At 39.1% G+C, this 123390-nt stretch overlaps 7 protein-coding genes across 15 annotated transcripts; 4 read left to right on the forward strand and 3 right to left on the reverse strand.

Annotated features, from left to right (window-relative positions):
- Positions 1 to 5335: 5335 nt before the first annotated feature.
- On the reverse strand, positions 5336 to 17560 carry traf2a (Tnf receptor-associated factor 2a). 2 transcript variants are annotated; one of them, XM_017452085.3, is made up of 11 exons: positions 17346 to 17560; positions 16758 to 16974; positions 16283 to 16361; positions 13815 to 13913; positions 12301 to 12462; positions 12109 to 12183; positions 11912 to 11986; positions 10251 to 10772; positions 9740 to 9917; positions 9472 to 9620; positions 5336 to 8806 (listed from the first exon to the last, which is right to left on the reverse strand). In XM_017452085.3, exons 2-11 carry the CDS (start codon positions 16943 to 16945, stop codon positions 8588 to 8590), a joined length of 1746 nt encoding a protein of 581 aa, XP_017307574.1. In that variant the 5' UTR covers positions 16946 to 16974; positions 17346 to 17560; the 3' UTR covers positions 5336 to 8587. The 2 variants fall into 2 exon arrangements, with proteins under 2 accessions (XP_017307574.1, XP_053530279.1); XM_053674304.1 differs by lacking the exon at positions 17346 to 17560 and adding an exon at positions 15247 to 15656 and having other exon boundaries at positions 16758 to 16818.
- A 701-nt stretch (positions 17561 to 18261) lies between these two features.
- On the forward strand, positions 18262 to 29482 carry trafd1 (TRAF-type zinc finger domain containing 1). 6 transcript variants are annotated; one of them, XM_017452090.3, is made up of 13 exons: positions 18262 to 18569; positions 19083 to 19124; positions 19300 to 19389; positions 19653 to 19698; positions 19807 to 19942; positions 21433 to 21486; positions 21622 to 22039; positions 24173 to 24507; positions 25415 to 25657; positions 25805 to 25940; positions 26443 to 26677; positions 28250 to 28310; positions 28663 to 29482. In XM_017452090.3, exons 4-13 carry the CDS (start codon positions 19664 to 19666, stop codon positions 28705 to 28707), a joined length of 1698 nt encoding a protein of 565 aa, XP_017307579.1. In that variant the 5' UTR covers positions 18262 to 18569; positions 19083 to 19124; positions 19300 to 19389; positions 19653 to 19663; the 3' UTR covers positions 28708 to 29482. The 6 variants fall into 6 exon arrangements, with proteins under 6 accessions (XP_017307579.1, XP_047005764.1, XP_017307575.1 ...); XM_047149808.2 differs by having other exon boundaries at positions 18263 to 18569; positions 19575 to 19698; positions 26440 to 26677; XM_017452086.3 differs by having other exon boundaries at positions 18263 to 18569; positions 26440 to 26677.
- Positions 29483 to 34668: 5186 nt separating this feature from the next.
- On the forward strand, positions 34669 to 37973 carry LOC108255771 (serine protease inhibitor 2.1). Its single transcript, XM_017451969.3, has 5 exons — positions 34669 to 34931; positions 35118 to 35743; positions 35840 to 36104; positions 36958 to 37102; positions 37352 to 37973. The coding sequence occupies exons 2-5, from the start codon at positions 35128 to 35130 to the stop codon at positions 37553 to 37555; spliced, it is 1230 nt and encodes a 409-aa protein (XP_017307458.1). The 5' UTR covers positions 34669 to 34931; positions 35118 to 35127; the 3' UTR covers positions 37556 to 37973.
- A 141-nt stretch (positions 37974 to 38114) lies between these two features.
- LOC108255400 (serine protease inhibitor 2.1) lies at positions 38115 to 40757 on the forward strand. The gene is made up of 5 exons (XM_017451340.3): positions 38115 to 38213; positions 39059 to 39266; positions 39349 to 39616; positions 40071 to 40215; positions 40474 to 40757. The coding sequence occupies exons 1-5, from the start codon at positions 38115 to 38117 to the stop codon at positions 40678 to 40680; spliced, it is 927 nt and encodes a 308-aa protein (XP_017306829.3). The 3' UTR covers positions 40681 to 40757.
- A 1212-nt stretch (positions 40758 to 41969) lies between these two features.
- LOC108255770 (serine protease inhibitor 2.1) lies at positions 41970 to 44969 on the forward strand. The gene is made up of 5 exons (XM_017451968.3): positions 41970 to 42083; positions 42740 to 43362; positions 43445 to 43712; positions 44178 to 44322; positions 44581 to 44969. Exons 1-5 carry the CDS (start codon positions 42076 to 42078, stop codon positions 44788 to 44790), a joined length of 1254 nt encoding a protein of 417 aa, XP_017307457.1. The 5' UTR covers positions 41970 to 42075; the 3' UTR covers positions 44791 to 44969.
- A 384-nt stretch (positions 44970 to 45353) lies between these two features.
- Positions 45354 to 75789, reverse strand: npdc1b (neural proliferation, differentiation and control, 1b). Of its 3 annotated transcripts, none has more exons than XM_017451971.3 (9): positions 75439 to 75789; positions 57790 to 57933; positions 52872 to 52964; positions 51274 to 51519; positions 50681 to 50747; positions 50452 to 50536; positions 50285 to 50361; positions 49204 to 49303; positions 45354 to 48889 (listed from the first exon to the last, which is right to left on the reverse strand). In XM_017451971.3, the coding sequence occupies exons 1-9, from the start codon at positions 75524 to 75526 to the stop codon at positions 48806 to 48808; spliced, it is 984 nt and encodes a 327-aa protein (XP_017307460.1). In that variant the 5' UTR covers positions 75527 to 75789; the 3' UTR covers positions 45354 to 48805. The 3 variants fall into 3 exon arrangements, with proteins under 3 accessions (XP_017307460.1, XP_017307461.1, XP_017307459.1); XM_017451972.3 differs by having other exon boundaries at positions 52872 to 52961; positions 57790 to 57936; positions 75439 to 75788; XM_017451970.3 differs by having other exon boundaries at positions 57790 to 57936; positions 75439 to 75785.
- Positions 75790 to 78452: 2663 nt separating this feature from the next.
- Positions 78453 to 121177, reverse strand: niban2b (niban apoptosis regulator 2b). The gene is made up of 14 exons (XM_017451967.3): positions 120826 to 121177; positions 110153 to 110283; positions 108372 to 108500; positions 106920 to 107025; positions 106343 to 106510; positions 94029 to 94144; positions 88057 to 88161; positions 87775 to 87937; positions 85873 to 86060; positions 85156 to 85311; positions 82712 to 82825; positions 81491 to 81598; positions 81300 to 81411; positions 78453 to 80406 (listed from the first exon to the last, which is right to left on the reverse strand). The coding sequence occupies exons 1-14, from the start codon at positions 120878 to 120880 to the stop codon at positions 79469 to 79471; spliced, it is 2589 nt and encodes an 862-aa protein (XP_017307456.1). The 5' UTR covers positions 120881 to 121177; the 3' UTR covers positions 78453 to 79468.
- Positions 121178 to 123390: the final 2213 nt, after the last annotated feature.

Here is a 123390-nt window from a genome sequence, read left to right on the forward strand (position 1 = left end):
TGATCAAAGGCATGGAAAAAGACAAGGGATAAAGAGTTTAGTCTCTCACAGCACGGCGCCTTTCGCTTTGAGTACCAGCTCTCAGCAGGTAGATCCATTTGGCCTAAAACCACCTTCCTCTAACACAGTGCTCAAACATCTCTCACCAGGAGCCATAAACTAAGCACACTTACCAGCAGGCTCCTGCCACAATGACGCAAGGGAGCGAAACATTTTTACATGCATCTCAACACGGAGCTAGATAAAAACAGACCATGCCACGACAGAAGGAGATTTTGGGCCACCCTTTGTGATGCAAGAGAGAGAAAGGTTTCACACATATAAACATACACACATTCAGACAAACACACACGATCTAATGCGGTGTTTAATGAAACATTATAGACAAAGAAGTCAGGGTAGCATTCAGATATGAGAACGAATCTTCACCTGTGGAAAGCACCATTATAAATCAACAGTGTTTTGTTACCAAGGGATCTCAAGCTGTTTACTTACAGAGAACCAGAGCTGAGGCTCAGCAGCCATCCTCAGGGCTGAGGGACTTATGGGAAATGGGAGCATGATGGGCGAATGAAAGCCTCCAGGAAACAGTTGGCCTAAAATGAGATCAGACTGCAGGAGAATGAGGATAGAAATGAGTTTTATGGCTGTTTCTCTTCAGGGAGTAGAGGTAGAGATGGGGAGAGGGTGTCTATTTGCAGTAGGAGATGTGTTGTGTTAGTATCATTTTTTATATTAAGTAAGTGGAGTATCACTATTACATAAGGCATAAACAAAAAAATGTAAATGCTTTTCGCATATATGTAGGGCTCGATTTGATGATGGGGGATTGATAAAAATGATCAATTCCATTCATGACACAAGTTGAAATGGATAAAGCAGGCAAGCACACTTTTCATAATGAAGCTGGTAACGCAGTGCTATCAGAAATGTATATGTGTATGTCTATGTGACAATAATTAGACTATTGTGTGCTTTGCTGGATGACTAGTTCATGTAGGTTTTGTTCACCAGAGCTAGATTTTGGCATCCCACAGGTATGACTAGAGGGTTCTGTGTTATTTAAAATGTCCCCCTTCAAAATGATTTACAATCGACCACTGACTGTAAGACCTGGATCACTGCAGAGATACTGGCTGCCCTGTCCATGCTTTCTTTCACACGCAACAAGGATCTGGCAGGGACAGTGGCACAGGCTTGCATCTGTCCCAGAAATGGAGCTCCACACCTCTTGCACTGTCTCACTTCATCTCCTCATATAAATTCCATTTTGTTACTGTTACGTCTCTCATTAATCTTCATATTATTGTTATCTATCGCCCACCTGGCTCACTAATCAACTTAATAGACGAGCAAGAAATCACTTCTGGCATTCACTCTCCTTTGAGACTTCTCTCTTCCTGACTCCTCCCACTCATGCAATCTTTTGACCTGATCTTCAACAACTGCCCTCCTATGACACATAATCGAGGAAACATTCTCGACCTGAACTTCTCTGCCTGGCTTTTCAATAACTCATACCCCTCTCCTAATTGCTGCAACCTCCACTCCATCTCTCCTTCCTCCTTAGCTTCAATTCTCCTAACTCTACTATACCTTGAACTCTAAGTACCCTGTACTTCTCATACAGTAGTTTATCTCCGATGGAATGGCTGCCATGACATCCTTCTATAAGGGAACACCGGAAAGATATGCATCTGATCTATGCAAACATCCTAATTGCTGATGGTTTTACCACCTTTTTAATAAGAAGATCTTTTCCTCCTTCCTGGATTCCTACACAGCAATATTCCACTTCCCTTTCCATTCTTCTCCTCAGCTTCCAAGATTCTTGTCCAGCAATCCTAACCCCCTCTCCAGGAACCTAACCAGTCTGACTTTAAAGCAGCACACTCCACAGAAACAGCCCTTGTTGCTGTTAGAGAGACGATTCATACTGCTATATCCGCCAATCTGTCATTGATTTTGATCCTTCTTGACCTTTCAGCAGCCTAAAACACAGTCAATCCCAAGACACTCCTGTCTATCCTCACAAATCCTGGAAGTAGGAACCCAGCAGTAGTTTGCCTTCTACTGGAGTGACATGGTGACCTGGAAGACATCCACATCTGCTCCATGCTGACTCTCTATGGGTGTCCCACAAGGCTCAGTGCTTGGTATTCTTCCATTTTCTATCTATACCCATTCTCTTCCTCCTTCAGTCATGCAGATTTTAGATTCTCAACATGTATCCCTGTTTCATGCTCTTGTGATCCCCCAAGATAATTCTTGGACCACACCATCTGAAAATGCATGCATCTTTGGTTGAGCTCTGGACAAGCCACTATTCTTCTCTCCTCATGTTGCTAACCTGACTCAATCATGTTGGTTTCTCCTTTAAAACATTAGGCAGACCTGGCCATTTCTCTCCCCATAGGCCACTCGCATGCTTGTTTAGTCCCTTATCATATCAACACTGGCCTACTGCAACTCTTTCCTGACAGGTCTTCCCCTGTGATCCATTACACCCACGAAACTGATAGAGAATGCAGCTGAATGACTTGTTTTCAATCTTCCCAAGTTCTCCCACTTCACCCATTGCTGTGATCTCTCCACTGGCTTCCTGGAACTACCCACATCAAATTTAAAACACTGATGCTAGTATACAAAGCTAAAAAAACAACAACAGACCAGCTACCTGAAGGCAATCATAAAACCATTCTCTGTACCATCTACAAGAAAGACAGACATCAAGACTCTTCTCTGTACTGGCACCCAGGTGGTGGAATGAACTTCCTCTGGCTGTCTTCAAAGACTAAAGACCCACCTCTTCACTTGATTTGCACGGTTTCCATTGCTGTACTCATTTCTTGTTGTACTAACAATTTGTAGCTTTAATGGTATTCTCAGACCCTGACCTATCTGTTCTAACATGGGGATGTATTTTTGTTGGAGCTAACAAAGCGCATCTGTAAGTTGCTCTGGATAACGGCGTCTGCTATTTGCCATTAAATGCATTTTTCAATGGAAATGAACATTTCCTCTAAGCCATGTAGTAATATTTTCTTCAGTATAAGAGGATAAACACTTCCCACCTATACTACCGATCTAAATAGCCAAACTCTAGTAATGGATATGAGTGCATTTCATCAAAAGGCCCCTCCTATCTACTGACACACTTTTTGGTACGCACAGAGAAACTCTGATAGAAGGATTGTCCTCGTGTTAATCCATAGATTAGACGCTGTCTGTGCACGCTGATACAGTGCTGCAGATTTACCCTGAAGAAAAAAAAGGCATGCACCATGCACCGGCATAATATGAATACTAAAGCCCTCCTGCTGTGCAGGTTATCTATATATGACTGAGTCTTGCAGCTAGTGTTTGAAGCCAAATTTGGGAATAAATGGCATCTTTCCAACAACACTTATTATACTGATGCCTGTGTTGAAATCTGATGGAATCTGATTTCTCACCAGAAACTGATTATATGCCTTCTTGTACATTCAAACCTATTCTAGTTCAATAACATGATGGATTACATTCAGCAGCTTACTAATTCAGTAAAGAGTGAAAAAAAAAATAAAACCCGGTGTGCTTTCCTAAAAGCATGAGGTAATATTTCACCTCTCACCTTTTAAAACTGCTACCGAAGCTTGTCAATCCTGGTCTGTTGCCACTTCCTGAAAACTTTCGACAGTATTCCCATGGGATAACTGTTCGCCTCTGAAGTGAGACAAAATACCTGCTTTATTTTAAACATGTGTTGTATCTGGTTTTCAATTAACTAGGCATAGTATAACTAATGAGTGCTCAAATGTTTCCAAGTGTACTTAGGGAAATGACATCATTGTTGCACTTTGGCTGACATTTTGTCTCAGTTTTCTCTTAGGTGATGTCAGACACACATGCTATTGTGTCTAACATAATTAAAGTAAGCGGTAACTGATGTGAAATTTAGTATTTAAAATCTGCTGTTTATCTTGCGCTCATAAAAGTAGGTCATTCGTCTACCTGGGGGGGGGTTATACTTAATTGGAGGTGGAAACTTTTAATAAAGAGAAGCAGTTGCAGCAGGATTTAGACATGGATTGACAGTAAGGGGAGCAAGAGCATGGTTAGTTATGTATAGGATAGCAAAATGTTGCATTTGGAGAACATCTGATTTGTTCCTTTGTACAAAATGAATCACATACTAGCTTTAATGTTTTGACTCCATAGTTAGCCTATAGCTTTTAATAATGAAGCGGTTTGGACAGGGGGCACAGTGGCTCAGTGGTTAGCACTTTTGCCTCGCACCTCCAGGGTTGGCGGTTCGAATCCCACCTCCACCCTGTGTGCGTGGAGTTTGCATGTTCTCCCGGTGCTTCGGGGGTTTCCTCCCCAATCCAAAGACACGCATTATACGCAGATTGGCATTTCCAAATTGTCTGTCTGATTGTGCTCTCTGATGGATTGGCACCCCATCCAGGGTGTCCCCCGCCTTGTGCCCGGAGTTCCCTGGGATAGGCTCCAGGCTCCTCTGCGACCGATAAGAGTTATGGAAAATGGATGGATGGAGGTTTGGCCAAAATACCTGCCACATTATATTGATGATCTAAGACAGGAGTATTTTTAATTTCACCATTAAAATTAAATTTAAATTAAAAATTTTATTAAATTGAAGCCATTAGTATTTTTCAGAGCGAATTTATTTACCGTTACACCTGCAGTGTGCAATTACAAAAAAAAAAAAAAACAATCGTTTCTACATTTCCCTGCACTGATAAAGGCAAAGCCTGTTTACATGAAACGGACTTATATTTGAAGTAGAAGGGCAGTTGGACTACTCAGCAACTGCCCCCTGTACTTTTCTCAGTACAGAGAATCATTCCGTCATTGACGCATAGGACTAGTAGCGCTCTTAAAGATGTGATTGGAGGTCAAGAGTTGAAGTTACAAGGACTGTCAGAAGACAATAAAGGCAAGAGCAAGCAGATTTCTTGAAATAATGTTTTGAATAAGCTTGAAAATGTCTCAGATGTTTTACTATGACGTGATCGTCTCTCTATTGCAGAGTTTTTGAAAAGAAATTGCCTTGAATTTTGCTTAAACTATGAAACGGTTTGAACGGAAGCAGAGAAGAAAAGTGCTGAGCCGGACAAAGTAAATTGAGCATGCTTCAGTGGACTCTGTGAAAGCCATCAGCCCAGTGTAGGCCATTTCACTGGATTTCCATTGCCTTTCCTTTAGAGCAGTGTGTGTGTGCATGCAGTATCAGCACTGGACTGGAGAATGTGTACCATGCAATCTCCTACGTCACACTAGTGCCATCATGTGGTGAGCGGAAAAATAAAGCAGCACACGTTCATCAAGCTGAGGTCAGAAAAGCATTTATTGAAGATGTTAAGAGGGTTAAACCATGATAAAGGGAGAAAAGAATCACGGTACCTTTACACATCACTGCTAGTCGCAGGTCTTCACAAGTTTTCCCAAAGTAAACTGCATTAGAAAGGTTATGGCACTGCAAGACACACGTCTTACAAGGATATAAACCAGCAACACAATTTATTAAAATGTACACAAATTACAAGTACAAGTTGTAGATCAGTAATCTAATAAACGCCTTTAGAGCTTTGATTCAAATGTAAAAACATAAGAAAATACCGTCACTTCAGTATAGCGTATGCTAAATAATTTACATTTAAACGGCTGCAGGCGAACTCCTGCAAAATGTAGTGTGCCTAGCGAAGCCTAGCCTTCGGACTGAAAAATCATCCAACCCGCCACCCGGATGAACACACTAGAATTTTCACTCAAACAATAGGAAGGTCACTTGTATAATTGCACAAGCTAAACTGTAATGTGTGCATTACGACAAATAATGCGATGTCAATTGAAAAGGCAAAGTGTTTATAGTGTAATATATGCTATTCGTGTAAGTAACTGAAAGCTTTAACGTTATAGATATGACTCACGATACAGCACATCTGCAGCATGCAGTGGTTGCTTAAGCTGGCATGTAGACAGAGAATGCATCATATGAGCTATACTACAGAGGCACGTCACCTATCTACAAAATAAAAAGTGCTGAAATGTCACTGGGGTGAAACGAGCAAGCTAGAGAAAACCTCGACTGCCAAATTAATACTGCAGTGGAGAGGAGAGAAGAAGAAAAAAAAACGGATCTTTTCAAAAAGACTTGTTTCCTCGTAGGATGACACAAAGTGGAGAACTTGCTAAAGCCCAAACGGAAAAAGAAAAAAAAAAAAAAATAGCGCCCGAACACATTTTTAAACCATCCCAACAGGAAATAGTACATATATTATTACTTAATAGAATCTATATTAGATATATAATTAATATTCGTCATATGCACAGCGTACAGTCAGACGACTGTGTGCACCGTATAATAGTATATCTATTTATACTTAAATAAGCAATATAACACATTCACATTTATAACCGTCATATACCGCATTTCAACAGATAATAAAGTAAAAGCAATACAAATAAAATGTTGGTCTACAAAGTAAACCAATACTTTACAATATGTGTGTTTGATTTTTTTTTCTTTTCTTTATTGAAACATCTCATGCACAGAGAGGTTTCAATGTCTGTCGGAACTGGTTTGAAAATAGGCTGGGTCTAGGTGCTTCGGTAGCATGAAGGCATCTTTTTTTCTTCTTTTTTTTTTTCCCCCCCAAAAAAAAATAATGTAAATAAAAAGCATCTCAGACTCCATCTAAGAAAAGGATCAGAGCGGAAACCTCATATGGAAGACGTACTGTATGCTGTAAGCCCTTAGGATGGAAGAGTCATGCACTGTATATACTGTAGGTGTAGCGATGCTCTCTGTGGTTCCTAAAATAAAGAAATAAATAAATAAACTTAAAAAAAAAAAAAAAAAAAAAAAAAAAAAAAAAAAAACCACTACCGCTTTTCTTGAGGTGATCGCGTGTAGAAAACGAGGTTGGGCTATCTTTTATGGAACCTATCTAATTTTAAGATGGCTTAAAGGTGCTACAGGTAGGATTAGCAGTTGTAATTACTAATTAATAATTAGTAGTCCTTCCAGAGTTAGCTTCCAGAGTTAGCTCCGGTCATCCGCAGTACAAACGTGCAAATGTTCGAGCCGACTTCTTGGTCCTGTTAGCGCGCCGTGGCGTTTAATGACAAACATCAATGTTGAGAGCATTTATTATTACTTTTTTTAAACAAATTTCACAAAGTCGCCTGGGACAACAGGAGCTATGGTAACGAATGTAAATTTGTGAGTTTTCTTTAATGCTTGCAATCTTTTGAAGCGATTTATGATTACCACTTACACAACACGTAGCTCCTTTAAACAACCACATGTTTCTAGTACGTTCACAAAGTGTAAAACCCCATAGAGAACCTTTTAGAGTATAGCGACAAAACAGGAGTGACTAAAGAATAGTCCCTTTTGGCTAATTCTAGTTAACAGAGTACGTTATAGTTGGAGGGCCATTAATCACTTTTGCCCAAAGCAGCACAACATCAAGAGAACACTCAGAACGAGAAAACACCAAAGTACGATTCAACACCAGCCCTTTCACGCCACAAGAAAGCACGAGTTTCTGTCCTAGTCTACGTCTCCACTCAGATTAGGCTAAAAAGCTGCCGGTTAGGGTGTTCGTGTAAATCCCAGATGACTTGCTGCCTTGCTCTCGGGATGATCCTATCTGCTCGTAGTGAAATGATGGGCTACACTGAAGCATGAGAGGCAAAAAATTCGAGCGTTTAACTAACATCGGTGTGGTGTTGTTTTTCCGCTGACAGGGAGTTACGATGAAACTGCCTTCGCTTCTCAGGTTTGTGGTGCAAACCTGCACTTTTGCTAACTTGAATGTATCTTCCACAGATCCAACATGCAAACTAATACAGCAAAGAACACCAAAAAAATGGTAAGGAAGGAAACAGAGACCTGCACAGAACACATACCTCAAACACAAGCCGGGTCGGGGGAAATAAAACCCAAATTCTCGGACTTCATGGAATTCGAGCGATGTTCACCACTACGTACATAGAGGAGATGCGAGAAGATGTATACACTCAGAGTGGTTAGATATTCGATTAAGCAAGATTAAGGAACTATATAGGGTATAGCAAAAGAATTCGTTAGCATCATTCGTTGTTATTGAAACTCCACGTCTGTCTATGCAAAAGAAACACGCAATTAGTTCAAACACGGAAACGTAAAAGCCAAGCCCCGAACACTGGCCACAGCACAAGCAAAGCTCCTGAAGGTGAAATGACTTCTATCCTGCGAGTAAAAGTCCTCTCTCAATCTCTAGAAAAGGCAGAAGTGCCACAACGGGCACCGATAGTTACGTTACAATCACTGCTGACAGCTATTCCCGCTGTGGGGAAGAAGGAGAGAACTTTCCGATTATATTACAGCAAAACTGCACACAACTCCAGGCACAATTTGGGTTGGCAACATTAATGTAGAGCGATGTAAAGTAGCATGGCCCTGGGAATGGGAGTCATTCAGGGGTGCTTAGGCCCCCCCCATCAGAGATCTGCTAGGAGGTCTCAGGCCTCAGAACAGCACTGAAAACCAAACGCAGCAGGCTGGAGGAGTGCAAAGAGCTGCCTTACAGCCTTAAAGGCCAGTGAGGTCAACGATGGCCTTGATGAAGATGGTGTCGTCACGGATGTACGAGTTCTTGGAGTCGAGCTTGGAGAGTGGGCAGAAGAGAGGGCAGCCGCTGGCGATGTTCATGTCGCTGACGGGTCTCTGGAAGGACGAGGACGAGATATCTGGCCTGAACGCGTCGATGATGTGCTCTCTGTTATTCTGGTCCAGCAGCATTAGTGTGACCTGCGAGCGTAGAATTGGACAAGTTTTGATGGTTACAGCTCTATTTTATGGACAATGCTTTAAAGCAAAAACCACTATGTGTTTCTTCAGATCTCTTTCGAAAGAAGTTCAATTCATCAACCAAGCTTAAATCAAGCAGGCTTACTCAACCAGGCTTTTTCAACCCGGCTTAAATCAACCAGGTTCACTCAACCCGGCTTAAATCAACCAGGTTCACTCAACCCGGCTTAAATCAACCAGGTTCACTCAACCCGGCTTAAATCAACCAGGTTCACTCAACCCGGCTTAAATCAACCAGGTTCACTCAACCCGGCTTAAATCAACCAGGTTCACTCAACCCGGCTTAAATCAACTATGTTTACTCAACCAGGCTTAAATCAACTCGGTGTCTATGGCCAGAATTAGGCCTACATGAATGTATAAATTGGCCACACACACAGCTGATAATTCTCTACATAGTCTACTGGACAAGAAAATGAGCACATAAACACCGAGCTGCAAGAATATTATAAGAGAAATAAACCACTATGTGAGTGCTGTTACAGGAAAATCTGACAAGTGGAGTGATGTGACCCAACATGAATCAGAGTTACATAATAAATACTGTTAACATCACTTTTGTATTTGAGCCATGTGTCAGATGAACATGTGACCATGAGAAATACCTTCTGGTTAAAAGGCCACTTGAGCAAGGCATCACTGTGTCCCCTCATCACCACGAAGAACAGAGACAAGTGAGTGCCGCGCCCTGTTCCGTCCCCATTCAGATAGATGCGCAAACACATCTTGTAGCCATACTTGCTTGTATAAAATGCTGCAAAACAGACAAATGTATTTCAGCAGCTATTCTGAGCAGTTTAGATTTACTTGCAGTTTAAAAAAAAAAAAAAAAAAAAAAAAAAAAAAACAACAATGGACTTCTTGTCTCTGTACCAGGTGAGAACATGGCTGGGGCCCGTCCTGCTACAGCGTCCTGCCTCTTCTTGGCGAAGTCTGAGATCTTCCACACAAACACGCCATCGTAGGTGGCAGCTGACATTTCTCTCATCTTGCTCTCCATCTCCACGATGGAGAGATCCCTCAGCCCCACCGTCCTCTCCAGCTGACGAACCTAAAGACGGATCACAGGGGCAGATGTAAATAGTGTACGGTCGAGTACTATAGAGAATCAAGCAAGACAGCGAACGTTTGATGCCTTTGAAAGTTATTGTAGCTTGAGTGGCAAGTCCAGGCTAAAATACATGTGGTCAGGTGGTTAATATCCACAACTTGTTTCAAAAGACGAGCACATGGCGTGCTCAGGAAGTAAGAGTGGAAAAATATAAGAATATTCATGCGTGCTAATAATCTTATATACCATAAACAGCCTTCGGACAAAAAGACATCACTCGTCTTTGACGGTCTTTCGTCAATTTTAAATTCTTTTTTCGAAGCCCTTCATCACCTTGTTGTTGAGGATCTCGATCTTGTCCTGGTCAAGTCGATGCTGGCGGTTGTAAGCCTCCATGGTGGTGGCCGAACGCTCCATCTCGCGATTCAGCACGCACACGATGTTCTCGAAGGTGCTGGCTTTCAGCTCGAGCTCCTGGCAGCGACGGCTCAGCTCAGCCACCTTGGTCTTCTCACTGTGCAGTTGCAGCTCGAGGGCGGCACCGACAGCGCTGGGCAGCGGGGTGAAAGATGTGGCCAGGGTGGGCGCGGGCGGTGCAGGAGGTGGAGGATTAGGCGCGGGCGCACACGGCACGCAGGGCCCCTGCACGGGAGCCCCAGCGCTCAGCTGGCCCAGCTTGACTTCCAGCTCACACAGAGACTGCTGCAGCTCCTCCAGCTTGTGGCTGGCCAGCTCCAGGCCCTGCGGCTGCAGGCTCTCCACGCTCACCTTGATGCCCATGATGAAGTGCAGCAGCAGATTCAGGTGCTCGTACGAGCACGCCCGCTCGTGCTCATGGATCTTCTCCTTCTCCACCTGGAAGTGAGAGAGCGTGACTCCAGTTAGGACATTCATATATAAAAAAAAATAAATAATGCACACTTACAACACAAGACTGGTTCCAGGGTTTCAAATATTCCAGGCTGTTAATTTGATTCCAAATGGAATCAAAATCGAAGTTTTGTGGCTTTTAATATGAATATGTTAGTCTTAAGGTTATCTATAAGTGAGTGGGTGTTCCAAACCAATGACAAAATTCGCATTTATAAGATATATGCGTTCAAAATTTTGTCTCTCTCTACCACCGATACGGATCGACAATTTTGATGACATCGTTCTGCACTTCAGCTTCTAATCAGATGTTCTGTCCAATCAAATGCTCTCTAGAATCTGACGCGTCCCGCCCCCAACGTCATAAATATCACCTTACTGAAGTTGCCGTTGTTGAGCGAGAGAAATATCAGGAAGTGTGGGTAATAAATGTGTCTTTGGCTGTTCGAATGCGAGCGTTTTATAACTGTAAGGTTACAAGAAGGAGGTATTTGTGCCAGCTTCCATCCATGGTACTGTCAAGTACGGCTTAGCCCCGGGCTGTGGGGTAAGCTAAACATTATTGGCTATCTAAAAGGGGGAGGAGCCACTCGATATGTCCCTCCCTGACTTCCCGTTTCAGTGGAAATTACATCAACTGCTATTTATTTTCTACAGCATGAAAAGAAGAAATATAATCTCTGCAATAACACACTGAATAAGTGTCTTGGGTCTTTATTTATTTGGAATATATTCATATTTTAATAACAGATGTTTTCAGAATGTTCAGATCTTGAAATTAGTGGCTTTTTAATTCCATAATGCCTGCTCTCCCTGATCATATGACAACTAACAGCCAAGCTGGGTGAAGGCTAACATGCTTCCTCCATGACACGTGAAGTCAGCTCATACTGCATCACAGCGTGTGTAACACACTTGGAGGAAAGCTCTATCTGCCCTCTTCCACATACATGAGCTCACAGATGGTCATGCGTCGCTAATGTCACAGTGTCTGACAGAGGGGAGAGAGAGTATGTCATCCATCCCTCCCACCCGGAAAGCACGGCCAATCTCGATTTAAACCATGCACGGCTGTACAACTGTCTGCATTTTAAGCTAGAAAAGCGATATACAGGGGTACTCACAGACATGTCGCAGCCGACAACGTGAAATCTGCATGGGGTCCGGAATTTGGTACACAGCTTGATGTGATCCACATACTTACATACACATAAAAGACAGAAACATCATGAACATCATATCAGTTCAGCAAGTAATGCTTATTAATAATAATAATAATAATAATAATAATAATAACAATAACAACAATAGATTCATTCACCTTCTCTCTGGGAATTTTCTTCTTCGCACAGCCTTCACAAATCATTGGGTATTTTGGACAAATCTCATCATGGGCCTAAAGATCAAGGCACAGAATTTTTTCTCCCCTCATCACATGTCAACCTTCTGGCATTGCTCCACCATCATGCTCACATTTAACACTTATCCCGTAAAAACAAATAAGACAGTTCACCTTAATATTTTTAAAATGAAAAGGTTCTTTGCAGTATTTGCAGTTGAGAGTCCTCTCGGGACATTCCCGTTCATTGTGACGTTCGAGTTCGTTGGCTCTCAAGAGCTCTTTGCAGGACGGACACGGGATGATCATAAAATCACACTGTCCCTCGTGGGTGGCCTGGGGAAAGGGTAGAGGGGTTAATACAGAAGAGTACAATAACATGTGAATGAGACATTCATCTGAACCTGTCACCCAAATGTTGTGCAAACGTTCAGCAAATTTCCAAACTGTCAATAGGATGGCATGTGAACTGTTGCATCATTGTGGAAATATTGTGACAGAACAACTTGACGATCAAATGAGCGAAGCAGAACAGTGTCTTGTTAAGGGATGATTATTCACCACCATAGTGCACAGTTCTGGAAAATGTTCTAGCTTAAATTGATAAAGTATACAGTAGATATGTGTCTGGGGGGAAAACCAATCACCGCGGCTGAATTCACTCAAAATCAAATTTTAAGAAAATCACATTTTAGCCTGCTTATAACAATGTTATGTTATAATAATAATAATAATAATAATAATAATAATGATAATAATAACCCTTAATACATACAGTTCACCAAAACAACAAGGGTATGTTTTTATTGACTTTTCAATCTTGCTTTGATTATCTGCCTCTCAAAAATGAACATGACTCGTGTAGACTCGGGTGAGTGAGACAAAGTATACGTGTGGGTCTCAGGGCTCAGTGCTCGCAGAGATGAGGTGTTCGTATGTGATGCCATGATGATCGCAAGTAACTTTGTGCGCATGCAATTCACTAGAGGTCGACCGATATTGGATTTTACCGATATCGATAATGTTGGGCGGCAACTCCTAATAACCGATTAATCAACCGATAGGCTTTAAAATTTGATACAGAATGAAAGCATAAGACTCAAAATAAAACACTGGTGAACCTTATTTCAAAAATAAACAGTACTGACTGTACCATGAAAATGTACTGTAATTTTTTAAATGTGTATATATTAACTATCGACAGATATTAAACAATAGTAAATAACATAGTAAATAAAAAGATATTCATCCAAAATGAATAAAAACCAAAAACATAACAGTGAGTTTTTATTTTAACCTCTAGAGGCCGCTCTTGTATTGTATACCAACGGTGGACCCTTCTCAGCCGCTCTGCAATGGACAAACTGGAAAAACGTTGTTTTTTTTTGTTTTTTTACTGTTAATCGGTCTTCGGTGCCGATTAAAATCAGCAAAACTGATCAATTGGTCGACCTCTACAATTCACGGCACCTCGTGCTTACCATACTCACCGATCCTGCTGTGTGCGCTCAGGTCAGCCATCCTCACTCTCTCTACGAAAGATACTGTTTAAATGACTAAAACTTTCCGACATCTATATTCCGCTTCTTCAAATATCAAACACCGTCGTCATTTTGGCTTGTTCAAATTTATATACACCAGATGGATGAAAATCTCACAAATACTCAGACTGGATGATTTCCACGCACCTCATATTCTTTGATGGTTCCTGTCCAGCTGCAACCTTCGTTAATACAAACAGCTTCGAGGGCTTCGACTTCTCGTTTAGCAGCATTGTCAGGAAAAGCCTGCAAGATATTACAGACATCATGCTATTACAAAGTCTCTTTAACTTCATACAGCCTTTCCACCTCGTTCATCCTGCTGCTCATCCTGTAGTTCTGTTTAGCTTCACTGTTAATACAGTATCTAATGAAGATGTCAATATTAAAGGAATACATCAGCATCCCCCATCCCCTCATCTAATTTTTATCCATCATTCAAATAACAGAAAACCTCATTCATCTGAAATCAAAAAGGTCTAAGGGGAGTGGTTGAAACATTTCAAATACAAGGATAGTTTTTACAACTATTGTATTACAACTACAGTATTAAGAATCGAGCGTGTGTAAACTTTTGAACGGGTTCATTGGTGTAAATTCAGTTATTATTGTGTCTTCTGGACTAGATGTAAACGTCCGATATGTCAAACAGCTTATTCAGGGCAGGACTCAATAAACAACAAAGTTACATTTTTGTGATCCCTCTTATTTATTTTTTCTTTAAATGATTAACATTTTGCAGATTCTGCAAGTCGTATGTAAACGCATGACCTTAACTGTATTTTGTATGAGTTCCAGAGGTTTGCTGTGCGTTCTGTGATGGTATCTTTAAACAGATATCTCTATTTAGGACAAAACCAGGATCTCCAATATTGACATTGTATTGAAATTGGAAAACAAAGGGTTGCTTTCCCTTTACTGGAAAACTTTTAGAAACTGCCTCAACAGCTGCTGTTAGACTTCCACAATATTGAGCTTTGAGTAAACAGGTTTTCTGTTCTTTCTTCAGTACAGAGTATCAAATTTCCTGTGTGTGGTAATCACACGTACACTACTAACAAGGCAGATAAGAGGAGAAAAAAACTAACGGAAGTAGCTGGAACATTCCTTTAAACAACAAAAAGAAACTAAAACTCTCATAGTTTAGATTCCTGAAGAACTCATGTTTCTACATTCTTGCGGGAGTGATGAGGGAGCTGCCTGCAAGGCTTTTTCATGAAGACCTTCCCACACATGCTGAGAACTCACTGGCTAATGTTCCTGAGTATAATAATAATAATAATAATAATAATAATCTCATAAGAAAAAATATTATTTAAATCATTACCTTATTTTATTGCATACATACCATGCCCTCCACTAATATTGGCACCCTTGGTGAGCAAAGAAGGCTGTGAAAAATTGTCTTTATTGTTTAACCTTTTGATCGTTTGTTTAAAAAAATTCACAAAAAATACTCTGCTCTCATGGATATCAAACAATTGCAAACAAAACAATGGTTTATTTAAAAATATATATATTTGTTAAATATAGATATGCAACAATTATTGGCACCATTTTAGTCTATACTTTGTGCTACCTCCTTTTGCCAAGATAACAGCTCCGAGTCTTCTCCTACTATGCCTGATGAGGTTGGAGAATACATGGCGAGGGATCTGAGACCGTTCCTCAATCCAGAATCTCTCCAGATCCTTCAAATTTCGAGGTCCACACTGGTGGACTCTCCTCTTCAGTTCACCCCACAGGTCTTCTATGGGTTTTAAGTCAGGTGACTGGGATGGCCATGGCGGGGCCTTGATTTTGTGGTCAGTAAACCATTTTTGTGTTGATTTTGACATGTTTTGGATCATTGTCCTGCTGGAAGATCCAACCACGGCCCACTTAAGCTTTCTGGCAGAAGCAGAGGCAGTCAGGTTTTCATTTAATATTTTGTTGATATTTGATAGAGTCCATGATTCCATGTATCCCCAACAAAATGTCCAGGTCCTCCTGCAGAAAAACAGCCCCAAAACATTAAAGATCCACCACCATATTTAACCGTGGGCATGAGGTACTTTTCCATATAACTACCCCTCTGTGTGTACTGAAACCACCTCTGGTGTTTATTACCAAAAAACTCTATTTTGTTTTCATCCTGCCATAAACCTGTATTGTGTTTGCAATCGTTTGATATCCATGACAGCAAAGTATTTTTGTGAAAATCTTTAAAACAAAAGATTAAACAATAAAGACAAATTTTCCCCAAGCCTTCCTTGCTCAAATTTACCAAGGGTGCCAATATTAACGGAGGGCAAATACCTAACCGTATGCATTTATGTTGACTTTAATAACCGCCATAGCCTGATAGTTTAGGAATTGTATTTATTTTTAAATAGTCTGTCGTTTTAAATAAATCTATGCACGCCCATCAACACTATTCTACTTGAAATAAACGTACTCGTATTACATTGAAAATGAATCGTTCAATTCAGAAAAATGCTGTTGACTATCAATGTGTACTATAATAATAATAATAATAATAATAATAATAATAACTATTGTAAATGTTAAAGTGAGTTAATGAAAGGAGAATGTTTTCTTCTCTGTAGTCTGAGGCTTGGTGTGGAATAACTCACACAGCCCTGTTTCAGAATCGACGTTGGCTCCTCAAAGATATCTTCTTTTATACAGGCACTGCATTTCTGGGGACCAGAACTGGAAGGAAAAAGATGAGGAAAATGTGTTACAGGAGACATAAAATGTTGTAAAATTTGATGTTATTTCACATTTCTGCAGGAATTTTTGACGCTCAGTCTGGGTATCAGTACAAATCTAATGTGCCTGGCAACAACAGCGCACAATGACTGGAACGAACAGGAACAGCAGCGGAGCTAACTCAGCTAACCCCAAGCCCTTTCTTTTGTTCGTCTTGCCTCAAAAACACGCGTTTTACTCACAGCTCGTTGAGGGAAAACGTCAGATAAACGACCCAGCAGTGTGTATGAAGGTTTTATGAGGTGTGTCAGGTGATAATATTGGAATATTAGCGGACTGTAGGTAGGTGTGAGAGTGTCACCGTTAGCATGTTGCTCCAGAGGACTGAGCGCTTACCTCACTGTTTTGTTAAAGCAGTATGAACAGAATCGGTGTCCGCACTGCGCCTGAAACGGCCTCCGCAGGATTTTCTGACAGATGTTACACAGATGCTTTTCTTCCAGCTTGTTGGCCAGGATTTTCCTCGGGAAGCCCGGCTTGTTGCCTTCCAGTGAAGACGGAGGGGACGGTTCCTGTGCAGCCATTATTATTCCCGAGCGAGCATGTGACCTGCCTAACGCCGAGCCGGGAAATGAAACCGAGCTCAGTGCATTGGGTTGAAAAAAAAAAATAAATAAAATAAAAAACACATTGGCTAGGCTATATCAAACATCCTGTTATTTACCAGACCCTAACGCTTAGTCATTATTATTATTATTACGAACCCATTTGCTCATGCGCGAGGCTTTTGTAACCAAGGTTACAAGAGAACATTCCCACATTAACAAATATGCTAAATAACTTCCGTTATCTTCACGAAAACACCAAAATATTACTTGCGCACATTTTCTAAGTAATGTTCTACATTCCTGACTAATTCCTTAAAGAATTTACATGTTTATTATATCTTTTTTTAATCAAGAACAACAACAACAAAAATCCTACCATCATACGTTCCAACAAATTATTGACGAAGCCTGAGCATCCCAAAACCACCATCGCTACATCACTTTTTCTCTAGTTCATTAAATACAGCTGTATATTTTTAAAAGTATATTTTAATTTTTTTGACGTCCAGCTTCGTAAATTAAAAAGTACGCGATGTGCTCTGTCTCTCACTCTCACTTCAGCTAGGAGTCAGTTCCGGAGGGAAAAAAAAAGAGTCGATTCACCTATTCCACGCACTGAGAATGGAGAGTCGAATGCAAAAGCTTTGGAAATCGTTGTTTTGAATGCAATGTGCATCTTTAGAGTCGATTCCACGCGGCTATTAGGGGATTGAATGGATATTTATTGATACCCAGAGATCAGTACTGTATTCTGAGATAGGACTAATATGGGGAAAAATTGACAAAATAGTGCACTACAGCATAAAAGAGGTTCTTTGCAGTTAATAAATGTGTTAAGGTTTCTTATCATTATTAACATGACAGTGTATTATGTATTTAATTACTATCATTGCTCTACGTTTTCTGTGCGTTTTGTTTTTTTTAATCGATATTTGAGAACATTGTGTCGAATATGGAGTCAGATTCCGAATCGATTTCTTTCAGTTGAACTCTCTCGGGTTGTGATAGGTTTTACTCGCTAGGGTGCGCTGCAAACACGGACGCGTTTGCTTTTTTTATATATATATATATACACACACATAGAAATATATATACCTAAATATATATATAATAAAAGCCTGTAATAAATAAACGTGTATTCTTAACACTGATTCTGAATGGTTTTTTTTTCTTTACTATAAATATTAATTACATTAAGAAATACCAATTTTACGTGTTTCATATATCATGTTCCTGAATCGTTTCATCCTCGCTGTATCTTCTTTAAAATTATTTTGAAATATGTTGTTCCACCTGAACGGAAGTCAGTCCTGTTATCAGGACTAAAATTCTTAATTCCGTCACCGAACCTGGAGACTTACTACTTTCGTTTAGTTGTTCAGCATAGCGATATCAACTAAAAGATAGTCCAGCTTTTAAAAATATTTTTACCGTTTTATTTATTTTTTGCACTGCCGCAAACAGATACGGATGATTAAACTAGCAAGATAATTAATGTCACTTAGCCAAGTTAGCCGTTTTGCTGTGTCCAGTCATGAATGGTTGCTGTTCGGGGAGGAAAAGAACTACAACTCCACATATTTAAAAAGTTCAATATTCTGTTAGTTGTTTATTATTATTATTGTTGTTGTTGTTGTTGTTGTTGTTGTTGTTGTTGTTACTACTACTTTAACTATTATTATTAATAATATTATTACGGTTTATTTTAACACGTATTTATTTTTCTTAATATTTATCTTGTATAATTATAAGAGTTACGTAAAAAAATTAAATTACATTTTATTTTTATTTTTTTAATAACATCAGAATCGGTATTTGTTTGCGTCTGTCTCTTAGCTAGTAACCTCAGGCTGTGTTCTATATAGCGTCCAACTCACTGTAACAGTGCTCTTCATAGGGTATAAAATAGTTGTTATGTTTTGGTTTGTACAGCCTATCTAGTGCACTTCGTTCCTTAGGGGAAGTCATTTGGGACGCCGCCGATGTCAGCCGAGTTATAAAGCCTGGTTAGCGAGCTAACTGCTACTTCTCCACAGGAAACGAAAGAAAGGGATCGTCTGAAAACAACGTTAATTAATCGACACTCGTGTTTCTGTTTCGTTTCTTTCGAAAGGTTAAGGAAAACGTTTCTCCACTAAGCTTCAATAAAAGCAAGGTGAGTCGATAAGAGTTTATTATGGGTGGAAACAGGCTAAAAGCGACAGGAGAGCGGGTACAGCTAGTTCCTGCCTTCAGTTACACACTGTGTAGGATATTATCAGCATAGTGTTTGTATTTCTCTTGTTTTTACTGTATGAGTTTTGTAGTAATTGTTCTTTTTTTGCTCTCAGGCTCTTAGGATCCAAAATTATTGGCACCCCTTCAAGAGAAAGTGCGACAGGCATTAAATCTACATACAACAATTCAACATTTCCACTCAGGTGGACAAACTACTTTCTTTTCCTCTGTAAAAAAAATAAATAAATAATTATGGGAGTGCCATTACTTTTGAAACCAGCGTTTTGCAGGAAAAGTGTGCGCTGTATAGAAAAGTAAACGTGCACATAGGTTTAATCTCAACACTGAGTATGTGTTCATGTTGCGTATTTATTTTCATAATTTTAAGGTGGACCACACGTCGAAAAAGTCTGTGGCATCATGGTTCGACTGTGATTTATTAACAGCTTGTCTCTTTTATCGAAAGGGCGGTTGGTTATGGCTGACGAAAACACTCAGCTTTGCTCTAACTGGTAAAGCTTTTCCTCACCACTGTTCCTCCTATACAGTCTTGTGTAGCTACTCTACAGTCCACCCTAACTGCTTTCATGACCGCTTTCATCCTCTGTGTGCCTCTGCAGCAAACATGACATTCCCGAAGCCAACTTCACCACGCACGAGATCCACTGTCGACGCAATATTGCCCTGTGTGATGTGTGCCAGGAACCTGTTCCCCGAGCTGAGCTGCTGCATCATAAAGAGCAGGAGCATTTACAGGTAACATTAATACACCGCTCTGACTACCAAACCAGGAGATTTAAAATCGCATAATATCGGATTAATCATAATTGAGCAGATGTGTTGTAGGCATTAAAGAAACGGGATTTTAATGTTTAACCTTTTAAGCAATTCGCAGCATGTATTGAAGCTTGCTTTGGGTAAGGGAACCTGTACCAGATGTTTTCTGATTACAGTCAAATGATTAATGTACAGTAGCATGGCTTCATGTGTTGTCATATGTTTTTTCTCACATAGATTATTATTTTATTTATTTTTTTAAATGAACAGACTATCCTTGCATCTCAATTTTCATACTTTTATACTATATACTAAAAGTATAGTGTGTGTTTGTTTGTTTTTTTTTGTGAAGGAAAAAAAGAGTGTGCAAGTACTTGGGACAATCTAACACATCATTTAACGGAAGAGAACCATCTTTGGGATGAGACGTTAAACCGAGGTCCCGAGTCTCTGTGGTCATTAAAAATCCCGGGAAATTTCTCGTAAAGAGTAGGGGTATAACCTTGGTGTCCTGACAAAATTCCCCCATTGGCCCTCCTCTATCACGGCCCCGTAATAATCCCTATCTCTGAATTGGGTACATCAGTCTCTCCTCTCCGCTAATAGCTGGTGTGTGGTGGGTGTTCTGGCACACTATTGCTGCCATCGCATCATCCAGGTGGATGCTACACACTAGTGGTGGTTGAGGAGATCCCACCCACCCCCCCCATTATGTATACAGCTTTGAGTGTTAAAGTGCTATATAAATCTAAGGTGGTATTATTATTATTATTATTATTATTATTATTATTAACGTTGATGCCTGGAAGAGAAGACCGACGCCGTCAATGTAAACAAATTCTTCGGTGCATTTCGGCTTTTCTCCATTCATTACTCCTGATTATATTATTGAATTTTCCATTCCCTTGATGTATTTTTCCACATTTCATTTACACCTCTCTAAAACGGGTTCTTGAGTACGTCGAAGCAAACCGTCACGGCAAACTCCTCCTCCGTCACGCAAGGAATTGTGGGCAATGTTGGCTGAAAGAGTGTCCACGGAGCCACACTTTGAAAATCTAGTGGAAGTAGTAACCATCCGGGTACATCTGGGAAACCTGTTGCAGCGTACGACGATTTGGGACGCATTAACTTTAATCTCGGATACTATTTAGGGCGGATAATAGGTGACGTCTAGGGACGCAGAGATGAAACCTTATTCCAATTTTTCTACTCCTTTCTGACCAGAATAATGCTCCAAAAGAAATATATTACAGCACTCCACAATATTTTGCACATCTGCACAAATCCGGCAGCAGACGGTGATTTAAAAGTGCAGTTAGTCATGTTTAAAAGATTATCTAGACCTACAATAATCGTGTGCTTTAATTATATCATTCTGAAGTAACTTCATTTTGAAGTTATATTATACTGAATTTAAAGAATGTAGTAATTAGTTTACACCTTGTTTTTGTTTGTTTATTCCCCAGGAACAATGCAAATGTGGACTGAAGATTGAAAAGAGGCTCATGGAGAGCCATCAGGTATGACAGAGTTGACTTATCTGTGCATACTAGTCATTTTTGAATCTCTAGTGGTAGTAATCTTGAAAATCAATGATGTCTATGTAGACGTGTTTCTTCTTTACTGCACTTATTCGCACTGAGTTGTGTTCACAGAGTTCTGACTGCAGCCAGCGTCTGGTCCCATGTCAGTACTGCGAGCTGGAGCTGGTCTTCAGCCAAGCCATACAGCATGAGGAGTACTGTGGGACACGTACCGAACCCTGCCCCGTGTGCAAGTTAAACATCATGCTGAGGGAGAAAGCCATCCATCCGGCCCTGTGCGGGAGCCTCACACCTCCCCAGGAGAGGAGGATGGCGTCCCAGGATCCTGGAGCGTGGTTTGAGACGCAGTCCATCCACAACCTGTTGAGGGGGCAAGAAAGGAGCAATAATAATAACAGTAGTGGTGGGTTAACAGAGCGCAGAGGCCCACCACGGCCATTAGAGAGCAGACTGCACAACAGCACCCGAGGAGCAGTGGGAACCGGGCCCAGGAGAAACGCAGCGCAGAGAAACAATGAATTTGCTCGCTGTAAGTACAAGAATGTTTAGATGGTGTTCATTTACTACACCAAATCTGCCGTAGTGTTTTTCATACCGTAGCCATCATAAAATTGCCAACGCAACCATGACTATCATCTGGGTGGTTGACAACATAGGCAAAAATTTATATTATGATATTTTCTGTAACAGCATTTCTGATGATACTTCCACGTGCAAGGCAAATCTCACGTTTATATAATAGGATACTTGAGACTCCTTCCATAAATGTTAAGTAAATGCATTGCTTACAGAAAGCTTCACCATATCAGCAGTTATGTTTTTATTTGTTAAATAGCGACAATAAAACAACAAAAAAAATTGGTTTATTATAAGCCTTAGAATATGTGGCGCATGCGTTGTTCAAACCCCTCTGTATGAGCCGTTACTAGAAATGGTAATCTACTGGAACAGCGTTCATTTTAACTGACAGTGCTGTGAAAAAGTATTTTTCTTTTACCCGTTTTCTTTTTTTTTGTGTACATCTTGTACTCAATTGTTTCTGAAATTAAAACAAAATCTAAAATAAAACAAAGGCAACCTGAGTAAACGCAAAATACAGTTTTTAATTGATGTTATTTGTTGAAGCAAAAACGTTATCCAATACCAATTGGGTCAGTCTGAAAATGTTTTTGCCCCATAATTACTAATTCCCCAAATCTATGAAACTGCATTCATAATGGGCTTCAGATGGACTAGATGCAACCAGGCCTGATTACTGCAAACCCTGTTCAATCAAATCAACACTTAAATAGAACTTTCAACAGCAGGAAATTGGTTAAAAGGTCTTACTCAGTAACACACTATGCCAAAATTGAAAGAAATTCCAGAAATTATGACGAAGAAGGTGATTGAAATACATCAGTCTGGGAAGGGTTACAAAGCTACATCAAAGGCTCTGAGATGGCAAAGAACCACAGCGAGAGCCATTATCTCCAAATGGAAAACCTCGGTACAGTAGTGAACCTTCCCAGAAATGGCCGATCTTCCAAAATTCATCTTAAGAGCACAGCAACTACTCATCCAGGAAGTCACAAAAGAGCCAAGGACAACATCAAATGACCTACAGGCCTCTCTTGCATCAATAAAGGTTACTGTTCATGACTCCACTATCAGAAAGACACTGGGCAAAAATGACATCCATGGAAGAGTGGTGAGGTGAAAACCACTGCTAACCCAGAAGAACATTAAGACTCGTCTGAATTTTGCCAAAACACACCTTGATGATCCTCAAACCTTTTGGGAGAATGTTCTGTGGCTTGAGGAGTCGAAAGTGGAACTGTTTGGAAGACCGGCGTTCCGTTACATTTGGCATTAACCAAACGCAGAACTCCACAAATAGAACATCATACCTACGGTCAAGCATGGTGGTGGTAGTGTGATGGTGTGGGGATACTCTGCTGCTTCAGGAACTGGGCAAATTGCAATAATTGAGGGAAACATGAATTCTGCTCTCTACCAGAAAATCCTAAAGGAGAATGTCCGGTCTTCAGTCTGTAAGTTAAACAATGATCCAAAGCATAGGAGTAAGTCCTAGTCCTAGAAGTAAGTGAAAGACTGATCTCCAGTTATCAGAAAGGTTTGGTTGCCGTTATTGCTGTTAAAGGAGGCAATTAGTTTTTCACATTGGTGAAAGGTGTTGGATAACTTTTATTGCTTCAATAAATTAAGTAATAACTGTTTTGTATCTTTACTCAGGTTGCCTTTGTTTTATGTTGCATATTGTTTGAGGATCTAAAACTGTTTAGTATGAGAGATACAAAAACAAAAGAAATACTTTTTCACAGCACTTTATGATTTTATGTTGCAGCTGGAAATACTGTCTCCTGTTATTTAAAAAATAAATAAATAAATCAGATTATAGAGTTGGAGGAGCGCTGTGGTAAAATTTACAATAGAATTTTCTGAGATGTTGCCGGAATTGTAAATGTTTTTTTTTTATAACAACTAGAATTTTATGGGGGGAATTGTAGACATGAAAAACATATACATATACATAAGTATATGTAAACTACTTTTTCTAACAAACCCATGGATTGTTTAGTGTAGAAATGTCCTTATGTGTCATGATCTCATATTTTTGCTCACCATTTGCACAGTTATTTGAATGCGATTGTTTCCTCAGTGCTTGACCAGGAAGCCGAGCTGGAGAACAACAACAACAGCCTGCTCTGGCCTCTGAGCCAGCTGCCAGGTTCCGACTCCTCCGGCCTGGACTACCTGCTGGCCCTGAGTCTGCAGAGTGATGGAGATACAGAGGAGCCAGGCGTTCAGCAGGGTTTGTGGACCGACGTCTGGGATCGACGTTTAGGCAGAGCACCTGCCCCGAGCACCTTCAGCTCCCAGATCTCTTCTGGCAATAATAACACTCCAGCTAGCACTAACACATCCTCCGAGATCATGCTCCCCTGTGAGTTCTGCGAAGAGCTCTTTCCTGAAGAGGACCTAATTTTACACCAGGTCAGAGTTGAACATTTAGCAATAGACTGTAGCTTCAGGATTTAATTACCAGTTAAATTAGTATTTAAAAAAAAAAAAAAAAAAAAAAAAACATATGGTATCTGTGTCCATCATAGTAAAAGACAGACCCTTTCTTTTCTTTTTTTCTTTTTTTTTTTTTTCTTTCTTTTTTTTTTTAGGGAAAATAAATCTATCATAAATCCTTGTAAATGATGAACAGTAGTTTCAGAGATGAGTTTGCAATTTCATTAAGATTAGAAAGTCAGAGGAAGATAAATAGAAAAGATGGTGATTAACATAACAAACAATGACATTTCCATCTGTAAATTACACAGCAATGGTCTAAAATATTAGATACAACAAAAGATGTACAAAAAGTTCTATAATGGTTAGAAATCGACAAGTTCATTTTATTGATTCATGTTAATGACTCATGCTGTAGGACATTGGAATTCAAACTCTTGGGTGCATGGAAAATGCGAAATAGTTTAATATTTTTATTTGAATCTGTTTGATAACTAAAACCTGTTTTATAGAATTTTTTTTTAATTATTATTATTACTAATACACTGCCCACCGGAGTTATTGGTACTTTTTTTTTTTTGTTTGTTTTTTAAAAGAAAATACATTTCAATAATTATTACACACAACTCATATTTTGCACTCAAGCAATAGTAGAAACCATCTTCAGTCTAATAAACAAAATCGTTCTCATTAGAGCTACGTTTTCAATAATAGTTCTTTCCCTTTCCCAAAAAATATATGTGCCAAAATGATGCACATCTTAGGATAAACTATATCTATTAAACAGTAATTGCCAGTCTGACAATACTGAAGCATTTTGAGTTGAAGCATTTTGTATAATGCATTTAGTGACTTCAGTTGCTTGTTTGTTATTGTTCCCCAGACGGGTTGCAGCCCTGCAACTGCTTTCGCCTCATTCAGCAAGCAGCCTCCATCTGTGCACCATGAAGAGCCTTTCACCTACGATGACATCATCACTCCCCGCACCCCGAGTCCTCCCAACCTCCCGCACTCGGTCTCCCCTCTTTCCTATAGCCCTCCATCAAGCCCACTAGGGGGTGATATTCTCATTCCCTGTGAGTTCTGTGGAGTTACCCTGGAGGAAAATGTTGTATTTCACCATCAGGTAGTCACACCACGTGCACTTGGCATAATCTATGTATAAATTAAACTATATGATGTTTGTGTTTTGGAATATAGAGTGTGTGTATGGATAACTCTGTGGCTTTTCAGTTTCGTTCTGCGTTCCTGATATCTGTACGTTGACATTTAGGATAAGTGTGACCTCCGTCCTGCCACGGCTTATCAAACAGATGGAGCGTTGCCATCGCCTTGGAAACCCATCCTCTCAGCCAATGAGAGTTGTGGGAGGAGTTCACCGGAAAGACAAAGGAGAGTAAGACACCAGGGTGAGGCACTGCTCATGCTTTCTCATCCAAAACATTGGTGGCATGACACTTGCACATGCTTTTATTTTTGGGACCTGAGGCCATTTGCCCAGAGTGTTTAGCATGTTTAGTCAAGCCTAATAGCTGTTTACAGACTAGTTATGATTCAAGTACTTCAAGTATACAGTATGTATGATCCAAGCTTAACACTCGTGTTTGTTTGAAAGTTACTGTCACATTACAAGCTCTAAATATTCTTTTGTGTATATAAGTGAGCAGCTTCATCTGAAAAGCTTCACTCAACTGTTGACCTGGATCTAGACAAAACCACTCATGAATCAAATAATTCATTAATTAATCTTTACAAGGAGCTATATATAATGGGATCTTGCAAGAATTGCATACATAAGAGAAGTTATGTAGAGAATTACATAAGTAATTAATTCATGGTCTGTGTGCAAAAATCTACCTCTGATTCAAACTGATTAGTTTGCACTTATTTTATTTTTGTTTCATGCAGCAGATCCTGCTGAGGGGTTCCTCGTGCCAACTCCTCTTCATGGCTGGCCAAGTCACATGTCTCCTATAGACCTGAGGAAGCCGTCTGCCTTCAGAAGTATTTCCATCGCCGGGAAGAACACCAATGCAGAGCTGCAAGGACAGACCAGGAGTCTGTGGGGAAAAGGCACGGAGACCCACTCGTCTCACTTCGATCCTCTCAGCGGAGGCTACAGTTCCAGCACTGCAGGGTCTTCTGGGTAAGTACACAGCTGGGGTTGGGCTTAGTTACTGTCAAGTTGGTTGATCATTGAGAACGAGGACAAATGTAGGGCCTTCAAGTCAGCCTCCGATTTATAAAGTTTCAGGTTTTGTGATTTAAATCCTTTCAGGAGAATTTATTTGCGTGGGGAAAATTGTCACAGCAGCAGTGTTACTGCATTTTGTTTGAGTCAGTGTTATTGCAACTTTAAAATATGAGAGTGGATACTTTATGCAAATGAAGAGTCAGTACGTTTACACGGAGAACAATAATCCAATATTAACCTGATTAAGACAATACTCTGCTTAAGAAACTAGCATGTAAACAGCAATTTTTTTATTACTTTAATCCAATTAAAGTCATACTCAAAGTAAACACAAATTGAATTAAGACGTGGAGTATTCCTGTTTTAGTCGCATTATAGACATGTAAACACCTTAATCACATTAACATTGTGTGGGAGTTTTCACGGCATTTTGCGACAGGACAAGATGACACACGGCAGTGCTCAAGCGTTTTATCGCAAACAAGAGAGCACGGCTGTGTCCCAAACCGTATACTTGTCTTTCTCCTACTATATAGTAGGCCTGTGTCTCAGCTACTATATAGTTCTTATAGTTAAGTACGCGGTTTCGGACACAGCCCATGGCTTCAAGCAGTCATCTATTTGCACGTATATCACGACAAATAATTAACTGCACTTGAAGCGTTCATAAAATTAAAAATAAAAACACCCCAAACTGTATACAGTAGTGGTTTTCAAAGTGGGGGCCGCAACAATTTGGTGTGAAAAATGAATAAATACATGATTTTTTATATATAAAAAATATATGCATTACTATAACATGTTATAAGGGGGATATATTCAGAAGTCTGTATTTTTAATGTGTTTTAAAGACCTCTTGCAAAAGGGGGGGCCTCGGATAAATGTTAATGCAATTTGGAGGGCCTTGCCCTGGAAAAGTTTGGGAACCCCTGGTATACGGTACCATAATGAAGACCAACTGTATGTCGATATGTAAAATTCTGGAGGGACGTCGGACGGCGTGGCGCGGTGACATGACGTGTGCTGTTAATTGATCTATATTGTATAACATGTAAAACAGGAACATGAAAGGAGTATTCTAAAAGCCACTCACGTGAACACCTTAATCACAGTATTGTCTTATTCAGAGTAAGGTCAATAATTAGATTACAGCTGTCCATGTAAACGTAGTCAGTGTTACACCTGGGGGAGAGAAGAAGGAGCAGGTAGTGTTGATATTTATATATTTTTTTTTGTATTGATTTATTTTGCATATTCATAGAAAGGTGAAGGTATAAATGTGCAAAGAACCCAACAAGCTATCTGTTCCATCTAAAGATGTATGGTCTTCAAAAGAGATTGTCTGGTTTAATGGAACATCCGTTGCTGAATAGTCCGATAAAGGGATACTGTAACCCAAATCCAGTTCGCTGTGCTGTACCTTCTATACTCCAACTTTTCACATTTTTGCAATGTTTGCATCTACTGAAATATTTTCCCCTCACCATAAACATCATCATAGACCTCTAGTATTCCCCATGACAGGCCTCAATCTTCAGACAGAGCAGAGGGTCGACGCTGCCAAAAGAACACCGCCGTGTCAAAGGTACTGTTTTAAACCATGCCAGAATAAATGAAATTGTTTTTTAATAGAAAGCGAAATCTTTTCAGTGTTCTTAAACGACTCTCACTCACCATTTTGTTAGATTTAAACAACAAAAATCAAACTAGGAAATTCCATATATATATATATATATATATATATATATATATATATATATATATATATATATATATATATATATATATATATTTGTACACAGTCGTGCATTAATTACAAGTGCCGATTTTACCTTGATGTTAATTCAAGGTGAAGTTTTCATTGAAAAATTTACCATATTTGTTCCTTTATGTATCTGTACGTTGTTGATGCACTATAATGAATAAAATGTCTCCAGGTGCCCAAGAAGCAGAACACTGAAAAAGAAAAGGAGGAAGAGTAGGAAGTGTGTCGGCTTCTCTAATCATTGTGGAAGAGAGATGGCTCAGATTAATTAATGTTGAAATGCTGTGTGTGTGTGTGTGTGTGTGTGTGTGTGTGTGTGTGTTGTGGAGAGAGGGTGTGTATACTTTTGTCTTTGTGTCTATGTCCAAAAATTATTCATAGCTTCTTCTAAATTACTTTTGTTGCACTATGTTTAAAATTTGTTTGTGGTTTTTGTTCCTGTATATATGTTCTTTAAGAATTAAAAAAAAATAAATACTTTTAGCTCCTTTTAATATTTTCAGTTTATCAGAACTGGAAGGACACTATAGCTTTTTCTATTTTCTTACAGTATCTCACAAAAGTGAGTACACTTTCACTGTAGGGGTGTACAATGTGAGGATATTTTCACTTAGGGGTGTACTCACTTTTGTTGCCAGCAGTTTAGACGTTAATGGCTGTGTGAGTTATTTTGAGGGGACGGCAAATTTACAGTGTTATACAAGCTGTACACTCACTACTTTTACATTGTAGCAAAGTGTCATTTCTTCAGTGTTGTCACATGAAAAGATATAATCAAATATTTACAAAAATGTGAGGGGTGTACTCACTTTTGTGAGATACTGTAAGTGTGACAATACATTCGTACGCATTAAGCTAAATTCTATCCTTTTTTTTTCATACTGTGTATTACGTTATGGTTTGAGGATCAATCCAAGCTGAGGCAATCAACTTGTGTAAACTTTTCGTATTTTGAAAAATGCTTTATAGATATAATAAAATCTTCCATCCTAGTTTGTCATGTTCTTCTGTATGAGTAGGGATGACCCGAGCCCACTTTTCTATTTTTGGTATGATATCTAAGTATTCACTGACACCAGTAGGGAGTAGATACTAGCATGTTCTTAGTAACAAAACTGCCTTTCTGGAGTTTTTGTTGCCAAGTGATGCAGAATGTCACATGTGCGATGGTCTGCTTTAAGACAAGCTGTGTCCTATATTATATGCATGAGCTGTCATGTCAGTCAACACTATATGTTCATGGCTTAAATAAGGTGCAGAAGTGAATCAGGAAATTCCCTCTAGTCAGTACTAATAATACTCAGTACCAGATTGTTGTATTGTTACTTGAGACAGTGTGTGTGTGTGTGTGTGTGTGTGTGTGTGTGTGTGTGTGTGTGTGTGTGTGTGTGTGTGTGTGTGTGTGTGTGTGTGTGTGTGTGTGTGTGTGTGTGTGTGTGTGTGTGTGTGTGTGTCTGTCAAGTACAAGACCTGTGCACACCCAAGCAAACATAGTTTCCTTCTTATCAGATAGTGTAAGAACTGTACAACCCCTGGCAAAAATTATTGAATCACCAGGATGGTCACCCGGCTTTTTTACTTCGTAGCAAATAAACAATTCACAGATATTTTAGTTTAATTACTGAACTGATTCTGGCTTCATGAAACATACATCAAACAAATTAAATGAAATTATTTTAATTAATGGCATATTTTCTTTTCCAGAACAAGGTGGGGGGGGATTATGGACTCAATGTTGAGGAAACAATTATGGAATCGCCTTGTAATTTGCATTTCTAAAACAAACACCAGCTCAAGTCTAAAAATGCAAGTTAGTCTGCAGTTAAAAGAGAGTGCTTACAGACTTTAACCCTGGACTTTTTGAAAGGAAAGATGGCCTCAACAAGAGAGTTGTTAGTTGAAACAATGGAAAGGATTATAAAACTCCTTCAAGAAGGAAATCCAGCACGGAGTGTGGCAAAAAGCTGTCAGTTGTTCCCTGTCAGCTGTGTCTAAAATTTGCAGTTTGGTGCAAGTATAAACAAAATGGGAAGGTTATAAAAGGAAAACATACAGCTGCAGCTCAGTTTACTGCTCAGTATGTCTCAAAATTGGCACCACTGGTGCGGTCTGTTATCAAGATAAAAAACTAGGAATATATCATTTTTGCAACACTGGTGTGATATAATTGACCTTATTACAAAATCCTTCAATATGCTAACAAACCTAGCAAATTCAGTTTGTTAATCTCAGTACAAGTGTAGGCGTTTTGATATATGTTGCAGTATTTGCTTGATTGATGGTAAAACTGGAAATGATTTTGGTCCAGATCATTTGGGGCTGATCAGTGCATGGTATCGCACAGTCACGACATGCAGCTATAAAACAAAGAAAAGAAAAAGAAAAAAAAATGGCACGGCATACGTTTTGACCAATGAAGACGTCAAAGTGTCAGGATAGAAACCTCAAAGGTATATGCCTTGAAAATAGGAAATCCACAATGAAACCAATGGTAAAACCAATGGGCGGAAACAGGAGTCCATGTATGTGACAGAACTGTAAAAGGTCAGGTGAATGAAATGGGATTTACGTATAGAAAAGCCAAACAAAAAGAACTCTAGCACCTAAACAAACAAAAGCAAGGTTACAATGGGCGTCATGAGAAGAAATCATGGAGTGTGAATGATTGGATAAAAGTGATATTCAGTGATGAATCACGAATCTGCATTGGCCAAGGAGTTAATGCTGGAACTTTTGTCTGGTGCTGTTCTAATAAAACATATAAAGTTGACTGCCTGAAGAAAACAATCACATTTCCCCACTCATTTATGATATGGGTTTACGTGTTGGGTAAAGGACCAGAGCAGACCTCAACAGTCAATGCACAGGTGTACAATGAAATTTTGAACACTCCATCAACAGAAAATAGCTTTGGTGGTGATGAAGTGTTAAAGCTTTGCTTGAGGAAAGGCAGATCAACTCAATGGCCTGGCCAGCAAACAGTCTGGATTAAACATTTATGGTGGAAATTTAAAAAATTGCTCCATGACCAGGCTCCATCTTGCAAAGCTGATCTGTCAACCACTATTTGAGAAAGTTGGAACCAGCTTGATGGAGAATATTGTTTTTTTATTAGTGAAGTCCCTGCCTCAAAGAATTCAGGCCGTCATAAAACACCAGAGGAAGAGCAACACAATACTAATTGTGAATTTTTTGTTGTTGGTGTTGGTGATTCCATAATTTTCTCCTTAACATTGAGTGATTTAAAAAAAAAAAAGGCCATTAATTTAAACAATTTAATTTGTTTGAGGTATTTTTTTATTAAGCCAGAATGTTCAGCTATTAAACAAAAATTATTTTGTGTTATATCTGTGCTTTGTTTATTTGCCACAAATATATATATATATATATATATATATATATATATATATATATATATATATATATATATATATATATATATATAAAAGCCAGGTGAACATCCTCTAAGTGTGGTGATTCCATAATTTTTGCCAGGGGTTGTATGTTCTTTCTTATCGCACAGTGTAAGAAGAAGAAGTGTATGTTCTTTCTTATCGCACAGTGTAAAAAGTGTATGTTCCTTCTTATCACATGGCGTAAGAATATCTGCCTGATAGTTTCAGCCGGATTCATTAACCAAAAATACACACGCACGTTCCTTTGTTAAATCCTGTAACAATCATTCACAGTCCTGTCAAATTAATGTGATCAGATTTGCCTGGAAATTTGTCTGCATACTCCAGCTCGGGTGACTCCAACGGCATCACGTTCCAGCTGAAACAAGTTCGGCTATACGGCAAGAGTGAAAGAGTCCAAGAGTACCAAGTATTCAGGCCTGTTTTGGTTGAACGGGTAAGGCAGTTTATTCTGTGTTTTGGTGGGAATCAAGTGAATGATCAGGCAAGTTGTTCTGACTAGCGGAATTTGTATTCTTAGCCAGTTGTAAAGCTGTTTTAGCTAGTGGCTGTGTATGTACAGGGTGTGTTTGATGAGTTATGTGTATTTTTATATTTCAAACACTGACTATGTTTACAAGCACATCAAATTCTGATTAAGGTCTATGTTCGGGTTGCAGCCATATTCCGAATACAATGTTTATATGCTTGCAGGCATCGGAATATTCCTGTATACATGGTTGCTGTAAGTACTGTATGCCTGAGTTGCCGTTCCTAAATACTTAGCCTACAGCTAAGCATCTGTTAGCACCCACAATTCCTTTCGGTGGAGTTTATTACGAGGTGTTTACCTGCAACAAATTTCCAATTAAAACGGGCATATTCCAGGGGTGGGAATCAAAATTTATGGAATCGGAAACTGACCCAATCTGAATCGGGCGATCGGATTGCGGCGCTTTCGTGAATCAATAGTAATTCCAATATTGCCAATTTCTGAATACTGTGGTGTTTGTAAATATGTTAAATTTGATATGGAAGGTGGTTTCCTCCACATGTGAGAGAAATAATGAGCAGATTTTCTGTATTTTTCAGTTGAAAAGAATATTTCAGGTAGGTTATATTCTTTGTTTAGACACCGCTGCATATGCTTGTATTGTTACACATCTTAAAAGTATCGCGTATAACAATTAACGAGTAATTGTGTGATAAAACATTGTAGTTGTGAAATATTAATTTGCAGTTGTGAGTCATAAAGTCCCAATTGTGTGATATTGACTGAGTTGGGGTTTTTTTTATCGCAGTTGAATCTACACAATACTTTCAAATACATGGTGGAAACGAGCTTCTACAAATCATGCAAGAGTAAATTCATTAGTACTTCTGTTCGCTCCTGGTGTGTGTAATTTTGATAGCGGTGTACATATGTATCAGCTGGCTGACAACTGTTTCTTCAGGCAGTTACAACTCAAATTCAATCTGGAGAAAGCGAGTCATTCGTGGGTTATAATGATACTTTATTGGTCACATATAAGGTAGAGCACAGTGAAATTGTTTTCTTCGCATACCCCAGCATGTCAGGAAGCTGGGGTTCAGCAATGATACAGCACCCCTGGAGCAGACAGGATTAAGGGCCTTGCTCAAGGGCCCAACAGTGGTAGCTTGAACCCCCGACCTTCCAATCAGTAACCCAGAGCCTTAACCACTGCCACTTATGTTTGCTTTAATGTATTCTATCTGCAGATTCATTTGTTTATATATTTACATATTATGTCTTAAAGTAAACCTAAAATCTAGTGTGTTAAATCTTGTGTTTTGGTGTGTTTGCAGTGGATGCATTTAACTCTATAGTATACAGTAATAGGCAAGAAATTATTTGTAATAGCACTATCCAGCATCACCCAGAAGACGTTCCCTTTTGAGCCTCGTTCCTCTCAGGGTTTCTTCCTTCTGTCGTCTCGGGGAGTTTTTCCTTGCCATTGTTGCCTCTGGCTTGCTCATTAGGGATCAATATAAAGTGTCTATTCGGATTTCTGTAAAGGCATGTTGTGACCGTATCCGTTGTGAAAAGCGCTATATAAATAAAATAACACTGAATCGAATTGCATTTGAAGCACTGTTATATTAAGGAGGCAATTGAGGGATTTGATGGACTTTAAGCGTGAAACACTTTGCTTGGGGTGCATCCCAAGCCACATTCTACCCAACTCAACTAAAAAAGTATGCTAGTGCACCTATAGTGTCATTGCTATTTATCCACATGGTGGAGAGGGATGCTGCATATTGTCCTCCACGTGTAGCTCACAATAACATCGCACTACCAAAATCTTGAATCCTATTGTTTTAAGTGATGCTATTCATTCGAATTACAGTTGCAATCAAAATGATTCAACCCCCATTGCAAATTGGGTTTATTGTCAAAATGTACAGACTTTCAGATGTTTGCAATGAACGAATCAAACAAAAGCAATTGGAATAGTTAAACACAACGAATGCTTCAAGTGGTTTCCCCAAATCCAACTGAAAATGCAACTTATAATGACAAATTATTCAACCCTTTGAATAGAATCCCTCACAACAGCACAAATGTGCAAAACAGGTGTTGTCTCAAGCACACCTGATTCAACTAATCAAATTGGTTTGATTTGTTCATTCTAAACAGGTGAAAGTTTGTACATTTTGACAATAAACCTGATTTTCAATGGGGGTTGAATCATTTTGAATGCAACTGTGTGCACTGGGCTTAAATACAGTATAATGTTCGGCTGTAGAGTTGAACACCTCATTCAGCTTGTTTATGCATCAAGTATGTGGAAGTCATGAAAGTAAACTGAGTGGTGTTCGAGGTTCAGAGCTGCTAAACACTGTTCGCTATTAACATTCAGATAATCAATATACAGTATTTACTCTCATGTCATCAGCTTGCACTGGTGAGGGTCTGTTAATGATTAGAATTTATTCGGACTGTGGATGAAAAATAAATAGGGTAGAGGCTTTTGGCTATACAAGCAAGCCGCTAGACGAGTTTGGGGAAGATCGCTATATTTGGGTGAGTTTGTTGTGTATGAATTTTTTGCAAATTCTTAGCTCTAACTGTTCAGACAGTTGAACAGATCTAGGGAACTGAGAACATGAGTAAATGAGTACATGAGTTTATATGTCCTCATTATGAAAAGATTTGTCATGAAACTTGTTACGAGAAAGAATTTGTAAGACCTGTTCTTTATATCCACAGAACAAGTGCCATGGCTCGAAGTGTCCTGTGTTTGTGGTGTTGTTTTTCCTTGGTGTTCATGTACACCAGTGTACACGGAAGTCCAGAACAACATTCCGACTCTGATGACCATGAAAACCGCGTGAAAGCACTGAGCGACGTGAACAACGATTTTGCTTTCCGCCTGTACAAAAGCATTGTGTCTGGTGCTCAGTCCCAGAACGTGTTCTTCTCTCCACTGAGTGTGTCCACGGCACTGGCTGCACTGTCTTTAGGAGCAGGTGGAGAGACTCATGAACAGCTTCTCAGTGGCCTCGGATTCAACAATTCTATCTTCACCAACGAGGAGATTCACCAAGCCTTCCTCGATCTCCTCGAAAACCTCGATCACAGGACAGAGGTAGATCTGAATGTGGGCACTGCTGTCTACGTCAACGACACCTTTAAACCTCATCCGGAATTTCTAGAGAACGTGAGGCGTTTCTATCTTTCCGATGGCTTCTCTGTCGATTTCACCAAGAGCAAAGAGACCTCTAATCAGATGAACAAATATGTCAGTGAAAAGACGCACGGCAAAATTACAAAGTTTATCAAAGATCTGGATTCACGTACCCTCATGTATCTGCTCAGCTTTATATATTTTAAGGGTAAGCTTATTTAATATGGTTGATTTGATTTGTGTCATGGTCTCTCCATGGGCATGCTTTTGTGTTCTATAACAGCACTTTGAATTTTTCCTCAAGGGAAATGGTCCATCCCGTTTGACCCGAAAGATACTGTAGAGATGAAATTCTATGTGGATTCAGAAACGACTGTTCCAGTTCAAATGATGCAAAAGACGAATTATTTCTACACGTACTTTGATCCAGAACTCTCTACCACTGTCCTTCGTCTGGATTACAATGACTCGTTCTCCATGATCGTGGCTCTATCTGATGATCTCTCTGTTCTGCAAGAGGCTTTGCGTCCACACCACATAGCTGCCTGGAACAGACTACTGCGTAAAAGGTTATTTGGATTTGAAATGTCAACAAAGTTCAGAATGGATTCTTTAAATGTCTTTGTTTAATGTACTTTCAGCCCATTTAGAAAATATTAATTTAAACATAGATAATATTAATTTTCTTGAATTGACCAAATGTAAATTATTTCCTCTTAGCATTTTGACAAATGCTATCACATTTACACAGACCCATGACGCAAACATCTTGAAGCAGCTTGGCAGAAGTAATTGCCATAAGGTTTTTCGTATATGATGCCTTATTTGGGCATCGTCTCCTGTTCTACTCTGCAGAACGTCTCAGGTTGGATGGGAAATCCCACTGTACCATAAATCCGAGGTCCTGAGTATTCTTGAGCAATTTTTCCTGCCAAGCCTCCCAGTCCTTGCTTCTGAAAAAAAAAAAAAAAAAAAAACATCCCCACAGCATGATGCTACCTCCACCATGCTTCACTTTAGGAATAGAATTGTTCGGGTAACTGGTCATGTCTGGCTTCCTCCAGATGCATTCAGGCCAAAATGTTAAATATTGGCTTCTCATGGCCTGAGAGTCTTTTAGATGTCTTGTTTGAGCAGTTCTATACATATATTAAGTCCCTCCCCCGACCCCCAGCATCTATTTGTACCTCAGTGCATCTGGCTCCTTCAGCTTTATGTTTTTTATGTTTTGTGTAATTTGTCTGATCTTGTCCCAAGTAATTAAGCTCAAGAAATCAGAAATGTTCTTTCTTACAGTCTTTAAGATTAGGGAGTCTTTCATTTAAGATGAGCAACATTTTGTTGCATTTGCTTTATGACCTGCTGTACTCTAATGCTATATGCAAGTATAATTTAAATACCGTGATTTGTGATTTTCTTCAGGAAATACATTATCCGCCTCCCTAAACTGTCCCTAGAAACGTCATATTCCCTGATCAACATTCTGACTGGAATTGGAATGAAGGACATGTTTACAGATAAAGCTAACTTCATTGGGATTACTGACGAAGAAATATCCGTTTCTGAGGTAAGAAAGCTAATTGCCAACTGCAGATGACACATAACGGACAGATCTTTGTCATACTGCCGGTAGTTAAACATGATGTAGGTACTTTTGGAGCTATATCATCTAAAGCCATTACATGAATGCAGCTGTGACTTAGTTTTCGTGAAAAAAAGAAAGAAAATTCCAGGTGGAGATTTTAAAGTTTGCTTCACTGTATGAAAAACATGACTCATGCACTCAATTACATGGAAATTTTACTTTTGTCCCCAGGTTGTACATAAAGCCACATTAGATGTGGACGAAGTCGGCACCACTGCAACAGCTTTGACTATAATACGCTTTACAGCACGTACTGGACCCAGAATTCTGAACTTTAATAAGCCATTTATGATCTTTATCATTGACCAGAAAACAAAGAACATCCTGTTTATGGGGAAAATTGTCAATCCAAAAAAATCTGAGATAACTGAATAATAATCCAAATGGTTTTCAAACTATAAAATGAGACATGGAAGCATTTTTCTTTCTGTAGCTTTTGTAGATTTTTACAGTGCTTGTTATTCCACATATGTCTTCATGCTTGTTCTCCAAACACTTTTTGAGCATTGATTTAGCCTGAGTTCAGTTCAAACTGCCTTTAGGAGAGCTTTCAGCAAGAGTGAAGCCATCTATTTTTGTTCTTGATAAAAGATATAATATTTCACATGTATTTTAGTTTCAATTTTGAGCATTTCCCATTGAAATGTCAGCTAGAAATCCACCTGCCACTGGTGATGTCACTGTGCACTTCACAGCCATCCATGTTGTGTGTGGTGATAAAGTAGAAGTATACATGGATCAAAAGCAGGACATGCTATTCTTTAATAAATAAAAATCGTTCATCGCTGCCTCAGCTTGCACATTTCTCCCGTCAATCAATGCAATGGTCGAACGTGATCTTCAGGGTATTGTCGAGTGATGCTTCAGAAGGAAAATCCACAAGAGGAAAGGATGCAGGATCTCATCTGTTGCGAGGTCTGATCATTATCATGCGATGTACTGTACCTTGAAGAGCGTCGGCAGGAAAGGCAGTGCAAACCCCACGCTGCATGCTTTAACTGCCGAGAACCACTTCCACATCCCAATTCCACACGTATGCCCATGGAACAACTAGTTAGCTCTCAAGATTCTTTATCTTCATTACCAATGCTTGCTGAGTGAAAACATGCCTAGGGTGCAGGGAGCCATTGGCAGCAGTGGCATCTTCCACCCTGAGGACAGTACAGTACAGGCAGTGTTTTGGTGATGGAGAGGATGGTGGCTCCATGCATTGCAAAAAGAAATATCTATCTTAGCAAGTCAAATAATCTCAAAACTTTCTAATATTCCCGAATAAAAGATAATACTAAATTAAATATATAATTTTTAGTCAGGTTCGAATCCGCCACCATTTGTGTGTGAGTTTTCATGTTCTCCCCGTGCTTTAAGGGTTTCTTCTGAGTACTACGATTTCCTCCACCAGTCCAAAGACATGCGCTGTAGGCTGATTGACATTTCCAAATTGCCCGTGGTATGTGAATGTGTGTGCGATTGTACAATGTGATGGGTTGGCACCCCTTTATTTATTAAATGACAGAGTGTAATATTTTTGTCTCATTTGTTTAACTGGGTTCTCTTTGTTGACTTTTAGGACTTGTGTGAAAATCTGATGATGTTTTAGGTCATATTTATGCAGCTATATAGAAAATTCTAAAGGGTTCACAAACTTTCAAGCACCACTGTAAACACTATGTTAAGTCATTATTCACAAGTCTATGCCTTTTTATAAATTCATAACTATTCATGCACCCTATTAAATTGTCATGAAAGTATTATTTGTATCCCAGAACCACTGTAATACATGTAAAAATTATTATTATTATTTTTTAAACTGTCAGATTTAAAACTGGTCAGATTAACACGATCAGGAATGTGGCTCAGAGATATGTGAACTTTTAGACCTTTAAACCTCATCCGGAATTTCTGGAGAAACTTAAGCGTTTCTATCTTTCCGATGGCTTCTCTGTCGATTTTACGAAGACCACAGAGACCTCTAATCAAATCAACAAATATGTCAGTGAAAAGACACACGGCAAAATCAGCAAGTTTATTGAAAAACTGGATCCAAGCACCATCATGTATCTGCTCAGCTATATATATTTTAAGGGTAAGCTCATTTCATTATGTCGTGGTCTCTCCATGGACGTTGCTTTTGTTTTCAGTACCATAGAGCATTTTTTCCCCTCAAGGTAAATGGTCCGTCCCATTTAAACCCAAACATACTAGAGAAGCTCAATTCCATGTGGATGAAGAAACAACCGTTCCAGTTCAGATGATGTTTGTGAAGGATGATTTTTACAGCTATTATGATCATCAACTGTCTGTCAGCGTCCTTCGTTTGGATTACAACGATTCATTCTCCATGATTCTGGCTCTGCCTGATAAAAATATTACACTTTTGGAAGAGGCTTTGTGTCCACACCACATAACCAAGTGGCAAAAATGGATGTCAGAACGGTAATTCTGAATTTGTGGCATTTCTCCATGTATATTACTGGTTCAATAAAACATCTTTATTTATCTTATGATCTATGAAATGTCAGGAATGAGAATTAATATTCTTTGAGGTTCTGTAGTTGTTTATTGAAGACAAACATCATCACCTTACATTTTGCTATATGACCTGTTTATGTAATATCTGCACGAGGTGCTTTAATTACTCAATTATAAAAAATAAAAATAAAAGTACTTGAAAAGCATTCAGTTTTAGTTATTATGCTACTTCTATACTGGCTTGATTTTTATTTTTGTTTTAAATAATATAGAGAAGCGAATTAATGAACGATTTAGAAATGCACACGCAAAACACAAAATGCATCCAAAGGATCATTAGCTAACTCCTAAACTAATTTAATTGTATGTTACCTTGAAAACTAGTTTATTAACTACACCTGCATTTCTCTTTCTCCAGTGAGTATTTCATCAGCCTCCCTAAACTGTCCCTAAAAACATCATATTCCCTGAACAGCATTCTGTCTGAAATGGGATTTAAGGATATGTTTACAGCTAAAGCTAACTTTTCTGGGATTTCTGACCAGAACTTGTTAGTTTCTGAGGTAAGAAAACTACTTGTACAAAATGGTGACAGATGTGCTTGTTCTCGATGTTCACGTTGCATTAATTCTAGTTTTGTACAGCACTGATGTTTTTATTTAATCTAAGGCCATGGCACGGATGTAATTAATCACCGTCAGTTTTAGCTAGATACGGACAAACAGCTAAGAAATTTGAAGATTAGCCTGACTACTGCATATGGAGAGATTATTTCATTATATATGTGATTAATTGGAGATTTGTCCTTCTTTCATCCTCAGGCTGCACATAAAGCCACTCTAGATGTGGATGAAGCCGGAGCTGAAGCAACAGCAGTGACTGGAATAGGCATCACGCTCTTTTCTGCAAGACTAGTATTGCTGACATTTGATCGGCCATTTATGATCTTTATCGTTGACCAAAAAGCAAACAATGTCCTATTTATGGGGAAAATTGTCAATCCAGCAAATTCTGAGGTCCGTCAGTAATAAACAAAAACGTATCTCTGCATTTAGCTTTCTTATATAGCATACAGGGTTGTAGTGATCGAAGAGGGGGTAGGGATGGGATGAGATTGGATGGGTTGAGATTTGATGGGATGAGATTGGATGGGATGAGATTGGATGGGATGGGATTGGATGGGATGGGATTGGATGGGATGGGATAGGATTTGATAGGATGAGATTGGATGGGATGGGATTGGATGGGGTAGTGTGCATTGCAATGAGGGCCTGACTGTAAAAATATGAAAAACCACGTACATCAAGTGAAGCCTTCTCAGTGGTTTAATAAAATCTACGTATACAGGTTTCATGTATTGCCGCCTGCAATAATGCTGTAGGCTATGTGATATCCATGTATTTACATAATCAGTTATTTCATGTTGTGTTTTGACAAATTGGAAAGATTTTTTTTAAAGAAAGAAGAAAAAAGAAATTAAATAAAATATTTTGAATGTCAGGTAAGTGTGTACAGTATACCTGGGTGACCAATCCATTGGTTATTTTGATATTTCAATACTTGACTACATTCAGAGGTGGGTAGTAATATTTACTTCATTACATTTACTTGAGTAACTTTTTTGGGAAAAAAAGTACTTTTAAGAGTAGGTTTAACTGGCCACACATATACTCTTACTCAAGTTCATTTTTAACCACAGAAATGTACTCTTCACTACGTTCAGTGGAGTTCTTCCGTTACTGTTAGATGTTAATGAATAAATGTAGTTTTAATAATTAGTTTATGTCATGTATAATGAGATCATGAGTCTCATGATACACTGCAGTGGTCTGAATTGTGGACACAGCACTCACTTATTTATCAGCTCAGTCCTGGAAGTTAATGGGCAAAGATGGGGAAGAAGCGACCGAGGCAGGACACACACACTGTCTCACTCTCTCTCTACACACTTTCTCTTCTCTTCTGCGCCCTAGTCTATTCTTTTGTTCTCTGTCGTCTTGTTTAAATGCAGATAGTGACAAGTAAAATGACCATCATCTTCTTAAAACATTCAAGTTGTTTTGCTAAGTAATCCTTAAAACCTGGTAGATTTCTAGAAGTGCATGCCTTACTGTACTCTGTGTGTTCAAATAAAAACTGTATTTTAGAGTTTGCTAATATAACAGGTTTGTTTGAACAAGGAAAGTAAACTGAGTGGTGCAATGATGCCCCAGGTTCAGAACTGGAAAATGCTGATGTGAGCTCAACATTCAAGTAATCAATATGTGCTAATGTCCACTGCTGAGTCTCTGTTTGAAAGCAGTTAATAATTAGGAAGGCTTTAGCATAAAATAAATCAATAAAAATGGGCAAAGTTTGGTGTCTATGCACGTATAAGAACAGTGCTTGCACATGTTCGACAGAGCGCCAAGACTGTGCAGAAGATGGTTGGGTGAGCTTTTTTTTAAAAAAAAACTGTACTCAATGTTTTTGCAATATGAAAATGTGAGCATGAGACGTTATTGAAATGCAATAGTGTTATTTTATTTTCAATGTCTAAACTGATCTGATTCTGCCATATTAAAAAAGTCATAGAAATTGTCTCATTACCTCAACAACTGGGCCAAAAATAAACACCTTTACTGTCTTATTTGATTTAGCATTTTCTCTGTCAATGAGATGCATCTGTCAATCAAAAAAACGATGGTAGGGACTTTTTGGTGTTTTGGATGAAATTATGAAATAAGGTGTGGAAAATGTAGAGATAATAGCAACAATCATTTGGGAAATTCTAATGCTTGCTAACCAGGTTGAGCACATCACTCAAAACTAACATTCTGAAGACGTTCTGCCATCCTAGACCAGTTGAGAGACTTTGTAGCTGTCTTGAACATCAGTGTCAGTGCGAACTTGTAGTGTGAAGTGTCCTGCCATAGAAACTTCCCCAAATCCCGAAAGAGTGATAGTTTAAAGTTAATGCAAAAGATTATGAAGCTCAATTACTTTGTAAAGCTTGCTGATCATTCTTTAATCACTCACTCATTGTCCATAAGATTTCTTATGCCATAAGACTTGTGTTTTTTTAAAAAAAAATTTTTATCCTTTTAGAAGTGCCATGGCTCGAAGTGTCCTGTGTTTGTGGTGTTGCTTTTCCTTGGTGTTCATGTACACCAGTGTACACGGAAGTCCAGAACAACATTCCGACTCTGATGACCATGAAAACAAAATACAAGCACTGAACAAGCTGAACAGTGATTTTGCTTTCCGCCTGTACAAAAGCATTGTGTCTGGTGCTCAGTCCCAGAACGTGTTCTTCTCTCCACTGAGTGTGTCCACGGCACTGGCTGCACTGTCTTTAGGAGCAGGTGGAGAGACTCATGAACAGCTTTTCAGTGGCCTCGGATTCAACAATTCTATCTTCACCAACGAGGAGATTCACCAAGCCTTCCTCGATCTCCTCGAAAACCTCAATCACAGGACAGAGGTAGATCTGAATGTGGGCACTGCTGTCTACGTCCACGACACCTTTAAACCTCATCCGGAATTTCTGGAGAAACTTAAGCGTTTCTATCTTTCCGATGGCTTCTCTGTCGATTTTACGAAGACCACAGAGACCTCTAATCAAATCAACAAATATGTCAGTGAAAAGACACACGGCAAAATCAGCAAGTTTATTGAAAAACTGGATCCAAGCACCGTCATGTATCTGCTCAGCTATATATATTTTAAGGGTAAGCTCATTTCATTATGTCGTGGTCTCTCCATGGATGTTGCTTTTGTTTTCAGTACCATAGAGCATTTTTTCCCCTCAAGGTAAATGGTCCGTCCCATTTAAACCCAAACATACTAGAGAAGCTCAATTCCATGTGGATGAAGAAACAACCGTTCCAGTTCAGATGATGTTTGTGAAGGATGATTTTTACAGCTATTATGATCATCAACTGTCTGTCAGAGTCCTTCGTTTGAATTACAATGATTCATTCTCCATGATTCTGGCTCTGCCTGATAAAAATATTACACTTTTGGAAGAGGCTGTGTGTCCACACCATATAACCAAGTGGCAAAAATGGATGTCAGAACGGTAATTCTGAATTTGTGGCATTTCGCCATGTATATTACTGGTTCAATAAAACATCTTTATTTATCTTATGATCTATGAAATGTCAGGAATGAGAATTAATATTCTTTGAGGTTCTGTAGTTGTTTATTGAAGACAAACATCATCACCTTACATTTTGCTATATGACCTGTTTATGTAATATCTGCACGAGGTGCTTTAATTACTCAATTATATTAAAAAAAATTTTTTTTTAAAGTACTTGAAAAGCATTCAGTGGTAGTTATTATGCTACTTGTATTCTGGCTTTATTTTTATTTTGATTTGATTTTAAATAATGTAGAGAAGCGAATTAATGAACAATTTAGAAATGCACACGCAAAACATAAAATGGTTCCAAAGGATCATTATCTAACTCCTAAACTAATTTAATTGTATGTTACCTTGAAAACTAGTTTATTAACTATACCTGCATTTCTCTTTCTCCAGTAATTATGGCATCTACCTCCCTAAACTGTCCCTAAAAACATCATATTCCCTGAACAGCATTCTGTCTGAAATGGGATTTAAGGATATGTTTACAGCTAAAGCTAACTTCTCTGGGATTTCTGACCAGAACTTGTTAGTTTCTGAGGTAAGAAAACTACTTGTACAAAATGGTGACAGATGTGCTTGTTCTCGATGTTCACGTTGCATTAATTCTAGTTTTGTACAGCACTGATGTTTTTATTTAATCTAAAGCCATGGCACGGATGTAATTAATCACCGTCAGTTTTAGCTAGATACGGACAAACAGCTAAGAAATTTGAAGATTAGCCTGACTACTGCATATGGAGAGATTATTTCATTATATATGTGATTAATTGGACATTTGTCCTTCTTTCATCCTCAGGCTGCACATAAAGCCACTCTAGATGTGGATGAAGCCGGAGCTGAAGCAACAGCAGTGACTGGAATAGGCATCACGCTCTTTTCTGCAAGAATAAGTGAAACGCTTGAATTTAATCGGCCATTTCTGATCTTTATCATTGACCAAAAAACAAACAATGTACTATTTATAGGGAAAATTGTCAATCCAGCGAATTCTGAGGTCCGTCAGTAATAAACAAAAATGTGTCTCTGCAGTTAGGTTTCTTATATAGCATACAGGGTTGTAGTGATCGAAGAGGGGGTAGGGATGGGATGAGATTGGATGAGATGGTGTGTGTTGGGGGACCTGACTGCAAAAATATGAACAACCAGCATTTTTAATTGGTTTAATAAAAATCTATATTGCAAGCACATTTAGTCATATTGTGTGCTGAATGTCACCTACTCAATATAAATTTCTTTTTCATAGAACTGTTGTATAAAAGCAATATCGCACTCGCAGTCATGTGGTTCTACTGAATATCGGCACGGCTATGATTAGCTATGACCTTGTGTCTGTGGCGAATCACAGCCGTACCGATATTCGGTACATCATGCAATATTGCTTACATAACACCACATCATGAAGTGTTTTATTCTTCACAGAACGCATACTAATCCGATCATGCCAATCCTGATCAAATTCAGGGCCTTTGTAGCTAGTGAGTGTTCGTGAACAGGAGGAGAAAAGTGTGCCGAATAGAGAGTGTCTGTACAACAAACATCCTGTGTACAGGGGATTCAAGTTATTCTAGAAAAAAACAAAAAAAAAACCAAAAAAAAAAACCAATCTAAAAATCTCAAATATAATCTACAACATGTCCTGTACATTTAAAAACAACATTATAACACGTTCATTTAGTAGATCAGACCAGGATCTGGTTCCTTTTGGTCAGCAGATGGCAGTAGTGAGTTTACATTTAAAAATAAATAAATAAAAATGATTACATCAGCTGTTTATCATACTTTATAATCCGTAAAGCTGCAGTAGTCCACCTTGCGCTTTATTAAGTTTCAGTAGTGAATTAGTCAGTAGTCTTTCTATACATCTCATAAATGCATGTCAATTTACTCTTGGCAAAAGAGGCTGCGTATTTTAACGCTAAAAATGCATTTCTTGCTGTCAGGTTAGTAAAAGTAGGCCGTTGTTATTTTAGCCACGTCACAAATCTCATCGTTAATACACACACACTCCTATGTGAATGATCCAGGCACCAAGATTTAGTTTAAAAAAATACACAATGTCACAAGGGTTTGATATAATATAAATATTTATTTCCCTTCTTTATATAATATCCTATCTTTACATGCATGATAAACAATTTCATTAGGTGAAAAAGAGTTATTCAAGACCAACATACACAGCGAGATGTGTACGGGAAGGAATTTATGTTATGCAGCTTTCCGTAATGTCTATCAGCCTACTGATTAGATGACACAGGGAAGGCTGGAGTTGTTGGGAAGTGTTTTATTGTTTTTATATTTAGAGCTAGTCTGTTTCATTTACTAAAGTGGAAAAATCACTGAGAACACTGAGAACAGCTTCTACCGAGACTTCCAGGTGACATGTTTAAAAAGGCTTCTTTAAAAGAAGGGCGGATCACTTATCCTTTCTTTATCCACAAGATTAAAAACGACAGTCGACATACTGAAGCACGTAGATGCGCTGAGAGAAATCTGCTCCAAAGACCGTCATGGGGTTTATTTACGAATAGGACAGGATACAGATTAATGAAGGTCTTGCTACTGTTGGCAGTTTTCCTGAGAACCAGCAGCAAAGAGCGAATACTTCAACCGAGCAACACCGTCAAATCGCCAGGCGCAACGCGAGATCTACTGCAGCGATGACAGGGGTTTGTACAAATACAGCAAACTGAGCAGGCAGGCCTCAAGTCTTCTCTATACACAGCTGCAGTTACAGTATATACAACAGGGCACATCACAGATCGTAAGGACGAGCAGCGGTCAGCTCACATTCACCGCACGATTGCCAATTTTCACAGTTTGCTGTGTCAGTTTTCTCAGATTTGTTTGGACCACAACTCAAAGGGTACATTTCAGCAGGGCGTAAGTACGCGTAGGGTCATGAAGCAATGCTGAAAACGCATACGGACTCCCTTGATCATTCCATAGCTTCGGCTCATGCATAGTAAGACCAATACAGACTATACAAAGGCTACATTATATCATTTAGGCTTATTCATATGTGCACAATTATGAAAATATTAAAACCACGACTAGAGTTTTAGAAAATACCATCACTGACTCTACTTTGGTAGAAAGGAACATCATGACGTCTAGAAATCATATAGTGTGGCTTTTCGGTACATACAGTAAATCACGTGTCGTGTGAGTGGACAGCCGGTTGTATTTTACAATCTAGCTCTTGAAATCCAACGTGGTGTTTTTGATATGTTTAAGTTCAGTTTCCGTTGCACAGTATTCACAATATCGTAGAAATAAAAAGGCAGATCCAATGGCTGAGCCTGATGTTGGACCTGAGCTCTGGGATCATATGCGTAAAGAATCTCCAGTGGTGATCGGGGAACGTTCACTTCTTTTCCAAGACTGTAAATGCTGCGTCACACGGCAGTGTCAGTCATTTGGAGGAAAGCTCATGCGCTCACAGATACCCATGATTGGTTAGCGTTGCTGTGATTGACAGGGGAGAGAAAGCGCATATGCCATTCGACCTAGAGATCATGGCCGATTTTGCTCTCTGGATAGTTGTGGTATCCTTGGGATTCGAACCTGCATTTCAAACTCCTGTTCTGGATTTGAATCTCATGATCTCTTGACACTTTTCTGTTGCCCCACCACTCAGGAACCCATCATTTGCTCAAAACATTTCCATTTATACACTTATAGGTGCTTTTTGTCCCAAGCAACTCAAGTCCCAACAGTGATTCAAGCTCACAACCTTCTGATCAGTAATCCAGAGCCCTGATGACTGTACCACCAGTGATTAATTTAACCAAGTAAACGGAATCGTGTGGATTTTTCATTCATTCATTCATCTTCAGAGCATGCTTTATTCTGATTAGGGTAGTAGTGGATCCAGACCCTATCCCCAGAACACCGGGTGCAAGGTGGGAATACACCCCGGATGGGACGTCAGTACATCGCAACACACCTTCACACCTAAGGGTAATTTATTGTAGGCAATCCATGCCAATAAAGCCATGTTTTTGGGAGGTGGGCGTTAACTGGAGGAAACTCACAGAGAGAACATTTGAAACTCCACACAGTAACCCAAGCTCAGGATCAAACCAGGGACCATGAAGCGGCAACGCTACACGCTCCGCCACCGTGCTGCCCATATGCTTTTTTGCGTAACTGAATATAAGAAACTTCAATATGAACCCAGAGCTGGTTCCAATAAACCCCTCCTAGCGCTGGGAGGGCACAGATAAATCATGAACGTGCAAAGTATAAAGCCTTTCTGCTAAAGGAAGGCTTCCAGTTAAGAATCCTGGGTGAAATCGGACACTAGAACCTCAGTTTTAGCATGTAAGAGAGAGAGATAGAGAGTGGTGTGGAAAACAGGAGCTGACATGCACCCCAAGTTTTATACTGATGCGTGCATATACTGTAAAGGCCATGGTACGCTGGTAACTTCTGGAAGTGGACAATTTCAGCAAGGCTAGGGATAACAGGAACGGGTGTGCAAAAGATTTAAATATGAGATGAATCATTACCACTGGGAAAAATAAATAATTATATAAATAAATAAATAAATAAATACAACCAAGATGAACTGCTTCAAATTGTTGCCAGCATATCGTATCATTCCTCCAAAGGTATGTTTGAGTATTAGAGGAAATGCTCAATCCATGCAGGAGAGTGTACACGTGTGTATAGGACCATAGATGTTTCTGTATGCTTAAAGGCAAATCACTTGTTTAGGCAGATATGTTAGCTTGCTTCCAGTTTCTACACACACAATGTCAAGAAAAGTCAAGAAATGAACTACGGATGGAGAGGAAGGTTGAAAAAACGGAAAGCGACTAGGAACACCCGGAGCTGCCCTTGTTGACTAGGTGAAGTCGAATCCGCGCAGTCCGAATTCTCTTCTTCTCTTTCCTCCTTGAATTTCCCACGTCTTCCTCTCCTTCATGGCGTCTTCGTGATGGATCGCAGATGGGATTTGACCTCGGTGTAAGATTGTGGATGGGTTTTCGATGTGATCGTGCATTGACAGTCCAGGTTCAGTTGTAGCTTTTTTGCAGGTCAAGATGAAGATGAAGGGTGGAGTCATCAAACAGAGGGTTCTTCACCTCCATCTCGCCAGTCTAAAAAGAGAGAGAGAGAGAGAGAGAGAGAGAGAGCGAGAGAGAGAGAGCGAGAGAGAGAGATTCAAACACCAGATACCACAAAAACAACACTGATACACATTAGATATAACACTGTAGGTGGCAAATAATACCCTTGATTCTGACCTGCAGGGAAGTGCCCTATGTTAGACCACCCTGAGAGATATCTACACACACACACACACACACACACACACACACACACACACACACACACACACACACACACACACACACACACACACACACACACACACACACACACACACACCACACAGGGAACTGCTGCTTACCGGGGCGAGTCCAGGGCATTCATACACAGTGAAGTCTCCGTCCTCATTCTCCTCATCCGAGGTAGCTGCTGATTCAGGGATCTTGGGTTCATCTCTTTGTCTGAATACAAAGAACATCAGTTATTATTATTATTATTATTATTATTATTATTATTATTATTTGTATTAAGACAATAGAAGCGCTTTCATGCAAAATGATAAAGTACATATATATGTTATAATTACATACAATATATACTTTATAATTTATAAAGTGCATCGAACATGAGTACAGCTAAAAGGTCTCATTTACCAACAAACATCACTATCACTGTGAGACCGTGCAAAACAATTTCGTGCGACTGCAATTTCGACAATTCTAGTGCTTTTTTTTTTTTTTGCAGAAAAGTGGTTCCTAGTAAAAGTAGTAATAGTTTCTGCAAAAAAAAGCAAATATATATATATAAAAAAAAAAAAAAAGCTGCAGCAACATCAAGCATTTTTGGCTGCAACAATCAGAAAAAAATCCTGTACGGACTGAAATTTACTGCATTATTATTTCTATAGTATCTGCTCATACACAGGGAATTGAAACACTAACAATAAACGATTAAAAAAAAAAAAACGTGGTGTTGTTTAATAAAGACAAACGTATAATCGCCGATGTGGAGTGTTATGTCAGGAGACATGTATTTAACATTTCTTGGAAGGAGGTCTCGTATAACAGACAGTTTCCCAGCATAGAAAGTCTTCAGGACAGACAGACGAGTTTATGATGTCCGGTTTCCAGGTAAAATGATAAGCTGTGTTCCTCCCCCTCCTGGTATACGTGGAATAACACACTTTTGACCTTGCTTTTATAAAAAAATAAAATAATAATACACGCTGTGGTGGTAACTGTGGTTTGCATCACACCACCTCTGCGTGTATTATTTCCATATGACAGCATATTTATCCATACATGGGGAAGGAGGAGGATTTATTTTAAGCACAGAATAGAACAGAAGCAGCCAAAATACCATTAAGGATATTATTAGATAAATATGAATTAGAAATGAAATATGAGGTAGTGCAGCTGGTCTGATGATGTAGATCTACTCACTTAAGTGACAACATCTGCTGTTTCTGGTGCTGATAATGGAACATCTGAGCGCTCTGGGCCAGATTTTTATCTCCAGACTAAAACACAAATAACAGTATGAAAAGAACGAATATGTTCAAATTTTCCACATTTGTATGTGAATGTGTGTGTGCGCGTCTTTCACTCACAGCTGCACTGTCGTAAACATGGGGGCTCATCACCCCGAAGGCTGGGTAGTCCACTTTCTGTGCCAGACGAGTTCCTCTCTGCATTCTGTCACAGGAAACACAACGTGAGCAGCTCATTCAGTCTGATTTGTTCAATTACAGTTCCAACAGATCTAATCAGTCACGCTTGGCTCGGAAAACAAACGATGCTGTGTGTGATGTTTGTGAACACTGCACATGAGAGTCTTACCTCACCCAGCACACTCCAACCAAAACCAAAGCCACTGAAGCCACCATAACACACACTCCTGCTGTAACTGAGAGAGAGAAACAGCACAAGAGAGGAAGAGAAAGAGAGAGGAGACAGAAATAGCCCACTAGTTAATTGTAAGAAAACATCCTTATAATATAAACCTTAATGGATGATTAGTGATACTTATTCATCAAAGGTGCATAGGAACAAGCTTAGATTTGAGCGCACAGAATGGCGTATGAACAAATCTGCGTCTGATTCATGGCACTATCCTGCAACATCAAAACGAGTGGTGATAGGCGTATCCCGCCCACTAGATCCCACCCACTAATTTACATAACAACATATTGACATCATCTATCTATAGACATATATATATGAATATAAAATATATATATATATATATATATATATATATATATATATATATATATATATATATATATATATATAAATGTATGTATGGATGGATGCTAGCTGTGATGATGTCACATGATTTGTCTTGGCCCAAATCTGTGGAAATTGTGGAGTTCCTGCGATCGGCAAATCCTGGAGGGACTGACAATACAGAGTACACAAATAAGTCATACCGATATAAGAGTGGTCCTCAGACGGGTAGGGCACAATGAGCGGGGCACTCTGCATGGCTGATAGCAGAGGACTGACAGTGTTGGGACCGGAGCTGGTGGCACTGGAGCTGGTGGTAGTGGACAATGTGGTCAGAGTGTGTGTTACTGGCTGTCCCACTGCATCGTAGCTGGGAGAGGATTCCTCTCTGTGGTGACTCCTTGGCCGTGCCGAGTCGTCTTTGATATGAGGGGCAGCCTGAGAGGGTGCTAAAAAGCAGTGCAAAGGTGTTAACTTAAAATAACAATTCAATCTCCCAAACCAGTGGTTCTCAAACTCCAGTGGGTCTGTGATTATATTATTAAGTTACACGAGTGGAAATCACAACTCATCACTTTCACAGTATATTATATAAAGTTTATTATTGTGTTTTTAGCATACAAACCTCACTAGCTCAAAAATCCTATCATTCAATTCAATTAAATTCAGTTCAGTTTTATTTGTATAGCACTTTTTACAATGGACATTGTCTCAGCGCAGCTTTACAGAAATATATAAACACAGGATACAGATTTTAAATGTGGGAATTAATCCCTATTGAGCGAGCCGGTGGTGACTGTGGCGATGAAAAACTCCTTAAGATGATATGAGGAAGAAACCTTGAGAGGAACCAGACTCAGAAGGGAACTCATCCTCATCTGGGTAATTATTATTCAATAATAAAAATAGTCATATTATTTTTCCCATTTAAAGAATGACTCTAATACTTGAATATTTATGAATTTATCTTCATAAATAAATCAATCCTGAAGGGATTTTATTTCACAGGGGAATTCCCTGGGTGCAAAAAAAAAGTTTGAGAAGCTTTGACTTAAATTATACAAATAAGGCATCAATACTACAGCGTATATATCTATCTATCTATCTATCTATATACACATATATATATGATATATCTATTAAATAAGTGTGTGTGTGTGTCTGTGTGATTTCTCTTAAAGCCACCCTGAATTGCATTTTATGATTAAAAAAAGTGGTCTTGCTGCTACATTATTTTACTAAACAAAGCTAAAAATCTTCTTGGAATAAAATCTCTACTGCAATAGTCTCGCAAACTGGCCTTCGGTAGAAAGTATACGTGCGGCCAAGAATCACATCATTTCACAGAAAGCCTCAAGTGTGACTGGCATGGGCAATAGGAAAAAGTCAAAATCTTATTCATTCACTCACCAATAACTGCCTCAAACCAACCTCGCTCATAAGGTTTAGACATAATGCTGTAAACTTTTTTTGCAGTACAGCAACTCTATCTAAAAGCTCCTTGGGTCACAGCGTTCAGATCTGTTTTCTGAGCCAGATTTCAACCTTCAAGGTTCTGGAGCTTGTGGCCAGGAAATAAATAGTGTGGCTAAGACTAGTACTGAACACATGACAGGTGTGTCATAACATGTAAAAGGCAATGTTGCTGTACAGGCCACTTAACACCAGTTTATCAGAAGAAGTCTTGGATCGAAGACGTTCATGCATGCAAATTCATACAATCTGGATTTCTTCAATCAGGTGTATATAAATATAAAGAACAATAAAATATGAGTGGCTTGAAAATAACAAAATATGTTACCTGTGTGTTTCATCTCAGGCTCCCTGTGTTTGGTTATGATTGAAGAGAGGAAGTCGATCTCTTCATCTAGCTCCGGATGCACATCCACTTCTTCTGTACATTAGAAAGAAAGGTGTTTTTTTGTTGTTAAATAGCTTGGGAAACGTTCATAATGCCTTGTGTATAATTTTTTGTCATATACCTTATATGTGATTACCACTCGAAAACCCCCTCTACACTAGGCCATTTTGAGCACAGGATTATATGGGTTTATTTACAATAGAATGTAGGTGCAGCTTTATCATGCTGGATTTATAAGATTTTACATGAGTTCGTGTTAGAAATCGGTTATTTGCACACCACTGAATATACCAGAGGACCTTTAAACGACAACAAATTACGTAAAAGTACAGAACAGAGAAAAAGCTGTACCTGCATTGACCTGATTGATTTATTTTAGTATATTAAAATCACAGAATACTGATTTGTATGGACACCGCTGTAAGGAATATACATTAGCTGAAGTGCTTGACTCTTTGCTGCCATCGAAACAATGGGAAAAAATGGCTACGCTGGAGTTAAGGTGGAGAGCTTAGAGATCAAAAGAGGGAAGAAATGAAAATGCTGCAATTTGTGTGTGCGTGTGCGGGTGTCACGTGCTGATATATGCACAGTGTGTGTGTGTGTGTGTGTGTGTGTGTGTGTGTGTGAGTGGGTGGGTGGATAAGGCAGTACGCCAGCCCCGCAGTGCTTCTCTGTCTACGTGAGAGTTGAGGACTGAGGGAGGAGTCTCGTCAAAGTCATGAATGAAAACCATCACCATGGCAACCGATGGACAAGGGAATAAATACACACCAAGGATGCAGCAGGCAGACTGAAGGATTTGAAACAATGTCAGGCTAAAAGAAATGGCTATCAGACCCAGTCTTTACTGGAATGTTCCATGTACCAAGCATAAAGGTTCAGTTTCTAACAATGTGAGGCAAATTTAAAGTTAAATTTCCACAGCTACTAAACATGCAAAGGGTTTTTTTCCCCCATGTGTTTTAAAGGACTTTTGACGGAAACGGTTGAACGTAGGTCCAAGTTATCTCCTGTGCACAACTCATAATCATTAAGGTTTAACGGTGTACCCTGTTGCAACTACACCATATGCATACACGGGTGTATGCTAGTGAGTATGCTGGTGTAAGAGGCTGCACAAATCAACATGAACAAGATCAATACACATCCTGGCTATGTGTTTTTAACTCATCGTTGTCTGGTGGACTTCACAGTCTAGAGGTCACCAGCATTTTCTTCTTCTCTTGTTCAACAACCAGGAAAGAACCCTGCTAGCTATTGATTTTCCCCAAACAGGATACCGACAGGCTTGAAATATTTCACATGATGTGTAATAAATCTAGAATATATGAAAGTTCCACTTTTTGAATTCAATTATGGGAAAAAATGAACTTTTCCATGATATTCTGATTTATTTATTTTTTTAAATGCACCTCAATATGATCAACTACTGCTTAGCCAAATCAATTAGGTTTCTGAGCAACCAAAACATGCTGTGTGTATTGCGCTGTGTGCTAGCTAATGGATTTATGATTTGTCCACCGCACTGTGATAGCATACTACATTTTAATCACAGGTAATTTGGCTCAACAGTGATAGAACTCCTGTTAACAAATTTGTTAACTGCTACTAATCTCTGAATTGTCCTGTTATTAAAAAATAAACAATGGAGGCCAGAATAATCAAAACACATATTAACATATAGCACAGATCAGTGATGTATCCATCTTAGTTAAGCAAAAACAATATTAAACACTGTGAGAATCCAATACTGAGAGACAACAGGACAATTCAGAGATTAGTAGTAGTTAACAAATTTGTATGGTTAACAAAATGGCTCAAAAAACCACAAAACAAACAAACAAACAGAAATAATTAAATGAATGTATAGCTTATATAATCTTATTGTAAAATACCAGTCGATTTCATTGTAATGAGATCATTTATATTCTGAAATCGCAATTTAAAAACAAAAGTCGTCCAAATGAACATTTTTCTCTTTTCACAATGTTTATTTACTCGTTTATTTCCACTTTTAAAATTCTGAAGAATGTGCGAACGACATTTCCCCCGCAATGACTTATTACTTTTTTTTTCTTCATTTCGAAATGACATTTTTCAGAATGAGGAGGATTTGTGTCAATCAGTCACAGTGGATCAGTGCCGGACTGGTGATCCGGTTGATCCTCGCATATTTTTAGCGTCTGATTCTTTTTTTCATAACGTTTTTCACAAAAGTGATGAACTCTGGCTGCTGGGCTGATCGATATGCTCTGGCACAATCAGAGAACGTGTCTGAGCATCAGGCCGTCACTCCTCAAGCAATCTCAAAGTGAGAGTATCTTCACTGACTGCATGAGATGTTGAGAATAACAGACAGACCGAGATGTGGGGATGGACGGATTGCTGAAGCTTTACTGCTGCAGTGTTTATTAGCTCTGCCTGCTGCTCCGTATTGATCCCACGCCACGATCACTCGCGCTATAATTCACAAGGTTATGGACAACCCCAACTTCTCTTCCACCTAATATGAAGGAGCTTGATTGGAGCAGAGAGTTGTATATTTATTTATTTACTCCCTCCTTAAACAGACGTATAATGAAGGAGAGCTAGGGTTTACTACCAGCCGTGTTTGATGAAAGCGATTTCCTTTTGAATCGCTCGGCACTGCAGCAGAGAGCTGTGTTTGATTTATTCCTCCTCTCTCTCAGGTCTCCTGTTGCATCGTGAACGCTGCGTGGGTGAGAGAGGAGGAGGAGGAAACGATGCGAGACGAGGCAAGAGCGAGGACGGCTTGACAAACGGGGCATGAGAGAAAGAGAGAGACATGTGGAAAGAAAAGCTTGAAGGAAAGAAAAGACAATGGAGAATACGCTGCTATGTTTGAACGCTGATGACGAGTGGGTGGTCATTAGGACTTGAGTGGGATTCGATGCTGATTCTCCACTCGAAATATAGAGAGCAAATGACTGACCCCGGAACTATTGACCCCTAATCATCATCTCTTCTCTGACTCAAACGTTCGTCATTGCACTCTTTCCAAAAGCCCCATTACGCAGCTGAATTACTCCTAATACCACCGTGTACTTCAGACATGCAATCACACAGACTGTACCAGAAATGAAATCGGTGTTAGTGAGACATCCCAATTTTACCTAAAGTGGAGGCTCAGATGTCTACGCAGCTACCGAGCTCAACAGAGCGTTTAAGCCACAGAAAAAATGAGTCAGATCTAAAAGCATGTGGTTACAATAATGACAGTGACTACTGGACATGACTGAGACGTGTCTCATCAGGGGGATGACGGTAACAAGGACGATGATGATGATCGTAATGACAAACTTACGCATATATAACGGGAGAATTCAGTCAAAGTTGGCATTTAGGAATAACTGCAAAAGCATATTAGTCTAATATTCCTTTTTACACCGTGGTGCTGTCGAATTCTCCATTCTGATTGGTCAGAAGGTGTCGATTCATTTTCTATAACAGCAGCTCTGATGTTAGTTCCGGCTACAAGGTTTATATTAACGCGCTCATTCTTGCATGCTATCGTTTGTATAATAACAGCTCATTTACAGGGGGTTAGTGTGGTAAACAGATTTTTAAAAAGTGTGAATTGTAAACATCGACATGGACATGGTGAAGTTCTTCTCTGAGGAAACGTTTATTTGGTTGTTTTTGAAAGGTATCGGCGATTTGTTTCAGTCAGAGGTAAGGCTGTAACTTTAGGGAGAACGCGTTTGTGATTTCTCAGTAACATGACAAGCCGCAGTATAATTTCTTATTAACTTCAAGAAAGAGAAGAAAAAAAAAAGGGAGAGAAGGATGGTGAGGGAACGACTGTGTGTAGCTGCTATACGTGATAAGTTGTTCTGTGGACGCTCCACATGTTGTTCATTAATAAATGAAAGTATTGTTAGTAAGTGGTGACAAATTGATGTGCTAGGGTAAAATAATCCACTTCGGGGTAACGTCTGGCCACGTACTCTAGTTGAGTATTTTTCCTATTACAGCACGGTGCGAAGTGTTTTATTCTTTACTCATGCATTCTGAATGCACTTTATCCTGGAGGAATGGAAATTGACTTATCGGACATTTTCAATCGGTGTACATGAATGAATTATTTTATTGCCGCGAGTCTGTTGTAAGATTAGTCAGGACACTGTCGGGTTTCTGTGTGTACAGTATCGTGACTCTATGTTCAGCTGCTGATTGAGCAAGGCGATGGGAATGGTGAGGGATGTGAGATAACTGCTGGGCAAACAATTCACACCTCTCCACAATGACATTGGAGAGGTACAGAGATAAAACAGACACCACATCTAAAGCTTTTGTTGATAGTAAAACACTGTATAGAACTACCACAATAAAATGATAACATTTAAACCTAGTAGGCCAGGTAAAAATAAGAAATACTTATGAAACACCGCAAATTCTTAAAGCCCTGAGTGTCTACGTGCATACGATCCATCAACCACTTCTTTTGAGTGTGACATCACAAATAAATTCAGTGCTGAACACGGGAACTCCCAAATGTTTTGGCCTCTGGAAAAAAGTTAAGGACTAAGTAGGTTATGTTTTTAACAATTTTTGGACCGTCTGCTCCTTTAAAGATGATTACTAGCACTGGACTTCCCTAAATATATATCATGTTAGTATGCTCTTTAATAGAGACGCCTCCACTCTCATCCTCCTGGTCACAGATATGGCTTTGACATGTCTAATTGTAGTAATAGGTGTAGTAAGGTAAGGCAACTAAATGTATTCCAGGGGCTTCATCCATTCCAAGGATGTGAAATGTATTCAAGGCTAAGACCTGGGTGAGTGAAAACCTTCGAAAAACACACTGATGTGGACTTCTACAGTTACTTACTGATGTGGTTCCGTCTCCTGACCACACACTTCCCTCGCTTGTTCTCGGTGAGCGGAGACAGGCAGGGGCCGCAGTGGGATGAACCAGGCTGGCAAAAATGACGTCCTTCACGGGCACAGTCCAGGCTGCGGGGGCACTGGCCCACTGCTGAGACACACACACACACACACACACACACACAGATCCATATAAATATAACTTTTAGCTGTCAGTCAATGAAGCAAAAAACAATGAGGCAGACTTCTTAGTACCTTAAGTAGCCGAAGATTATAGATTCTATTCATTATGCAATAAAAGTAGACAAGGAAAATCAATTGACTTTACTGACTAGCTGTAAATGCTTACTACATCTATTACGTGACGCAACGTATATTTACAGCTTCTCGAATGTACACTGTTCTCGCAAATCTGGAGAAAATAAACAATGACTTTACACTGCTATGACTGTAAATGACCAAACACTTTACGTGACTTCACTATGATTAATAAATACAGAACGTCCTAGGGAACAAATGCATGATGCAGCAAGTTAGCCGTCACAAAACATAAAAAATATTACCACTAAAAAGATCGTTTAGATGTGTAAACTGAGCTAGTACAATGCAGAGCAGCTGTTACGTTAAAGAAAAGGTCTTATTTTAAATTCAACACCAATTCAGGAGCAGATGGAAACCCGAAAACAGGCCAGCTGTGTGCCGTGTAGCGCATCAATAATTCAGTTGCTTGCATTAACTGTTCAGAACACACGCTTTTTTAATTGTTTGTAGATTTTGTTTATAATGCCGACTGGGTTTTACTATAATTAAAGCTACAGTAAACAACATTCTGAAATGTTTTGAACATCACATGCAAAGCACAGTGGTGCAGTGGGTTGTGTTTTCCTCTCATAGCTCCAGGGTCCTTGGTTTGAGCCTGAGCTCAGGCTTTTCCACATGTTCTCTTTCTTTCCTCACTAAGCATGGGCTTCCTCAGGGTTTTCCAGTTTCGCCTCCCAGAAACATTTCAGTAGGCTGATAAATGACTCTAATTTACATCTAGGTGAATGAGTGTTTATGATGCCCTACGATAGACTGGTGTCCCATCCAGGGAGTATTCCCGCCTTGCACCCAGTGTTGCCAGGATAGGCTCCGACTCCATAATCCAGACCAGGATAAAGCGCTTACCAAAGACAAATGAATGAACATGCAAAGACGATATAAATTCCATCCATCCATTTTCTGTACCACTTATCCTATGCAGGGTCACGGGGGAGCTTGGAGCCTGTCCCAGGAAACTTGGGGCATACCGCAGGGCACAAATACACACACATTTGCACACTACGAACAATCTGGAAATGCTAATCAGCCTATGCTAATTGGAAATGCTAATCAGATTAATCAACGTATGCCTTTGGACTGGGGGAGGAAACTGGAGAACCCAGAGGAAACATCTGGAGCATGGGGAGAACATGCAAGCTCTGTGCATGAAGGGTGGAGGTGGGATTTGAACCCCCAACCCCAAGGGTGTGAGGCTAACCAGTGCTAACCACTAAGCCACCATCCCCCCTTAGCAATTTTTATTGTTAATTTTAAAAAAAGTACTAAAACTAAATGTGTTTTAACTTAATTTTAGGAAACTTAGTATTTAGAAATATAATATTTAGTCATATAGTAAAATAAACAATTAAAAAATACAAATAAAAAAACAAACATAAATGAAAGGCATGGATTTTTTTTAACCAATAGATGTTCCATTTTTCTGTTAGAAAAACATTGAGTTATTTAACTACTATTCATCCCTCTACTGTAATATAACACAAATATTATTTTATTGGCTGACATCTACCAAGACTTTCATTCATTGACCATGGAGGGCACACAGTTTTGCAACCAGCTGTTTAATACGGATTTAACATCACTGATTCACTGCTAGGTGACTTCATGACTAGTCACATCGGAACAGGAACAAACCCAAACCCCACAGGTAAGATTAAAATACATCACAGCAGACTTTTCCGCCAAACAGCATCTTTCTGAAGGACACAAAGAAGCACTGAGTCATCTTGCCATCAAAGCAGCGATCTGTGACAGTGGTCACGGTGCTGTCACCTCGCCACCGTGCACCATGTGTGAACAGGTGGGAGTGCAGATAACACAGCAGGCCAGTGCGAAAAAACACCCTCTGATGAAATATCATGTCTCAGAGACAGAAACACAGGACTAGTTCCACTAGTCTCCACGCTGGGCAAGTGGGAGGGAGAGATCTGCCAGCAACCAGCTGGCATGCGATCTCCAAGCCACGAGCTGAGTGTTTTTCTTACACTTCTTCACCGAGCAAAACATCTAACCAAGACGGTGCACGGAGTGTGGAGGAGTGTGTGAAAGTTGAACATGCAGTAAAAGCTGCTGCTTGCATGCAGAGCGAAGCGCATAATTAGCATTAGCCGAGGTATCGATATTAACCCTTGACTTGCACCTGTGAATGGCTTTCACCTCCAGTGTCTTGGCTGCAGTTGCCATAACGACTGCCATGGCAACTGAGAGCGTGTGACATCATCAGGGGTGAGTCACCAGAGTGCTGGGGGTGCAGATGTTTTTGGGACAGATTGGCATTAAACAGGGAAGAAAAGACCAAATTTAGTGTCCTAATGAAGACGGAAAAAAAAAGTTTTCCAAGCCCCTGTCTACATTTTAACTATAAAATAGAAAAATGAGCTTTATTTTCGTTTTTGTATTTTTTAGTAGTTATCACACATCACAGTTATAATCAATCAATCAACCAGTTATAATTATCATGGACTGAATAATGGATTTCATTTGGATTATATTAAATTATTACTGCACTATATATGAATTATTGTAAAGACCCACTCAGAGCCAAAGGGTTTAAATATATGATATCGGACACAATAAAATATTCATTATGTACATTATGTACATTTACAAGGTAAGCAGATATACAGGCACTGATGTCTTAACACACAAAAAAATTATTACAGCGATTCACAAAACATGTACCAATGCTCAAAACAACAAAAAGTGCCATTTTCACTGAAACGACACGCGTTACAAAATTATGCTTGCTCATTAGCTCATTACGGATAAATTCATACATGTAAAATCTATATCCTGAACTTATTTATTTCTGTAAAGCTGCTTTGGGACAATGTCCATTGTTAAAAGCGGTATACAAATAAAACTGAATTGAATTGAACTGGGAAAAATCAATACTGTAGAATGAACTGTCGAAAAAAAAATTTCGATATTCAAATTTCCAAATTACAACAAATGTTGTTGCTTTTTACCTGGGGATGCACAGCATAATGCAAGCCAAGGGTTAGGTAAAATAAATAAATGTCAAATAAATGTCTCCTCACAGAAATCTTCACCAAATCGTTTTTTTTTCTATTACGTAGGCCTATTTTGATCAAATTACCAATCAGTATACAGTGACTCAATAATAATAAACAGCTGATAAAAATAGATTCATCTTTTTTGTAGACTATGCACCATTTGAATGAGCTGTTACTATAGAAATGATAAGGTATTAGAACAAGCATATTAATATAAAGCTGTAATTTGAATTACAGTTTGCATTATTACAGTCAGTCAGAGCTGTTATAGAAAATTAATCAATTAATCTGATCAATCAGCGCTGCGGTATAAAAGAAAAACCCCAGCAATTGCCATAATGCATACAGAGTTCTGAAATCCTCACAAACTCGCCTCAAAACAGTGGCTAGTTTCTCAAAAAGGATATAATAGTGTTTAGGTGAACCGAAAATCTGTGTAGTTTTTTAGGTTTGATCAGACATCATCTGCCCTGAAAGTGTATACTCATGATCAGATACTCAGCTTCCAGGCACATGATGTGATCTGATTACTGAAAAGTAAATCCATATCCTCCATCAAATATGTATTCGAGAGATGAGATGGCATACAATGTACTAAATGGGCATCTAGTCATCCTTATAAACAAATCCTTGACAACCCCATGTAATGTTATACTGTAGCTTCTCGGTAAAAATGTAAAAACTAAATTAGCTACAGAGCTAACTGTTAAGCTAGCTATTTAGCCCTTTACTCCAGTTATAACCCCTCAATAACGCTAGCCAGCTAGAATTATATAATATTTCATGTCAGTCGTGGCTATAATTATGCATAGCTAATGTATTTCTATGCTAGCTAGCTTATTTAATGGTCTGCTAACACCTGCTAACACCATGTTTTAAATGACTAAAAATATTTTCCACAATATCCAAGTGTCAATTATTTACCTCAGGAACACTGACCTTATCACATCAGCTTGTGAGCAAAAGATTTTTTATTTCATTATTGCTAAGTGAAGCTGAAGTACATGTCCAGGACTGTTGACAGAGACTTAGCAACAAGAGTGTTCAAGCTAATTAAGGGACATAAAAGTCCTCATGGAAAAATTCCTTCACAACTAGGAGTGATTAGCGTTGGCTATGTAACAATGCAACGTGTTTATGCATGATATTTCTGTTTCCAACATTTCCATTAACTGTCGAGGCTGTTAAAATCTGGTCATGGATGATTAGCATGTTTTAGCTGACATTAGCTAGCTGAGCTAATACTTGCAGTGAGAATGATGAGTGTTTTCACACTGCACAAGAATGCAGAATATCTTACAATGAAAGACTGGTAGTGTAGACATGTTTATACATCTATCAAGAGCTGTGACTGCTTTAGCGCAGGTTCAGCCACACTTTTGTCTGGATTTTTTTTTAAAATTCAGTTTAGCTCAACCTGTAATGCTAGACAAGGGCTCTAATGTAACTTCCTGTTGACCAAGCAGGTCAGACAGCTCCTAAGCATAACACTCAGTTAAACACATGCAGCCACCCACCCACACACACATTAGCTCCAGAAAAGGTCAGATGAGCCAGAGACCGTCTCTGCCTGGCCGAGGTACAGTTGAAACTCAAGGTGACCTAGCCATGGTGGTCACAGCATGCACCTTATCCGAGTCAGAGCCATGGGCCATTTGTGGTATGTACACTTTCTAGGGTATTCACTGTTACACAATAATAAATAGTATGGACTTCCAACTTGGTCTGATCAGATACCAGGTCTCAAAATACAGGCTGAGATTTTCAAGTTGTTAGACATGTTTAGCCTGTTTCATAGTCATTGTTGGTAGATTGAAAGTCTGACACTTAACATGCTAATCTAATCTAATCCTTTTGAGAACACAACACAATTTAGTGATGTTACAACAATGCTGGAAAATACAGTCAGGGTCAGTATGTATTTGTATCCAAACTGAGATTATATATCGTAAGTGCGTAGAGTCACATAATTTAACCCCTACATCAGGCCAAACAACTTGGCTAAGCTGTCTGACTAGCAATTACCAGCTGGCAAAGAAGGTCTACCAATTGTGTTTTGGTCAGACCAAACTGGATTTTTATATCCTGTTATATACGTGTGAATGTGTGGACACAGTGACAACACAAATGACTCGCCTACATACACTACATGGCCAAAAGTATGTGGGCACTTGACCATCACACTCATATGTGCATGTTGAACATCCCATTCCAGATTTAGTCCCCTCATGACAAGCTCCAGTCTTCTGGGAAGGCTTTCCACTAGATTTTGGAGCATGGCTGTGGGGAATTGTGATCATTCAGCCACAAAACCATTAGTGAGGTCAGACAGTAATGTTGGGCAAAGGGGTCTGGGATGCAGTCAGCGTTCCAGTTCATCCGGAAAGTGTTTAGGGTAGAGGTCAGGACTCTGCAGGACACTCGAGTTCTTCCACTCCAACCTTCTCAAACCATGTCTTCATGGAGCTTGCTTTGTGCACAGGAGCATTGTCATGCTGGAACAGGTTCAGGCCTCTTAGTTCCAGTGAAGGGAAATTGTAATACAACAGCATACAAATACATCTTATACAACTGTGTGCTTCTAACTTTGTGGCAACAGTTTAGGGAAGGCCGACGTATGGGTGTTATGGTCAGGTGTCTACAAACATTTAGCCATGTAGTGTACCTAACGTACATCCGGAGAGGCAAAAGCAAAATTCTCTAGAGGGCACACCAGAGCCAAAACATCACTGTTTGACAGGTTTCCATGTCAACATGTAAAGTTGCAAGCGATTTCTTGCCATAGTTATTTCGGTGTAGCAACATGGAGATGATAAACACACCAAAGAGGTCTGTTAGTTTACCTTTAAATGTGCTGGTGTCATTGTGATTGTTGATTACGTGAGAATTTGATCAAATTTCAAACACCAATCATATTAGCGAAATTGGTTAGTGTTAATACTTGAAAAAGGTTCCAGATAAATATCTGATTTGAGACACAACTCTAGTTATTTCAGTCTGCTGCAGACATTGCTTTACAACATGGTATACTGTTTGCAGCAGATGCACAATCAACACAGCAAGTGATGAATACGTGAGGCCACCATCTTGTGTACACATAGTTAAAATCAAGTACAAACCTAGCCTTACAGGAGCACAAGGAGCAGGAAGAATGGACTTTCTGTTCCCATGAGTCACTCTTCCTTCACTGTGACTACCCATTCACTCTGATCTACCCATAGGGGGTCTGCAAGTCACCTAATAAAAACCTTTGATGATCTCTGATCAAAGGAAAAAGAATGATCTCCTCTCTAACTGACTCAATTCAAAGCCTTATTTTTATTTAGCTTATTTGCTGCATTAGGTTTTGGTAAGGAATGGAAGATCACAGCATGTCTATATACCAAAAGAGGATGAATAAATGAAGTATGAATGAGAAATAAATAACCCCATGCATTCTTATCAGCTGTTGAGTTACTTTCTACAGATGTGCTCCATGTTGAACATTCTGAGACAGAGTCGAATATTTGTTTCTCCGTTCAATCTGCCTGCCTATGACTGAACACAAATGGTTTATGGAAACAAATTGTGTTTGAGAGAGAGCAAGAGAGAGAGAGAGAGAGAGAGAGAGAGAAAAGCCAAAAACATCATCGTTTAATATAAAATATAATCATGTGCTTCAGTGGTACAAGCAATATCTTAATTACGCTAATAGAAATTATGCCTGAGACAAAAATTGGTGCATGATGTCATAGCTCAATATAAAACATTGCTTTTTCAGTAATGGGAAATGAGCAATGAATCACGATATGGGTCGGTTCATCCCCCTAGTGTAAAATACCTGTCACCTGCCTAATTAACTTTAGTCTTTTCTAATAAAGCCAGTCTTTAACAGTATAGCCAGTCTTTCTGTTAAAGAGTCTACAAATCCCATCAGGATGTGCGTACACGTTCATCGCACCTCCCAGAGAACAGAAAAAGAACATCTAACAAAAAATTCAGGAGCCTAAAATAGCAGGTCCAGAGCAGGAGCTGTCACCAGGAATACCGATCAATGTGAAAAATAGCAACGCGAACTATTTCAGCCTCGTCACCCGCTCATATTTGTGTCTGCTTCCTGATCCGCTTGGTATTTTGCAATGCACGAACCCATTTATCTTGTTAATCACAATGGGAGTGAATAGTCTGTCAGGGTTCCAATTTAGCCAGGAGCTGACACTCTCAAGTGCTTCCTTATAAAGAAACAGATCTTAAATGGGAATCGGGGCTTCTAAATTTGAATATGATTAACCTTTTGCCATCAGGATATCTGCTTATGATTGTTTACTGTCTGAAAAGGTGCAGCAGCCAAAGCACCGAGTAGTTGTATGACATGTACATGCAAACAAATCGCATCCAGAAAGATACTGTTACATATTCAAGTCCTATATAGGAGTAAGCTATGAATTGATCGATTTTTAAACATTAACCACTTCTTTCTTTGGTGTTCCTACAGGGTTCAGCATACTTAATGCGGAGAAGACATCTACAAGGGTTGGGCAAAGGTGAAACCACCTTCTCTCTTCGATTTCATACTGACTATCATATACGGGTGCTCCAGTACTCCAGGTGGCGCTATTAATATTTCATGACAAGTTCCATTTCTACAGAAAAAAGCATGCAGCTCCTCGAAGTCATCTATCTTGATGACCTGATGATAAATAAACTGGCCTCGGCAACGCCTGCATAGCGTGAATAGTCCAGCCGACCATGTGCACGATACAGTGATATATAATACACTATTGTATAATATTGTTCATGGAAACCAGCCAAGTGTCGCCTCTGCATGAAGAATTCTGAGGACTTAAGATGGAACGATGAGTCATGAGAACACATTATTACCTTTAATCTTCCTAAGACTTTATGGGCGAAACTGAAAAACATGCATGAATTATTACAGGAAAGTAATACTATGAAAATACTATGCAATGTAATTACTTCTACACGTTAATGTACATTTCCCATGAATGTATTTTAAATATATTGTAATATACAGTGCAGAATTTTTGGCACCTTTCATAAAAATTGATTGCATAAAATAATTTCATTATTTGAAGTTAAATTAAGTTTATCTTTGCTTTAATATCAACAAGATTCTCATTAGAATTAGTTTTGCACTCTGTGCAGCTCTCTTTTAAAACCACACAGCATGGATCATTGCTTATGAGAGAAATCACATTTACATAGCACAAGCTCCCTGTCAGACATTCTCCTCCATTATAGTCAAATTGGCAAGGGATAAACTAGAACCCGTTAGAATTGTACATTTTATACTATAGAAGTCTGACATCTATAATCTTTCCTGGACTGACAAACTGTCTGTATGTTCTTCTTAATCAGAAGAAAAGTTCTAGCATTTTAAAATCTGAAGAAAAGGAAAAAATATATATCACATTCTCAAGATTTTCAAGTTGGATTCCACAAAGACCCTGTGCTTACCTCTACATTTATAGCCTGATCTACAACGTGTCCCAAAAGTCCCCATACATATGGGAAATGAACACTTTTTTAGCAAAAAGTCTTCCAAAAATTCCATACTTAGTTTATATTATATTTTTCCCCAATAGCCTTTAAGAACGCCTTTGACAAAAGAAGAACGTATTGAAATCCTTCTCAAGGCTGGATCGGGAAGCTGTCGCAAGGATGCGATGGACTTTAACAGGAAACACTGCAAGCACATCATCACACACACACACGACACTGTTACCAAACTTATTAACACATGCAAAAAGACTGGAAGTGTTGCGGACCGACCGAGAAGTGGACATCCACTGACGAAGACACGACGTGTCGACACGGCGTGGTGCTTGCAAACATCGCCTCGTACATATGGAGACTTTTCGGACACCCTGAACTTATTAAAAATAAACCCATTACTGCCAGATTTTACAAAATTACAAGGGGAAAGAATTCTCAAGTTGATTATTAGCATCATCCACATCAGTCTCTGTTTCATCACCTGAGATAAAAGTCTCTCGTAGCGTTTAAACACGAGCCTCATCATCATCATCTCTTCATTCAACTAGTTTCTGTTTATGCTAACATCAGAGCTGAAATTGCCTATTAATAATAATGCACGGTGGCTTAGTGGTTAGCACGGTATCCTCACACCTCCAGGGTCGGGGGTTTGATTCCCTGTGTGCGGAGTTTGCATGTTCTCCCCGTGCTGCAGGGGTTTCCTCTGGGTACTCCGGTTTCCTCCCCCAGTCCAAAGACATGCATGGTAGGCTGATTGGCGTGTCTGAAGTGTCCGTAGTGTATGAATGGGTGTGTGAATGTGTATGTGAGTGTGCCCTGCGATGGATTGGCACCCTGTGCAGGGTGTACCCCGCCTCGTGCCCGATGCTCCTTGGGACAGGCTTCAGGTTCCCCCGTGACCCTGAAAAGGAGTAAGCGGTATAGAAGATGGATGGATGGATAATTCTGGTAAAATATATGAATGTTTACTGCAAGTACGGATGTCAAAGTTTTTATAGAGAGAAAAACACATTGTTGTTCAAAACTCGATGTTTCAAGTTGTTTTTTGCTCTGTTCCAGAAATGATCCGCATCAACAGCCGACTGGGTTTATACGAGCCGCCACACATATGCTAAGCACTGTCATTTCTGTGAGAGAAAACGGAAATCAAAGATACCTTTATCCATTTATGCAATTTATGATGCGATACAAAAGCTGACAAAAGGCTACGCGAAATGTTTCTCACATCTAAAAAAAAAAAATTCAATAAAAACAACAACAACAAAAACCCAACAGCAGCAGCATTTTGTTTGAACTTGAAAGAAGTGACAGAAAGATAATGGTGCAAAATCACAGCCAGCATCATAATGACAGAAAAAAGCAGGACGGGCAGAAAAAAAACGATGCGAGAAAGCAAGCGAGAGAGAGAGAGAGAGAGAGAGAGAGAGAGAGAGAGAGAGAGAGAGAGAGAGAGAGAAGAACTTGAGAGTGCTCAAGATGATTCATTTGCATCAAGCATCACATGAGTGGCAGCTGTAACCTTTTCACAGAAATGCTGCATCTCAGTCAGTGTCGCACTTTTGTCTCATTTCAATAGAGAACTAACAGCCTGGTGACTAAAGTGGAAATCAAAGGAATAAACATTTTCTTTCTGAGTAAACAGTTTTTCTTTCTACACACTAGTGGTGAAATTATCCACATGGCTCATGTACACGTACGCTGTATATGAGTCATGTGGATAATAAGGAATAAAACATGATGGGACACGCTGTCATTGGAAAAGAATCAACACTGGGTTTGTGTGATGCAGCCTGACATGAAGCATCCAATGATTACCATTTTGAATTTATTAACGAACAACACGTCATGCTTTTTTTTTTCTGTATTGAGTCACGTTTAATCTCATGGAACATCCAAGAATCGAGCCAGTTCGTATTATCACTTCGATATAGCAGCTATAAACAGTCACTCCTTCACCAGCGTCTATTTCTCAAAAAAAAAAATCGCAGCTTGTCATGTAAAGAGAGAAGATGTACTGATTGTTACAAAGCGTTGACACTGAGGACTCCTTCCATAAATGTTAAAGAAACATCTCTTTCTTTCGTAAACAACAACATTGTTTTTAACCCGTCTAATTATGTGCAGCGTCGTACACGTCCCTACGAATGAGCTGTTACTATAGAAACAATAACGTACTAGAAGGAGCGCATTCATAAGCCTGAGGTTTGAATTACAAACAGTCCGAGCTGCTGGTGCAGAAAATTAATCGACGCCTTCTGACCAATCAGATTTGAGACGTCAATAGTGCACTGGTATAAACAATATTATAGAGGATGAGTGGACTGCAGCTCTGTCGAATAGCACTACAGTCCTCTCCGAAATTACCGGAACGACGAGGCCAATTCTTCTGTTTTTGCTATACACTGACGACATTTAGGTTTGAGATGAAAAGATGAATATGAGATGATAGGATCAGAATTGTTGTTAGTACACCAGTGGTTTCTTTTTCAGGACATTCCAAATTGTTGTATAGGCTATGTCAATGACCAATGTGCAATGGTTTTGTTTTTCCCTCTTTTTTCAGCTTGAAAAATGGCTTGCTTTTATCCCATAGACAGTTCTCTGGTCTTCATGTTGGTTTAACAACAAATGCAGTCTTCATTGGCGAAACCCAGAGCTCAAACCAAGAGTTGACATTCAGATCTATTAACTGTTTCGACAATCAATTTAACAGGGCACACCTGGGCAACACCTGTCAGTCACTTGTTCCAATATTTGTGATCACTTGAAAAAACAAAAGCTGTTGAACACATCTAGATGTAAATAGAAAGCTGACTGAAAGCTGAAACTCTCATCTGTCGTCTCATATCCATCTTTTGATCTCAAAACCAAATGTCTTCAGCGTATAGCGTATATATGCTGGTAGAAAAAAAGAAGGATGGAAAGAAAACCGCAATAGATAATCAGATAATCGCAAGAGCTTGTTGTCTAACCTTGACACTGTGACTCGGCACAGACACAGTGCCACCATCTCTTTTAGAGAAGCTTACGTGTGACCTCGCAACATGTGGATTATCACACACAGAACAGCCGAGCATTCGCGAGGGTATACGGGGTTCATAACACGAGTGCAGCGTGACGGACGGAATTTTTTTTATCAAGCGCTTCTTGGGTTGCAGTTGCAAAAATAGCTTTAATCCATGACATGTGAGCTTGAATGTCACAGAGGGAAGATTTTGCTGGGTTTTGAAATACATACCTTCAGCTTGTATTCAGAATTTTCTGTAAGAATGAGGGTTTCATTAGTTCTTGATCCTAAATGCTGCCTGAATGAGATTGTTCATTATATACTTGCCTTCACTCATTATTCAGTCTTGTATTTTGATATTTTAGCTACTGATCACAGAGTGCGGCACTGAAATGAATTAGCGACTGTCAATTTTTGCAATACATTTACATTTATGGCATTTGGCAGATGCCCTTATCCAGAGCGACTTAACTCATTTAAGGCCTTGCTGAAGGGCCCAGCAGTGGCCACTTGGTAGTACTGGGATTTGAACTCATGACCTTCTGATCAGTAGTCCAACAGGTGAGCTGGTTCATATTTTAATTATTCTTACTGCTCCAAAGATCTTAAGGAATACGATAAAACAACATAGTTGAAACAAATTGAACAAGCATATCGTATCACATGTCTGAGAAAAAAAGAAGAAAAAAAAAAACGTGATTCAAATAAGTGTAATGATAACAAAGTTAAACCAAAGTAAGATTTTTACACTCATCAGCCATAACATTAAAACCACCTGCCTAATACCGTGTATGTCCACCTTGTGTCACCAAAACAGGTCTGACCCGTCAGGGCATGGACTCCACTAGACCTCTGAAGGCGTGCTGTGGTATCTGGCACCATGACATTAGCAGCAGATCATTTAAGTCCTGTAAGTTGTGAGGTGGGACCTCCATGGATCGGACTTGTTTGTCCAGTACATCCCACAGATGCTGATCGGATCGAGATCTGGGGAATTTGAAGGCCAACACCTTGAACTCTTTGTCACGTTCCTCAAACCGTTCCTGAACAATTTCTGCTGTGTGGCAGGGAGCATTATCCTCATTAGGGGTGGCTGTGGTTTCGGTGGTAGAGCGGGTTGTTCACTAATCGTAGGGTTGGCAGTTTGATTCACAGCCTACGTGACTCCACATACCGAAGTGTCCTTGGGCAAGACACTGGACCCCAAGTTGCTCCCGATGGCAAGTTAGCGCCTTGCATGGCAGCTCTGCTACCATTGGTGTGTGAGAGTGTGTGTGTGAATGGGTGAATGAGACGCAGTGTAAAGCGCTTTTGGAACTGCTAAGGTTAAAAAAGTGCTATATAAGTGCAGACCCTTTACCATTTACCATATCCTGCTGAAAGAGGCCACTGCTAATGAGGAATTATTGACCTCATTCACTTTTTCTGCTTCCAGCACAATAACTTCGAGAGCTGACTTGCTGCCTAATATATCCCACCCTTAGACAGGTGCCACTATAATGACATATTCAGTGTTATTCACTTCACCTGTCAGTGGGTTTAATGTTATGGCTGATTGGTGTAGAATGTCAGTATTTAAGCCAAGTACAATGAGAAGAACAGTGCTCTAACAGTGCTATTATAAGCTAGTTAGCTAGACTGGAAAATGAACAACAGTTTGGGTGTGTAAAATAAGACTTCCAAATTTCTAGGCATTCAGCAACAAATTTTGCCGTGCCAGTATTTCACGTCTTTACCGATAACTGCGTCGTAACTGGCCTGGAGATCCGAAACACTCCTATTACTCTCCTTAGGTTTCATACCACAATCCTCCACGCCCTCAATCCAACCCAATGATCGATATCTTCTTGTGGTTACATATAACGTTCTCTTTCATGAAAGTGGTATAAAGTGGTTATCCAAACCTGGCTTAATCACTGACTTCACAGCTTTCCTACAGCAGAGGAACAGACCACTCATCTATCAGGCCTCTGCACAATGGTTCATCTCACACAGCTCGCTATATGCCATGGCAACTGCTCAAAGTGGATTTGTCTATTTATCGATATTCCGCGCATTTCATTCTGCGACATCCAGATTACAGAGCTCCTGCTTTGATCGTGACCCGCTTTTCATGCTGCTGTGTTTAATTCGCAGCAGTCACGAAATGAATCCAGGACAGACACAATGTTTTGAGCACCTTAAATTACACCGATAGCTTTCAGCTTGTGTCAGGTGTTGTATTAATATTGGAACGAGACTAGCTAGGAACTGTGACTTAAAAAAAAAAAAAAAAATGTTCATTAACACCAGCAGGACTTTCCGATTTTCTTTTCTTTGGGATTTATTAATGTTAACCCAAAGAAATCTGCCATCAAACAGTGGCATGAGGACTCTAGAGCAAGCTCTACGCCTCAGCCTCGCATGCTTCACAGGCAATGGAGAGAATATTGTGCACGCTTTTCTGGCCACAAGGTTCAGGATCTCAAGGGTTGCAGTTTGATGTGAAGGTTTATCAATAGCAGAACAAACTTTTCAACACCATGAAAGAACAAGTTTTTTCAAAGCACAAAAGAGTCACTGGAAATTTTACGGCATCACATCAGTAAACAAGATATGAACAAGATAAACAAAGGTAAGCAAGATATCCTTCAGTGTCTGCCAGCATGCTACAGAAATGGTATGTGGTGAGTTATTTTCATTCACAGTAAATCGGCTCTTTCTATGAAAGTACGCGGGAAAGTACCAATTTCTAGTGAAAACTTGGTCTGACTGTAAATAAAAGAATATAAGAAAAATGTATAACTCACGTTACTGGGGATGTTAATTGTTTGAGGCACACTGAGGACACTGAATAACGGTCTATTTATGGAAAGATGAGATTTCTGTAGCAAACTGACGACATGTTGCTTACTATTGACTTCGTCCCGTAGAAAACTAAAATATCCTACGTTTATGATTGGCCAAGCCGAAGTGGTTACCTGTGGGTTAGTGAGCAACTGTTCTGATGTTGCTGTACTTCCTCTGATTGTCACAGTTTTATCAATTAAACAAGCAAATGAAGAACAAACCTGTATGTCCACTCAATCTCAACTTTCCAAACCTACTTTCCTAAATCAACAACCTATTCGTAGATATGATTTTTTTTGTTTACACTCCAGCATGCTAACAATGACTTAAGTAAAGATCTCCTGATAGGCAAGAGAACATGGTGGTAGCGAGAACACCCTCTCAGGACCTGCGCCATGGAAACGTAAACACCGCTGAGTTCTGAGTATCAGCAGCAGTGTAAGAGAGATAAGACTGAATGAGCTGATTATACAAACGATGATAACAGCAGATGTAAAATAAATGTCAGTAGAAGTCATTACTCAGAATGTACAGTGGTGCTTGAAAGTTTGTGAACCCTTTAGAATTTTCTAGATATTTGCATAAATATGGCCTAAAGCAATCATCCAGTTTCCCCTCAAGTCCTAACAGTAGATCAAGAGAACCCAATTAAACAAATGAGACAAAAATATTATACTTGGTCATTTATTTATTGAGGAAAATGCTCAAATATTTCATATCTGTGAGTGGCAAAAGTATGTGAACCTCTAGGATTAGCAGTTAATTTGAAGGAAGGTGAAATTAGAATCTGGTGTTTTCAGTCAGTGGGGTGACAATCAGGTGTGAATGTTTTATTTAAAGAACAGGGATCTATCAGAGTCTGATCTTCACAACACATGTTTGTGGAAGTGTATCATGGTATGAACAAAGGAGATTTCTGAGGACCTCAGAAAAAGAGTTGTTGAGGCATCATGCTGGAAAAGTTTACAAAACCATCTCTAAAGAGTTTGGTCTCCACCAATCCACAGTCAGACAGAGGAAATTCAAGACCATCGTTACCCTCCTCAGGAGTGCAGACCAACAAAGATCACTCCAAGAGCAAGATGGGTAATAATCCACGAGGACACAAAGGAACCCAGGGTAACATCTAAGCAAGTAAAGGCGTCTCTCACATTGGCTAATGTTAACGTTCATGAGTCCACCATCGGGAGAACACTGAACAACAATGGTGTGCATGGCAGGGTTGCAACGAGAAAACCACTGCTCTCCAAAAAGAACATTGTTGCCCTTCTGCAGTTTGTTAGCTGATCACGTGGACAAGCCAGAAGGCTACTGGAAAAATGTTTTGTGGACGGATGAGACCAAAGCAGAATTTTTGATTTAAACAAGAAAGGAAAACAATGTTTAGTTGCATTTATTGCTGCACAAGGGAGTCACACCAGGTACTAAAAGCAAAGCTTCACATACTTTTGCCACTCACAGACATGTAATACTGGATCATTTTCCTCAATAAATAAATGACTGAGTATAATATTTTTGTCTCATTTGTTTAATTGGGTTCTCTTTATATACTTTTAGGGCTTGTGTTAGGTCATATTTATGCAGACATATCGAAAGTTCTTCTGTAGAATAGCTTCACAAATTTTCAAGCACTACTGTAGAAGTGTGTGTGCTTCAGTGGTGGATATTCGATGGGTCAGTGCATGGAACGTGCATTCTGCTGCTATCTCCAGAGCATGCCTGAGTGACAGGAAGAACGTGTTGCTGACATGTTGCTCGGTGTCATCCTGCACTGGCTTCTATTTGGTGAAGAGGTTAAAAGAGCAACACTACAAGGTGTTTGCTGGATATTGGACATTTATAGGGTTGTGTTATCATGTTCTCAGGAGACAGTTTCATTCGGTGTGTATCACTAAACGGAGGCCAGGAAGCGCACATTATCACAATATTGCTTTGAGTTCTGAGAAACAGTAGGAATTGTTAAAGTGATATACTGAAAGCAATACTGTGTGTGTGTGTGTGTGTGTGTGTGTGTGTGTGTGTTAGCCATAATGGTCGCTATGAGCTTCTGGTGATGACAGATCAGAGGGTCCATATCTCCCACGCTTGCGTCACACACGACTTGATAATCAGTTTTAACCCTGGCCAAATGGATCCGGCCTGCATACACTTGTCCTAGCATGTCCATGCAATCTAATTTAAACTAATGGTTTAGAAAAGCAAGGAGAGTTGATGGCAGATCTTAAAGATAGGACTAGTCTATATAACACAACATGAATCTAAGGGACAGGACTTAAATTAGCCTTTGTAACACAACATGTATCTCAAAGATAGGACTTGCAGTAGTCCATGTAACATATGTTTCTTACGGATAGTACGTGCAGTATACTATGTAACAGAACAGATAGGGTTTGTAACACAACATGAATATGATACATAGACTTAAACTAGTCTATGTAATGCAACATGCATCTAAGATGTATCTAACATCATCTTGCAGTAGCCTATGTAAAATGACATGTATCTCAAAGATAGGATTGACAGTAGTCTATGTAACACAACATGCATCTTTTACAGATAGTATGTACATTAAACTATGTAACACAACAGATAGGATTCACAACAGCCTATGTAAAATTACACGTATCTCAAAGATAGGATCTATAATAGCCTATGTAAAATTACACGTATCTCAAAGATAGGATCTATAATAGCCTATGTAAAATGACATGTATCTCAAAGATAGGACTTGCAGTAGTCCATGCATCACACGTATGCACTCCTGGTATTGAGTATGGCACAACTGCGCATCCAAATCACTGCAATTTTGACCGTGTTTATGGATCAGAGACGGCACATGTAACATTCCCCACCATGTATTTTTGTACATTAGTCGCCTCACTGTTCAGAAATCTGACACTGATCACTAAACAACACACACCACCGCAGTTTAAACATCAGCTGCGGTGAACTATGGTGAATCAATAAAGTGTCCATCATGTTTTACCTGCCATAGTGGTACTGATGGTGATGGTGGCTAGAAGAAGAAGCGCGGCCCACACTCTTCTCTCCTCTCCTCTCCTGGATGAAGGCATCCCTCTAGAAGTAGCGCAGAGAGCTCGAAGGGCTTTAGGGGTTTTAACGGCTTTAACATCCCCCCCTCCGTCCTGAGGAGGAGGAATAATCACGGAGACACGCGCTCTTTCGACGTCCACAAACGTGAGCGATCAGTGCAACATCTCCGCAAGTGATGCTCAGCTCGTGTTGTTTGTCAGCCTCCTGCTCCTCCTCCTGATGCTGCTGCTGCTGCTGTTTTTTTCCACCTGCGCGGCGGCGGCGGATCCCTCTGCGGGGAAAAACCTCCTGCCTCCACGTCACAGCCCGGGCCACGTCACATCACACAGGGGCCGCGTCCCAAACAACGCCTGAGCACTCATTTTAAATTCACTACCAAGGAATAAATAATGGCTCATATAACGACTGCACGTGCGCTGTACGCGGTCTAGTGGTCTAAATGGTTGTTTGGGATTCAGCCCATTAAGGAAAGACCCTACAAATAAATAAGTAAGTAAGTAAATAAATAAATAAATAAACACAAATAATGTATGTATATATATATATATATATATATATATATATATATATATATATATATATATATATATATATATATATATATATATATATATATATATATATATATATATATATATATATATATATATATATATACATATATATATACACACACACACACACAAGGATTCAGCCCATTAAGGAAAGACCCTACAAATAAATAAATAAATAAATAAATAAATATACAGGGATTCAGTCCATTAAGGAAAACCCCTACAAACAAACAAACATACAAATAAATAAATAAATAAAAATAATATTTAAAAAAAAACAGTGGTGCTTGAAAGTTTATGAACCTTTTAGAATGTTCTATATTTTTTGCATAAAAGTCCTAAAAAAAAAAGATAAAGAGAACCCAAATCAGACAAAAATATTATACTTGGTCGTTTATTTATTGAGGAAAATGATCCGATATTTCAGATATGTGAGTGGCAAAAGTATGTGAACCTCTAGGATTAGCAGTTCATTTGAAGGTGAAATTAGACTCAGGTGTTTTCAATCAGTGGGATGAGACTCATGTGTGAGTGAGTGAGAGCCCTGTTTTGTTTAAAGAACAGGGATCTATCAGAGTCTGATCTTCACAACACATGTTTGTGGAAGTGTATCATGATACAAACAAAGGAGAGTTCTGAGGACCTCAGAAAAAGAGTTGTTGATGCTCATCATGCTGGAAAAGGTTACAAAACCATCTCTAAAGAGTTTGGAGTCTACCAATCCACAGTCTGACAGATTGTGTACACATGGTAACTTCTAAACAACTAAAGGAACTCTCTCACACTGGCTAATGTTAATGTTCATTAGTCCACCATCAGGAGAACACTGAACAACAATGGTGTGCATGGCAGGGTTGCAAGAGGAAAACTGCTGCTCTCTAAAAAGAACATTGCCGACCATCTACGGTTTGGTAAAGATCATATGTTTTGTGGAAGGATGAGACCAAAACAGAACTTTTTGGATTAAATGAGAAGCGTTATGTTTGGAGAAAGGAAAATACTGCATTCCAGCATAAGAGCCTTATTCCATCTGTGAAACATGGTGGTGTTAGTATCATGGTTTGGGTCTGTTTTGCTGCATCTTGGCCAGGACGACTTGCCATCATTGATGGAACAATGAATTCTGAAATAGACTGACGAATTTTAAAGGAAAATATCAGGACATCTGTCTGTGATCTGAATCTCGAGAAAGTAAGTCATGCAGCAAGACAATGACACCTTAAGCACACAAGTCATTCTACCAAAGAATGGTTAAAGAAGAATAAAGTTAATGTTTTGGAATGGCCAAGTCAAAGTCTTGACCTTAATCCAACAGTTCATGTGAAGAAACCCACCAACATCCCAGAGTTGAAGCTGTTCTGTACTGAGGAACAGGCTAAAACTCCTCCAAGCCGATGTGCAGGACCGATCAACAGTTACCAGAAACGTTTAGTTGCAGTTATTACTGCACAAGGAGTTCACACCAGATACTGAAAGCAAAGGTTCACATACTTTTGCCACTCACAGACATGTAATATTGGATCATTTTCTTCATTAAATAAATGACCAAATATATTGTCTCATTTGTTTAATTGGGTTCTCTTCATCTACTTTTAGAATTTGTGTTAAAATCTGATGATGTTTTAGGTCATATTTATGCAGAAATATCAAAAAATTTTAAAAGGTTCACACACTGATGGTATAGTGGTGCATTAGTGCCTATGGAATGGGCAGCTAGCACATCTTTAGTAACACTTACTTTTCGAACCTTTTGTTGCCCTTGTCCCAACTTTTTTGAGACGTGTTGCAGCCATCACATTCAAAATGACCCGTTTTCTTTATTCTTAGAATGGTACATTTGCCCAGTTTAAACATTTTAAATGTTTTCAAATGTTCTATTGTGAATAACATGGGTTTATGAGACTTGCACATCATTGCATGCTGTTTTTATTTACAATTTACAAGGCGTCCCAACTTTTTTGGAATTGGTACATCAATGTTTCCCAGACAGGCTGGTTTCAGTAACAGCTGATCTCCTGGGATTCCTCTCACACACACACACACACACACACACACACACACACACACACACACACACAGAATGGTGCAAATAAACATCCAGTGAGCAGCAGTTCTGTGGGTGGAAACGTCTTGTTGATGAGAGGGTTCAGAAGAAAGTGACTGCTTCGAGCTGACAGGAAGACTTGGATAAGTTGAATAATCACTCTTTACAGCCATGGTGAGCAGAAAAGCATCTCCAAACACACAGCATGTCAAACGTCGAGGCAGATGAGCTACAACAGTAGAAGAGCTCCACTCAGGAATCAATATTAATATTTATTAGTGGTCGTGTTAATACTGTATAAGAAGCACAAGCCTGTGGCAATAATAATAATGACTAGAAAATGCAGTGTCAAATCAAATTGATTTATTGTTAATCACTTTAAATGAAACATAAAGAAGGCAATGAAGTGCATCAGATAATAAATAAACATATTAAACAATAGGTAGATGCAATAATTACATATTTGCCCTTTAACAATTTGGACTGTCATTTCAGTTTGAAACACAAACCCCAAGGTAACACTTGCAGGTGTATGACTACAGTTTATGCTAGAATGTAGAAATGTTTCTGGTTGAATCACACCGAACTCGAAATCCACAGCATTCAGCCTGAACACAGTCGGAGTGAAACACGGACTAGACCAGAAACACGTGCTACATATTACAATTCGACAGTAATGGAGTTTAGTTTGAGTATACAGAAAGGTGACTTTTTAAGTTAATGCTGAATAAGATTTTATATTTTAAATTCGCTCGGATTCAACCATTTAGGGTAAAGGAAATATCAGGATATTCACAAAAAATAATAGGTTAGGCCCAACAGAAATAAAACTATATAAAAAGGACTACAAAAAAAAAAAAATCTAATAAAATTCAGTGTTTTCAGTTTGGGTCTAAGCAAGACTTGTATAAAAAAAAAAAAGAAAAAAAAGGAAAAAAAAGTGAATAAAAATTGCATACGATATCATACTGGACTATTATAAATGAAGGCATGGAGTCAGTTATATAGGGTTAAGCAGTCTTATTGGCAAAAGCATTCAATTTCTCAGCACTTTGCAATAGATCATCAGCACAATCCACATAAAAATGAGCAAATATGACGTTTTTATGACCGCGTCCATCTGAGTGACAGCAATTCATATATGTGCAAAAGAAAAAAATTTGAAATGTGAAAAAAAGGTAAGATCTGATTTTGTTTTAAAGAATCAAAAAACAGACTCTCAACTGTAAAGAAAGTGTGAGAGATGTTTTATGTGTAAACAAACCAACCACCGTAAAAACCCTCATCTGTAAAACTATCACTTCTGTGAGCAGTGGGCTGGCATTTCTAGCGTTTTCCATAACAAGTAACAAACTTTCTGGTGCCTATGTCTGTGTTGTCAGTGTGTCGGCTCCCTTCGCAGCATCCTCGCCTCCCATTTCAGAGTCATTGTGCTTGTCTTGTCCCACCTCCGCCGTTGCCGAGTCAGCCCGCAGCTCGTCCTCCTCAGCTGTTTCATTGGCTGGTGACTGGAAGCCGCTGTCTGTGTCGGTGCTGTGCTGCTGGGGTTCTGAGCGCAAGTCTGATGAGTTCTTTTCGGCATCCGTTCGCTCCTCTTGCTTTGGTTTTGTGATGGTTTCTTGAACTTTTGCAGGTTCTTCTGTGCTGGATGGTGCTTGAACTTTGTCCTCCTGGTTTGCAGGTGGTGCCAACTGCTCCTCTTTTTGACTTGCAACATTTGCATCCTCTTTGGCCACTTCGGTTTTCCCCGGGGCGATTCCAACTGGACTTTGCTCGCCATCTTCTCCTTGGACTGCGTCCTCGATTTGCTGGATGGCACTCTCAATGGCCAGCTTGTCCTGTGGAGACTTTGGTGCAGCTTCCTGTTTATCAAGATTCAGCGCAGTGCCATTGGGTAAATCAGGTGCTGTTTCCTTAGACGACGACCCACATACTTCCTCTTTAATGGGTGCTGCCTTTTCAGAAGCAGAAGAGGACGGAGCGTCAGAATCTCCCTCACCCTGTTCTTCGGGGATGTTGTGAACACTGGGAACCTCCAAGCAGGACTCGTTGGGCAACGTTGTGTTTGGTCCATCCACTTGGATCATGGAGACCACCTGTTTCATCCTGCGCCTCTTCTGGGCTGCTGTATCGCCATCTTCACCCTCGTGTTCTCCGTCCACTTCCTGTTTTTCTCCATATTCTTCTGCCCAGTCGATGGATGGGTTCTCACCCAGCAGATGGAGGTTGGGGTCGCTGTTGGTCAGCACGATGCTGTCCCTGTACAGGTTGTGTTTTCTCTGAACGGCAGCCTCCTTCACAGCTGGAAAGAAGAAGTAAGGAGTTAGAAAGCTTGAAGCCTCTTTCACTTCTTCCCCATTCATTGTCCATCCAGCTGTGGCAACAAGGCTTATGTCAACAAGGCTTATGTCAGGTAATAAGTAGTCTCACAAAACAGAGTTCAAGCATCTGCAAGAGCGTCCGGCACTTTTTTAATCACCGATTCTCACAAAGAACAGCCTACTTTTACAGAAATACGCAAGCTGACTGACACAAACAACAAAGTACATTGTCCAGTGGCCAATCAGCAAACATGCAGCATTATCACCATTAACTGCTTTACAATAAAACTTTTAAATACAGTTTGAAGACTGGATGCCATAACGCTTTTCCTTAGTAGTGACTGTCCTGCTTCAAAGAAAAATCCATCCCAGCTTAAATTACAACCAAATATTCTTACAACTATTGGTATTGCTATTGTTCCCAGCTCCTAGATTCACAAATTTCAATAATCATTATATCAAAATATAACTGCTATCATCTGTACTTTTCTAACACCAACCAGTAACGCCATTATAGACAACAAATAGCCGACTAGGTAAGAAGATCCTTTTGTAACAACCATTTCCTGCTCTTTATTAAATAACTTACCTATGTAGATGTTTAATAACATGCCACTCTGTTAGCAAACCTGATATCATGTATTGTATAAAAGTTTACAGTATACATATACAGTATTTTCGCCTTAAACCACAGCACTGTCGAATTCCCGAGTCTGACTGGTCAGAAGATGCAGCTTCATTTTCTATTACAGCAGCTCAAACAACCGTGCCGGCTGCAGTGTTTATATTAATGCACCAGTTGCAATACATCATAACTGCTATAGTACCCCCTCACTCAGATGGACTTGTATGGCAGACACTCGTCTCGTCTTACCCATCATGATGTCCTTCATGACCGTCTGAAGCACCACCTCCTCAAAGATGTTCTCGACCAGGATGAAACGGGAGAAATCTTCAAAGATCAGCTCTTGGAAACGAGGAAGGTCCTACAGACAGACGTCAGATAAGCATACTAATGCAATGAAATATATGTGTAGAAAGTGTTTAAACGTGTGCGTGTCTTACAGCAGAGCAGGACGGAGAGAGCTGTTTCAGCATGTAGGGGATAAAGATCTGCAAAAGAGCCTCTCTGAAGAACTTCTTACGCACCGTGCTGCTATCATAGTCATATTTCTGTTGGGGGGGGGATAAAAAACAAAAAAACGAAACATTAAAATGAAACAGCATGGACAGCATGGTGCGCTTGCACAGTCCGCTCCAGAAATTATCGGCACCCTTCAAAATAGAACTTGCAAAAATGATAAACATGAGATTCCACTTTTCATTCTAATTAGAATTTCTTATTTTCTCTGAAAACTGGCAAAAATTATTTGTAGCCCAAAATATATACAGTCAGGACAAGTTATTTCTATTTTTGCTGTGTACCACAGTACATCGGAGTTGAAATTAAATAATGAGTATGCTTTGCTGTATGCAATGAGGATATTTACATCCAAATCGGGTAAAGTGCAAAAGTAACTCCAATACATAGTGGTAGACGGATTTTAATCAAATCAAATCAAATCATATCAAATCAAATAAATAAATAAATAAATAAAATATCCAAATATTTATGGATATGACTGTATATCAAAAATGAATGTAAAACCTGTTATCCTTAAAATAATAATTTAAAAAAGTTCTCTCTATTAAGAATGTTTTACTTTATTAAATATTTATTGTATAGTAGCACTACTTGTATTGTTCGCCACTTGATATATCGCTTTGCTTGTATTTCCTTATTAGTAAGTCGCTTTGGATAAAAGCATTCGCTAAATGTAAGTTAAATGTAAGTTTTGTATTTTGTCTGAAAAGAGGCACAATTATTGGTACACAAAATATATTGAATGTAATATTAAAAATAATACATAAATAAAAAGTAAAAATAATGTTAAAAAAATAAAATAAAATAATAATAATAATAATAAAAAATGCAGCCAGAATTTTTCAGCATGCAGGAGAGTCCGAGATCCTCTACACGCATCTCAAACCCTGTTAGACCTTATAGAGACTTAGTCCTGTTATTCTTGCATCATCTTGCATTCTTGCATTTTAGGGGTGCCAGAAATTTTGAAACCAGCATTTTGCAGAAAAATATGTACCATAAAAACAAATCTAAAAATACATTAAAAAAAATAAATAAATAAATAAAAAAATTGTTGACTGTTTGTTGACATTTTGTATAAAAAGTGTCAATAATTGTAGAACTGATCAACTCTGACCGACAGATATCCTCATCTAACCCACCTTGATGACTCGGTCCTGGCACCGCTGAACAGTTTTGCAGAGGTCTTCCTCCTCTTGACCTTCCAGACTCTGGTGAAGCAGCTGCTCGAACGTGTACACTGCATCGTCCATTTGCTGCAACAAAAAAAGATGGACAGAGACATGCACGTGAAATGCCTGGAGGACAAAATAGGTATTCAATATTATTGTAGAATACTCGTACGTATTTCTAAGTGCTGGTTGTACCAACAAGGATTAAATAAATGAGTAACGATAAGTGTTTAGGACTTATTAATTATTTACTGATCTACATTTTATGTTGAATCACTTCATTTTAAACGGTTTAGCAAATTACCAGTTAAAACCATGACCTTAATCCAGGGTTAAATTCGGTTTGTCTGCCACTATGGAATTATGTGACCTAAAGTAAAACCATGCCACTCTTGTCAGATAAACATATGCTCATGTTGCAACTGCAGATGTTAATCTTCCCTCAAGAAATAAAGTGGGGGGGGAAAAAAAAAAAAAAAAAAAAAAATTAGATGCATAGCTGCATTTCAGTCCATGTTTTATCGCAGTCCCAATATATCCACTGTAACGTCATTACACATTCTTTGTTAAAATCGATGCTTGTTTTATCAGAAAACCAAGGGTAGAGATGTTCTTTCATTTTCCACAGTCCAGCTTTATAACATAGTGCCATTTTGTAAATTCTAAACCAAGCTGCAAGTTTAAACCTGAAATCCGCCTGATGATCCACTATGATTTACATTAATCCAAGTTTACTGTAAAAACTAAAACCAGGAGTAATCCTGGTCTATGTGCAATCCTCACCATAATTTTAAAATACGACATTTTTGAGAAATACACAAAGCATTTCACACGTCCGTATTTAACCAATAGGGTGCGCCCTCACACAGTTATTGCAACAGTTGTGAATCTTGTGAGAAACTTGTGATCCTGCCCTGATAAAATATACACTCTGCATGTTCAGTCTTGTGTCACCACTCCCATGCTCTAACACCATGTTCTTTCACTCTATTGACAATTTTCTCCCAGTACTCATTCCAGACATTTTAGACTTACATACTATGAAAGAATAAAATAATAAATCAAGAATCTCCCGCTACTACGGGATATAAATATAAATACAACTGAAATGCACTGGCAGTGAAGTCAGAGATGTTCCGGGTGATGATGGTGCTCCATACAATAAAACACTTCAAGACACGTTGTTATAAGAAAAAAAATAAATAAAATCCATGGTGGGGTGTGATATGACCCAGCACAAAGCAGAGTTATTGTTAGCACCACAAAGTTGATTATTTTCCCATAGAAGCAAAGGTGCTTTATTCCTCTTACATCAGAGCAGTTCGCCATTTGCTTTAAAATAAATAAATAAAAATTTTAATCCAGTTACATTTACTATGTTGTGGAACGTTTACAAAACAAGTTCGTTCCTGTTACCACTTACACCACACCACCTAAAACAGTCATTCCCTCCCACCCCCGTTCTTGTTCTTTTTGAAGATTATATGACAAATTCTTGTCATGTTAAGAAGAAATTGGAAACCTTACTGGCTGTTACAAAGCACTGAAACTGGAGAGTCCTTCCGTAAATGCCTTAAATAAATGTTTAGATTATGTGGAGAGTCCATATCATCTAAACCTTCCTGTATCATTTGTTAATATAGCAAGAATGATTATATGAATTCCAGCCTGCAATACTGTCAGCGCTGCTTTTGTAGACAATTAATCAACACCTTCTGACCAATCAGATTTGAGATTACGACAGCACTAATGTATAATGTCTTAAACTGAATGCAAAAGTTTGCATCCCCAATGGTTTTTGAATGAGCGAAAAAAGGGAAATTAAATGAAACTTTATTTAACTAAGTTATCTAGAAGTTAACTGCTTGCAGTTTCTGATTATTGCTTCAACTCGCAGGAAATTGTTATATTTATTTTTCAGTTCTAATAAATGTTAGCCTGTTTGACTGGTCACTTGAGTTGAGTGGGTGTGGGTTTCCAAACGTCAACTTGGACCTCATTTGTTCTGCTAAAGGAACGATCAGGAATAAAAAATATATATATATATCTATGGCTGTAATAAATAGACATACTATCATCACTCACGTTTAAATAATCTTCCTGAAATAAATAAATCTGTACTAAGGTTGTCTGGGATTTATTTTACAGTTAATGGAATCCCTAGCTGCAAAAAGTGGTGGTGGAGGAACCCATCAAACAGCATATAACCCACTGGACGATGTACAGCCATCTATAATTCAAGAGATACAATGGAGACATTTTAAATCTGTCACTTTGATCACATTCCCAAAATAGCTTGAATTCAGTGCTGATTAATTATGCATTTCCCCCCCCCCATGCTGCTCTGGATGTATGAACGCACTTTCCCATGGAACTATCACTACAGGATCACCGTGTAGTTGGACGAGACTCACCTCTCTCATGAGGATCTGGGCTCTCTGGACGAACACGGACGGACTGGTGACGTCGAAGCGCTGCTGCAGGCCCTCCAGACTCAGCTGCTCCACTTTCTCATAGCAGCACTGCATTTTCACCGGGTGGAAGGCCAGCATGGAGATTTTCTCCATATACTGCAGAGATAAACGACATCGAACTGTTCTATCAGACTCAAATGTTGAATTGATCAAATTGTTTAGATTATATACACCTGAATCAGGAAACGATTAAAAATATTGGACTAAAATGGTACGAGAATAGGAATTAATAGTCATTTATTGCATCATCCTAGAGGAACCTTTCCTGTAAAAAAAAAAGCTCTTCTCGTCAATCATGTTAAAGTGTCAAGGATAAAATCTATATGACAAATTTGATCACAAGGTGATGATTCATCTTCTATAAGAGCAGCTCTGAAGCTTTCTGTCAGGAGAGAGTTATTTAATATTTATGAAAGTGTAACAAGAACTAACTTGTCTCTCTGAACTAAATTGTATAATGTTAAATGCAACTATAAATGGTTAAAAAGTATGATGTCATTTCAATAATAAATATATATTTTTTAATTAACATGGATGATTAATTGCTGTTGTGTAAGAAGAATAAAACACTATGTTGCAGCGTTATGCTCTTTTACACAAAAGGTCCTAGAATAAAAAATCATAGTGTACTAAAATGTCCAGGACTGTCTCTCTTACCTCTCCAACTTTCTCTTTGCTGCCACCGTTCAGCAGGTTCTTGCTCATATCTACCAGCTCCCTGAAGAAAACATCACGCACCTCGAAGAAGCCTCGGCTGGTGGGTTCCATCAGAGCCTCCAGGATGGAGCTGATGTACGGCTCAATACTCACCTTCAGGAGCTTCTCAGCCTTGGGCAGCACCAGCACTAAAAGTCAGCATAGAGAGTCTTAAAGGAATGATCAAACGTTCAAATTTTTCACTCAAACCTAATCAAACAGCCAAAAGACAAACAGGAAATAGAAGTCTATGCCCAGATATCAATATACTCACTTCAACATTGCAGAAAATCATGTCTTAGCAAGTTAAATTATCTGGAATATAGTTATACGAAATACGTTATCTCGTATTTCCTATTATTACAAGATTACAATAAAGCATACTATGTGCTCTATGATCTATTTCTAGAAAGAAGCAAAAGTACCTGCCAAGAGCCCAAGGGCCATAATGATAGCAAATTGTGCTAAGGAAGAACACAACAGTCGTCCAAGATTTCTGCTCTTTACACCGTGAAAATATATCGAAAATATAATATTCCTTACTAGAAGAGTACAATAAAATTTAATTGAATAAGAGTATTAACCTGACATTTTAGGCATTTATCATCATACTTGAAAATTCTATCACGTCATATTATACCCCAAACATTTCCATTACATTTGGGGTAGAAATGTTTATTATTATTATTATTATTATTATTATTATTATTATTATTAAGCAATATTCTTTTAACGATAAACATTCCTTGGGCAAATACAATAAATGAATTGAATGAATTAAGAGCAAGCAAAACATGTATTTGACTTTTCAGGAAAATGTATTGCTTAATATCCGGATTGATCTATGATGCCGTAAATTCTGTGGAAATCAAACAGTAACAAATGCAGTTACCAGGTATTGCAAAACCTGGAACTCAAGCCGATATCTTTGAAATGACCGTTATCTTAACTCTGATCAGGGACTGACCTTTGACCTGCACCTCAGTAAGTAGTACATAATGTTAATGTTTGATTTGAGTCATGACTCCACTACACCATGACAAGAACAACCACCCCAAAATATCACCTCTGGCTTGCTCAATAAGGATTTTTGTAACGCTGCTTTGTAACGACATGTATAGTTTATAAATAAATAAATAGATAGATAGATAGATAAATAGATAGATAAAACACTGTTCAAATAAAACCAATTTGAAATTTTGTTCAAAACTTTCACTTTGCGTAGGCAACGTAGCAGCTTTCTTACATGGCGTACTGGCATTTATAACCCACAGTGCCATCTGGTGGCTCCACCCCTTCTACTGTGACTGCTGAGTCCAAAATGCATCCAACATTCCACGCTTCATTTTTCATCAGTTTTAGTGAATCAGCCATGCATTAGCAGTACACTATAAATAATTAGCAGCGCCTAGACCTCCCCGTCCTTGAACGGGAAAAAAAGTGCTATCTACCTTCTTCTGCATACATCAGATCACAGCCCGACACCACAGCCTTACATATGGCTGACTGGTGATGTGACTGAGAGGGGGCAGTGACTATCCTGCTCCTCCCACCCAGAGAGCACAGTCATTTTTAACAATGGATTAAAAAATACTTTGTACAGCTAAACTTGTCTGAATTATCAGCCTGTTCCTCAATCAGTGTATATCCAACAGGTAACTGTAGCCCAACCTGCCCCCTCATAACTACCCATGGAATGCGTATTGCAGCTCTGGTTTCAAACTGATCATGCAGGAAAAATGTGGGGTAGCAGGCCAAAAAGATTCATTTATTAATTTTTACAAAAAGGAACACATAAAAAGGTAGATAAGTGAGAATTCATTTGGCAAAAATGTCTGACTGTGTTTCCAGATCCAGCAGTACCTCTGATCTTGCTGGTCACATGCTCCTTGGAGGTGATTATCTGGTCCATGTCCGTGCGTATGGAAGCCTCCAGAGGGGGACGTCCTGCCTCACAGCTCTGCACTATGGCTTCGTATTGGGACTGCGTCTGACTCTGAACCAGACTGTACACGGCGTCCGAAATCTGATCTCACGCACACACACACACGCACACACACCATTAGAATGTATGTGGATATTAACAGCACTGCAAATACCATCTATTCTAATAGTGCTGCTAATTTCAGTTAATTGGTCAATTACCAGCGTCCAGTTCTTCTGCCTTTCCTGCAGCTTTCCCTTCAGGCGTGGGCTGATTAGGTCTCTCAGCTCAGGAAGCAGTTTCTCCATCACCAAGTTAGCCAGGATCTGAAAAAAAAAAAGAAGCGTGCAAAAACAAACAAACAGAACTGTTAATCTAATTAAAGTTTCTTCCAAGAGTTACAAATTTACACAATAAGATTATTATCAGAAAGGGCTACAGATCCTCAAAGCTACATCCTCTCACTTCACAACATGTCAGTTGGAGGCACGTGCTAAACAGGAGGCACAATGCTAAAATAGTAGCTGTAAGCCTCCCATAATGTTAGCAAGGAAATGGTGCAAAAAGACAAAACTGAGTGACCGATCTGTAGGCAGAAACACCCTGCTGATGAGAGGTCAGAGGAGAATGAACAGACTGGTTCTACCTGACAGGAACTCAAAATAACCACTCTTTACAACCATGCTGAGCAGAAAAGCGCTCTCAGAATGCACTGTCAAACCTTGAGGCAGATGAGCTACACCAGAAGAAGAATAAATTAGGGTTCCACTCCTGTCCGTCAAGGAGAGGAATCTCAGGCTACAGTAAACACCAGCTCACCAAAACCTGGACAGCTGAAAAATGGGAAAATATCACGTGGTCTTTTTCCCAATCCAATAAACAATTTGTACTTCTTAAAAGTGCAAACTGTTATATCACACCAGAGGGTCAAATCCCCCCAAAATGCTGGAAGAAAACAAAGGATTGCGGTTACATTTGCACTTATTTAAAATGTTGTAGATACTAGAGATTAACATGTCATGATGATCTGACCTGCAGCTTTTTCCCCTCACCAAACTGACCTGATCCAGTTAGGAAAAAAGAAAAGAAAAAAAAAAAAAGCATGGAGAAAGATCTAGAAGCTACAGTAAATGCAAGGGTTTGTGATACCCAGTGTACGCCCTAGGAGCTGTGATGATTCATTTACATCATGTCATAAGCCTCTCAGACAGCAAATAAGGTCATGTTGCATGTCTGAGTGATTCAGGCGTACCACCAACCACAGGTTAAAGCCACGGGGATAACGGCTCTTCACTGAGTGCTGCTTTACTTATTACAGCCATGCTACAAACAAACAAATAGCGTTATGTAACTGAACTGAAGAGGTTCAAGACCACACCTGTACTCCTCCCAGCTTACGAACATCTACCTGTACATCCAACAATCTAGCTTGTGTACTTTTCTGCAACAGGGACCTCCGAATGTCTACTGAAAAACTTGTTCTTTGGTAGAATGATTGGGTTTAATCATTCGTTCCGTAGTAAGAGACTATAAAAAGGTGTGGTAGGAATGTAACAGAAACAATAATAGATGCTTTAGAAACCATATAAAGGAATAAAAGTCAATAAAAAAAGTTATTTTCCCTATAACAGCATGTCCTGACGTGTTTTATTCTTCTTACACCACACCAATTTGTTTTGTTTTGTTGTGTGTGTGTCTGTTAATTAAAATAATTTTCTATCTGGTTTTCCATTTAAAACAAGCTAGATTCTGTTATCACATGTTATAGCAGTTATGAACAGTTGTTACCTCACCATTTTCTCTTACCCCCACAAAGCACCGACACTGGAGACTCTTTCCATAAATATTCAATAAAACATTTTATTTTTAGTCCATTTATAATTTGTCTTATGTGGACTGTCCACCATACAATTTCCTGTATATTAGAAACAATAACATAATATAAACCTTGTAGCCAGCTGCTGTTATACAAAATAAAATCAACACCTTTTTAACCAATCAGATTCCAGAATTCAGCAGCACTGTGGTATGAAATAATTGCTCAAACTCACACAGGTCACCTGCTGCTTGCTCATAATGTCACCGGTACAGTCACAGAGCAGGAACAAACATGCCTAAGGGCTGTTAGGAGAACACTGCGTGATGCGTAATGCTGTGCTGAACACTCCATTCAACAGAATAACGTTGTGCACAGAAACAAAACAACCGCTTCAAACAGAGGCTCAATTCACAACCGTAAGACCAGGATGGCAATGGATTCATTAATCTAGCCTGAAGTTTTGGGAAAACAATTAATCAAAAATCAGATGATCTGCTCAGATATCTGATCCACAAGCATGTTTTTCTACAGAACAGTGAGTTACTCAGAGATTACTCAAGAGCTCATGTAGACCATGATATCTTAAAATCAGAGTCACAATGTTCTCAGACTTCAAAAAAAAAGGTCTTAGACAACTGGATTTTACAACAATAATCAGGATATTCAGTGGACATATATCTGATATCTGAAAAAATGATATAATGTCTCATTATGAGATTGCTACATAAGCAGTACGACACCAGTCTAGACCATTTCCCAGATATTTTAACTAATTTCAAGCTTAAAATGATTTTTAAAAAAATCTAGAAATAGACTTAATCTTATATTTGTTTTTAAAAAAAAATTATAAAAAGAGACATATTAGTGGAATTTGCCTATATTCATGACATTTTTACTGTACCAGTAAATGGACTTGAGAGTTGATTCATCAGAGGCCAGAAATATTAAGTCAGTTGTGTTTCCAACCATAAGGACATGTTACATGACAGACTTAAAAATATACATTCTGTTGTATACGCTAACGCTAAATAATCAGTAGTTTTGGTTGGAGTCAGTTTCAAAATTCTTCCTTAAAACCCCAAAACATCCCAAATCCTGCCTAGGATGGAATGCCTGCATGGTGGTGTAAGAGGCGGAGCTTTGATAACCGACTAACAACATGATTGACAGATACATACCTCATTGTCCTGATGTACATCGGACACATTTCACTCAAACTGCTGAAACTATATTGTATTTTTAATACTGAAATTTCACCAAATATTACATATATTGATCACACCAATATTACACTATTATTATTTCTAAACATTGTCAATGGAATTGTTACTCCAGTTTCGAAAATAGTTAATACCACAGTGCTGTTGAATTAGTTTTCTATAACAGAAGCGCGGTCAATAGTCCCAGCCGTAATTCAAATCACGAGTTTATTTTCAAAATCAGTCCTTCCATTATTTCATGATTTTATGATCGCAGAAATTAACACGAAATCAAGAAAACGCCGCAATATTCACAGGCGCTTGTAATTTTTCAAAATTACCGCAGATTTGGGCCAAGGCGCATCATGTGACGTCAGCAAAACTCAAAGCATTCTTCAATATGCGCGCGCCGGACATGAGTACAGCTAAAAAGGTCTCATTTACCAACAAACCACTGCGAAAGACAAAATTTTGTGCAATTGCAATTTTGCCAATTCAAGTAGTTTCCTGCAACAAAAATTTAAAAAAGCACAAAAAACTTCCAATTTATTTTTTTTAAAAAAGCTGCAGCAAAATCAAGCATTTTCTGACCACAAACCCAAAACTAACTTGTTTTATTAAAACGTATCTATAAAATGTTCTTTAATAATAATAATTTTAAAAAATTGCTCACATTGCTGTGGTATAAGAGGAATAAAATGTGCCGTTACTGGAAAATAATCAACTTCAGGGGGGTAACAGTAGCTTCGCTTAATGTCACGCCACCCTGTTGTTGATGATTGTCCTACAACAGCACACCCCCTAGTGTTCTACTCTTTACTTTACAGCTTAAAAGCTACTTGATTTAAAAAAAAAAAAAAAAAAAAAAAAAAAAAAAGCTGTGACTAGACAATTTAGACCAGTCATTAACTGATTCATGTAGACCTTGTGCTCTTCCATTAACAGCTTATAAAATGCACAGAACTCCTCACATTTAAATGCATCAACATTTCACACAGCCATGAAAACACACCTTTTGCACATTTGTCTGAGGGACCTGATCCTGATGGAAAAGAGCCTGCAGGGATCGCAGTCTCGCTCTTTCACCCACTAAAAATCATGCAGCGTATCCTTTCACAATAAGGGGAAACACGCTCTAAGCAGCCAAATAGGTTATAAATAACATATTGCTTCAAGTATGCGATGAAGCATTAGGTCAGTGCTGTGTGGGGAAATTAGCACAAAAGAAACCGTAAATGCCTCAACTTTCACTTCTCCTCACAAAGGAGGTGGGATCTGTATCACATGGTGCATACAGAAAATACAAAACCCAGGCAATTCCTGATAGCCAGTGAGCCACACCCTTTTAATCACACTCACGTCTCTATGAGTTTCACACAAAGCTCGGGGGGGGCTGGGCTGCTTGATGTGGCTCATTAGAAGCTTTAATGACATTTATTTCTAGCCCATTAGGACCTGATTTATGGCAGTCTGAGTGAAGTGACCTCCGCGTACCCTTCCTTCCTACAGAAATGGTGGAGTATGAATGCAATGTGCAGAAGACAGTGTGTGTTTGTGAGAACAGAACGAGTGCGTACGGCTACATGTACTGCTAAACCCGAGAAGACTATATGCTCATGTACAAATCAGGAACTACAAACATTATCTTCTGAAGTATAATATTGGTTGCCTGGAAGTTGATTACTTGCTAACATAGTGTAAATAACATAGCAAGCTAGCTAGTTGAGTACATAAATACATACTAAGGAAAACTAACTAGAATGTGGATTTCCAGGAGGTAGACCATTCAGGAGGCATAGTTCTTATCTTGGAACTAACCAATGGAGCACAACGTCACCAAAAAATGGCATGGGCGGATAGCATTTGAGCCTGGCAACTTTATTTCCTCTTGATGTGTTTAAGTGTGAGGTGACGGTGCAAATACTTCTGCACTTTATCTAGTAACTAGGAAACAAATGGACAGGGTGTGGAATGTGCTTGGTCTGGATTATTGATCTGTGCACCTGATACTGAATATTTCACAGTGGTTACTAAATGCCATGGTTTAACACAGTTGAAAAATAAACTGCGTAACGAACTAATTTAAAAATAGTAGATTTAAAACTGCACGAATTGATTAGTTAGTGCTTTTGTATTTACTTGGATTGCAACATTAAAAACGTACTAAATGCGACCTTGCAGGAAACAAGCGATTGGGGTAGAGGAATTTCTGAAAATTAGCTCTTCTATAAGCTTGCTTTCTTGAACAAATAAATGAATAAATGAGCAAATAAACACAATATTTCCTATTTAATTATAATAAAAAAAATTGTCCATTTTCAGTATTACAATATATAATATTTAATCCATTTTCCATACTGCTGATCCACAGGGTCGTGGAGAGCCTGGAGCCTATCCCAGGAAACTCCTGGGTGCCAACCCATCACAGGGCACGATCGTACACACATTCACATGCTTATTCACACACTATGGACAATTAGGAAATCAGCCTACAATGCATGTCTTTGGACTGGGGGAGGAAACTGGAGTACCTGGAGGCAACCCCCAAAACACAGGGAGAACACGCAAACTCTGCGCATACAGGGTGGAGGCGGGATTCAAACCCCCGACCCTGGAGGTGCTAACCAAATGTGCTGTGATTAATTTGGCAAAAAAAAAAAGAAAGAAGGAAAAAAAGAAGAATAAAAACAAACAAAACTAATTGAATCCTAAGACAATCCCTGAAATGAACATTTGATATGTCTCAGTACACCAAACACCAATGACAAGCATGCTTTTCTACATTCACACTCAAGAACTCCTGAGTACATCCATGTCAGCCTGGTATGTAATTCAATGTGTATGTATGGAAACAGCACTGCCAAGCTGCCACTATTGGGCCCTTGAGAAACACCCTTAACCCTCTCTGCTCCAGGGGTGCTGTATCATGGCTGACCCTGCACTCTGACCCAAACTACCTAACAAGCTGGGATATGCAAAGAAATAATAATAATGCTATAATGTATATGTGACAAATAAAGGCTTCTTCTCCTCCTAGACGTCTAGACTCAGATCAGACAGGAAAAGAAGCTGAAGAACATTCTAACCTAATCTTAAAACTAACAAAAAGCTAAACAAAATGACAAATGACAAAAATAAAACTATAGTAAAACTGTTGTGAAGGTGTGTATGTTACCTGGGGAGGTACGCCACACATCATGTCCCAGGTGCCGTACTGGCCGTGGGCCTGGCGGTAAAGTCGCACTGCATCTGTAAACGCTGGGGTCTGAACCTTACATTCCTCTGACAGGCCTGAGAAAGAAACGGAGAAATGAACAGCTTCAGAATGAGATCATCATCATCTCCTGCCCACTATTAGTTTTCTGGAAATACCCAGCTGTGTTTAAATCCACCATCTAGTCACAATATAGTGTCCGATTATTAGAGTCTGACATTTTGGAGTCCTGATTAAAATCATACAGACTCAAAAGATTAACTCAAAAGAAGAAGTTTAAAAGGTGTGTGTCCACCATTCCTCCATCCCCCCGCCAACCCTCAGTGCATGTTTTAGATTTAGTCCTACAGCAAGTGGGCACCTTGTTTGTTTTTTTGGCCACACCTTTTTTGACAAAGCACAGTCACGTGAAACTCTTTCTTGCCTCCCGACCAATCAGGCTTGGAGTTAGAGGGCAAGTGAGGAAAAACAAACATTGAGGAGTGAATTCCAGTGAATATGAGGAGACATGGTGAACTGAAAATATTTTGTTGGCAATATTCCACCACTGCAATATACAGGGTGATAAAAACAACAACAAAAGAACAACCTTAACACTTATGAAACACTACAACACTGTAACATTACAAAACAAGGGAAACTATTTACAGCCTGTAAAATGCATTTTGTAGCCATTTCACTAAAAATGACAAACAGCACTGTGAAGAAAAGAGAACTGCAATGAAAAGAAAAATATTGGCAGTACATGTTAAAACAACTCGTCTATTCTGGGACGTTCACTGGGACAGCTGTGGCTGCATCAAGTTGAACAAGCAGCTCATATTTTCTTGATTTTCTGTCTCCTAAGCTACAGCGAAGGCAAGCAGCATCCTCATTAGCAGAGTTACTTCCTGAATATCTTTAACTGATTTACTTAACTCTCATTTTTAGCTTACTTATTACTGTTAGTAATAAATCTAATGTAGATAGCAAGCTGTACTCGTTGACTGATACTAGATAGGACTGGTAAAAGCATTGTTATGGTTACAGTGTACACATCACATGATCCCCTTTTCCATATCAGCACAAAAGATGCTCCAGCTAGCACTATTTAAGGGGGGGGGGGGGGGGGGGGGGGAGAAAAAAAAAGAAAAAAAAAAAAAAAGGCAAGCATTTTGACTGTTCTAACGTTACAAAAGACTATTTCACTGTCAGAAGTGGTTCCAAGTACCCTAAAGGTTCTAAACCTTTAAGGGTTCCTACGGTGGGGATTTCTAAATGAAACTTTCGGTCTAAAGCCCTGACCTATAATGCATTTGTGGATATTATCTGCGACCTCTTTTGAACAGGTGCAGTTTCACACAGTTGTTTATCTGCAGTAGAAAAAAAAATCAAATAGGCCCAGAGGGGCTTCTTTGTTCTCTGGGGAAACTCCTAAAAACCCCTTCTATGTAGAACGCAAGAATTTGCTTTCAAAGTAGAACCCGTGTAGGAAACCTTTGAGGACAACACGTCCCCAGTCCGTTTTATTAATTGAAAAAAAATATATATTTTTAAATACATGATGATCACCATCCACCATTACATGATGATCCCTACATTACAGACTTACAAAAATAAATAAATAAATAAATAAATAAATAAATAAATAAATAAAAGATTGTGCATTGTTTGAGCTGCTAGATGGAATAATTGTAGTGTACCACGATCCCCTGAGGAACCCTTTTATTGCTCCTGACTACACAGTGTCTAGGGAATAATGAGCAGGGTGATCTTTCAAACAGGTTGTGGCTTAGTTCCCAAAAATGACCTAAATAGAGAAGTAAGAGCAATGGTATATGAACATGTGTATTGGTATGAATAGCTGAAAGTGAAACTCTTTCTAACTCAAATCATGTGCACACACAATCACACATACAATCTCACAAACAAACAAAAAAAATTCTACATGGCATGACTACAGGACATTCCAGTTGTGGGAACTGCTGCCTCTGTGTCGGTCATGTGGAATTATCAGCTAAACACTGCCACGGGTCTGCATGCAAATTCAGCCTTCGTTGGAGGACTGAGAGTTTGAGACATTAAATAACTTCCAGATGTTGACTGTTTTCAACTGCTTGTGTATATTGATGGTTACAGCAAATATATATCCATAATTAAAATACCAGCTCGCAGTCTTGTGTGTGTGTGTATGACTTGTGACAAAGAGGGGAAGTAAGTTGGAAGTGGGCTGGGTGTGGGGCCTGGAGGAGTGTAGACAGGAAGTTCACACACACACTCACACATGCATTCAGTTGTGCTGTGCTTGTGTGTGTGTGTGTATGTGTGTGTGAATGGGTGTATATGTATGAGTGCATTCATGCATGGCAAAATGGCATATCCCGGAACATGGGCAGAGAAGAAAGCAAATATAAAGGGGTATACAAATAAAATGTAAGTAGATAGATCAGTGAACATGGTCCAATTACTTGTTTACAAAATTACCACTAAAAAAAAAAACAAACAAACGATGAAATAATGTGAAAACTCTTCCCATTCTGAGGTAACGTCTCTAATCCGATGAGCTGCCATCAGCTAAATAATTTAGCTCACGGTTTCATAAGTAGGAGTGAGAATCCGGGTGATTTTACATGAAATGATGTCAGATTAAATTCATCTTTAAAAATATATCGATTTGGGGAGCACGGTGGTGCACATTTGCCTGGCACCTCCGGGGCTGGGGGTTCGATTCCCACCTCCGCCCTGCGTGTGTGGAGTTCTCCCCGAGCTTCAGGGGTTTCCTCCGGGTACTCTGGTTTCCTCCTCCAGTCCAAAGGCAAGCATTGTAGGCTGTGTGGCATCCCTAAACTGTTGTGTGTGAATTCATAATAGAATATGATGGTGTGTGCGCGCAGTTGTGCCCTTGGCTCCAGGCTCCCATGTGACCCTGTTTAGGATAAGTGGTATGGAAAAATGCACTGATCTATACAGATCAACAAGTTCAAAAGCTACTACTACTACTACCACCACCACCACCACCACCACCACTACTACTACTACTACTACATTTTATATATAGATAGATAGATAGAGAGAGAGAGAGCACAAGAGAGATCGAGTAAAGCTGTTAAGAGTGAATATATTTCAAAAACTGAAAAGTAATATACTTTAAGTAATTAATTACCATTTATTACAAAAGTTTCACTTCATGTTAGCATATTTAAGGCAAATAAGAATGATTTTTTTTTTTTTTAATCCAGTGGTATACATTTATATTTTAAAAAAAACTAACACTACAAAAAGAACTGGGATTGTAACCATGGTCACATTAAAACACTGCCAATCTAACAGAACATAAACCCAGATGCACGGTTCATGGCATAGGCACTATTTAGACCATTTGTTCTACACATTATCAGTTCTTGTTAGTCTCAAAGCAAATTCCTGTCACTCTGTTTTCAAAGCAAATTCCTGTTGCCAAGTACAGATATTAGCCCGTTTAATCCCACCAGCCATAAACCTGAACGAAAGGTTGTAAAGCCTATAAAAAGAAGTTTATTAATATTTAGTACTAACTATCCTGATAAGTATCCGGAGGCTATCCCGGGACCACTGGGTGTGAGGCAGAAATCCATGATACAAACTGAAATACAATTTAGAGTATGTTTTTGAACAGCGGGTGGAAACCAGAGAACCCAGAGGAAAACCACGGACATGTAACAAGAACCTGAGAAACTCTTCACATACAATACTCCAAGCGCAGGATCAAACCCAGAACCCTGGAGCTGTCAGGTAGCAACACTACTCACTGCACCATCCAGTTTTCTACGTGCTTTGTTTTTTTTTTTTAACTGAAAGATAAGCTATATTGGTTTCAAATGATCATTTTGGTACAAGTGGTCACATGACCAGAGCCATTTACTTTACGCATGTACCTGGCAGCTCTGTGAAAGGAAAATTACTCAACACCTTGACTGTAAACACAGATACAGCTACCATATTTGGTGCATATAATCGTTAAAGGGATATGAATGCTATGGATATTAAGTGGATATAATCTCTCTCACAGGAAATGGAAACGTGAACGGTGACGTTAGTGTCCGCTGGGATTACGTATGGCTTCTTGCATTTACACCATTAGCTGATAATCCTATTTATCCTCACTGCCCACATTGTATGCACCAATTAGTAAGGTTATACGAGGTGTTATCTTTGAATCACTATTAATTGTTTAATGAACATACTGTATAAGTTACTGTAAGGTCTAAAAGATCTTTAAACAACCGAGTTAAACCGACCAACAGACTTTGTCCTCACATATTTTAAAAGGGGAAAATTAGATCATCAAGGAACTTAATAGGATTTTAATTAGACAAATAACATTCCTAATTTATTGCGCATAACTAGATAACTGCACATAACTCCGAACTGCATTCGGATCCTTGCACTCGCCCATTTTTCCTGCTTCCAACACATCAACTTTGAGAACTGACTTTTCTTTTGCTGCCGAATATAGGTAGCAGGTGCCATTGTAATAAAATAATCAAAATGTTACTCCATTCACCTCAGTGTTTTTAATGTGGATTGAATTATTTTAATAATTGAAAAATCGCTGTGCTACGAGAGGAATAAAAACCTTCGCTTCATGCGAGTCCACATCACACCATCAATGCGTTGATTATTTTCCTATAACCACACAGCTCGTCGGTTTCATTTCTCACTTAACCCAACTGAACTCATCAAACAGTCAAACCATCATGAGTGAAATCATGTGCTAGACTTGGAGAATCCTTTCAGTGAAGAGTTTCTCAGATATCCCTCCCTCAAGTTTGCCAGCATATTTTTGAAGCCCAGCTGCATTTCAACAATAACACGACCCCTTGTTCAGTTCAGAAGAGCCGCTGAGAAAGTCGAGCCCGGGCCAAACATGCCGCTGGAATGACTGATACAGCCACATTCCACTGCGTGTACTTCATGTATTGAGTTACACATTGCATTCGGGTGTTTAAAGAGAGAAGCAACGGGAGTCATGCAGTTGTGCAGATTTTTCGCACAGACCTGCATGACTCATAAAACCCACTCCTGATTCATGCCTTCAGTTTCCCCATTAAATTCCCAGAAAATACTCATTTATTATTTTTATAATAATATTACAACTTCACTTCCCAGGAGTTTCTATTTAAATAAGGGCCACTCATCACAGCTGTACCTGTCTAATAACCTACAGTACTAGCTTAATGTGCATCATAAAACACTTTTCATACGTTTAAAAAGGTATGACCTGATCGTTTATAAAATCACTCCCATCATCATCAGAGCCTGTCAGGACCATTCCACTGCTCAATTACATTTCATGACATTCACACTTTTAAAATGATAAATCCATATTTAAAATGTTCTGCTTTTTAATCATGTAGCATAAATCTGTCTCACTGCGCTTTGCGAGGTTTTTATTCACCAAGAAATGCTTGATGAAAGACAAGTCTTTTTAAAAAAAATAAAAAAAACAATAAAAATTAATGCCATACGTTCAGATTTATTTAAAAGCTTTGTATTAATAATTCAATCATATAATTAAATACAAAAAAGTGGGGGTCCTAAAAGCAATACTGCTTACCATAGCAATACTATAAGCTCCGTTATAGGCTACAGTCCCCTCCGAAAGTATTGGAACAGCAAGGCCAATTCTATTGCTTGTGCTATACATTGAACACTTGGGTTTGAGATGAAAAGATGAATAGCAGAATTTCAGCTTTCATTTCCTGATATTTACATTTAAGTGTGTTAATCAACTTCAAACATGGCAATTTTGGTGACGTCCAATTTTTAGGTGAGCAAAAGTATATAGTCATCTATTGCTTGACTTGGCCAGTCTAAAACCTTCTATTCCCCCCCACCATGATCTGCTGTCTCATATTCATGGAAGAATTGGTCTTGCTGTTCGAATACTTTCAGATGGGACCGTATATATTCGGGGTAAGAACATCAGAAGCACAGAATCTGATTAGATTTCAGTTCAGCGTGGAAAAATCGTATAAATTCTTGATGTGATGCATCTTGATTATTTTTTTATTTACTTTTTCATTTAAATAATTTAGAAAGAAAATGTAATAAATGGACTTCTTGTATGGTGAGTGCTAAGAAAATGTAATAAATGGACTTCTTGTATGGTGAGTGCTAGATTTATATATATATATATATATATATATATATATATATATATATATATATATATATATATATATATATATATATATATATATATATATATATATATATATATAAAGAGAACAAAGTACGTGTCCTAAGTAAGGACATGTAAGGATTAAAATACGCTGACGTGCTGTTATAAGAAAATAAATCAACAAGCTGATGATCATGAAGTGTTTTGTACCTCTTATTCCACAGCAGCTTGCCAATGATAATTTGATCATAAAAAAAAAAAAAAAATCAAACATTTTTTAGATTTACAGTTTTTAGTGGAACGTCTGCAAAACAAGTGCATTCCTGCTGTGACTCTGGTTATAAAAGTTACAAAATAGTCCTTCCTGCACCAGAACAGTGTGATGTTCAGCATTTTGAACACTTTCCCAAGAAGGAAAATTGAAAGTTGCAATTTTCCGACCAATCAGAATTGAGAATTCGATAGTACTGTGATAAGAGAGATTCTTTACTGTAATTAGTTTATCATCAACAGGCATTACCAGACATAACATTTCTATTTCTGTACTCCACGGACACTCCACACACTGTATTGTTACTACATGTAGCATACTTCGGTTCTCTCCGTTTTGCACTACCCGTAGACTTCTCTTCTATGTATTTATTATCCATTTCGTATTTTTAAATGCACAGTCTAAGGAGGAGTAGCCCAGGTTTTCATTTCACTGCATGTTATGTTATATACTGTATATAACAGTGTATAAAAATAAAATCTTGAATCCTGAATCTAACAATTAAGGATACAATAATGATTTTGCACTTATTCCTAAGAAAGCATTTGGTTTCACCTTCCCTGGTTGATGTCATACAAGTTTATACTGCAGCCCTAAAGCTAACGTTAGGTGTGTCTGTAGCACAATAATATAGTAGGCTTGATACCAAAACTTCAAAGTAAAACATTTGGATTCAGATTTTAATTTGGCAAGCCTCCAACCTAAGCATCCACGCTCTATATTGCATGTCCGAGCGGCTGTGTAATTCACACAAGCAACAGAATTATGAGCTCTTAAACGTGACTCGTGAACTTAATTATGACTTAATCCTCCAACAAACACCCACAACAATACAAGAAGAAAAGGAAGTGGACATCACTGGGTGAGACACAGTCATGATTACGTGTCAGTCATACAAAACATCTCAAACAGTGCTATGGAGAGGAGCTAAAAACAAAACAAAACAAAAACTCTGAAAAACAAAGGGCTTCCTTTTTGTTGGCACTGAGTAAAACCACTAGGGCTGAGTTATAGGGCTTTGCCTCTTTTTTTGCCTGAACATGTTGCATCAAGTGTGTGCTGTAGACCTTAAAGCTTTAAGGGATAGAGGTGAGCAGACACTGCAGATATTACACACACACACACACTCACTTCATAGCACCTTCAGTAAAGTGTGCCAAGTGCTGCCAGTTTGGCGCAGTTCCTCCGAGTGCGTGTGCGCATGTGTGTACACATCAGAGACGGGCACGAGTTTCTAAACAGCAACGTGGATCTAGATTACATTATTTAGATCTTTCAAATGGAACTTAAGCCTCTTTCACACAAGCATGTAGCGATTCAGCAGTAATTAATCAGAGAGTGAAATCCAGGAAAGATTCATGCAGACACTTAGAGGATGCCATGATGACTATTTTATCGTCTTTTGTGATGGCTGGATTAAAAACACTTTAGTGAAAAGAAGCACAAATGGGGGGGGGGGGCCTTAAGTCAATAAAAGAATAGAAAAAGGGGGAGGGGGGGTGGGTAAAAATAGAGATCTCACTCCAGGCCTTTTTTGGGAAAATATGTCCTTCAAAACACACACACACACTTTTCCCAGTGCCAGTGTGCATTCCCTTCTCTGTAACCTCCCACCCAGACAGAACGAAGGAATCTGAACTCCAGCAGAGAGGCAGAGTAGGAAAAAAACAAAAACATTTAGCTCTAGAATTTATAGAGCAGCAAGCCACAAAGCTAGAAAGGCCGGCGCTTGTATTTTCTCTCATGCCGAAACGGTTCCCAGCAAACATTTGACGAGGCAGTATAATAGTCCAGCAGCATGCTGTAAACGTTAATACAGCTGATGCACTGCCCAAAGAACATCATATAAAGTGTGCTCAGTTAGTTTCATTGTCGAGCTACTGATTGGTATTAGCTGGGAGGCTGAAGCCTATTCACTCTGACCATCACCCCTGACTAATCTATTTCATGTCTGAATTAATGGCACAATTGACAAGGTCAAGTCACATGCATTATATCACAAGGTCTCATTGAAGACATGAGATTAATCTGGTAAAACCACATACGAACACGTCCGCGCGCACACACACACACACACAGACACACAGACACACACTAGTGCTGTGCCATATCGTATTGTCCAATTCCTGTCCATGATAAGAAATTGTCATCCTGCAATATTGTCGATGACGTGTTTACAAGCCACAATGTGGGCAACTCGCACGTAGAACGGGAACAAGCACGGCAGGAGGCAGAGTTCCATCCCAAGACGAAAAAGAATTAATCCCCCCAAAAGGAGCTTCCTCCGTAATATGGAAGTGGCTCAGATAAAGAATATCAGATGTGAATCAAACGTCTGCGATTTGTAAAGTGTGTCAAAAACCCGTATCAAAGGGTGGAAACATCAAATTTGTTCCACCACCACAAGCAAAAACACTGCACTGTATGCCGATGTGACTTGTCGCCAAAAAGATAGTGTTGAATGTTACTATTTTCATAGTCATTTATATCGTAACTGCAAAAGATACTGTGAAATATCGTGATATAGTTTAAGTCTAATACGTACAAAGATGTGAAGGCATATAGACGTTCATGATTTCTGATTTCTTTTAAATGTTAAATGTCTGTAATGCTCATCTGGGTTCATGTCATGTTTCCTCTGAATACCAAACACGATAAACTGAAACAATGTAACAAACAAACAAACAAACAAACAAACAAACAAACTGAAACCACTAACTCTCCACTCTCCTCTTGTGTAATTCGTACTTTGATTTGTATTTTGTGACGACATTTTACGTGTCATCACTGCTGATGACGTGCGTCAAAAAAAGCAGCCTGAAAAATGCAAATATCAGCTCAAAGTTAGCGGATGTTTCACTCTGTGTAACCACTTCACACGACCGTCACGGACAGGCTGCAGGAATCTACAGTCTGGGCTAGAAAGAAATCAGACCAATCCTGGGTTCTGCATTCGGTGTATTTTTTCTTACGACCAGCGGTGGTGCTGTTTCACCCGATTCCAAAAAAGTCCAACATAATCCATGTTAAGACATTTCTTATAAATAATATGACGTGGATGACAATAATGTAACCTTACACTGACGTATTTTTATCGTGGAAAGGCTGCTATCATTTTCTGTTACTCAAAAAAAAACAAAAAAAAACCACAACAAGTAGATGGAAAAGTAGCTATCCCAATAATTCAATTAAGAGCGAGAAAGTATCCAAAGTACAATGTTACTCATAATCCAGGCTCATACTTATTGTCAAAACAAGCAGCTACGATGACAGAGATGCCTCATTGATGCTAAGTCACTGGTTTCATTCATAAAGATATGCAGATACCAATAAACTAACAAATCCCTAGTGAAGTAAACTCATACATACATACATACATACATACATACATAAAATTTTTTAAAACATAACAAATAAAAGGCCGAACACAGCAAAGTATAATAGTGTGTGAAATTGACCGTTATACTAAAGTTAAACATACAATTCAATAAATATCGTACTACTGGTCAATTTTTTGTTAACCATCTGTACATGTTGCACAGTAAATAATTTTTTTTTTTAAATTATGAAAAAGCAAAGCAAAAGTAATTCTATTTTAATGCTAGATTACAGAAAAAATAAATTGTATAACTTTTAAATAGTTAATACTAATGAATTGTGCTTAATAAGATGCAGTACATTAGCTAAAAAGGTCAAATGTCAATCCTGGTTTCAGGATATCTTCAAGTAACAGTTATAAATGAATGAAATGTGGGAAAGATTCATATATTCAGACCTATGGTTGACAAGTGTGGGCTTGTTTATGTGTTACTCAGAAAAACTGCTGTCAGTCAGCTCACTGTGAGAACGGGAGGCAATTCAGAAAAGCATCTCAGTAGCAATAACAAGACTTGCAACACGCTGGGCCAAGATTCACCAAACACCGTGTTTAGACAAGACAAGACGATCACTTTCGCAAATGGCATGACAGGGTGGCACAGAGAGATACTGACATTTCCTATTATATAAACTGTAACAGTTCTCTTTTCAGTGCCACTCAATCTGAAAGATGAAATCTACACCGATGATCTAAAAGCAAACGTTATTTTTAATTACATTTCATTTAAAATATAATAAATAAGATTACAAACTTATGACAAAAACATTGTGTCCATCTCCAGATCAGCCTTGATTTATAACTTTCAGACGCCCCACCCACCAAGCAGTTATTCTATGTTTAACAATTATATAAAATGACATACATATATCTATAAAACACATGAACCTCCCACCCAAAGCTACATTTTTAACCTAATATATTTATGGAAAAACTACATTAATGACAATTTACCAAAGAATTACACACTTAACATCCAGTTTATTAGACCCGTACACCTGCTCAGTCATGCAATTCTCCCGTCTGGCAAATCAAGTGGTAGCAGAGCAATACATAAAATCATGCAGACACAGGTCAAGAGCTTCAGCTGATGTTCACATCAACCACCAGAATGGTGAAAAAAGTGATCTCAGTGACTTAAACCGTTGTGTGGTTGGTGGTGATTGTTGAGTATTTCAGAACCTGCTGATTTCCGGGGATTTTCTCACACACACACACACACACACACACACACACACACACACACACACACACACACACACACACACACACACACACACACACACACACACACACACACACACACACACACACACACACACACACACACACCTCTAGAGTTCATGCAGAATGGTGGAAAACATAATATATCCAGCGAAATGGCTTGTTTATGAGCGATATCAGAGGAGAATGACCAGACAGGAAGTCTCAAATAAACACTCTGAGCAGTTGATTGTAAAAATGTCACCTGTCCAGTTTTGGTGTGCATGTGCCCACTCTAGCCTCAGATTCCTGTTTGCAGCCGACAGGACTGGACTTCGATGTGGTCTTCTGCCGTTGTAGCCCATTCTCCTCAAGGTTCACCATTCTGAAATGCTTTTCTGCTCATCACGGTTGTATAGAATGGTTATTTCATTAACTGCAGCCTTCCTGTCAGCTCGAACCAGTCTAGTCATTTTCCTCTGACATGCCCAGAACTGGTGCTTACTGGATGTTTCTGAAATATTCCGACCAGCCTGTCTGGCACCAACAACCACGCCATGGTCAAAGTCACATTTTTTCCCCCATTCTGATATTTAACGTGAACATTAACTGAAGCTCTTGACCCATTTCTGTAGGATTTTATGTATTGCTCTACTGCCACATGATTGACCAATTGAATGATTACATGAACGTGCAGGTGTACCTAATAAAGAGGATAGTGAGTGTGTAGTTAAAGTTTATTGGGATAAAAAAATGTCAGTCTTCTAGGAATAATTAAACAATGAAAGTTTCAGAATGTAAAATGTTAGTGTAACATTAATGACATTTTAGAGGTGATGATTCAAACAAGCACTGATTCCTGCATGCTTAGTACTATACATACTGATCTCATCTTCATGTTCTCTCTCTCTCTCTCGTGCGCTCTCTCAGCCTTGAGCTACAGAATTTATCTATTCTCTAGCATGTGAAAGGAAAGGCATGCAAAGCTCTGATCACATTTCGCTCCTGTTAAAATGCCGCTGTCAAAAAACCTCCCGTGGCCTGTAATGTAATCCAGCGTTATCACCGTAATCTACCATCTGCATTATTTGATTCATCGTTGTAGACATAAAGGGTCATGATGAAATGAGATAAGCAGTCAAGCCAAGTCTTGGCACATGGGGCTCATAGAAGACATTACTCAGATTCGGGCATGTAATGAGGCACATCAAAGAAAAAAAGCCCCACTGTATTTTCCACATGCGTATTTGAAATACACTGCATCATCTTATTCAGTGACTCACCGTTGTTGGTGTGTCGGATGCAATCCTGAAACACAGCGTGCCACTTCTCCTGCTCTTTCTCTGTGGCTGCGCAGAAGTAGTGATGGCGTGCGTACGGGTGCCACAGGATGACCGGGAACTGTGTAGCACACTTCAGGAAAGGAGAACTGCCCACTTTGGCTTTTACATCTTGGGGAGGAAGGGAGAAAAATAATAAAATAAAAATACAGAAATGTAAATGAATAAAAAAAGTTTGTCATCATTATAACAGCTTCAGTCGGTGTAGGATGGTCAAGGGCCATGCCCCATATGATTACATACTACATTACCAGGACTTCTCTCAATCCCTTGTGCCTCATTTCTCAATCTGCAACCCTTCATCTTATTTCTCTCACTTTTGTTACCCACAATTCACACCACTAGCACATTTTCAGCTTGCTTCACTCAAGACATACTACTTTGGCCACTAATAGGGGCTCTTGATAAAATCTTGCGTATACTATCAGCTTAATGAATGTCTGTCAGTCCTATGAGGCATAGACGGAAACACACATTCCGCCCCCACAAGAGTTGTTTCTTAAATTTCTTACTGTCTTACCAGGAAGGCTGGTGTCCAGGAGCTCCAGGTACTTATCCATTGAGATCAGCACTTTGTAACCAGCACAGTTGATACTTCCTTTGGGTTGAAGGCCTCGATCATGGGCCTGGATACAAATAAACACAATAGTAGCAAAAAAACATAATAGTTAGACCGCTGGAACTTAGCACCTCCAGTATAGAGTCAGTCTTACATGGTGCCTTTATAGTTTCTTAGACTATATTTACTTGAATTAAAGGTTAGATTTCCCTCATATTTTCATAACCCTTTTTTACTCATCTCTACCAAGGGTGACAATAATTCCAATAAGTTGACTGTATAGCATTAGACATATTTTATTCAAATTTATAACGGTTCCTGTGTTTTTCTGAAAAACAAAGCCCTAAATTAAGCTTGTGCATGGTGTGTTCTTTCCAGTGTAGGAAAAGACAGGGTAGAACAGGTGACTGAGCACTGATACACTGTAATAATGAAGGCTGAAGTCACACAATGCAATATTTACAGAAGTGAGTTAAAGCATTGCTGCAGCTGGGTAAGTTGGCACTGGCATTATGTTGGCTTAGCTGGTTGCTCAACAAATGAAATGTTGAATTAGCGATGTGTGACATTACATTTCTGCATCCGGGATGACTATGACATGAATAAAAACCGGTGTTTATACTTTTTTAAAAAACAAAAAACAGTTTTTGTTTTGAGTCCCAAAATGACTCATGGGAATTAATGCAGCCAAGAACGGGACATGTCTTTACACTAGACTTAATGAAGCACCGGTTGCAACAGGAAAAGTTTGACAAACGGGCGTTTGTAAATTGTTTCAAGTTACAGGAAGCAGAAAAAACACACACACACACACAAAAACACAATGATTGAGACTTCACATTTATTAAGACATTTCACATACGGACAGGTGACAAACTAAAGCAAAAACGTTATATTGTGGGGGGCATTTATTTAATTTGCTGGCATGGTTTCAGTCCACTTAGGATGAAGTGCCACTGCACATCTCCTGATAGATCACCTTTACTCTACAACAAAACAATTCTATCCTGATGGGTGTGGTCTCTTCAGGACGACTTCACTCACAACCACGGGGGCTCACTGAATGGTTTGATGAGCATGAAAATTATGTTTTGTCTTCACAGTGACCAGAACTTAATCCAGTGGAAGATTCTGGAGTGACATTTTAAACAGCACTCACCACTACCATAATCAAAACACCAACTGAGGGAATATCTTTTGGAAGAAAGGTGTTCATCACTCCCGTACAGTTCCAGAGACTTGTAGAATAAATGCCAAGGCATACTGAAGCTCTTCTCACAGCGCATGGTGGACAAACACCTTACTAACACACCTTTGGTGCTTTTTTTGTGTGTTTTTTCCCCATTTGTCCCCTGTGTGTATGTGTATATAAATAAATTGTCTTTGTTCTTGCACCCCCCAAATGCAGGTTACCTGTTTGCTTTCATAATAGCTGATCGTGTACGAATCTGGGACGAAGAGAAAACGATTCCTCCATTTTTTGTTTTCCTCGATATACTGAAGCAGCATCCCTGAGAAGATGGACTTGTTCTCTAGAGGCACCTGGAAACATTGCAAGAGCACAATAAGAGCAAGTTATAATCCATTCTGCTCCATTACAGAACTTCAGAATGTTATTTACAAAAGAAATTATGCTTTGTTTTCCCCATAATTATACAGTACAAGTAAACAGACATTTGCACTGGGAGTATTTAAGCCTGAACTTTGTTTATATAAATGTGTACCCACCCACTGACAGTCACTTTCCCCTTAACTTTCATCCAATCATGTGACTACACACACACACACACACACACACACACACACACACACACACACACACACACACACACACACACACACACACACACACACACACACACACACGATAATTGGCTCAAATGCACAAACCTTCAAGGGGTAAAGTAGCTTCAAGAGGAATAAACGGTACACACTTTTCATCTTTATGCTTCCCAAAATAGATCATTTCAAATCATTACAACTAATCTATGCTAAAAATGTCTTTATTATGTTTTGGAATGTTACTAAAACCTAAATACATATGTACACATTTAGGGAAAGAGCATGCATGAATGTGCTTATTATATGAATTGTTGATAGACCAAGAGAATGGATTGTGACTTGTGCTCACTGACAGTGCTAGCTGCTAGAGCAGAGGTCATCATCTGGAGGACTAGGGTGAGGAGGAAGAGGAGGAAGAAGAAGAACTAGCCAAAAGTTCAGCGACTCTAGATGTGTTTTTGTTTTTTAAACATGAACCAACCTCTGTAGCAGATCCTTTGTTGTGTTGTCATGATTTATTCAATCACATGTATTTATGCAAATTATTTAGCTAATCAAGACCAGAGATTAGCTACCGTAGAGGCATTTATCTGAAAAAAGGGGGAGAGTTTTCAAAGACTTTCATAGACGCCCCCCCCCATTTTATTTACCCTCTCTGGTCTGATTAGCAAACTGACGAGATGGCTTGTTTAAAGAGAAAAGTCAAGGACGAAAACAGCGTTCATAGACGAACGGACAATTTCAAAGCACATCTGTTCAGAGCCCATGGCACTAATCAACAGTGGTAACCACCACTACAAGATATCTTATTTATAGCCATAAACTAATCATTAATAGTACGACATTAAAAGGCAATTAAAGGAACCCTTCAGTCGCGTTAGTTGATTATCCGGACGAAATTTTACATAACTAGAACTTTACAAAGTTTTGTTAAATAAGAGTCGATAAGTCTTAGCAATTTATCTAACCAGACATGTCAAAATATAACCATTACTATCTAAACCTATTTTGGTTATCATAACATCTGGTAAATTAGTTAGATAGCCCACTTATCATGCAGAGTCTGCAGCAGTTTTCATCAGACCACATGCTAAGTGCCTACATGGCACTCCACAAGTTATTTTAAACATAAAGTAGTGAAAAACTCTCTTTTATGAACCTTTCGACTTGAGAACAGTCTGACCAAATACCTGTATAATCACAAATCAGTCACACTGCGGTAGGATTAAGCCCTGAAACATCTACAGCAATGCAATGAATCCTGGTGTGCCGTCAAGACAGAAAGCCAGCTCAAAACTTTGCACAGATGGCACTTCAGGGGTTTTCTGGTAAAAATGTTTATTGAAGGAGAACACTTCTAGCAAGTCATAGCGAACTGAAAAAGAAGGGATTAGAGAAGATGGAGCCGTTACCTTGCGGTGCAGGAGCTGAGGCTGAGGTCCTCCTCCTCCTTCAACGTCATAGCGCACCTTGTTAAAAAGGGCCACGGCGTACTGCTGCTTGTAGAGACGCCTGAACTCGTCCAGGACTTCGACCGTCCTCGCTGAACAAAAACACACACACAGATGAAATTTAAATAGAAGGAACAGGTAGATATGTGAGGTGGAAATAAAACACTTAGGAGTGTGCTGATCATTGAAGATTTAAGAGTTCAACGGTATGGTGGCAAACGCTTAAAGAAGTAAGGGGAAAAAAAAAAAAAAAAAAAACGGAAATACATTATGAGCATTTTGAAGAATTGTCATGCAGTGACACTAACTCATATCCAACCTTGCATGGTAGGATGCGGATTACAAATATTAAATAAATAAATAAACAAACACACAAACACCATCCATGCCTTCGACTAGGTTTAGCGCATCCACAAAAATTACCAATAATTCACACTGTGCGTTTTTTATTTGATCAAAAAGAACAGTCTGCAATGCTTCAACTACACGGCTCAGGGCACTCGCATGCATGAGTCACGGTGCCAACACTGGATTCGGCATTGGGAACGAAGCCAGCTCTTTATTAACCGGTTTGTGTTCCTGAAAAAGGCCAAATTTCACAAGATTCACACGGGAGACGTTCCAAATCTGTGTTCAGGGCCTCACTTGTGAAACTATTCTTTAAAAAGGGTGTAGGCTCTGGTGGGGATCCAGCATGGGGGAGAGGGAACATTCCTGTCCGTTTGTTTAAAATGCCTTCAGCAAGAGAGGAGCATGATGAATGCAGGTCAGACAGGAAAGAAAACAGAGCTGCAATCTGGATGCACGGGGGGTCTGTAGGATGGGATCTGATAAAAGGTCATCAAGGTCACATTTTGTCCTCGGATAGCGATTTTTCAAGTATGAAGTAGTAAGTTCCAGGAAATGTCAGTAATGATCGGACAGCAAAATGGAGAGTTTACTAGACAAAATTTACACTATACGAGTTGAACGGTTTACCAGGCATGATTATACAACATCAAACACGATGATACATGACGTCCTACACCACAGCGCTGTAGAATGCCTGATTTTGATTGGTCAAAAGGTGTTGATGAATGGTCTAGAACAGCAGCGCATAACACCATCCCTGGACAATTTTTTTAAATCTGTGAGGAGACATTTATTTAACATTTTTGGAAAGATTCTCCACGGTCAGTGCTTTGTATCAGTCAGAGGTAAAGCTGTAACTGTGCTTTCTGGTTTCTCTGTAACATGATATGCTGCATTTTTATCTCATTAACTGGAACAACTGTTTACAATTGCTAAAGGTCACAACTAGAACGTTCCACCACAATCATCAAACATAACTACAGGTAAAAGTATGGCGTCTTCTTGAATTATTCGCAAACTGCTGTGGTATAAAACTAATAAAACTTGAACCAATCATTGATTATTTTGCTATAACATCACCCCCATGATGTTTTATTACTTGCACAACACACTTCAAGAATATCTTGATCTTCAGTGTTTCTATGAAACGGACCTCAATTGTTACAGTAACAAGTGATTTAGTTAAGTTCAAAAAAACCTTCTTTTTTTAAAAAATATTAACTTGTTGCTTGCTATTTCCCCCTCACGTTCCTGAAACCTCATGGTTTTAACTCGTGTTTTTTGTTACTACCAAGCCATTTTTACAACGTGCATTGTTTTGTTTTTCTTGCACGTTGTTTAGAAACCTTAAATTATAGTTCTAGTTGAAGCACTTTTAAACGATTACATTTTGAAGGCATTTACTTCACATCAAATTATCATTTACATTCAACTCATTAAGCACATGAATAGGTCACTGATATTTAAGGGTGTTTCTGGGAAAGGGTGAAACAGGGAAGGGCTCGGGGGGGGTGGGGGTGGTATGGGTCCACCACAGCTCCTTTCTCTTCATAGACCGTTTACATTCTGTGTAGCATGTAACACTGTTCATTCAGAGATTAATGCCAAAGCAGAAGTTAAGGCAGACAGAGAGTCGAGAGCAATCCCCCCTGCTCTGAAACTCATCACGCTCAAATAATGAAACGTCTCTCGGACATGACAAGTTCATGTGAACTCCATCCATACTTACTCCATGAGGAGGGAGAGTATAATGAAGTGCACTGTGAAACCTATAAGAGGGCATACGTGAGCGGGACTAAATGTTCACTGCCCATTTCTTCACTTCAGTCTCACTATAGTGGAGAATATAATGATTATTTGTTTCTTCTTTTTGTAGGAGGAGTCACCACTAAGGCAAAAAAACACATTTATAATAAACATCAAAATGGAGCATGTACTGTATAAAGTACATCAGGTGAAAGATACTTGCCAAAACATCCAGCACCATGAAAGCACACCTTTTCTTTAAAAAATATTCATAGATGCAGTGAAGTTGAAGTTGTCCAATGAATTAAAAGCTTTAAAATAACGAACTCTAATTCCAGCTTTGCTGAAAGAACCATGACGGATCACTATAAACAAGAATGATGGTTGCATGTACCAGAAACTTAAAGGTTAAGTCTAAAATCCAAACTTTCATTCCAGTCTAAGTTTTCTACACTGACGGGAAACATGTTTGAAAAGCAGATAAAGATGCTTCCATGTCCTGATTGGTTGGATGTGGCAGGGCGTCGACATAACCCCCCCCCCCCCCCACCCCCACCCCCCTCACGTTTACCATAGAGACCAGAGTTTCATTGGTGGCTGCAGGAGTATGAGGCGAACTTCACCAAAATGTACAAATATCACTATCCTTTTTCAACACCACTTCCCAAAAGTGTACAAATATCAAATAGCAGTAATTATTTACAATAACGGCCTAAAATAGACAATGTATTAACAGTAAGAGATCTACTCTATTGTTCTGAAGTCAGTCCACTGCGACATTTCTGAAAATGATACAAGAAAAAAATAAATAAATAAAGCCTTCAAGTAAAGACATCATCGATTTTTATTCTGATTTAAAAAAAAAAAAATAATTAAAAAAAGTTACATTTCTATAAGATTTCAGTATCATTTCATGTTACAAAGTCGTGGCCATAACTGAATTCTCACACACCTTCGTGTTAATCCATTAGTGGCCATGACTTAGTATGTTGTTCCCACGAGTTACTAAGTTGTGGCCATGATTTAAATTGGTTAGTGTCTAATGCCTTTGTGTTATTAAGTTATGGCCATGACTTATTTATCTCATTCCTTCGCACGACTAAGTCGTGGCCATTACTTGATTATGTCATTCCTTCTTGTTACCAAGTTGTGGCTATGACATAATTATCTTAATGAGATCATCTCCATGCCTAATATGTAGTGGCTATACATTACTGTATGATCTTGTTCCGATGCATTATTAAGTCATGGCCTTAGGGGCGTTACTGGTGGGGCTCAATACATAACGTAAAATTAGGGATGCACTGAAATTTCAGCCACTGAAGATTTTCAGACAAAACTGACCAAAAACTTTAAAAAGTTTTAAAGCCGACATAAAAATATGACTGAACAAATAAAGGTTTCTTTGAAAAATTCTCCCAAACTCTAGCATTATAAAATGAATGTAGGTGTTTATATTTTTTAATATAGAAAATCCCTACATTTTGAACAAAATGCTGAGGATAATAGATGCAAACTAGGTGCTACAAAATACTACAGAACATGATATTTTTAACATGAAGTACATAAATTTCCTTGTTATTACATTAAAATAAGAACACTAGGTGTATGCAGGATTTCCCCTATAAGACACTGGAAATCGTTCCCAAAGCCATATATGGCATTAAGCTCATGCAGTGTGTGTGTGTGTGTGTGTGTGTATGCTCTTGAAGTGGGAGAAAGTCATCTGAAAGGATAAGTCAGTCATACCTCAGCGTGATCACTCAGGATGTTTGTGTGAAATGTCTGCTCGGTGTACTGAGTGCTAACCACCATCGTGCTGCCAATCCTATACAAAAATGACTTACTTTGTGTACTTAAGGTGAGCGCTATCCTACAGTAATGAAATCTCATCACATAAGACAAATAATGCAGTGTTATCAAACAGTTTTCAGAGCCAAACGTCTCCAAAAGCTCTACATCAGGTGCTCTGAGCCCCGAGCTATGGGACTGTTAGCTAAGAATAAAACCAGGCCTCAGTGTTTTAGGCAGTTTTTTTAAAAGACATCTATCTGATAGTGCTGCTTTAATAGAGGATGATTGAGGACTTCGCTGACAGTGCTAGTCAAACAATCAGTAACACAGAAAAAGCAGGGACACAAGGCCTAGGACTCAGTGCAGCAAGGAAGAGTGATCCATCTGGCATCTTTATCCGTTTGTCCTTCTTGGTGGAACACTTAAAAAGGTTCAACCCTACAACAGAAAGTTCCCTTTTCAAAAAAGGATTTCTGAGTTGAATGAACTTGAATTCTTCATAATTTAACCTTTCAGATAAGTCTCCAAGCAGAACTCAAAGATTCAACCCTACAACAGTTTCTCCCTTTCAGAGAAGGTCCCCAAGTAGAAACCCTTTTGGAATGCTAATAATCCTTAAAGTTTCACCCTTACAGCGGAGTTTTTCTTTCAGAGAATGCTCAAAGTGGAACAACTTAAAATGCTAAGAATCCATTTAGATGGCTAGAACAGAAGGCGTGTACCAAATTGCATACTTATTCAATTGCATATGTAAGAGAAGAGGGGTGCTGACACAGGCTCAAATTTGCTCAGAATCAAAAAAGGTCATGTTGGGCATTAAAGGTTACATTGATGTAACATGACGTCATCGGCCACTGACTGGGAAAAGCCTTACACTTCCAGTTAATAAAAAACCTCAGTGTTCCATTGAGATGATACTAACCTTCTAAAATTCATACTGTACACTAGACGGTAGAGCGCATAGTGTAAATGCATCGTGTATAGTACATCACGTGGGACACAACTAGTCTTCCTTTCAGATAAGTTCCAAGCAGAACCCTGTTAAAACGCCAAGAACCCTTCAGAGAAGGTTCCAAGAAGAACCCCTTTACAATGCAATACTCTTTTTAAAAAAAAAAAGGTTCGACCCTACAACGGAACATTTCTTTTTAGTAAAAGTGAAATGTTAATGGTAAGGGTGCAGATCATTTTGAAAGCAGTACTTTTACTACTTTAAAATACAACTTCTTGCATGTGTTATTCTTTACATATAGAAGTTTTTGCTTGTTTTCATGCAAGGTGCCAATACTTTCATAGGGCACTGTATTCATTTCAGAATGTTGAATGCAAACTAGGGTTTGAGTTATAAAAGCACTGGAGAACAATAAACAGTATTACAAAGCAGGGACTACAGTTCATGAGAAGGGCCTCGGGAATGGGAGAGACTAAATGAGAGAGAGAGAGAATGTGTGTGTGTGTTTTTGTGACTCACACACACACCACACAGTGACTTAGTTTCATGTGATACTTAGGATACTCTCTGACGCACTCCGTGCCTGCCGAACACTAACCAGTGTTAACCAGTAAGCAGTAAAAGGACCATTTCCAGCACAGGAAGTGAAGTGAAGTTTTAAGAGAAAAAGATTAATCCTAACATATAAACAGATCCTCTCTCTGTACATCTGCATTTGTTCTCAGCTCCCACACTCACCTCCGTGTCTTGCGCAATTTATACAAATGCTATGAAAATAGAATAATCAGCCCAACTGAGACTGTAATAACCTATGCAGCATTTGGAGCACTGTGCTGGCCCACCCGCCCTGCAGTCCTAAATACTCTCAGTGAACAACAAGAGGTATATCTAAAGGCACTTTAAATCGGTCCTGTAAACAAAAATGGTTGAAATGCTTCATTCCTCTGGGTTGGGTCATTATACTGTATACACCAGCGTTTGGGTCAAACGTGTAAACACAACATATCTCCCCCCCATTTAAACCAAGACTTTCTGATACTACTATAGGTCACAAGAAAAGCTAAACAGCTTTAGAACAGTGTTGCCAACTTTGCAACTTGTGTGAGATCTGGCAACTTTTTTCACACCTTTAACAAAGTTTATTTAATTTTTTTTTTTTTTTTTTTTTAAAAACCAACAACAAAAAAAAAACAGCTTAGAGATAAATCTAGAAACTTATTGAGCCAATGTCAGAGACTCCCCTGCACTTGATATGTCTCTCCAGCTCACATCACTAATCACCATTGCTCCTAATGACCAATCACCAAACACTGATTACCATTGTTCACAACAACCAAACACTGATCAGCAATGTTTGTCCCACGAATGCACTTCTTAGTTCTTTGTTTTAAACAATCTTGGTGATATTTACAATCAATAAAAGCAAGTTATTCAGTCCCTGCTTCCTTTGTGTTCATTTCCCAACTCCTCACCATCACTGCTTCTTGTCTCCTTTCTGGATGGGAATTATAGTAGTATGGTGCCATGTCTAAAGACGACTGGAAGTGCCTTCAGGAAATCTTCATGTTTTAATATGCAAATGAACATGACAATTCAGTGAATATTGAAATTATTGGATAATGTCATCTAATGACTTTTTGAGCATGAATTAGCTACTCTCCACTGAAAACAGCTGGCAAACCTGGTCAAAATCTAAACTGTGCAGCTTTGTACCAGTCAAGTCCAAGATAGCGAATACCTAGAAACCTCTAGCCGCAAAGCTTACTTGCTACTTAGCTAATGGTACAGTAGCTCTATGTCATGGTGTATTTTCACAGACTTCCCACTTGTATTAACAAATGGATGCTAGCTCATCAGCTATCTGGCTACTTCTGGAAACACTAGAAGAACATGGAGGTCTTTCCAAATGCTATTTGGGGGGGAAGTGGTGGCATACCAGTTAAGGCTCTGGGTTACTGATCGGAAGGTCTGGAGTTCAAGCCCCAGCACTGCCAAGCTGCCACTGTTGTGCCCTTGAGCAAGGCTCCTAACCCTCTCTGCTCCAGGGGTGCCGTATCATGGCTGACCCTGTACTCTGACCCCAGCTTCCTAACAGGCTGCGGTATGCGAAGAAAAGAATTTTTCACGGTGCTCTACTGTATATCTGACCAATAAAGACTTATTATTTTCACATACATTCCTAGCTGTTAACATTCTTTTATGAGAATAAAGACACAGATGTCCTTATGCCATTTTATTAATAACCAAACAGTTTTATTATATCAATGGTTAAAAATGACATTCAGAGGTATTCTATAATGAGCCTGTGGATACTGTGGAATTACTGAAGTCAGCAAACTGAGCATCCATGTGCTGTTAAATTCATTTCCAAGCCTGCACTTCGGAGGGAGATCAGCTCTCTCTGCAAGCAGGAAATCCCAAATGAAGTTTCAGGCTGTGAACAAAGTGTCCATAGGTTAGCCCCTAACCCAGCGTGCTCAGTTACTGCTGCCTGCTCTAGTATCATATTTTCCAAAACCATTACTTCTTTGCAGAATTCACTGAAAAATGATGCAGATGTGTGGAGCGCTCCCAGCGAACTCCGTCAGACAGAATAATCAATCGAACGACAATTAAACGATGTCTTATTGTAAAGCAAAGAAAAGAAAAATGAAGCTCTCCTGTAGAAAATAACGTTGCGTTCAACATGAAGACCATACTTAAAAATAAGACTTTGGACATAACCTCCAGACTCTGGGTGAAATTTGTTATCTGGGTTTTACAAGATAGACGTTACAAGATGTACAAAAGGACACATTAAACTCAAGAGGCATGTAAAAGATGAGATTAACACCAAATTCCACACGAGAAATGAAAGGTAGAGACGCTACTATCTGATCGTTCTACTATTTCACGAGCCAGTGCTCATCAGCTGCTTAATGCCGGCCTTGTTTTTGTCCGGACGCTTGCTTGTTAATTTGCTGAGCTCTTCACATGCACTAATTGTCCCGAGAGCCTCACCAGTGCTGACTCTACCACTGAGCACAAGCTTGACCTCACCACGGAAACTTCCAAACACAGTACACTGACGTACATTAATGAAGGCGCGATCAAGGATATGGCACGGCTCGTTCCCATTTGTTCTGCTCATAATCCTCTTTCTAGCTTTAGAGGCTACATTTTCACGATTCTTTTGTCATTCCAGCTCAAGGATTTCTACAGCATGCCATTTTTGAGTGACTTCCATTCTGCCCGGTTAGTGACTAAGAATTTGCTCACTGGACAAAAATGAACAAAACAGCCATTTTCCTACACTGATTAAACTGACAATGGGGGAAGGGATGATCATTATGCAACACCATGTTGCAGCATATGTCCAACATTTAGCAAGAATTGTGTGCATCAAATAGTTAGAGTCTTGCTTCATGAAGCAATAACACCCCTTCCCCACTAGAGCCATGCAAAAAAAAATTGGCCTTGGGGCAAACACACTACTGTGGTATTTCCTGTCAAAGCTCTGCCTTATTTTTGACGTGACCTTTTAAAGCTGCATATGGACGTAAATTCCAGAGTAACAAGCTCCAAATTAGATTCTGCCTAATCTTGTAGTAATGAGCGCTTTGTGTAAAAAAACAAACAAACAAACAAACAAACAAAAAAAATTACAAAACCAAGCTCTTGGGCAACTACACAGGAAGTGTTGGGGTCAGCTTCTATTCCTATCCATCTCTAGGTGATGACCTCATTGTCTAAGCCAACAGAGGGTGGTAAGAATGAATAATTCTTGCTGTTTAGTCTTGGATTTTGTGGTCGGAAGACGACTGAAGACGACAACACTGCAAGAACTTGGTCTAAATGTTCAGTTATGGCTTATTCATATGTTCTGGCCATCGTCCAACCGTATCAAGGACAGGAAGTGGTTTCTGAGGCTGTATCCCAAAAAACCTCCCACTGCCATTTCCACTCACCAGGCAATAATCGGGCCATAAATTAAGTTGAAATTATTTTGCTCTCTTCCTAAATGTAGTCAATCGTCTAAGAGATGTTGGTGTCAAATCTTTTCTATTAGAAGGGAAGCTTATAATCTTCATTTTAGCATCATGAAAACAGTGTACATTGCCTGAAACCTTGAGTTAAGTCTCATACATGCTTATGTTGGTTCTGATACTGTATTTCATACAGTTATCAGTAAAATTGGACAAAAGTCTGTCAGGTAGTTGTAGAGTGGTAGCAGCCATCTTGGAACATCTTGGTCATTCTAACTTCCTATTGTGTCAGAACATAGCTTGGCAGCATTCACAGATTCAGGTAGGACCTGTGGGCCAAAGTTTGACACAATTGGGCATGATAATTCATCCTGGTCAGAGTCATGTTACATACACTCCCTAAACATGGAAAAGTGTGTGGTAGACCGGGATACACTCTCAATGAAACCGCAGTCTATCTCCAAGTATCTCGACACACCCATTTGCGCAACTGCTCACATTAGGTTAACAGTAGGATCAATTTGGAGTGTTTTTAGACAGTGGGAGGAAACCTTTGTAAGAACCATCAGAAAACCAACATGGATAAGCAGACACCATGCAAAACTCCACACAGACGGTAACCAGAGTTCAGGATCAAATCCAGGACCTTGGAGCATGGAGACCACAACATCACCTGCTGTGCCACCCTTTCAATGATAACATTACTCAACTGGATTGGAAACAAACTAAACATCCTCGCTGATAAACTAAAACTGTCAATTGAAATTGGATTTTTTGGCAGAACCTTTAAAGCCAGTGCTTGGACTATGTCCAAACACCCCCTGCAACAGATGTGTCCAGTGATGCACTATCCAGACACACTCCTCCCTCAGTGGTAAATCCATGAATTCCTGACATGCCGTCTTAAATATATGTTTAAAAGGCTTTACTCTTTCCCACCCTAAAATCCTAGCGAGATCAAAAATCCAGTACAGATCTGCATTGTACTCCTAAACCTGAAAGTGACACCATTTATCAAGCAGGGTATAATGTGACATATAGCATTTCATATTAAGATTAAGATTAATATTCCTTGGAACACACACACACACACACACACACACACACATTAGTAAACCTTTGATCAGACATGGTTAAAGATTGACATACCTTGTTCAGTCTAAAATGTTTTATGAGTCCTGCATTGTGTTGTGATTCATGAAACACCCACAGGAATGGTTTAGATTGGATAAGCACATCAGATAATAAAACATTTGGATTGATTTGCATAATGCAGCAGTCTGTAAAGGCCAAGAGCATTGCAATAATGCTGCACGAGCAACATATATATTAGCTAACCCTGGAAACCTCATTATAGCAGCCAGAGTTTGAGGAAACTGTGGCTCCAGCTGCTCAGGTGACTCATGCAAGTGGGTCAGGGTTTTTTTTGTTTGTTTGTTTGTTTTGTTTTTAAATTTAGTGTCCAACAATGCAAACGTCTGAAACACAACCCGTAGATAAGTGGAGATCCCATTAAACACTATATGTTTCCAGCGCGTGCTGTTTTTTGTTGTTGTTTTTTTAAAGGAAGAGAAGCAGCGCGCGCCACGTCGCCGCATTGAAAAGGTCCCAAATCGGTCCACGCGCCCTGTACACTAAGCGTTAAAAAAAGAAGAGAGAGAAAAAAAGAGCCCAAGTAGTGCATTATGTGTTCGGAATGAGATTATTTGGGCATTAGATGTGAGCGCAATGTAAATCCGTCCACACCTTTAATCCAAACGCAGAGTATCCCGCGTGTTTGTTGCTTGTTTTGGTGAAATGCAAGAAACCTCTACAGAAACACTCACCTGTAATAATCTCCCGTTTGCCTTCATCCAGGTGGCTTGAGATCAAATCCCCCATCGCGACCAAATCAGCGATATATCCAGTCGCTTCAGTGTGAGAAAAGTTTTCAAGAGCAGCTGCAAGTTTTCCCTCTGCGAGGAAACACAAAGAGTCGCTTTACTCTGAGAACCAGAGAGAAGAGAAGAGGACAGAAGCGATGGAGTGAGTCAGATGGAACGAAAGCTCAGTTCATCATGAAGTGTGTATGGGACACACCCTCGACTCTGATTGATGGTGTTTTATTAAAGCCCTGCCTTTCTTAGGACCAGTGCCTATGCCCAATGTAGAGCTTTAGAGTTTGTGTGTGTGTGTGTGTGTGTGAGAGAGAGAGAGAGAGAGAGAGAGAGAGAGTAAGTATATTTAACCCCACCCTTCACAAGGGCTTGGTTGACAGACACTTCGCACCAGTGCGTGCCCATGCGTGAAATACAGGCTACGCGCCTTATTGAAAAGAAAAAAAAAAGAGAAAAAAGTTGACCAGAGTTGAACTTCTGACGTGTAGTGACGTAACGAGGAGAGGGTACGAGGATTGCCTTATTTAAAAAAAAGAAAGAAAGAAAAAAAGTTGACCAGAGTTGAACTTCTGGCATGTAGTGAAGTAACGAGGAGAGGGTAGGAGGATTCAGTCATTCACGCAGGATTTGAGGAAACTAACCCAGGGTGGTCATTTATATGTACTCAAAAAAAAAAAAAAAAAAAAAAAAACGTCATCTCACATTCAACTGCTTTTATTTCCAGCAAATTTCTTAACATGTGTAAATATTTGTATTCATATAAAAAGATTCAACAATTGAGTCATAAACTGAACAGGTTTCACAGACGTTTGAGGAACAGAAATATGAGGGGGGTCAATATTAAAAGGAACAATCAGTATGCGGTGGCCTCCAGCTGCTTTAAGTACTACAGAGCATCTCATCTGCATGGATTGAACCAGATTTGTCATTTGCTGTGAGATGTTCCTCCACTCTTCCACACAGGAATTTGCAAGTTCTTGAACACGTCTGAGGGGGACACACGGTTACATGTAATTTTCCACTGCAAGGACGATCAGCTGTCCTTCCTGTCTCCCTGTAGCACTGTCTTAGGCGTCTTACATTACAGACATTGCAGTTTATTGCTCTGGACACATCTGCAGTCCTCATGCCTCCCTGCAGCAGGTCTATGACATGTTCACGCAGGTGAGCAGGAATCCTAGACATCTTTCTTCTGGTGTTTTTCAGAGTCAGTAGAAAGGACTTAAGGACTGTTCCACAGGTGCATGTGCAGTAATTGTTCATGGTTCATTGAACAAGCACGAAAAACATCGTTTAAACCCTTTCCAATAAAGATCTGTAAAGCTTATTTGGATTTTACAAAATTATCCAAATATATATTTATATTAAATTCACACACACACACACACACACACACACACACACACACACACACACACACACACACACACACACACATTATATAATTGGCCTTAATTGGAGAATTCAAGTATTAAATATACATAACTACACAACCACCTTGTTGCATAGTCACACTAGAAGAAAAACAATGAATTACTCTATGTAATATGCTGTTCCCTCAAATGTATTTAGGCCTCAAAGGTGTTTAGCAACATCACACTTGTTCAATAATAATAATAATAATAATAATAATAATAATAATAATAATAATAATAATAATAATAACGAAATTTGCATGTCTTGACATCAACTGGCAAACTATGTCAAATTCTTGCCAAATAATCGAAATAGACATGTACATCTAAGCTGTAAAGGCTAAAATGTGAATCTGGCGCCATCTGGTGGTTGTAGTGAGTAATTAACTAATAAAATGGTGTGTATGTGACACACCCGCCTCTCTGATTCATGGCGTTTTATCGAGGCCATTCTTTTCTTAGGACCAGTGTTTATGGTCAGGGTGACGTTTGTGTATGTATGTGTGTGTGTGTGTGTGTGTGTGTAAGTGAGAGAGAGCGAGAGAGAGAGAGAGAGAGAGAGACTAAATTAACCCTTTAATCACAGGTGGGGTTTCGGTTTCCTCCTAAACATAACAGTGTTAGGACGCGTTCACAAGGACTTAATATCCTTCAAAATTCCAGTGACGATGCACTTCCATTTGGACGAAGATGAAGCAGAAGCTATCACTAATTGTCATTGAAATCTTTACGATTCAGATCTGCAGCACATACAGTACTGTACAAAAGGTTTTTTTTTTTTTTTTTTTTGTACTCCAGGTTCAGCATATCTTCAACAATGTATACATTTTCCCAAAAATGTGATTAAAAATGAAAGTCTCTGACCCAGGGCGATTAAAAGATAACGAGCTCTGTAGCAGTGCCTGAGGTGGCATTTTAACTGGAAAAAGAGCTCCAAAGTTGGCTAAAATGCAGGGGCAGGGATGGTGTCGTTTGGAAGCTACTGAAAAGCTATTTGTAACTGTGTAATGTCATATAATCCATCCATCCATCCATCTGCTATACCACTTACTCCTTTTCAGGGTCACGGGGAACCTGGAGCCTATCCCAGGGAGCATCG

Source organism: Ictalurus punctatus, chromosome 22 (genome assembly GCF_001660625.3).
Source record: "Ictalurus punctatus breed USDA103 chromosome 22, Coco_2.0, whole genome shotgun sequence".
In the NCBI taxonomy this organism is placed as follows: Eukaryota; Metazoa; Chordata; class Actinopteri; order Siluriformes; family Ictaluridae; genus Ictalurus; species Ictalurus punctatus.

Excerpts from the sequence above, each read along its gene's own strand:
- traf2a (XM_017452085.3), bottom strand. The coding sequence starts at position 16,945 with ATGGCTGCACAGGAACCGTCCCCTCCGTCTTCACTGGAAGGCAACAAG. Across the intron at positions 9,918-10,250 it reads TCGAGATCCTCAACAACAAG|GTTCGTCAGCTGGAGAGGAC; the intron begins GTGATGAAGGGC and ends ATCCGTCTTTAG. Across the intron at positions 9,621-9,739 it reads CCCAGCCATGTTCTCACCTG|CATTTTATACAAGCAAGTAT; the intron begins GTACAGAGACAA and ends TCTGTTTTGCAG.
- LOC108255770 (XM_017451968.3), top strand. Across the intron at positions 43,363-43,444 it reads CAGCTATATATATTTTAAGG|GTAAATGGTCCGTCCCATTT; the intron begins GTAAGCTCATTT and ends TTTCCCCTCAAG. Across the intron at positions 43,713-44,177 it reads CAAAAATGGATGTCAGAACG|TAATTATGGCATCTACCTCC; the intron begins GTAATTCTGAAT and ends CTCTTTCTCCAG.
- LOC108255771 (XM_017451969.3), top strand. The coding sequence starts at position 35,128 with ATGGCTCGAAGTGTCCTGTGTTTGTGGTGTTGTTTTTCCTTGGTGTTC. Across the intron at positions 35,744-35,839 it reads CAGCTTTATATATTTTAAGG|GGAAATGGTCCATCCCGTTT; the intron begins GTAAGCTTATTT and ends TTTTTCCTCAAG. Across the intron at positions 37,103-37,351 it reads AAGAAATATCCGTTTCTGAG|GTTGTACATAAAGCCACATT; the intron begins GTAAGAAAGCTA and ends TTTTGTCCCCAG.
- npdc1b (XM_017451970.3), bottom strand. The coding sequence starts at position 75,526 with ATGCCTTCATCCAGGAGAGGAGAGGAGAGAAGAGTGTGGGCCGCGCTT. Across the intron at positions 50,748-51,273 it reads TGAGGACCACTCTTATATCG|TTACAGCAGGAGTGTGTGTT; the intron begins GTATGACTTATT and ends TCTCTCTCTCAG. Across the intron at positions 48,890-49,203 it reads AATGCCCTGGACTCGCCCCG|ACTGGCGAGATGGAGGTGAA; the intron begins GTAAGCAGCAGT and ends CTCTCTTTTTAG.
- LOC108255400 (XM_017451340.3), top strand. The coding sequence starts at position 38,115 with ATGTACTGTACCTTGAAGAGCGTCGGCAGGAAAGGCAGTGCAAACCCC. Across the intron at positions 39,617-40,070 it reads CAAAAATGGATGTCAGAACG|TGAGTATTTCATCAGCCTCC; the intron begins GTAATTCTGAAT and ends CTCTTTCTCCAG. Across the intron at positions 40,216-40,473 it reads AGAACTTGTTAGTTTCTGAG|GCTGCACATAAAGCCACTCT; the intron begins GTAAGAAAACTA and ends TTTCATCCTCAG.
- trafd1 (XM_047149808.2), top strand. The coding sequence starts at position 19,664 with ATGGCTGACGAAAACACTCAGCTTTGCTCTAACTG. Across the intron at positions 19,943-21,432 it reads AAGAGCAGGAGCATTTACAG|GAACAATGCAAATGTGGACT; the intron begins GTAACATTAATA and ends TTTATTCCCCAG. Across the intron at positions 24,508-25,414 it reads AGGACCTAATTTTACACCAG|ACGGGTTGCAGCCCTGCAAC; the intron begins GTCAGAGTTGAA and ends ATTGTTCCCCAG.
- niban2b (XM_017451967.3), bottom strand. The coding sequence starts at position 120,880 with ATGGGGGATTTGATCTCAAGCCACCTGGATGAAGGCAAACGGGAGATT. Across the intron at positions 107,026-108,371 it reads GCTATTATGAAAGCAAACAG|GCCCATGATCGAGGCCTTCA; the intron begins GTAACCTGCATT and ends ATTTGTATCCAG. Across the intron at positions 80,407-81,299 it reads CATGAAGGACATCATGATGG|CTGTGAAGGAGGCTGCCGTT; the intron begins GTAAGACGAGAC and ends TCTTCTTTCCAG.